General features: G+C 39.1%; 2 long non-coding RNA genes across 2 annotated transcripts; one reads left to right on the top strand and one right to left on the bottom strand.

Annotated features, from left to right (window-relative positions):
• Positions 1 to 1,699: 1,699 nt before the first annotated feature.
• On the top strand, positions 1,700 to 6,516 carry LOC133275416 (uncharacterized). Its single transcript, XR_009745507.1, has 3 exons — positions 1,700 to 1,908; positions 4,451 to 4,631; positions 5,896 to 6,516. It is a non-coding gene; the product is annotated as an uncharacterized LOC133275416 (long non-coding RNA).
• A 21,253-nt stretch (positions 6,517 to 27,769) lies between these two features.
• Positions 27,770 to 105,906, bottom strand: LOC133275415 (uncharacterized). The gene is made up of 2 exons (XR_009745506.1): positions 105,356 to 105,906; positions 27,770 to 27,961 (listed from the first exon to the last, which is right to left on the bottom strand). It is a non-coding gene; the product is annotated as an uncharacterized LOC133275415 (long non-coding RNA).
• Positions 105,907 to 144,179: the final 38,273 nt, after the last annotated feature.

The raw sequence follows: 144,179 nt of genomic DNA, 5'->3' as shown, positions 1-144,179 counted from the left end.
AGATTTTTTACTAAAAAAGTCACAACTCTCCCTTAGTGAAAGCTAGGCAGCTCCTTTTTATTTGGGAACTGACTTTGGGATGATTATCCCTGGGAACCAAGAACTCAACACTTTTGCTACAAGTGCAAAACAATTCTTTCATCTCTCCCTAGCACAAATAAATAGGTTTCACATTAAAAATAACAACAGAAAACCATACCAAATGAAAATATTCCACTGAAAGTCTAAGGAAAGCATAAGGAAGTAAATAACTTCTGACAGGTTTGGTTACTTAATGCACTACCAGGAAGTTCTCAGATCCTGAGGTAATAAACGCATTACAAAAAATCACAGAGAACAGGATAGTCCAATTCACATGCAAAGCACTGTGCCCAAAGCTCCAGGTGTTTTCTGAGGGGACATAATACAGTGGTGATGAAAATAGCTGAATAAGAAAAAGCATTTAGAATAACAAACCACAAGTCAGAGCGGTTGATACTTCACACTGGAAGAGACTAAAGATAAGAGGGTAGAAAAAACAATGGACAGCTGAGAGGACAGTTCTGTCTGAACCAGAATATCCCATGGGAGTCAAGGTATGTCATAAGGTATAGCAAGATATATGTGAAGTATATCAAGTAATCCGGTGATAAGGAAGAAACACCCTGTATTTTCTCAGGGTTATAAAGACAAGAACTCAATTTTGGAGATTGTGAACAGAACCTTCTTTTTTTCTGAGCAGAAGGGAAATTCCAGTTCTAGTTCTCTTCTATTGCTGTTCTTTACCCTTATTAAAGATCCAAAACATAGAAGCTATACTTTACAGCATACACAATTTTTAACAGAAAAGGCCCTAACAATGGCAGCTGTTCTCAGATACAAGGAGGGTCACCTCAAGGAGGTGAGATGAGAAAGGCCTATCAGCACAGGAACACTATGGTATCTAGTGTTTGTATGGGTCACATCTGCTAATTGTCCTTCTGTATCTTTAAACTGGCATAAAACCACAACATAAAAAGAGAAGCTGAGGAAAACCACATCTTTTCACCAGTCAACCCATGATTCTCCTTAGAAAGTTATGGTACCAATACGTATCACATGTATATAGAATGCAAACAAAAATGACATTGGTTACAATTAGTTCAGCTTCTGATATTAAAAAAGAAAAAAGAAAGTTTCAAATCAACACACTTGGGAGCATTCTGATTGTTTCCCACTATGAAATATCTACTTGTGTTTTTCTTTTCAACTGTTCATGTATAGCTGTTTAATCACATCTTATTTAAATGGGGGAAATACCACAGTTTAGGGGACTAGGTCATGATAGATAATACCAGATCACTCTTAATACAGTAAGTCACTCATGTACTGTTTTCTTATAAGTCATACATAATACTTTTGTGAAAGATCCAGATCTTTAATTAAAAAGAACACTACAGCAATAAAAGACCAGGAGTTATAAGTTAAAGGTACAATATAAAACTTATAAAACTACATCCAAGTATCTTAAAATTATAATGAGCTGAAATCCTGGACTTCGGTTGGTTCACTTTTAGCTAAACTGAAGACCATTTACATGATGTAGATCCTGACTATCACTGTGAGCCAGGGGTCTAGGTCCGTGTCCTGCTTTGAGACCAAACCAAATAAATACACCTAGAGAGTGGGGAATGTTCAGAAGGTATGCCAAAAGAAAAAGGCAGTTTCCTTTATAATATACTGGAAATAAGAGGTGTATTTATCAAGATATAAAATGGCTCAGACTGTTTTTGACTGGTTACCTGGGGTAGCCATTTTTACAATACATTTGTATTGAGATTCAGGCATTTTTACACTAAACTGATTCTTCTTAATGTAGGAAACATGCTTGGAATGGAGGATTTGCTGACTGAAAACTGGAGTAATTTATGGCAACTGTCAAAGTTGCAGGTACGCCAGCAGAGGTGCTTACTTTGATTCAAGAGTCAAGCTTCAGCTTTTTCTCTCATGAGGGTTATCTAATGCATATAATACATTTTTCCTTAATAAATGTCACACAGCATGTCACATGGTATGTCTATGTCATACAACAAAAGCAAAATACTTAGCAAAAATGCTAACATTTTTCTAAAAAGACAATTCCATACTGTCTATAAGTTTAATTTCCAGCTTTTCCATGTGATAACTCTTTAATTATCAATCAACCTAATGAGGTATGATACCTACTTATCAATGAAGAACGCATCTTCATTGTTATTACTCCAGTTCACTCTGTATGACATTTGTGGTGTGTATTGATCAATATTCCCTGAAAGACCTCCCTACACAGCTACTGCATAAATGCAGCATGTATGGAATTACTCATGCTAATCCATGAAGAAAATTAATGTGTAACTCATATCTTTGGTAAAATTAACCTGAAAAGCAGCAGTGTCTTCCCTAAAGGTAAGATACAGCTTCTACTAAATAAGAACACGAGGATTGCAACAGCTTTTTTTTTTTTTTTTAATTAGCTTTCATAAACATAAAAAGTAAAGGTCTTAGTTTACAGATTCCTATAGTTTCAGAAGCTTTGAGTTGATATAAATTGTATTACAGAAAATATTACAGACTCCTTGCTACAGATGATGCCACAGATGAAGAAAGTAGAGAATACATTTTCTCCTGTGCCAGCTTTGTGTGCATACAGAGAAAAGCAACACCAGTCCTGGCCTTAGAGCTGCAACTAAAGTGACCTAAGATACACTGCTATAGTGCTAGCAGGAAATAATATTATCTTTCCACACCCTTTGACCAGCCCTAAATATTGGCCATTGCTTGTAGAAGTGAGCGACTTCTTCCATCTGAAGAAGAGCACTGTACCTCAAAACTTCTTAATGCAGAAGTATAGTATTTGCAATTTGGACATTCTCAGTTTAGTTCATTGCCAAAATCAAATAAAATCTGATGTTATAGAAAGCTTTTCATCCAGATAAATATTGTTACTTAGCAATAAGTACGAGTCTGACCTGAGTTTCCTTTGTATTATTCAGACAATGCTGCATGTTTGAGAATGCAGCTGTAGCTGCATAAATTTGCATCTACCAAATCGCAGGATGGACCTTTTAAATCTAAATGTGTTTCCATTCTGACAGTATAGTACTATAGTTTCTAAACACTGACAGTACAGTACCTGTGTCTAAAAAATATTTAGACTGGTGAGATCAAGTTGTCAGAAACCCTCTTCCCCCTCGCCCCCCAAATAAGAGTATCTACAAATAACAGTTAATCCAATTTTGGAAGGCAATACATGCAATAGTTCTGTGAAAGCATATTTATATCTATTAAAGCCCCCCCTAAAATTCTCCATTTTCAAACTGAAAGAAAAATAATTTGCTAAAATAGCTTAAATACATTTCTGTTGGAAAGTTCATATTTGTCTCATTTTCATAAGTGTATCATGATATCTTAATCTGTGAGTAAAAAGAAATATATGGACATGATCAGGGATCTTATAAAATTAAAAACAACAAAAACTGGTGGAGACATACAACAACAACAACAAAATCCTTATGCAAACAATTAGAAATAAAAAAAGGGTTAAGTCTCTTCATAAAGAATTTCTAATGCATAAATCTAGCATGGCAAGTCTTCTCTATCAAAAGTATTATGACAACATTCATCACAAGGCATTTACTCAAGTTCAATTATTTATATTGCCTTTGCTCATAGGTAGACTATGCTTGTAATAAGAATTGACTGACGAACATCAACAGTGGTGTCAATAAAAGACATTTCATTTCAAGTAAAGAATGGTTGTTAATTTCAAGTATTTTCAAGATATACCACCTTCAGTCACATATGGATGGCTTTGCTTTATAAAAGAATCACTATTTATCTGGAATAGAAGATTATACAGAACTGAAGAACTAGAGGAAAACCATACAGAAGAAGGATGGCTAATGGCTTCTTCAGGGAAAGGTTATTATTTCCTGTACATAAAAAAATTTCATTGCTTCCAAGCTAGAGATACAAAGTGATACAAATCTTTCACGCAGCTGGAATTTCAATGTTAGACCATTCAAACTGAAGGGATATTTTAATTACTGCTCTGAGTACAATATTTTTTTTGGCTTAAACATAAAATTTTCCTATCTCAGGATTCTTCCTAAATATGATAGACAGCTATTAATGATAATCCTTTATGTTATTATGTTAAGTAATTTATTGAAATTATTTAATGACTCCATATCCTGGGGACTATGTGAACTATTTGAGCAGACGCCCTTTACAATTTGTCTGTATAGTGGTAAGCCAAATAAAGCTTAACTTCTTACTGGCAAACTTTTGTATTATTTACAACCATGTAAATAGCACAGTTAAGGGATTCCCACTCCTGCCCTGCTTTTTCACAGGATGTTTAATTTCTAAGATGGAACCACAGGCACTTATACAAGTTATTAACGGTTTTGAAACTACGATTACTTTTCTCTCTTTCATAATATTGTAACAGGGAGAAATTGCAATTACACCTGATTATCCTCAGCATTCAAAGATAATCTGTCATATGCCCTTCCAACATCCTTCAGACACAAAGCATAAAATACTTTGTAACAGTGATGAGATGAACACTTCAAAACGGGTGCTTAAAGTACCCAGATAAAAGAGTAATGGCCACTAATATTCAGAAACAGGTAGGTACATGAACGGCTATGGCATTTCTTTCCTTCATATGAAGATATTTTGTATGAATATTACTATTAGCAGTTCCCTCTGTATAGTACAGATGGTATGTTCCTGCTTGCTAAAGCAGGGATATATATTAACTATCCCTCTCTTCTACTTGATTTGGCCTCATGACCAACACTCAAGAGAACAAGCCACATCACTGGATAGCTCAGTCTTCATGTCTTATTCCTATCTAGTTTTTCTTCTAGTGTCACCAAAAAAGTGTGAAGTAAGATAATTTCAAAAAAAACTAACTTGAGATTGACAGTTTATTTCTCTTAGAGCAGGCTATATAATGAAATCATTCTGTCTTGCAGTCATGGCACACTTAGCTGAGACACACACGTTGAACTAGCCTAGCCTAAAGCCACAGAAGATTCATATGCTGTTAAAAGGTGGGGTTTTTTTTGTTTTCTCTATACATTTACCAAAAGCTCAATACCACTGGATACCCTGCCAGTTAGTGCAGGGTTAGGATTACTATTTGCAAAGCTATTAGTGTCTGCCCTACTGTACCATACCGGAAATGATAATTTAAAAAAGTAAAACAAGAAGGACAAAACAGTTTCCTGCATAAAAAAAAAAATAAATTATGGGTTACAAAAGATTGGTTTCCTCAAGGAGAAAAAGCATCCCTGAAGGTTACAGCTCTAAAGGTTGTTTTCCACTGCCTCTGTTTTTCAAATGTGATAATGTCCTTTTATAAGCACCCTAGTAAGAGTTTAAAACATTCTCCCAGGGATTGTAAATCCACTGCTTTTCTCTTCTAAGTTTTTAAAAGGTACCATTGTCCCTTAAATTGCACACAAGGGGGTTGAAAGAATCGAGATTATTCTCAAGTACATCAAATTCTGTTTCAAGAGCCTTTATGGCACACAAAACTGTATCAAGGGACATTTAATAGGCACAACAGAGTCAATCCTGAAAGGTGAGAGAGCACTGCACCAGCATATAAGCAATGTTAATCAAAACTGAAACAGAAAGCAACTGAAACAAAGACATGTTTCCCAGGAAATCACTGCTTCATGCAACACCAAGCCATTCATTGATATTAATACAACATAAAGTAGTTCTTTTTATTTAATCCTCTTTAGGCAAAACATTGACTTGAGCTGAATGTCTTCAAGAAGTAGCAGAGCAGAGATGGCATCTGACAGGACGCTTTTACTTGTTGATCCTTCTGTACAGACACCAAAATTGCAAAACCGATTCCCTGTGCATTCTATACAGAACAGGGAATGGGCTGGGTTTTGGGGTAAGAGAACCCCTTTCAGAGCACTGCAGCAGCTACTAAAGAGAAAAATACTGTTACAGCTGAACCCATGACAAGACAAAATAAAAAAAATGGAAATCCTGAGGTCACTTCCACACCAGAACCATTAAATCTCACAGAAATCTATCAGAAGCTAATTTTTGAGACCAGTTACTGGACATGCTACTTAAGAACATACTGAATTTCACTACAATTTAAAATGTGAGGTAAAACATTACATTTACACCTGTTTACCCTGGATGGAAGCATACCCTACGACTGGATTTGAGTATTTCATAGTGTTAGATATTAATGACTACTAATACTCAGCTAGAAACACTGGAGTATGAGGCCTTTAGTGCAGCATGTTCCCAGTTTTACATCTAAAAATGTACAGTAATAGTAAGTATTTTTCATTAGTAGAAAAAACCCTATTTCCTCATTACGCAGAGGAAGGCAGTAGAAAAGACCAGGCTTTGATTTATCATTACACTGAAAGCAAATACAAGGGAGATGTGCAAGAAGAGAGGAATATTATGCAACATGTACTTAGGTAACTGGTGTCAAAATCCCATTATGTGAATGCTGTAGTGTGCATAGAGAGACTGAAAACTTGGTGCTAGTTTAATAAAAATATTATAGACAACTCTATAAAAAAAAAAAAAGAAAAAAAAAGTGGAAGCATAACATCAGTTCCTAGGAAGCAAATGACTAAAAAAGGACCTGCAGTCTTTGATTCAATTCCCTACACTACTGATAAGTAGTAATTGTATACTTTTCCTTAAACACATCAAATCCATCTTTAAGCAGCATACAGTGCTCAACTTCGCAGCTCCTGGTTGCAAGATTATGCCTCAGAATTGCAGATGTCATTTCTCATAGCTAGAAACAGTCTTCTCATTTCCAGTTTAAATTATTTACCTCCAGTTTAAAGTTTATTTGTTCATTACTGACATTGACCTTCAACTTCAATAGCACTTTTGAATTTCTCCAAGTTCATGCACCTGCAGAGAGCCTCAGCTAATTAGGATGGGCAGACTGCCACATCCAGGCACTGTCCCGCTCCTTTCCACTCGAGTCTGAATTTACTTTTCTGGAATTATACACTGTATTTCAGGTAAGAACTTAATAGTGCTTTGAACACTGATAGTTTCAGTTCCGTACACCTACTCAAAAGAGATTGCCTGACACTCAGTAAGGTCATAGGGGACTTACTCATGCTCTTGGCACACTCACAGCACCCAGTCATCTGGAACATAAATATATGTTCAGACAATCCACTCATCATCAAATGATGAGAACCTTCAGTTTGTAGAACCGTTTCTGTTGTATGTTTGAAGAGCTTGTGATTAAACCCTCAATGTGCATTAGTAACTAGTGTTGTTAAAATTACTGTTCTTTCTATAATTTCATTAAACAAAGTAATTCAATTTTTCAACTGTAATACCCTTACAATGTCTTCCAAGGTTGTTTTTTTTCTTGTGTCGTCGTCATCCCCCCCATTTCATCATTATTCTATGTCATTACTTACTTTGGACCACTCCAACATAGCTCTTTAGGGTAAGATCCCCTCCATAAACCTCCTCACCTGCTCACCATGCAACTCTTTAGTCACATTATATTTCTTCTCCCAGTCCTCATTTTTCTTCTATTTACATGATTTCCCAGGTGATGACATAGCAAAAGCTTCACTGAAGCCCATAAGTGTTTGTTTCAGTTTCCTGTTGCTAGAGTACATTCCAAACGGTAAAAAACTTTTCTACAGAGAGGCTACTTCTCAAAGAAAGGCACTGAAGATACACTGTAAAGCCCATACTTACAACTTTGATTTTGCTTTCCATGGGAAGTGAAATATATAAAGATGTTTCCTGCTTTCACATGCACATTATTTTATATTATTACTCACAATTAAAGATTAGACTGGGAGGAAACAGTCTCTGCACTACCTATGCAGTATTTAACTGTTGGACATGTATGTAAGCATGCATTAGCAATCGAGGATCAAGGAGAAAAAAGTGTTTTGTTTTGATTAAAGATTCTACTGCAATAAAGCAAATGGTGCTATCATTACAGCTGCTTAATCCAAGTGCTTCTTCCGAGAATTTTCTTCCACTGTCTTCCTGTCTGGCTTCCTGGCAGTCATATCTGTCATATTTCTGCTGGCTTATTTGTAAATATAGAGAACACGCAAACTTAAGTTCAGTTTGGTGAAACCTCAATAAATATTTCACCTCATATTTCTGACTGAAAAAGTAACAAAAAAATTCTTAAAGCAATTCTGTCTTCCTCTTACTGAAGCATAAATCTGACATCTTTATACAATATGCGCATGTAAAAGAGCTTTCTTTTACTCTTCTGAAAGCAACATTAGTGATCCCTTTGGTTATTTTTATTCTAAATCAAAAGTGATGGATATCATGGGTATATCTTTAAAAATTTGCCTTGTATTTTCAGATATCATATTGTAAAATGAGACCTGGCTAAATTGCCTTTCAGAAGAAAGGAGAAAGCATTTGGAAGCAGGAGGTCTTTTCAAGTTAACTAAACATTCTTTCTGTTCACGTTGCAAGTAGTTACCTTTCACTTAAGTGGTCAAACTGCGTTACATACTTTTATTTCCTTTCAAACTTATGGACCTATTTCTTTACCAAAATTATGCAGAAATGTCAGTTATAGGGCCATGTATATATACATCTATTTCTTCACAGACACACACACACATCAAGTGCAAATCTAACACCAAGATGAACAGCTGACTCTATACCATATGCAGGAGATAAGTTGCCACATGACCTGTTAACAGTGGATGCTGTCCCGAGTCTGACTGCAACACATCTGAGAAACTTTTCTGTTCTCATGGAAATCCAGCAAATTTTTATATGCAAGAAAGATGATTTCCACTGATCAGATTTAAAACATTAGAAATTTCAAATAATTGGCTGAAGATCTCAAAGTTTGCCACTTGTTTAAAGAGTGACAGTGTGTTGGTTATGGCACGATATTGCAAAGGCAAACCTGGAAGTTGTTTGGAAAGGATGGCAAAATCCAGAAGGGAGAATTCCAGAACTCAGAAGTGCAAGCAATGTGTTAATGCAAGCATTCAGTTTGCCCCACTTCAAGCACTTGCTGCCTCTTTATCACAACAATGATTTTAGATTTCTGTTAATCAGAGACAAGAAGCTGGCAAAAAAACCCCACAGGTAACTCACTGCAGAAACTAGTAAACTATGACCGAATATGTCAGAACATTAATATTTCTAAACCCAGGATTTTAATTGCATATAAAATCAATAGGGCAGATTACAGATTACTTTTTTCTTTTTAATGACTGCTGCTGTACTGGAAAAGATCCCCAGTTTCTAAATGGATGAATAAAGCAGTAAATTTAAGCCTTGCAAAAAAATAGTTGAGAACTATTGCACCTGGATTTATAGCCTATGAATCTACATCGGTGGGTGTCTGCAGAGCTGCATCAACCTGGACCAGAGTAAGGACTGTATAGCTTTTGAAATTAGAAAACAAGTTCTGGGGGTGCCTTGGTCTGAAATTGCAGCAGAACTCTTTTTTCAGTTTGGTGAGAAATCAGTTCTCACACCTCTTCCTAAGCTCTCTAGTTCACAAAATCATCTCTCTTTGCTTGTATTCACTATTTTTTCCTTTAGGTCCCTTCTATTCCTTACTTATTTATTATTCAGTTAGTTTAATTTTTTCTTCTCTTTTGCCTCTTTTAGTTTCTTATCCACTTATTGCTTATTTCAAAGCATTTTACAATCTGTGCTACCCTGCTAACATTTTCCAGTGCGGACTAGTCACATCAGATACCTTTTCTCCTCATGGCTTAAATTTACCAAAATACCTGCTTAGTTTTCAAGCCCTTGGCCTGATAACTCTTCCAATTTATATTCCATCAATGAAGAGAATTTTTGTGTTTCTTATGTGGAGCATGACTTGTTTATGTAGTAGAAGAGCTTAGAGGCTAAAGCCGAGACTTCTGGCCCCTGTTTATAAATGCATTGCCTGTTATTCAAACTACTTTTATAACATAACATTACAGTGGTGGTATATTTGTAAATGGCAATAGATTATTCTCTCATGCCCTCCTGTTGTCTGGGGATGGAACTCTGGTTAGGATCTGGCAAGAGACGCTCATTTCTTTAACTCATTACCTGATATTACTAATTCCTAAATTGAGGCATCCTCTTTAGAGGACAACCAAAAATACGTAGGAGGGGTGATGTATCCGTTCCAAAAGAATGCTTACATACAGCTGGCTGGCTCATCTCTGAGAGAAAACCTGCCCTGTGTTTCCCCGGATCAGCCTTCCACAGCTTTTGTTACCTGACAAACACCCCTTCAGCAGAGTGACAGGATAGGTGCTCCCATGCATTTCAGTACAGACAGGAGATGTCAGTGCAACCAGAGAAATTAAGTGACCCAATGCATTACAAAGACACATAATAAAGCCAGCTCCATTTGTACCTGTTATTCTGGGGGTTCCTCTGTATTTACTGAGCTACTTTCAGGGCAAAATAACATGCATGGATATTACAGGTATATTGGGCTATGCGATAGAGCTGAGCACTAAGAAACTAAGTTAGCTTTATGGTAAGTAGTATTAATTAACAATGGAAGCAGTTCCACCCTTCTGGAATATTTGTTAACAGTCCTTATTGGATAGGTAAAACCTAATAATGTCTCTATCATACAGACTTCTGACTCAATTCAGGTCAGATCAGTGTTAATGTTACATAGTCTACATATACTTCAAGTCTGAGGCTGGAAGAGCCGGCCTAGTAACAATACTTACCAGTAACCTATTTCACACTGGTAATGCATAAAAGATTGAATTATTCAGCATCAATATGCAGCTTTGATATCTTAAATAAGTCTTCCCATATGTCTGTGTCCTGTCTGAGCCCAAGTACCACCAGAGTAGACACTTAAAGTATATAATTTTATAAGCATACTCAGTCAAACTATCATTTTTATAAGCTCTACATCTTACCATGTTTTAGAAAAAAAGAAGTCATTTCCCTTGTGTATATACAGCATACTTTTTTAAACAGGAATAATATGAGCTTATATGTTGTCTCAGAAGCCAGTGAACTAAAGATATGATAGCTGGGATTATTTAGTGGGAAAACATGTATCACATGGTATGCCTCTATACCTCACATTCTTGAAAAGGATGGTTTACAAAGGTGGTCTCTGAGCTGAAATACTTCAGTATCACATGAAGGCGATATACTCAGGCAGATATTCTGAAAGTATAAGCTAGCAAGCCATTATTTCCAGGCTATTATTAGCTTTGCAGCATTTTCTGTAGCAGCAGCCTGCTGCTTCACAACCAGCTGGTTATCATGTTCAAAGCTCTTCAAAATTCTTTCTGGAGTTTCTTTGGACATCCCTCCAGAAAGATTACATTCTCTTTGGACTCAAGGGACATAAAAAGACTGGTTTGTGTCAGACTTTTTTAAGAGCTAGCTTTATTCATCTCAGGAAAGTGGAATTATCAAGCTACATCTGACCTGTACATTCCAGATTTCGGAAAAACCTTTTTGAAAATGTTAAAGATGAGACAAGCCTGATCGTGACCTTGTTCTAAATTTAGCTCTAAATGTATTTTGAAGGCATACAAAAATCTGGAATTGGGATAAGAAGTCCCCAGATCAGAGAGATCAAACTGAGAAGAATTTCACTGCAGGGTAACTAGCAGTCCCATGTTGTGTGCTTTCAATTAACCCAGGAGAAAAAAAAATACAGTAATTTCAGCTGAACTAATAGTTTAACTCCAAACATCTAACAGATTAACTGTGTAATGCTCATATAGTAGCATCATAACTTCTTTATGAATAGGTTCCTATGCAACAGTATGAAAAGGTCCCAAGCACAGAAGTGAATACTGGATGTATTTTAGCACAAGTTGCAGCAGGTGTAAACCAGTAGGGTGAACAGAGGTATGGGACTTGGCTTTGCCATTTATTTGCTTTGGAATAATGTTTCATGGGCAATACCTACATCTTTTCTATTTAAACCACAAGATCCTAAGAGGAAGAACTTATGATCACTACTGCTAATGTCCACATTCCAGTTTTCAACGTGGAGAAACCCACGTTAATCCAGGTACCAGAAGCCATGCAGCTGCTTAAGTGCAGAGTATTCCCCAGGCTGTGTTCTCAACTGTGTTGTGTCTATAAACCTCTAATACCTGAGCAAGGCCGTAGTGAAAGTACTTCTTTGGTATCTCTGCATAGTATTGCATCACATCATGTAAACATACACATTATGTGCCCAGACATGCCTAAGACAGTAGGTCCTGAACTTAGTCTGAGACTCCAGATTACATAAACAATAGCTTGCTATTTCTTGAAGCTGCCATGTACATATTTGTTCTTATGTACACATGGAAAACAACGCTACACAAGAAATGTTGAGATAGGCACATACCAGGGTTTAGTTCATGGCATACATTCAAAGTTCAAAGACTCCAAAGTTACTTTAGGGTACAAGTGGAGGTGACAAGAGGGAGGGGAGGAAGAGAGAAACGCTCCCTAGTGGTGAGTGGGGAAGAGCAGTGATGAACACTGTACAATATCTTCCTCAGGCTATTCTCTATAAAGTGGTGTGGTGATGATCAACATGGCATGATTTCTTCTAGCACTGTACACTTTTCATCAGGATCCTCTCAAACTCCCTGTTGGTAGCTACCATTTATGAAGTTTTAAGTGGGACCGGAGCATGTTGACTGCATGCTTGCTGGTTACCCAGCTTTTGTGCATAGGTATGCCCCACAGAACCTTACTGAGCAGGTACTTGAAGAGGCCAAAGTCTGTTGTCTTGAAGTCCCGGACAGTGAGATTGCTGCATGCCCTTCTCACAGCCCTAAGGATCTCGAACTCAACCATCTCATGACTGCTACAGGCAGGGCTGACTGGAGCATCACATTCCCCATCAGCCCCTCCCTGTTGGTGAGCACAAGGCCAAGTCTTTCTTCCTTAACCTTCCATTCCAATACTGTTATTTCTTGTATTCTGCACTATGTTTCAGTCCTCCTTTGTTCTAAAAGCTTATAAAATACTGAGTAAGAAAATGCAGGAAATGAAGGGAAAGGATGATTCTTAACAGGAGTGGCATCAGCTTCCCATAAGAATCTGCCTTAAAAGCAGTATTATGATTTGCAGGTGCTAGACCACAGTAACAGTAGCATGAAATAAGGGAAAGGACCCTGCCATGGAGGCCCTGGAAAGGTGACACTGCTACAGCAGCTTTTTCAAAAGTTACAGTGCTTGAAGTGGAAGGCTTGCTACAGACTGGGAAACAGGAAGTTCCTCAGCATGGCAAAGGATATGACATCTAGGGCAGTGTGCAACAAGATGTTTGGCAGGGAAGCAGAAAAGTTTTTGGCTTAGACATAGGCACTCACCATACTTACCTAGTGTCTTTTTGCACAAACTTTAAGCAGAACATTAAAAAAATCCTCTCTCTTTAAAACCCCAGAGAAGATTCAAATTGTATTTTTGCCACTAACACTTTCTTGTAATAAGGTTACTTTTCAGAGTTACTTAGCTATCCTTTGAGAACTTTATGTTCATCATCCTATCAAGCATTGTACTATGTTACTCGTAGTATTTAGATTATATTTTATATAATTATTTGCACAAATTATGTCCATAGTAAGTATAATATTAAATACTGCACTTGTAATAACAGTAAAAATTGCTACATTTCACCACTTTTTTTGATCAGGAGAAAAAAATACCTTAAATTGCATTACTGGCTATGCACCATAAACACCTAATACAGCATTCTTGCTTTAAATGCTCAGGTCTGTAAAGAGATACTTTTGCATTTCCATTTGTATAAAAATGCCACCGATGGTTTATACTCCATGAGATTCCCTCAGTGTTATAGGAGATTTATCTGGATATGCCCTCATTAATGCTAACTGTCAGAACACACATAAATTCCCTGTGCATTAATGAGAAAATAAAACTCCGCAAACCTTTTCTATTTGAAATCCCTAAGGGGGCACAGCTTTCAAAGCATGATTATGTGATTGTTTTAAAATAACCAATATTTTGCCTCCTCCATACTTCTGTTTCTAATTATAAAACACACTTCGCATTTAAAAGCACTGGCACAGTGTCGTTGTTTAAACCCAATCAGACAACTCGTTCACTCACTCTCCCCCTTCTTTCCCTCCTCCTACTCCTGGAGGGACAGAGAGGAGAATCGAAAAGAATGCAACTCCCACGGGTTGAGATAAGAACAGTTTAGTAACTAAGGTATAACACAAATCACTACTGCTACTACCAATAATAACAATGATAAAGGAAATAACAAGGGAAGAAAATACAGCATCTCACCACCAGCCAACTGATAACTCGCCCCCCCCCCCCAGCCCGACCAAGCTCCAACCGATACCTCCTCCAACCCCACAGACTCCCAGCCCTTTCGGCTAACTCCCAGTTACATCCTGGGCATGACGTGCTGTGGTATGGAATACCTCTTTGGTCAGTTTGGGTCAGGTGTCCTGTCTGCTTCCTCCTGGCTTCCCCTCCTTCCTGGCAGAGCATGAGGCTCACAAAGTCCTTGGCCAGACCAAAACATCAGTGTTATCAGCTCTGTTCCCAAGCCGAAAGTCAAAACACTGCACTGCACCAGCTAGCAAGAAGGAGAAAAATGACTGCTACTGCTGAACCCAGGACACACAGGTACATCCACTGTTACCCTGAATATTGTGTTCTTAGTCACAGTCCTGGCAATAAATAAATAATTTTAATTTGATATTAAACAAAAAAAAAGCATAAAAGCAATTTTTATTTCAGAAAAGTTTTGGTTTGTTACAGAAAAGGGGTTGACTTATAAATAGTTTACCTGATACAAATTCAAAACTGGAAACACAGCAATACAAATCCAACTCTGAATGTCATGAACTCAGGAGGAGAGCAAGGTCATTATGGCCACCACAATTGTATTTCATTAGCAACTCTTCAAATAAGTGCTATGCATTTAAAATTCAACTAATAGAAAATACTAGTGAAGGGTGACATCCCTCAAATCTCTCTAGCACTATGATTTGTCTAATATTGCCAGTTAAAAACTCCACAGTTCCTGTGCTGCTGGTTGATCAGAGAAATGCATCGTAATTCCTTGTCGTGGTTTCAACCCTAGCCAGACAGCTTGTTCACTCACTCCCAGTGAGTGGTGCCAGGCTGAAAGCAACTAAGGCCCCCCTCCTGGGGCTCTCCCCTTCCCTGCTCCCAGAGGGATGGGGAGGAGGATAGAAAGAGTGCATCTCCCATGGGTTGAGACAAGAACAGTCCAGCAACCAATGTACAACACAAATCACCACTGCTGCCACCACCACCACCAACAATGATAAGAGAAAAATAACAAGGGAAGAGAATACAATACCACCCTCTGAGAAACGAGTCTGACCCCGAAGCCCGTGTCCTTCCAGGTAACTCCCAGTTACCCTCCTCCCTGGGCATGACGTGGTGTGGTATGGAATACCTCCTTGGCTAGCAAGTATATGCAACATTCTCTTGTAAGTAATGAAATATGCACTGCATGAAGTTACCCAAACGTATTAAAGTTCTCGAAATTGTGCGAGTTATTTCTCCTACTGTCTAGATGAACACTGAATAAACTGAATTTGTAACACAAAAAGAGCTGCAAGTTATAAAATCAGCTTCTTGCAGACACCAATGTGGATTGGCCAAGTTATAACTGGTTACATCTACAATAAGGGTGATCTGCTGCTAGTACAGGTTTTCTAGAGTTTTCTCTCTGTTGTTAACAAAACTCCCATCAAAAAGTAACCCACTTCAGTTAAGCATGATAACGTTGTCGTATAAATCACATAAATCACAGTCATTCTTTAAAGAGTAAAACTCATTGTCATCAAGATTTAGTTGTTACATAAAGGACACCAAAGAAAAAGCTACCATTATATGGCTCCAGAGACAGTTATCATTGTAATATCCTAATATTCAACAACTGTCAAGAGCTTTCCGAACACCAGTTGGCTTGGGTGCTTTAAGCAGTCAGGAGACAGAGCAGCAGAACACAAGGCAGGCATAAATGTTGTACCCTGCCCTGAAACGAATGGCAAAAGTTAACCTGCTCTCACATTTGCATATATATAACAAAATAAACTACAGCTCTTCCTGCCTCCTTGGGATTGTATGCCTTGATATTGGAAACATAAATGCAGAAATGCCATAGAACAGACTTACTATTCTACTTCCAGCAGTGGGCAGTAGCAGATTTCTACACAGGAATCAAGTGATAAATGGGATTAGAGTATACTTTAAAGCATAGACAGATGGTCACTCTGTTTAGCATTCCCAGTTCAATGTAAACTAAAATGATGTATGCCATCTTCTACTATAACAATACAGACAGGCTCACTCAGAACACTTTCTCATTCTACACAGACACTGCAAGCAAAAACAACATGCAAGGTGCACAGAAAATGTTCTAGCTGGAAAGGGAAAACAACAGCAAATATAAATGTGTATTTTAGAGCCCATATGTGACCCAGCAGGGTGTGTTAATCAAATATAGCCATGCTCGTAAGAATCTGATGCACATTGCAAAAATACATTTCAAGTTTGTCATAGACAAATTAAAAATCCTGTTTTAACTCTTTTAACCGTTAAGTGTTTATCAAATACATTTTCATGACAAAGAGCTGCAGTCCATAATAATAAAAGAGAGAGAAACTTCAGGCTTCCTCAAACTTTAATGTTTGAAAAGCTGAAGATAAAGCAATAAGGGATACAAGCAAGAATGCTCAAGAAACCGCTCACACCATCTGATTTAATTGGGTTATAGAATTAAGTTGTGCCAGGAAGGGATCTCAAACTTTGCAGTCATTTTAACAGCTATAGATAGATAGTTTAAAGGCCATCAAAGTGAAAGCCCATGATAAAATGAGTCATAGAACTGAAGCTGCCAAAAAATGTGAAGAGCATACATAATAAGTACCTACTAGGGCTGCTTCGCTATTTGGTATGTATTGTATGATCGATTGTTGAATGCACCACTCTAAAAATGCAAAAGAGCAAGGATACATAAAAAGTAGAACCCCTGAAAAGCTTTTATCTAACTGAAGCTAACGGTTACAAAACTGTCTCAACACTTGGTTTTATTCTTTCCATTGCAGGGTTGGGATTGTCTGAGAGTTCATCCTATTTAATTGATTTCTTTCTTATATATCTTAGGATAAGGATTTAATTTGGTGAGTGTGAAAGGGAAAGTAAGGGTAATCACATACCAAAATGTAACTGAGGCACCAATAAATATTTCAGATGTGGTTGGTTAAGGAGCCAGTTCCATAAAATATATGGCATTTGGCCCCATTAAAAGATAAAAACACAAGGAAACTGCAAAGCTGCATTGAAACGTTGTAAACTTGCCTTCCTGCTAAGGGAAAACACAATTCAGGAATCATTACCTACTGCTTCAAAATACCTCCTGGGTGCTGGGAGTTTGCCTGAGTTAAGCATGAAGGGTCAAGTTCCTTTGTTTCATATTTAGACCATGCTTATGCTTTTTTAAAGAAAGCCTGTCATTGAAGGGCATTTGGTAGTGATCAAATGGGGACCACTGAACTTGGTGACATTCCCTTAGTCAGCCCCTTCTCTGACTCAGCTCACAGCAGCAGGGAGGCTAAGACTGGCCACTTCCAGTACCTGGTATGCTCTGCAGTGGAACTCCTCTCACCACCTAGCAATAGTAAGTGCATGCACAAGAGCAGCATATAGGTAAGGAATATTTCAAATAATACATTTATGTGCCATGAGGAATTTTAACATGCTCATGTTACCCAATATTATTGTTTAAAATTTGCCTGTGCAAGAGCACTACAAAAGACCTGTTTTTAAAGTCAAAGCAGTGCATAGTGGCAGAAACTTTAACCGTCTGGGGTGAAAAGCCCAAGTGTGCAGCCCTGCCCCTGCTCTACTGCCTGCTGGAGTCAAGTCATTCCAAAGATAAACTTCTTGTTCTTTGACCTAGACATTTTCCTTAAATATACCAGAACTAGGTCTCACCCTCCCAAACAGGAAAAGTGCAAAATCCTGTCTTTAAACAGTACTGCTTTTTGTGAGAACAAGTGAGGTTAACTGTTTCCAAGTTAAATCAACACTAATAGTAAAATGTAGCACAGTATCTATTCTAAGGATGCATTCATTTAACTCATAAGGATAAGCTAAGCTCTTTACCAAAAGGATAAGAAAGAAAAGCCGTGTGCCACAAAGAAAGCTGGAGCAGGGCTGGGCAAACCCAGCATGTGGCTGTGCTCACCTGACAGAGCTCATGAGTAAACAGCTCTTTGGTGGTATCCCCCAGCAAATGACGGTAAAGGGAAAGAAAAGAGCAGCAATGGAGTCCTACTCAGTCATGACATCACCTAGCTGCAGGGGAAGCATGTCAGACAACAGCTGTCACCAGCTAGGAGATGGCTCAGGGGCTGACAGATGAGGAGTCAGAGCAGGACCAGCAGCAAGGCTGTGACTTGGCTATTGACTGCTGGGTGACGGATGGCACAGCACAGATGAGACAAGGGCTGTGCAAGCGGAGCAGCCCAGCACAACCACCATCAGCCATGCTCACACAGGTGGCCCTGACTTGCAACAGAGAAATCACTCCTTTAACCACCATTTCTTACTTGTACATAGATAAGTAATGAGGTACCTTTGACCATCTTTTCTCAGAAGGCTCAAGAAGGCCTTCAACTTGGAAAGTACCAATTCCAGCAACCTGAGAAACTGCTCCAGCCCTCTGCTGGCCACACTAGCTCCCAGCCCTTTGTGAAGAGGGCATCCAAACCCTAACATGCTCAGAGGATCTGTTTGGCTTAAGTCCCAGCAACTTAAGGCTTGGGAGCATCCCATGTGGATCATCAAGGAAATTTTCTCTTGTGGCTTCTGTAATTGAATTTGAACTGTTCATATAAACAAAGAGGGGTGGAAGAAAGATATTCGGAGAAATCAAAGGAATGAATCAACCACAAGACCACAGCAACTGAGTATTTCCCTTGATAGCTGGTGATTTCAATGCAATTTAGATTATATTCAGTAAGTTAAGCTTTGGCTTGCGATATTAATGGACTCATAATAACTTCCTCTGGGATATATATTACTTCCACTCTTGTTAAAAGTTCCTTTGATAACTTATTCATCACTTTGCCTTTTTAGAGTTACAATGCATTTCTTAATACATTTAGTATGCAAGTCCTTCTGGAAAAAGGTTTTTCACCTCAGGTAATTTGAACTCTCATGATTTACCGTGCCAGAACTAGAGAGGGTAATTTCAAATATTCTGTTCAAAAAGATCTAGGAAAAGATGAAGAAATAAAAAAAGTCACCATTTGCAGAGAGTATAATCTCACAATAATTTGGCCTTCACTGAGAATATTTTAACTACAAAACGAGAGTATAAAAATAGACAGTGTAGATAAATAATGCCAATAATAGAAAGATATTGAAGCAATAAAAGAAAGAGGTATGCAAACAGGACAACCTTGCAATACTTAGCATTACCGAGCATTTTACAACCCATTATATATTTGCTTTATATTTAATAATTCTGACATAAATTTTTTTTTGCAGAAAACTCATGGTTTGAAAAAAAAAAAAAAAAAAAAAAGACTGTCCCTTCTTGCAACTTTACTCAGAGAAAATGAGGGTCAGTGGAAAAGAAGTCAAGATTGATTAGGAAAATAAGCTGCAAGCTTAGATTTACACACACTTAGCACACGTTGTGCCTTAATATATCAATCTATAAAATGTTTATAATTTTATCTCTAATATGACACTTGAAAAAGGCCTCCAAATACATACATACACACAAATAAAACTCTTTAAAAACAGGGAGACAGAATGAGAAGCACAGAAACAACCTGACTCCCCAAAGCACAGGGGTTTGTAGATAAGAGTCACTGTTTTGCATTACACAAAATGAAGAAATTAATAAAATCACGTACTTGATAGACAGGTAGGTAAAATCTAATTTAAAAAAAAAAAACAAAGAACATCCACTTTTGGGCTTCCCCTTTGAGAGATATTCATACAGAATAACTTGGAGATATTTGCTTCACAGCAGCTACCTTGGAAATGTGAGATAACCTGTCCAACATGGAGAGAGACTTACTAAAAAACACCAGCTCAGTGCTTTTCAGAGATTTTACATCATTTGCTACTATCACCACTTTCAGAGGGAATTTTAGCTTCTGGTACTAATATACTCAAGCCTAAAAATTCATGGTGATATCACTATTTTCCATAATTAAGTGTTAAAGTACAAGATACTCAAATGTTGCAAATAGTCCTATAAGATTGTTTGGGTTTTTTGAGGTCTGAAACACGTGTGTATTGCAAATGGACATTTTTATTTCTCATTCAAAAAGGAAATACAGCAATGTGGCATAGGTTAACTTGTAATAAGATTGCGAAAGTTATCTGATTAAATGTCCTATACAAGTTTGACATTGATAGATTTCCACTGCTCTAAAAATTAAATTTCAGAACTCAGTTATTCAAAGAACACAAGGAAAGGATGGGCGGAAAGGTCTCTGTCCTTTATAACTTTATTGAAATCTATACTTACAACATCTTTGAAATTCTTGGTTCTGCTGAAGAGTATTTCTATGCTTTATTGTCTGTATTGGATTCTGAAGGGAACGGAAATTTTTTGGATCTGTGCAAATCTGTATCCCTACTGTAGTGCATAATCCATGCATTTTAATATCTGCACAAATCAATAACTATTTTGTTCTAGTGATGCGCTAACAGCATTAGTAGTTTAGATATCTTACCGAGCACAACCACATAGTATGACATTTCTAGTTTTTTAATTCCTTCTGACAAACCTAACCAAAGAGAGTCCAACAAAACAACAGTCAATCACCAAACCTCACTTCATCTAGGAGTTTGAGGCTTCATGAAATGACCATTTTGCATATGGTGTATGGGAACATAGTTATAACATCGAAGTGTTCCTGTTTTGTGTGCTGCTTATGGGAAGGATTAAGCTAAAAATTCCACTGCAGAAACCAACAAATATTGTTTGTGTTGGATACAAACATTTAAATTCCAGTATTTTAAATCTACATGACCCAGGGAACTGTTCAGTACCATTCAGTGCAAATTCCTAATATTCAGATTTTCAGACAGCATTTACTTTTATACATATATATAAAAATACTGTTAAATATTGTTATACATATAAACATATACCGATTAGCACATCAACACTGTTTTAGGCTTTGTTGGGAGTTTGGGGGTTTTGTTGTTGTTTGGGGGATTTTTTTGGTTGTTTTGTTTATCCTTCCTCCCTTCCACCTCCCCCAAAGTTTTTATTCTTCTGGTTCCATCACTGGAGAGTGGACTATGCCCAGCTCTTGTTCTGTTAGAACATACCCAGAATTCTACATGAGATTTGACTTTATCTCAGCTGAAAGAGGTTCAGCTGATACATCTATGTTTTTCACAGCTGAATCTTACAGCTGGCACCTAACCAATCTCAAATTAATGTTGCAAAGGCCTTCCTGCTCCTCTGGCTTCCTCAGCTGAAGTCCCTGGCTTATAGCTGAAATTCTTGTATTTACTTGACTACACAGCTTTGGAATTCGTACACTGCATCTCATTTGTTACGTTCCAGGTCTAACAGTCATGTTATCGGCACATTTCTTTTGTACATAATTGTTTTCTTTCAAATTCTGTGAAAATGCCCCACACACGCTCATTTGGTTAGACTGAACTATGGATAATTGCAACACCAAGACCATCTGGTATCATCCCTGTTCTTGAAATATCACACTTGACTTTCTAGGAGTAAATTCATCTGTTGGAAGGAATGTTCTTCTCAGTTCTCTCTGACACTGACATTCCCACACTGTAACAGCCTTTAGCACCATGTGGAGGGAAGGAAAAGGAGTATTGGGTGGAGTATTCATTTGTTTTCAGTGAATACTCCACCCAACAGGAAAATGAATTAATTTTTTACCAGGAACCCAGTTTAAATAATCAAAAATGTTATATCAAAACCGAAGCACACCAGAACAAAAAGGTACTTATAATGCAAAAAACATGCTGGCTTCAGTGAAGGAATGGGCTTTCATATATATTGTTAAAAGGGATTTTTATTTAAGATTTCATTAAGACTGACCAGAAAGAGATATTGGCATTCTGAAACTGAGGATACAAGGTTCTGTACCAAGCACCATTTGTCAGAACAGTGTTTCTGTGGCGTTTCTAACTAACATTAGGATCGTGACAAATTGCTCAAAAATACTTTAGAGACTAGTCTGGACCATGTTGACCTAAAGTCATAAAAGCTCTCATTTCGCTCTTCCTCAGCTCATCCAGCCTCAGTGAAACCTCAGAATCTCTGTAGATAAAGCCCATGATTTCTCTCTATTGTTTTGTTTCATGACTCCAGAGCATCAGATACCAGTTGCAACATTTAGCATAAAAGCGAAAAGCGAAAGCAAAAATAAGAAAAAGAGAAAAAAGAGAAGGCTTGTTGTTCAGGCAAAGTTAAAAGCCCTTGAAAATATGATTTCAGCTGCCCTGTACTTCTCTTTCATAAACAGCACTCAGCAAGTGTTCCATTTCTTACTCTTCACACTGTGCAGATAATGTCATTACTGAAGTATGATTGAAAAAGGGCAGCTCAAAAAATATAAGCATCAATAGGCTGACAGCAGGTGACCTGGTCATTCAGGTTTTTAACCCTGACATTCATTTCCTCCATATGTGATACTTTCATGGAGTGTTTATGAACCACATTTAGGGGAAAATAATGTGTTTTTTGACTAGTTTATTTTCTGACACTGAAGCAATTTTCTGCTATGTTATGTTCATGAGAGAGGCAAGACCTGAGTCACCTGTAAAAGATCACCAAGGTACACATTGTCACAGAAAAAAAAAAGTATTCTGGTGATGCTGCTATGATTTGACATTTAGGAGTCTCTTTCTGTGCTTGTTTCTTTTCTCTTACTTTCCAGTGACTCTAAACAATTTGCCCCTTGACAAGTCTTTTTTTCCTCTGCAGGTTAGACTTTCTCTAAAGTAAAGCAGCTTCAAATAAATATTAATGTTGGGTTTTCCCTACCATCTAGCACATCAGCAGTTCAAACGGGATGAGTGAAAAAGTGAATCAATAGTTAATACATATGAGTTTAATGCAAATCCATGATATGTATAGAAAGACTGTCAGGGAATTGCAAATTCCTGCATGCAAAGAGCTAAAAGAAGGAGAAAACTTGAATTCTGCTGCATATGAAAAGATGTTCAATTTTTTTTTCCCTTGTTCTATATAAAATGCAAACTATATTATTTGAAATGTCTCGTAAAAAGTGCAACAGTCAAAACAGTCAACAGCCAATTTGGATTAACTTATGCATTTGAACCCAATTCTCCTACATTCAAACTGAATCCTCAGCCTATACGCTTTATAACCTTCTCCAAATTCCAGCTTCCATCTTTCCAACATTAGGTATGTTCCTGCTCCCCTATTTGCACTCTTACAACAGGTACTGCACTTTCCTTATATAACTACTATATTGTTACCACTGTATTGAATCTGGGGGTACTGCATCACAGGTTGCAATAAGTGAGCAGAATGAAGACAGAGAATCTATAATGCATGACTAAAGTCAACTTACACTCTTTCCCACAGTCACTGTTCTGCTCAGTGTATGCACTTCTGATCTGAAATCCTCTCTCTAGGGGAATGGAAATTTGAAACCATAACTTCCTTTTATTTCAATCACTGCCTTTCTTGGAAATGTATTTTAATATAAGAAGTTTAACTATTTTAACACACTTTACTTTCTAACACAAGGCTGCTCACGAACTGTAGACATATTTATTTCCTCTTTGATTGAGCTCCCATTTTTGTGTTTTGAAACAACTAGAACAGCTACTAGCTGTTCATCAGGTCAGTATAAATCTGTTTCACTTTGCCTGTCTGCTTTTCTGCTCCTGTACTCCATACCATTCTGTGTAACATTACGGTAGCTGCTACGTACTGGACTTAAAATTTCCTAATACCTCTGGAACTTTTTTCCCACTTTAAAAAATTTAAGGAAAAATGTTCCTAATCCATTATTTTTATCAATAAAAATATTAATATTTAGAAAGGTTTTGAAACACTACACTACCCACATAATAAGTAAAGACTGAAAAGTATGGCTGATCTGAAGCCATCACAAGCATGCTCATTGTCCTCGGTGTGTATCAGATCAAGTCTTACATGACTGGCAATGTTTCAGCAGTACTGAAGCTTAAAATTTATTACCTTTCAAGGAAAGTGACTTCAATCATTTACTTTGATGCATTTCAAGGCCAACCATAAAAGCTTAAGAAGGACTGAGAAACCAAACGCATTTTCTACCAGAACACCCCTGTGCTGCAACAAATATGATTTTCAGCACACCAAAGAATCTAAATGTTAGATATTACCAAATGCTACACAGAACTGAAGTCCTTCATTCCTCCTTCTATTAAACAATAATGAGAGTTAAGACTCCAGTTGACAGCATCTGTTCAGTCATTGTCAGAATTGTATATTTATGTTCAACAAAATACAGAGTTGGATTTCTAGTTCAATAATTGTAGGACTGATCTGAAATTTTAATGAAAGCTGATGTGTTTGCTAATTGAATATCTTGTACTTGTTTACTTGCACCTGTTTAGAGATTCCATTTCCATTGCTGCATCTGACTTTTTGAAAATTTTATTGCAGTCAAGTATAAACGTAAATAAACTACTTTTTGCTCTTCTATTTCCCCCTTTTTCCCTCTCCAAAATACCTTTCAGCCTTGCCCTTCCAGACGAAAAACATAAAACCTACAGTACCTCAGTCAATCTACGGAGATTTTATCTTGGCTGAGAGGAAAACCATTACCATTCTGAAAATTAGATTGAACTCCTTATTCCAGTAATAAGTTCATGCTACCTGAACTACAAAAGACTAATTCTTAACCAAAGTTTCACACTTCCACTGTGCGACTGGTTTTACTAAAATCTACTACAGATAGTATTCACACAGAAAAAAATCAAACAAAAAACCCAACCAAACAGAAAGCAACCCAGTAATTCGTCTTTAATTTAATACTATGAATGAAGAAGAATGTGTAACTCGTATAAAGACAAAAGCAAATGTCATAAGAATGAAGATAAAAAAAATCAGAGCACTGTTGTTTTCCTGAATGCAATAGGAATTAAAGCCTATCTCTAAAGAGATATTAACATACGATAGAAACTCCATTCTTTTCCTTTAATCCTTTGATGTACTGCCCTAAAAAAAAAAACTACTCAACCACAGATGCTGTAAGCAATGTGTATTTCAGCATACTTAATTGTTTATCAGAGCAGAGCTTTACTGTCAGGCACTATCAGTATTGAACCAAAGACCCTCCGCTTTGCTGGCAAATATGTAACTCTTTAGGCATTAAGCACAACTCCAGCACCTGCTTTTCTTTTCTTAATTATTCTGCTCTTAACAGAAAAAAAAAAATCACATCCATTTATATGAAAAAGAAAAATCCAACAATATATCAAAAATACAATTATGGCAAGTGCTTCCCAATGTTTTCAGAACTCTTATAAGAGTAGGAAGACAGACACAGTCTAATGCTAAGACTAAAATAGACATGTGGTTGGTTTTCCCTGCAGATTTTGGAACTATATAAACAGTTCCCCTGGCTATTGCAACAACATTCCCAAGATCAGCTAACCTAAACAGAGCTAGCATTCTAGTTGCATTTTGAAATTAAAAAGTGTTGAAAAAAATCCACAACAAAAATGATGGTTTCAGGGTGGAAAACTACTGCACCAGCTACCACAGAAGAGAAAGATAAGCTGAACCCAGGCGCCCAGGAATAATCCCGAGGAGTGTCCTACAGAAAAAATACCTGATCAAAGATAGAATACTTAAATTCTAAGAAGTCAGGGTTCCAAAACTTTTGCTTGGAAACTCTGAATGAAATTTGGGTTTTATAATAAACATGAAGAGTAGCATTTGCCATCAGTTGTTATATTGAAATAATTGTATTTCCTACATATTACTTGCTCTTCTTTTACACAGATGCAATCATTATCATTTGATCAGTAGGAGAACTTAATCATAGAATAGTTAGAATCGTAGAATAGTTAGGGCTGGAAAGGACCCCAAGATCATCCAGTTCCTGGGCAGGGACACCTCATGCTAAACCATATCACCCAAGGCCTCGTCCAACCTGGTCTTGAGCACTGCCAAGGATGGAGCATTCACAACCTCCCTGGGCAACCCATTCCAGTGCCTCACCACCCTAACAGGAAAGAATTTCCTCCTTATATCCAATCTAAACTTCCCCTGTTTAAGTTTTAACCCATTACCCCTTGTCCTATCACTACAGTCCCTAATGAAAAGTCCCTCTCCAGCATCCCTATAGGCCCCTTTCAGATACTGGAAGGCTGCTACGAGGTCTCCACACAGCCTTCTCTTCTCCAGGCTGAACAGCTCCAACTTCCTCAGCCTGTCTTCATAGGGGAGGTGCTCCAGTCCCCTGATCATCCTCATGGCCCTTCTCTGGACTTGTTCCAACAGTTCCATGTCCTTTTTATGTTGAGGACAACAGAACTGCACACAATACTCCAGGTGAGGTCTCACAAGAGCAGAGTAGAGTAGAGGAGCAGGATCACCTCCTTTGACCTGCTGGTCATGCTCCTTTTGATGCAGCAAAGGATACACTTGGCTTTCTGGGCTGCAAGCGCACACTGCCGGCTCATGTTCATTTTCTCATCAACCAACACCACCAAGTCCTTTTCCACAGGGCTGCTCTGAATCTCTTCTTTGCCCAACCTGTAGCTGTGCCTGGGATTGCTCTGACCCAGGTGTAGGACCTTGCACTTGGCATGGTTAAACTTCATGAGGCTGGCATCAGCCCACCTCACAAGCATGTCAAGGTCCCTCTGCATGGCATTCCTTCCCTCCAGCATATCAACTGAACCACACAGCTTGGTGTCATCGGCAAACTTGCTGAGGGCGCACTCAATCCCACTGTCCATGTCAGCGACGAAGATGTTGAACAAGACTGGTCCCAACACCGATCTCTGAGGGACACCACTCGTTACTGGTCTCCGGCTCGACATTGAGCCATTGACCACAACTCTTTGTGTGCGGCCATCCAGCCAGTTCTTTATCCACCGAGTGGTCCACCCATCAAATTGATGTCGCTCCAATTTAGAGACAAGGTTGTCGTGTGGGACAGTGTCAAATGCTTTACACAAGTCCAGGTAGATGACATCAACTGCTCTACCCCTGTCCATGAGTTCCGTAGCCCCATCATAGAAGGCCACCAAATTGGTCAGGCAGGATTTCCCCTTAGTGAAGCCATGCTGACTGTCACCAAGCACCTTGTTGATTTTCATGTGCCTTATCATGCCATCCAGGAGAATCTGCTCCAAGATTCTGCCAGGCACAGAGGTGAGACTGACTGGTCTGTAATTCCAAGGGTCATGCATTTTCCCCTTTTTGAAAATCATAAGTGATGTAACTTCCTTAGGATCACATATTGAGCCAGTGCTGTGACCAAATCAGAAGGTCTGTGACTACATGACTGTCTATGATAGAACAGCACAGATGAGATGCTGTAGCCAGGAAGGCCAAACTCTGGCTCTTGAGCTGCTTCTCAATTAGCCATTCTTGTAATGCAGGGTGGGATTTGTTGTCTACCAACTGGATTGAATTTCCTGAAAAGCTCCTCATAATTCCAGTCCCTGGCTGTAGGAAGGAGCTGAAGCCCATCCCCGCAACCAGCAGTGGCTGTGTTGATCCTACTCTTCCCACAGAGGACTGGCACTGCAGCAGGGAAGCCATTTCTGTACACTGCAGAGGAATCTTTAGTACTTCTCCCTTTATTTGTGTCACCACAATACTAGCACTATCATCGAGAGAACTGGAGATAAGTCACATGTGTGAGGCAAGCTAGCAAAATTCAGATTTTTTTAGTCAGCCACCTTGTGTTCAGCTAGGTGCCAGTAGCTATGTAGAACCAGACAACAAGAGGTGAAATTACTTCCTGGAGTACAAATTTAGCTGTTGTGCTGCTGTAAGATTTTTGCGATATATTACACTCCAATGCTAATGTCCAATATTTGAATTCACTAGTGTATTTATTTCAAAGAAGTTTTACAATTAGAATTATAAAGCCTAATGAAATATGAAATGAAAGAGCCACAAGATCTTCAAAAGTTATTGATGTACTGCACTGATAATACTAAACTGCTGACATATACTCTTCCTTTGCCATTTATTTTGATGATTTTTAGCATAAAAAAAGATATTCAACTTTTATTAAGCCATCTGATCCTTATTCCTCACATGAAATGAAAATTCTTTAATTAAGACACCATCATCATCTGCAGATGGATTATTTGGACTAGAGGTCAGCAGCACCAAGCAGAGGATTGAAAGGTTTAAGTGTCACGAGCCTGCAAGTAAGTGACAGAAGAGGAGTAAAATTTCATAATTAAAAATGTCTGCAAAACAAGGAAACAACTTTATCTTAAGCACTTATCTGTGAGGAAAGGTATGTTAGTTTGGTGGATGGTAAAACTTAATAAAGCTCCAGGTGTGGTCCACTATTTGATAATGACCCTAAAGTCCCTTGTCACCTTAGTCTACACTCAAAAGCTCTTAAGAATTTAGCTGAAAGTTTCTTATTCAAGACTAATAAGCGTTTTATATTTATTTAAATTTTATTTCTCACTCTGGCCAGAGTCCAGATTACAGATACAAAATTGCCAAGACACCACTTAAAGGTAATGAAAATAAAATCTTTTAGAAGCTCAGGCAGAACGTGATAGAGCCAGTAGTAGCCAGCATCTCCCCCACCTAAATACTAATAAATTAACTGAGAAATAAGAAAGTAAAACAAAATATCAATCTATTTTGTTTACTACTGGCTTGCAGCTACAAAGTAATTCATATAGTGTGTTCAGATGTTGCCTGATAAAGAAAATTGAGTTGGTCCTCTGTAAATCCCACTGCTCTGACTCCATCCCAAAGCTGCAGAAAGGCACAAAGTCCAGCACCAATTGTACCTATAGGCAGGCCACTTCCCTGGGAAGGGGCAATTTTCTCAGGTAGCTGTCATGAATACAGTGCCTGTGAGATGGGTCCAGAGTAACCTTCTGCAGCCTCTTAAGATAATGGCAGGCTGAAGGAAAACATTCAAATGTTATGTTTTCCCTTTTCTGGGTTATCATCTACAGTCATTGATGTGAGAGGCACAGACCACTGTTAAGATTATATATACTTTAGGAAAGCTGACTGGTCAATATGTTACATCTTCAGTCAGTGCTCCCAAATCAATGGATTCAGTGGTACTGGGCATTCTTCAGGATTAATCACCACCAGTGCAATAAGGTGCTTGATCTTCAAATGCAATCTGAATGCCATTTTAATTACAAGAATGAGCTTGCAATCTTGAGGATATACTCAGAACTATACAGAAGAAGGAGCACAGTACAAAACACAGCTATGTCTCGATTTGCAAAGCACGTTACTGTAAACGGAAAGCACAGCAGGGGTGGGAAGGATCAGAAAACACCCTATTGTAAAGTCAGCACCATTACAGAGTAGAGCCAAAGCCATATTCTCCTTCCCCCCTCCCCCCCCTTCCCGAAAAAATGTGTTACTGTGCTGATGCACAAACAGATGTGGGATACTTTCCCCAGATGCGCTTCTCAGTGAAACTGGGTTGGGAACTCCTCCTTCCCCCACGGCTCTTGCTGGGAGGGACAAGGACAGTGTCTCCTTTCCCACCCCATGCACAATGAGGGACAGGTTATTAAGATCAAACCATCAGAGTGCACGTGCTTTCTCAACTCTGTTTCAGTTTTAGTGTTAAATCTGAATGAATATTCCTTCTTTGTCAAGATGTGGTGAATATCTGCAGTCACCCCCAAGTGAACTTCCTGCCCCCACCTTCTAGCATCATAGCTACATTCTATTTCCTTCATCCTAGTAGTTTGATGACACCAGTAAAATAGACTAACACATTTGATTCCTTACAATGCTCTAAACAATATTCAGATCATCTGGAGTTACATGTGCTTTAAAAATAGCTACTGATCAACTTTAGATTGGATATAAGGAAGAAGTTCTTTACTGTTAGGGTGATGAGGCACTTTAATGCATTGCCCAGGGAGGTTGTAAATGCTTCATCCCTGGCAGGGTTCAAGGTCAGGTTGGATGAAGCCTTGGTTGACACGGTTTAGTGTGAGGTGTCCGTGCCCATGGCAGGGAGGGTGGAACTAGATGATCTTAAGGTCATTTCCAGCCCTAACTGTTCTATGAGTCTATGATTCTAACTACAACTCAGTAAAATCGGATTATAAATCCGAAAGTCTCCAAAACCAGTACCTTTTAGATTGTCTTAGAGAACACCCTGAATCGCAGATAACTGTACTAAATATAACCCAAAAGAGGTTAACAATGTTTCATGCTTTTGTTAACTTTAAAGATGAGTTACTCAGTATTCTAGACTTTTCCATCAAACATTATACCTCCAAGACTCCTAGAATCAACATCAGATAATCTGTCAGTTTTCAAGAACTGGATTATTGGTGTGAAGGGCAAGATCCTTTTTCAGGGCTTGGGTTCTCTCTCAGTCAACAAGAGTATGATGCAAACACTTAGGTATACGGGATTCTCAAAAACATACACCCCTTTCCCTCTTTTCTCCTCTCCTGAACTGACTCCTCTTCTGTAACATTTTAACTGCACAGGTGGCTCTTTGAAATGCTATTACAAAAAGCAACATGAAATTGTGTAGAAATTCTATCTTGCAAGCTTTTTATTGGTAATGGGAATGAATGAAATGCAACTTTTTAAAAGATATCCTAAAAATAGATGCCCCACCTTACTCTAAAATTGCTGAATAACATCAAGTGTTGCACTCCGAAAGGTATTCAGTCACCTGCAAATTCACACCAAGTCTCTCAGCAAGCAGTACCTGAGAAAATTAGCATCTGAAAGTAACTGCTATTTTCTTTATAATTTCACAAGGCTACAAAATGAGCTGATAATGTATAAGTGGTTTCTATTCTCACACGTTAACGCTCAACTTTATGTTTCTTCGTGAGGATATAAAACACATTAAAGCAAGCAACAAAGCACCAGTGTATATTGTCAGGAATCTGCCAGCCATTCTGCATTTTCCTATGAGATGCTGCTTCCAGTTTGGTTCCTCTGAGCCCTTTTTTTTGTTTTCTCTGAAGGGTCTTTTTAATGCAATTTTTTGCAAGTAAAAAAAAAAAAAAAGCCCTTATAACACACCTATTTTAATCTCTTTGATGTGCTGTAATCCAATATGCATGTAACCTGGGGCTGCTTTCAAAAAAGATCTGCAAATGATAAGAGCCATGTAATTCAGCATGACAGAATTTTCAGAATGCATTTGCAAGGCTAGTTACTAGAAGTGCAGAAACTGTTCTTTCATCTAGGTATTGATAGGATGGATCAAGCTGGTTAGACATAGATTGAGTAATTCTACTTTAGTGGATCAACAGCTTCACTGTAGCTGCCTTTAATTTTTCATAGTCCCGTTTGTGAGTGCTTAAAAAGGAAAGCAGTAGTCATACCATAAATTCACATATTTCTATGCGCAGGCATGCGTATGTCTACATAATGTATGGCTACTAAAAATCCCCTCAGAGCAAGACATGTCCAGAAGTCTGTGAATGGCGACAACAAGTGTTGCTTTTATAAAAAAGGAACTATTTAAAAGAGTACCCAGGGTATTAGCTGTCAACAAGAAGGGTATTAAAACAGTATCACTCTCCTCAGGTTGTTTCATTCTTGGTAACTTATAGACTACTTTGCCACTGCAGGAACTGCCAGCTTCAGTGTTACATTAGCCTCACCAAAAGAGCCAAAGAGCTGCTGTTTAAGCACTTAGAAAAGTGATAGTCTCTCACCCAAGAAGTGAAGAAACAACTAAGTAAAAACTACGTGAGACTGAAATCTGTACAAAGAGGCAGACTGATGGGAAGTGCAGGAATTGCCTCATCTCGGGAGAATCTCGAGGGGGTTTCAAAATCTGTAACTGGTTTCTAAACCATGGGTCATACCAATCACACTTGGGACTGTGATATTTCACATAATAAAATGGGGGATATTTCTAGATAAGATTTCCGGCAACATCAGAAAGGAATCATTTTGTCCCTGCACTGAAACACAGAAGGAATCTTCCACGCCCTGCGCTAGCAGCAGTGTACAGCTGGCTACTGGGCTATTTTGTTGTTCACACCAAACATGAAGCATCAGTCAAAAGTTTGGGACAAAGCATCTGCAGTAATAAACAGGGTGGCTTGGAAGACAATTCTGAAATTGTGCAAGAAGTTGCTCTGCTAGGAGGAAGCATGCAATCGATCAGGCTGGGATTGATGCTGAGGCTGGCTGAGGGACCAGCAGTGCTGGGATATTGGCTGGTATGCTTTGGCAAGGCAGAGGGACCTGCTATGGACAGACCTGCCTGATGGTCATCTTGTGAAGCCTGTGCAAAGCAGGCAGTCCATTGCTCCCCACAGGCTGCCAGCAAGATGCTTGCCCTACTGGCCTGAGCTAGCCACTGTACTCAGCAGAAGTTACATCTCAGGACAGGCAGAGGTGTTCCTGATTTTGGTAGAGGGATGAAGGAAGAACATATCTGGACAAGTTCTGTTTGGGTGAACTTTAGCCAAAGCAGCAGCTGTTAGAGAAGGACTGATACCATGGTGCTTTAGAGGCAAGGGCAGGCAGCTTAGCCTTCCCCTCAGCTCCCCTGTGTTGAAATCATCCAACCCTGTGCCTCTAGTTGCTGCTCTTCTGTAAAGTGCCATGTTTTCCAAGCACAGACTTGAGTGCTAGGCAGTTGAAAGAGGTGAGAAAACATGTCACAGCTGCCAAGCCAGAGAGAGGCAGAGTGCAAAGGACACATTACAGGATTAAGTCGCTCTTCCTTTAGGAACAAAGGGAGTAGAAGCAGAGAGAATAACATCTCTATCAGTTACAAGTATTTATGGTCTTGAACAGGGAATTAAATGACAAAACCATCAAAGTACAGAAGTGTCAGCAAATCCTATAGCTCCCTGGACTCCAAAAAGCAGCTGGTTCAGACCTTCACCCATCAGTTATTTTCTCTTTTCCCCCAAGATACTGTATTTAAAACTGCTGTGGTTTTATGCTTTCACTTCCAAGCTCTGATTACAGAAAGTTCATTGTTGATGAAACAGATGCCAGGAAGAACCTACCTTGAACTTCAGATTCAAAGTTGATACTGAGAGAGATTTAGGATGAAGGAAAGATTTAAAAGTAAAACAAACCAACCAAACAGAAAAAAGAAAAAAGAAAACACCACCCAAAACCCAGAAACCAATCAAACCAAACAAAAACACACTACCCCCACCCCAAAAAAACCCCTTCAAATATATAGAACAAAAAACCAGAACACTGCCCCCCAAAAAAGAAGACCCCAAACAAAAAACTCACAAAAGAAAGACCCCCCACAAAACTCCCAAACTAATCAACATTAAACAACAAAACAGATGCACAGAATTTGATAATAACTGCAGTTCAGTTTAGATATTTATTTGGAGATAAACATATGGCCTGATCCTGAGTGGTCCTAGGCACATACTCTAACCTGGGCAAGAAATGGAAATGAGCCCTTCAGTTGTATAGCTCTAGTTTCATTATTTTACTATTCTAATAATCAGGGGCATACACGGAGAAAGCTGCAACAAGAAAGGAGACAAAAAATTTGGAATACCTTTAGGTTACCCCCAGGTACATACAGGGAGGTATATATAAAACTTTAATTAAAATAGCATTAATTACTGAAGTAGTAGCTGAATTACTGAGGGAGAATGAGCATGAAGTACCTGTTTTCAGATGGTCTAGCTGGGACAAATTACTCCCCAGAGAACTATACTGCAGTTACAAAATTGGAACATTACTGAAGTTAACATATGACAAAGGACAAATAAAGGTCTAGTTAACATTGTAACAGCTTCTTTTCAGAACAGCATGGATCAGACATTTAGGCAAGTCACAGGGCTGAGAACCTTCCTGAAGACTAAGTAAAAGAAGCAGCCAAGCAAGCCCATCTTTTTATATAACATTAACTTGAAAGATTTACAAAATAACCCAGTGGAGTCAGGGAGGATGAATATTTGGGCAGCATCTGCATCTTCTTACCAGCATATGCAGTTGTAATCACTTACCGATTATGGGAAGAATCTGGTTTTTGTAACATTACATTATGCAAATTTATACTTGACAGGAGGAAAACTGCACAAGACTAAAACCTATGGTTTAGGACTTGTGTGGCTTCATCAAGTGGAACATTGCCAGATCAGTGATCTTTGTAGCCCTGATTCTAGGGCAATGAAACTTACATGACTGCATTGCTTGTTTCACTGTTTTAGCTTAATAACTGAGAAACCACTGTTTTATTTTATCTAAACCTTACTGACACAGAGTAGGGGACAGCAAAATTCTCACAGATACTGAAGTTCCTACAAGCTTTAGAAGCAAAAAAAAAAAAAAAAAAAAGGAAATAAACCCCTAATATGTGTTCCAACAGATGGGAAAAAGCAGGTAAGCTCATCTCCTGTTTACAGCTACCAAGTGACAACAATATACACCCTGGAAATGGCAAGCTATTGAGGACACAGACAGCTCCCGACTAGCAATGGAAAAAAGTTACCCAGATAAATTAAAGAATAAAGGACAGATATCAGGAAGACAGCTGGCTTAATTACTGCATATAGGATAGCTTGCTTTAAAACCATGCCCCTCGATTTAATGGCATGCTGCAGAATAAATAATTAAGGATCCAGCTCATATACTGTGAAACACAGCAGAAACACCCAAGGACGCTCACACTTTCATATAAAATGTGTCACAGTCGTACAGTATCCAAGTCAGTGCAGCAAATCATCCATATAACCAGAACTTCCAACGCTACAGCTAGTCTCATAAACACCTTCAAGCTAATGTTGCAAAAACTTTGACCTGTGCTGGCTCTGAATTAGTACCTTAAAAGCTAAATTACACTTAATTTTTACTCCCCTACCATGCGTATCTATTATTCCTTCTGTTTTGGCATGTTTCTAGCCTCTCTTTACCTCACAATTAGGTTCGCTACATTTCTGACACCACAGATTTTAATCTAGCAGCCATTCTCAGCTCCATTATTGTATTCTTTTGGCATCAAAACCTGACAGTGACATCTCCTTTTGATTTGCCATGTAGTATTGACACAGCAGAACAGGTTTCCTGCTCTCAAATCAAGCCTAGCATGTCTGAAAGCAGCCAAGTCTTGTAGCCATTCAGAAGCTGTTGTTCAGATCTACTGCATATCAGCAATAGAGACATCTTAATCTGCAAAGCCTGATTGAGCAGTGGTGAATCACAAAGCTTACCTCAACTAAATACAGAGAATTTTGTACAGAAAATGTTGCAGATGCACCCTGACAAAACTTGCCCACTGGTAACCCAAAAGGTAAGTGAAAGTGATGGAAAAAAAAAAAAAACAACCAAAAGCCAAACCAAAAAACCACAACCAACAAACCAAAAAGCCGAAACCAAACAAAAAACACGAACAACAACAACAACAAAAAAACCAAACCCCCCCCCCCCAAAAAACCCAGCAAACCAAAACCAAACAACCCCAAACCCCCCACAAATCAAAAAGCCCACAAGCTTTCATCAGAATTATCATTGCAAAAGATCAGCTCAACACACCCTAAACATACTCTCTGCGTGTAAATCTCCAAGAGATAAAGTTTTCAATAAAAATTACATGTTATGTATGCTCTATAATACTCATTTTTTGACTGGATTTGAAAGGTTTTAGCTGTAAAAGTATGCCAGAAACCTGCATTAGAGAAAAATTATCAAGTGACACTTGATTTTGATCTGCAGAAAGTTACATAGTCCCTGGTAGCTTCATGTCTGCTCTGAATAAGAAATTTCATGGACAAGAACCACCATTTCAGGGAAGTCCAATATTTAGTCTCTGTTTATAAAAGTAACTTTTTACAACAGCATTAAAACGTCAAGAAAGAAGAATCATTCCTTCTTGTCCACAAAACTAAATGCTGTGCAGGCTTGAAGTTGAAAAGAAGTCCTTAGCTCCTTTTTGCAGTTGTGCTGTGGTGAAGACACTGGAAAGTCCAATGCAGTATCAGAGGACTCCGCTAATTTGATGTGCTAGCAAAGCAACAGTTTCATAAATATTGCAGCAGTCAATTGCACAGATATCTCTCTGCCCTGGTTTCAGCGGGGATAGAGTTAAATTTCTTCCTTGTAGCTGGTGCAGTGCTGTGTTTTGGCTCTAGTCAGAGAACAATGCTGATAGCAACAACCAAACCACTGGTATGTTAAGTAGCACATACCCTGGTCAAGGACTTTTCAGTTTCTCAAGCTCTGCCAGTGAGGAGGGGCACAAGAAGTCAGGTGGGAGCAGAGCCAGGACAGCTGGCCCAACCTAGCCAGAGGGATATTCCATACTACAAAACACCATGCTCAGTACAGAAATGGGAGAGTTAGCCAGAAGTGGTTGGTCACTGCTCAGGGCTGGGCATCAGCCAGCAGGTGTTGAGCAATTGTATTGTGCATCACTTTCTTGGGTTTTAGTCCTCTCTTTTTGCTATCTCCCTTTTCATTACCATTTTATTGTTTTACTTTCTTTCAATTAAAAAACCGTCCTTATCTCAAGCCAAGGGGATTTACCTTTTTCCAATTCACCTCTCAGTTCCCCCAGGAGAGGCGCATTTAGGAGGATATATGACTCTACACTGTTAAACATCACGTTATTTTATGTTCAAAGTTTTGAACGGAGGCCTATGTGTTTAACTCTGGTTTAAAAATTGAATTTTTCCCCCTTGAAATGATACTTCCCTCCATCCCCCTTTTTCTTTCCTCAGTTAAAGCATTCATAGTAGGAATGGACAGGCACATCACAGCTATTCATGTTTGCCTGTGCAATAGTTTTGACTCGGTAAACACAGCTGCAGTCAGAATTGAGAATTTCAAGGCATCATGTTCTTGTGGTGCTTTCAAAGTCTTTTTTCCCTGTAGCCCTACCTGCCCTGTGCAGTTAGAGCAATAAAATCAGCAACACTGTCACACTGACATACAGATCTCATTTCTCCTGTGCATCAGAACAGTGAAAACCTTGAATGGTATCTGGGAAATGACATCAAATACAAGGCAGACTATATTAATATTAAGAAAATGTAGATATAAAGCAATGCAATCACTGGAAAAAAAGTAGCTTACACAGGTACTAAATGTTATACTAAGTAAGACCAGGCTATTTGAAGAATAACATAGCTTAACTGAAGGAGAATGACCACAATTTATGGCCTAATATTTTACATGCAAACTAGGAGTGCTCTGCAAGATGCTATTTACTAGAAAATAAAACATTCATTTGAGGTTATACATGTGCAATTGTGAGTGTGTGCATGCATACATAAATACACAAGTATGACTCCATGTACACAGACTAATGAAGGTGACTATGTTTTTTTGCTCTTCTAATATAAAATTGCAATGATAGGGTTGCCTAAATAAGCTGATGATGAGAGCTTTCAGAGATGATAGTCACATTACTTCTTATTTTCTCCACCGAATAAAGCTATGGAGAATGTTAACTATTTTAATGGACATACCAGGTTACAGTGACAATTTTTGGAAGGTCTTTCATAAGTACTATCTTATGCCATTTATGTATATCTTCTGCTTCTAAATGCAGGACCATTTTGTAATGGACCAGCTGTTATTTTTTCATTGTATCTTTAAATAAACTAGCACATAAGTAATGTAAACTTGTAAAGAGAGCGGTATAACACTTTCTGTTAGAAAACTTTGCTGCCAGATACAGGAGAAATGGTAAAGTATTTATACAATACAAACAGTATATATGAAAGACACAGAGAAAACAGCCTGAGAAATAGACTGGGGCGCACTTTGTAGACTGTGTTGTCAGAAGAGGTTGCAGACAGTTTCTTTGAAGCTAACATACTGAGGTTTCCCAGGGCTTGTGAGCCTAAGGCTGGAGCATCGTGTGAATGAGACATTTCTGTCTAATCCTGCTGAACACAGATAAGTAAGCCAATTGAGAAGGTGCAAGCCCGACAGCCAATGGCACCAGCTTTGTAATAGCCAAAGGTTGATGCTGAAATACAAGAAATAGAACACTTTTTGACAGCAAAAAACCACCACATCTGACAAGAAATTGGAGGCAAGGTATTTTCCAGTTAAACAAGATGTCTCTTAAAGAAGGCATCAAATCTACCTTGCTAGCAAAGTTTAAGATTCATTTGATTGCTGATATTTTATGTTTTCTTTTCAGAGGTGTGGTAAAATGTAAAGAAACATTAATAATATGCATTCCTCATGCTTCTCAATATGGCAACATCTTCTGTTTATCACTATCTCACCAGGGAATATTACATAAAAATCTGAATCTTGGTTGACAATCTTTAGGGTGTTTTGTGATATTCGGTATATTTAGCATTCTCAGAATTATCTTTCACATGTTACTTTATTCATTGAAGTTTGGAATTGATTTACAAAGCTTTTAACAATAATACAATAATCCATTCCTTTCATCCTCTTTTCCTCCAAAGCCCTGCATGAACAACTATGCTTCAAGATTGAAGACATAGGCATATCTGTTGGTTTATAAATGGATCATATGGCACTGTTATCTACAACAGCAAAATTTGATCAAGTAACCAGGAGGTCTTTTTCAGTGTTATACCAAGACTCTAAACATAAGACTAACACAAAAATCTAATAATTTTTAGAAATTTCCAGTAAAAATACCACAAATCATGAATTTGGGGAAAAAAAAAATTCATGAACTCAACAGGAACCAAAAATTAGCTGAACCACACTGAAAGTATATATAGAACTTGTGCACCCAGGTCTGATGTTCCCAAGTTTCAAAACACCTTACAAAGTTCTGCTTTTTTGAAGATCATTTCACTTGGGTCAGAAATTATTGTGTACCAGAAATATGAAATAAATATACTCATGTCATTATGAGCCACGTACATGGATTTACAGCCAACAGCCTGAATAAGCATCATCTCTTCATGATTAAAGAGTAGGCAGGCGTTTTGCTTTATGACAACAAAAAGCTAAAAAGCAGCAAATCTTCCATTTTAATCTCTTAAGAATACGGTATTGTTAACTGAAAAAAAAAAAGCAAAGCTAGCATTCAAGATTGGACTACATTTTAAATTGCAATTATATTTCAGTACTGCTTGGCAGGAAAACAAATATGATGTTGATCTAATACACTAAGAACAGGATAAGGGAAAATGGAATTGTGTTAATAAATACAATTGCATCAAAAATAACTTTATATTATCTTATAATTTTGTGCTTTGAGACTTGCTTACAGAAGAACTAGAGCAATTAGGAATGTAAATTCAATTCTAAACCAAATCTTGCTTCTTGCCACTAGCAAATGTTTGCTGGCAGTGAAAACGGATATAGCTGGATTTCCAGTAAATACCAATTGCTTATCTTTTTAAAGGAACAAAAACAATAACCAAAACATGGAAATAGATTTCTACACCAGCTGTTACAAAGAGAGAAATGCAGAATTCATTTGCCCAAAAGACATGAGGTAAACCACCTTAGTCACTGCATAGATTGCAATGCTTAGAACAAAGCCATGTCACTACTGTAATTTATCTCCAGCTACAAGTAAAATTGACCATTACATGCATCTAAAAGTGTGATCTAGGTATCTAAAGACTAGTTTTTGGTTTAGGTGTTTTGTTTGTTTTGCTTTGTGGGTGGCTTTTCTTTTGTTTTGACAGGGGAGGCATTACATGTTCTAGCACTTCCTGTACAAATTATTTCCTGGTTTTGATGAAAGCAATTATATGTCCAGCACTTGGAAAATCTTGCCTTCAATTATGCTTAGGCAGAAGTGAACCCAGGCTTGAATATTTTACCTGTTTGAAGAAATACTGACTTAATTACTATCCTATAGAATAAAAAACTAAAGGACAACAAATTATTGCTTAAAGTAAAATTTTACCTGCTGGAAACAAGACCACCTATTCTATATCAATTTATAGAGATCTACAGAAATGTCAGGGTATTTCTAAATATCTCTTTAAAGCAAGTTGTCCTGGGTTCAGCTGGGCTTAAACCACGACACAAGTTAATCTTGTGTCCCTCAGTCAGGGGATAAGCTACAGAAAATTTATTTGTGTCAGACTGTATCGCCACACTTTAAATTTGATTTCTGAGTGCACTTTCATCTCAGCCATTACCCTAATAAAAGGCTGATGACATTGTTAAATGCCCTCCTAAATCTTGAGCAAAGAATGTTTTAACAAATCAGAGGAATCTATCTTAGGGAAGAAGGAATGAAAAATACTAAAAGTTAAAATAGAGGCAAACACTGATCTTCAGATGCTATAATGCCATACCTTCAGCGCATACCATGTGCAGCGAAAAAAATGCACTAGGATTATAATAACCAAATGATCTACAGCAAAGGAAATTGAGATAGAACTAGGAAACCTCCTCCTTTTTTTTTTAAATACAGTCTTCTCCTCCCTGATGCTGCTCCGTTAATTCTGCTAAACAAAAATAGAGGCTTTTCTCCTCCTATGAGTATTCCAGAAAGCACCAAAAGTATCTTACTGACTTACACATAGCTAATACGCAACTTCATTACCCATTTTTTCTGCTTGATACCTATGCTTTGAATCTCAAAATCCTGCTCTAAACCGTCAAACCAAACTACTAATATTCTACCTCAATTTTTTGTTTTCGTGGGTCTGAACAAGTCAAAAGAAGTATGCTAAACCCATGCAAACAGCTGAAACAGTTTCTAGTGTGGAAGGATATCAACCGAGATGTACATAAAGGAAGAAAACCTCATTTTTAGCATCCTCAAGGATTCAAACAAAAACTGCAAGTCTCCAGAAAAAGTCTGCCTCTGGTGGTGGCTATGACGGAGGTATTTAAGAAAGGAAACATACATGAGGACATTATTACGCAGGTGCCAGGTAAAACAAATTAAATAAGCTAGTGCTTTGCTAGTAAACTCTAGAAGTTACTTTAAAAGAAGCAGAGCTTAACAGCTGGTTGTCACATTTATAATCCCTTTGAGTTCATAAAAGCAAAGCAAACAACAGATATCACAGATTTCTTTATCAGATGTCATGGTTTAAACCCAGTCAGCCACACAGTTTCTACCTCCCCTCCCCCCCCCCCCTCCCGGAGGGATGGGAAAGAGAATCGAAAGAATATAACTCCCACGGGTTGAGAGAAGAACAGCCCGGTAACTAAGGTATAACACAAATCACTACTACTACCACCAATAATAATGATAAGAGAAATAACAAAGGAAGAGAACATGATACCACCCTCCGAAACGAGCCCGACTGAGAAGCAAGTGCCCTTCTGGGTAACTCCCAGTTACCTCTCCAGGCATGACATGCTGTGTTATGGAATACCCCTTTGGCTAGTTTGGGTCAGGTGTCCTGTCCCTGCTTCCTCCTGGTCTCCCCTCCTCCCTGGCAGAGCGTGAGCCTCACAAAGTCCTTGGTCAGAGCAAACATCAGTGTTATCAGCTTCGTTCCCAGGCTGAAAGTCAAAACACAGAGCTGCACCAGCTACTAAGAAGGAGAAAAATTGACTGCTACTGCTAAACTCAGGACATCAGGAAACTTCTCCTTTCTCTAAACTAAATCCTAAAATATGTTATTTTATTCTTAAAGTTTATAACTGGCACATGCATTTGCAAGCTGCACTCATTGCTGTGTACAAACACCACATATAATATTTCATTTTATTGTTAAACTTCTCCCCTTAAGCATTTAAATATTATCATGCTCCAACCCACAAACATACAAAAAACAGCCCTGAAATAAAGCTACACTTAAGAATGTTTGCAGCTAAAGGCATGCAAAATGAAAGGGAGGGTAAAGCCAGGGTCAAAGGATGACAGCAGGCCACTAAGCACACATAATTTTTGAGGATAAATTAGGAAGAGGCATTAGGCACCACAAGCTTATGAATGTGAGGTCTCCAAAACACATTCACTTTGTATCACTCTAGTTTTGAAAGCCAAAAGTTTGCAAAGGATGCAATGAACTTCAGTGCACAGACGCTGACTTTAATTAGAATTACCCTGTAATACTTTCTTTAATGACAAAGTAGTTGAATATCATTGTGCTGTTTACCAAATCAAAATCACTGAAGTGCAATCATGCAAAGCTGTTTGTAAGGTTATTTACTAGCAATTTTTATTTCCTGCTTCTCCTGGTGACAAATTCTTGGCTTTTAACTGGTTATGGAATATGATTAATTATTTGAAGTTGATCTAGGAGGATTTAGGTCTCCATAGCTGTTGAAATGATCTTTATTGAGCAACGTTTTATATTTTTCTAAATTGTATAAACAGAAACAAGTAAATAATAGAAAAAATCTGGTTTCCTACATTTTTTTAAAAACCTTATTATAGCCAACAGCTTTCAGATGTAGCCTCTCTCACATCTTCTGCTGAGTGATCTCAAAAAAATTTGGGAAAGTTTACATGGATTTCTGAAAAATTCATAGCTGCAAGCATCAGTTTCTCATGGTAAGTTACAAAACAAAAATCCATATTTAATATTAAGTATACAAAGCAAAGTCAAGCTCATTCACAATTTGATTTGAAAAAGGAATTTAATGTATTTCATTTGTTTTACAAATACCAATATAGTTATTTTTTAGGTAGTATTCTCAGCATGCTACAGCAGGCAGTTTTGCCTTATTAACTACTATGCTACTGCCTTACACAAATTTCCTTTTCTTTTTCATTGTTTTAAACATGAAAAAATTAAATACTGCAAGTCATAGGGAGAACAATGCCAGGCTTGCAAATCACCATCTTGTACTTCTGGCAGGAATGTACCGTACCCAAGGATTCAGGTAATTACCAGAGCTCTACGTAATAAACTACATTAAATGTGAGTTGACTAGAGGTATAGAAACTGGCTTCTCAAAGAGTTTTCATCCATCTAATATAGCATGTGATTTCATAATATGTGGTTGAAATACAAACCATATGAACAAGGAGAGATGTGACATGTTGCAAAGACAGTGTCGCAACTTTCTTGAATGAAATTCCAGAAAATAAATTTGCAATACAAGCAGCTAGTCTGCGTGTTTACTAAATGAAATCTATTTCCTAACAACTAGCATGGAGCTTGCTGATGCCCCAAATAGTAAACCAAAGTCAGGCTTAGTTGGATAATCAGGTGTATTTTACACAATAGTTCTCAAAAAATTTAAGGCAGGGTGTATAAGTCAGGAAAATGGTGGTCAAAAAAGAAATCAAATCTGAAAAGAGAAACAGACAGAGTACTCAGGACTGTCTTTTTTGCTTTTTGCACATTAAGTGAATTTTTATCCCTATGCATATTCTTTTTAAATTGAAAAAAGAAATGTTTCATATGGTCACCTGCTTTAACATTTTCCATTTCCATTTTGATTATGAGTTTATCCAAGACTACTCTCCTTTTATGTTTCTTCTTGCCTACCCTCTTCATTATTTTTTATTTAGCTCCCTTTTCTAAGGAAAAAATACCAGAACAAAATTAACCTAAACTTGCTTTTCTGAAAGTGATTATATACTCCCTCTGTCCTCTATTTCAGCTGTGTTTGTGCAGAAATAAAATGCTTAGAAAGGAGAAAAAGCTAGCCTTACATGATCTAATAAAAGAAAAGAAAATCATTAATTCTTTCATTAAAGAAGAAAAAGAGTTTGCCATGCCAAAGGTGTTGGGATATTTTTGGGGTTTGTTTTGGGGTTTTAAGTCATGATGCAACATCTTAACACAGAAGTACACATAACACCCTCAGGTATGCTCTGGAGATCCAACACATCACTGCAGTGAGGGGCAACCCAAGACATCAGATCTCAGCCTGCGGACAGGCTACCTACCCTGCAAGTCTAAATTATTTTCCAAGCATTTGTTTACACTTTGTTAGGTTTCTCCAGAAGATCCCAGTATGAAAGTTATCCCAGTCATCCAATTAAATACGCTGCTAAGGAACATCTTACAGGAGCAAATCATTCAATTCCCCAATGCAAGAACATAGCAAACTTGTTCAGATTAAACCATTCGGTCCTCCAAACCTAAAGGACCTAAGCACGAGAGCGTTCTTAAAGTTCTCTGCAGAAATGTGCAATATGTCAAAATTATCCATATCCAGTTTGAGAACTAACTTTTTTTTTTCACACACACCTTTCATTACAGTGTATGAATATGCACCTACTCTGAAGATTAATGGCTACATTTTTCTTTGGTGAATCCAACCAGCATATATGAGGAAGTTAAAAGACAAGCTTTGTTTTACTTATAGTCGGTGAAAGAAAACTGTTTAGCAAGGTGCTAACAAAATAGCTAATATCTAATGACTAAAGAAAAACCTGGATGTGAAACTCTTCCATGACTCACAAGGCTTTCTTATATCGCACCAGCAAGAACTCAGGAGCAATTCAAGTACAGCTGAAAGAAGGAAAGCCTGTGAAGCGCTCTCTGGGGGTATGTGGGATGTAGGTTCATTTTTATCCACCAGATATTCTGTAGAGATAGAATCATAGAATAGTTAGGGCTGGAAAGGACCTTAAGATCATCTAGTTCCAAATCCCCTGCCATGGGCAGGGACACTTCACACTAAACCATATCACCCAAGGCCTCGTCCAACCTGGCCTTGAACACTGACAGGGATGGAGCATTCACAACCTCCCTGGGCAACATATTCCAGTGCCTCACCACCCTAACAGGAAAGAATTTCCTCCTTATATCCAATCTAAACATTCCCTGTTTAAGTTTTAACCCATTACCCCTTGTCCTATCACTACAGTCTCTAATGAAGAGTCCCTCCCCAGCTCCCCTGTAGGCCCCCTTCAGATACTGGAAGGCTTCTATGAGGTCTTCACGCAGCCTTCTCTTCTCCAGGCTGAACAGCCTCAACTTCCTCAGCCTGTCTTCATACAGGAGGTGCTCCAGTCCCCTGATCATCCTCATGGCCCTTCTCTGGACTTGGCCCAACAGTTCCATGTCCTTTTTATGTTGAGGACACCAGAACTGCACACAATACTCCAGGTGAGGTCTCACAAGAGCAGAGTAGAGGGGCAGGATCACCTCCTTCGACCTGCTCGTCATGCTCCTTTTGATGCAGCAAAGGATATGCTTGGCTTTCTGGGCTGCAAGCGCACACTGAAGCTGGCCTATGTTCATTTTCTCATCAAACAGCACCCCCAAGTCCTTCTCCACAGGGCTGCTCTGAATCTCTTCTCTGCCCAATTTATAGCTGTGCCTGGGATTGCTCTGACCCAGGTGTAGGACCTTGCACTTGGCATGGTTAAACTTCATGAGGTTGGCATCAGCCCACCTCACAAGCATGTCAAGGTCCCTCTGGATGGCATTCCTTCCCTCCAGCATATCAGCCGAACCACACAGCTTGGTGTCATTGGCAAGCTTGCTGAGGGCGCACTCAATCCCACTGTCCATGTCAGAGACAAAGATGTTAAACAAGACTGGTCCCAACACCGATCCCTGAGGGACACCACTCATTACTGGTCTCCGGCTCGACATTGAGCCATTGACCACAACTCTTTGTGTGCAGCCATCCAGCCAGTTCTTTATCCACCGAGTGGTCCACCTATCAAATTGATGTCGCTCCAATTTAGAGACAAGGTTGTCGTGTGGGACAGTGTCAAATGCTTTACACAAGTCCAGGTAGATGACATCAACTGCTCTACCCCTGTCCATTAGTTCCGTAGCCCCATCGTAGAAGGCCACCAAATTGGTCAGGCAGGATTTCCCCTTAGTGAAGCCATGCTGGCTGTCACCAAGCACTTTGTTGATTTTCATGTGCCTTAGCATGCCATCCAGGAGAATCTACTCCAAGATTTTGCCAGGCACAGAGGTGAGACTGACTGGTCTGTAATTCCAAGGGTCATCCATTTTCCCCTTCTTGAAAATGGGGGTTATATTTCCCTTTTTCCAGTCATCAGGAACTTCACCTGACTGCCACAATTTCTCACATATGCTGGCCAGTGGCTTCGCAACTTCATTTGCCAGCTCCTTCAGACCCACGGATGGATTTCATCAGGACCCATGGACTTGTGCACATTCAGATTTTTAAGATGGTCTCGAACCAGTTCTCTCCTACAGTGGGCCCAAGGTCTTCATTCTCACAGTCCCTGCATCTGCCTTCCAAGACTTGGGTGGTTTGGTCAGAGCCTTTGCCAGTGAAGACTGAGGCAAAGAAGTCATTCAGAACCTCAGCCTTCTCCAAATCCTGTGTAGCCAGCTCTCCCGAGAGCTTCCTGAGGGGGCCTACATTCTCCCTTGTCTGTTTTTTATTTGTTACATACCTATAGAATCCCTTCCTGTTATCTTTAATACCTCTAGCTAAGTTTAATTCTAAGTGAGCCTTAGCTTTCCTAACCTGGTCCCTAGCTTCCCAGACAACATCCCTGTACTCTTCCCATGCCACCTGTCCTTGCTTCCACTTATTATAAGCATCTTTTTTCATTTGAATTTTCCTCAGGAGCTCCTCATCCGTCCAAGGAGGTCTCCTGGCCCTCCTGCTGTACTTCCTTCTGGTTGGGATGCAGCACTCCTGAGCTTGTAGCAGGTGGTCCTTGAATATCAACCAACAGTCTTGGGGCCCCTCTGCCCTCTAGGGCTGTATCCCTTGGAACCTTACTAAGCAGGTTCCTGAAGAGGCCAAAGTCTGTTCTTTTGAAGTCCAGGGCAGTGAGTTTGCTACATGCTCTTCTCACTGTCCTGAGGATCTCGAATTCGACCATCTCATGATCACTGCATCCAAGGCTGCCCTGGAGCATCACATTTCCAACGAGCCCTTCCCTGTTGGTGAGCACAAGGTCAAGCATGGCACCTCTCCTTGTCAGCTCCTCTATTACTTGCAGAAGGAAGTTGTCTTCTACAAAATCAAGGAACCTCCTGGATTGCTTGTGCCGGGCCATACCGTCGCTCCAACAGATGTCAGGGTGGTTGAAGTCACCCATGAGAACAAGGGCCTGTGAGTGTGAGGCTTTTCCTATCTGTCTATGGAGTGCTTCATCCACAGGTTCTCCTTGATCAGGCAGTCTGTAACAGATCCCCACAGTAATGTCTCCCATAGCTATATTCCCTTTAACCCTGACCCACAAACTCTCTGTAGACTGCTCACCTGTCCCCAGACAGAGTTCCATACTCTCCAGCCTATCCCTAACGTAAAGGGCAACTCCCCCTCCCCACCTGCCAGGCCTGTCTTTCCTAAAGAGCCTGTAACCTTCCATTCCAACACTCCAGTCATAGGAGCCATCCCACCATGTTTCTGTGATGCCTATTATATCATACCCCCATAGACATGCACACATCTCTAATTCCTCTTGTTTGTTCCCCATGCTACAGGCATTTGTATAGAGGCATCTGAGCCGAGCTCCAACTGAAGCCGTCTCATTGGCTGGAGTGGCTGGGATATCTCCAAGCATTTATTATAGGTATAGATAGAGGATTTAAAAATCTATCCCCATCAAAACTAATACATAATTCCTGCAATGAGAATTTGATTTTAACAAATCCAAATTTCTGAGAAAAAAAATGCTATGAACTTTAAGTTCTGAAACAGCCTTATTAGTTTTAATGATTACTAAAAAATTTTCCTACCCAGTTGTAGTTATAGGAACTTAAAAATTAGATCTTGAATCCAAATCCAAAACAGAGAAACAAATGGCCAGACAGCACCAGACAGCTCTATTTCAGCACTGTGTCAGAAGGGAGCTAGTAGCAGATTCAGATAGAATTATTTTAAGAGCTATATGATGATCCTAGCCTAAAATACCTTTCTGGCGTCCAACAAGCAATTTAGGCACTGTCAAGTTGGAAGTTACAATTACATGACAGCATTGATAGCTACTGATCCTATTCCAATTTATCAAATTCTTTTTTGACCCCACTGATACCTTTTTAATTCTCTGTGATGCAGGATTGGCTCCACCAGCGGAGTACTGACCTCCACAACGTCATGGCTTAGTTTGTCATGAGCTATAGCACAATAGATTGAATCAGCAGACCGTAAGATGAGAGAATATCCTTTGTTAATGAGCAGTTCTGAGTTCCATCAAAATACTAGAAACAGAAAAGGTCAGTGATTTCTGTCTTTAAAAACAAGCCAACTTACTAAGTGCTAAAAAAAGTGTGATTTGAAAACACAGAAGAGGATGATTTATGCTTACAAATGTAATTCATTAGCACTGCTTCACCCTTACATTCTGGTCTTTTACCCTCAGTGTAACAAGACTGATCATGTGACAGCAGTTTATTTAAGACTTGAACAAGAAAAAAAAAAAACCACAGAAAGATATCTTCCACCTAAGCAAGGGTACTTTCCAACAAGCACCAGAAATATCATTTACAGACTGATCTTCTTAAGTTACAATACTACACTTAATTTGTGGCATCTTCATAAGTATTAATATATCAAATACAGATTTTCTCTTCAGAGACATGATTTCTTGCATCCATTCTAATTTGAACCTTGACTTTTAGAATCGACCCCTATTTGTCTTGTTCTTCAACAAACAGAGCTTGCTAGCTAACTTTAATAGGCATCTGGAAACAAGCCTCACAAAGGCTACTTGCTTCAATTCTGTGCCTATGTGATTATAAAGCTGGTTTTGTTACGCAGAGCCTAATCAATCATTTCTCTTTAGTGGTTTGATAGAGCTCCACAGCCTATCCAGAAGGGTGTTACTACCTGAATCTTCATACTAGAATATGCAGTATTTCTCAAAAAACATTCAACAGGCCTTTGATAATATTCCTTTAACTCTGTCAAGGTAATTTCTGGCATATAAAATAGTAACATAGGAAAAAATAATCAGAATTTACTACATAAAAATTATATGACATAAGCAAGAGTTTTTTTCTAGTGTGTGATTTATTCCTCCTGACTGTAGTCAATGTTGGATGAATGCCATTTCATCCCTCTGCTTACATCATCATTATAACTAATCTTTGTTTCGGTTTACAGAAACGTCCTCCAAAGATCAGGGCAGAGGGAAAATCCCCGTAATAAGAAGGAAGCAGATACACACTGCATCAACAGCAAAACCAGAGAATACTGGGCAAATCAATAGTTCATGGGCAGTTGGCATAAAGGAAGGAAGTGAATAAAAACAACCATGCCATGCAAGCCAGAAAGGATTTAATGATTTGTTTTGAATCAGGTAAGCCATTTATACTGTACAGACTAGAGAAAAATTAAACTTTTGTAGCATAATTTCTAATACAAGTGCTGAAATTTCAGTGCCTGAACTAGATCCTTACACAGAGATAAAATACACATATATACACCACATATCTATAAGACAGCCCCAGCAAAAAAATCACGAGTAACCTATCTAAGCTAGTACATTTTTTCTTTTCCTAGTAGGCCAACTCCCTGAGCTGACAGTCATGGTCGGACACTTCCTGATTGCCTAAGCAGCCTTTTTTCCAACCAGATTTGGATATCCCACTTGCCCTTGGTCATCATGCTTGTAGTAAACGTGGTTAAAGCCCTTCCCAAATCTTTGCTCACGAAGCCAAGCCATCAAAAGTCATCTACATCAGTGTTCACAGATGTGAAGTATGGAAAGGATCATAGGAAGCATTGATACATAAGAAATATATTCTTCTGGAGAATGCTTCAGAAAAAGCAATATAATGTATTTTAAGTTATTACAAGTCCAGAAGGCTGTTTCCATTGTGGTTTTGGCAAATTACCTGAAAGGACACAACAGCCATCCTTGTATATTTGTAGAAGCAATATGAAATATGATCGCCCCAAGACGGTGATCATTTTGGGCTTCATTATCCTCTGAAAGTCAGCCCAGCTAACAGCTGAATCAGTCTCAAACACCATGGTTTGTGGCACACTGCAGGGGTCTGCTGAGAACCACCTCACCATGCTGGTTTGCTTCATGTCCACCTGCTAAGCTGCATTAATATACAGCCAGCTAAACAACCTCTTCTGGAAAGTGTTAGTGACTGGCATCGTGTCTTTGATGTCACAGTCACAGACCTTGAAGTTGTAGTGTAGTTAGTATGCTCATCATTCAAGCTAAATAAAAAGCCCAAAACAAAACAATTAAGCTTCTTTATGGAGTGAGATAAAGGAAGTAATAGATGCTACCATTAAAGATATTGAGCTATGCGGCAATAACAGAGCAAGAACTAACTGGGAGGGAAAAGCAGCACTTCCCAAGTGACTATTACACACACAGGAGTGGGCACATGGGTAAGTTTTAACTGAAATCATGTAAGAAATATCAGGAACTCACGGAAAAAACTCCAAACATAGAAGACATTTAAAAGCATGAACCTGACGAGGCACTAGGATGCCTAGAACCTGTACCAAGAAAAAATACCTGCTGTTTCCAGGGAAGCAAGATAACTTACATGCATTTTATAAGGAAACAAACAAAACAAATACCTGATAGTGCCAGTGGGCTTTTTGTTTGCTAGTTTTTTTCATTTGTTTGTTTTAATTCTTAGAGAAAAACACCAGTCATGGCTGGGTGTTGATTGTTTCAGGGACTCCCAAGCCTCCAATCAGCAATGGCCAGCCATAACTGATGGTAGGGGAAAGGATAGCGGTTCTCAGTACGTATACTGCTTGTGGCAACTATAGATACCAGCCCTGTACCAGATGACACATATGCAAATCAGGTATGCTTCTCCATCTCTTCCAACTGTACTCTCCAAGCACAAATCCAAACACTAATAGCAGACCTTAACCCAGCAATACCTAACTAACGCACCTTCAGCCACTTATTGTTGCATTTCATTAGTGTATGATCTACCCTCCAGCTCTGCATTCCCGTTCTGGAGTCAGTCCTAGTCCAGATGTGCACTAGCTTGGTATAAAGTACTGGCCCTTCGTCTGTGCACAGGTGCTTGCAGTAATAAGAAGCCAGCTCCTGACTGCCTGCAGTAGTCGTGACATTCAGAAACTGAAAAGTACATTCCAGCTTTTCCCCTACCTGCTGTCTAAAAAGGTATTATATGTGTGCAGCATGAAAATTGCACCAAGTTTACCTCAAATTCCTTATATTTTTCAGCCATCTGTGAATAACAAAGCATGCATACAGAATTACCTGCACATGAATCAGTATAAGGTTCTTTTCCTCATATGCAGGCACAGTGGCACTTTCAACACATCTGTTTGTTTATTCTGCATTAGTCACTATCAGATAAATGGCTTAGGCTCCCTGTTAATAGCTTTCTCATACAAAGCACTTCTAAAAAATGTTTCTGGCTGTGGGCTACTCAGATTGAATTACAGCTTAGCTCCTAAATTCACTTCTGTGACTTTAGTAAGGTCCTGATTTTGAAAGGAATCTTATTTAGGGACTGGAAAGCTTGATGATTTTGATATTTAGAACAAAATCACATACTACCCTACTGAGGTTTGCTTCCATCTTCCTGGAATTCAGCACTTAAACAGAACCAAAACACCTCCAGCAGGTCTTCCACCCCAAAATTTGTTGCTTGCTAACTGAAAACCTACATGTCTTTAATGATCCTGAAGAACTACAGCACTTTAGCAAGTCCAGCTAAAATGAAAACAGTCAGGTTATCTCACTTCTTCAGCTGGGAAATATCTCTGAAGCAACAAGGTCACAGCTCATGAGACCTTATCACAGGACTGCAACCAGACCCCTTTATCGAAGGAGCAATGTAAGTTCATTATATTCCAAAAAGCCAATAAATTACAATGTTGTATTCCAAAATGTTATTCTTAGTGGCAGAATCAGGTAACTTTCCATTGCCATTACTGCAATATTAAAAATAAAAAAATCACAAAGAAATCTACAGCGATTACTACTGTTAAGAACCCCTGGTTTGTTTCTATTGCGGTTGTTTGCTTTTTTGTTTTAGACCTCCTTTCCCCTGCTCTCCCTCCCCAATTCCTCTACCATCCCATTACCAAGAGAATACAGAATATGGAAAACACAGTTTGGCTACTTCCAGTACAAAACATAAGAGGCAGTCAATTAGTGAGTCAGCAAGTCAATCATTTTTCCTATAGCAAAACACTACCTGAAAAATAAAAATTGCTGATAGTGCTTATTTAAAAGGGATGTTCTTCCCCTACGATTCCTTCCCTCTTGGTTTCTTCATGATATCAAATGCCAGACTAGATGAAGATTCTTGCATTACTGACCCCAGTGCATTGCTGCACAACACATACATTAATGCAAGGGGAATAGGCTTCAAGACAAGGCTGCACAAAGATAGGTGATATAAGCATTTCATTAAGATCTCTACATCCCACTCATCCACAGGTGCTATTGTTACCTCTGTTCCAACAAAAGGGTCAGGGGACACATGAAGTAAACCATAATCTGCCTTCTCTGAGTCACCCTTCTTGCTATAGCTGTGCATGCAACTGAAACTTCACACTGAAATAGAAAGCATGCAAAGATGCCGAAAGAGGATGACAGAGGAGCCCTAGGTTGCTGTTCTGGCTACTGAAGGACTAGATAAGCAGTACAGTCTAAAATAACTGAATGAGAAAACAAGTGATAGTAAGCAAGATATTCCATCAGATGGAAAATTCACATTCAACAGTATGTCAGTTAATAGTTCAATGTTACTATGGAAATGCTGTGATTTAAATATCTGTGGCACCACCTGAAATTTTAATCTTCTTTCAGAAACATTCACAAAGCTAGAAGCAATAATAAAAGCATGCATATTTGTCACAGATGCTGATGTTGCACACTCCATCTGCACATTACCATTCTTACCAGGTTTGTCAATATGTATATTTTCAAACAACATATTCAAATTTGTCAGTCAACTTTCAATCCTACTTCAATAATAAAAGTAATTGAGATACAGTATAGCAAGTGTAAGAAGCACAAGAATGAATGCATGAGCAAGTTTTCAGAATTCAGAACTTCCACCTAGCACAATACATATTTATGAAGTTATGTTAAGAAAAATAGATTTCTTTTTAAATATTGTAGGTTCTCTCTTATTTGACTTACTTTTTCAACAGAATCTTTATTGACTCATTTAATGTATTTTAAGTAACATCTTCCATTAAAAAGTCTGCAAAAGTAAATACTCCCCACTACAGTTAAATGTTGGCTTTGTTAATAGAATTATACTAATTATAAAAATGACTCTTTTACCTAAAACAGAGATATTGTGCAAGTGCATTTCAGTGCATTTTAAAAAGGCAAAGTTTGTGCATGAGAGTTTCTTTGAGTCACTTCTTTTAAATACTGATGTCTGTTGTGCTCAAATCCAACTAGCTTGTTAAAAGAAAAAAAATAATCACTGAAATTAAAAGTTCTATTTATAGCCTTCCAGTTATGAAGGTCTTGCATTGTTTTCATTACTGTACTCTCCCACAGCACCTCCTGCAACTGTTGCGTTGATGGTGCATGGGACAGATAAACTGCTCTGGTCTACACCCCACAGTATGTGGAGCAGATAGACCCATACTTTCCCCACAGATATAACATTCTAATGGGTAGAATAAAGAACTGATGACTGCTCTCAAGGTACTGCAGGAAGCAACAACTTTGAGCTCTGAAAGAGTAACAGCTTTTTCTTGTGCAAGTCTTTGGGAACACCCTAATGTGTTGATTGAAACATTTATTTGCTTTCAGACACATATTTCCTAACTCATGAGACATCATCATCTTCAGACACTGTTGGTCACCAGATGATGGAAAGGCAACTATTTTACATTACATTATATTCTGCAAACCACTGTACTTTTCAATTGAGTTTAGGTACTACTTAGGCGATGCTCACATTTTATTTCTCTGTCCTCTTAGACCATATAGGAAAATGTTTTCCAACTATATACAACCAGTACATTTCTCATATAAAATTCAAAAGCAAAGCAGTTACAAGGAGGTTATATACCATTCTTTTCTTTGATCTACAAGAACTTGCTTGTTCTTCTTTCATTGGGAGCATGAAAAAACATCTCACTTCTAATGAAGTTATCTACATATTCCGCAACTGTGGATACATATGCTTAAATGCAGAATTAGAGAAGAATTAATACTGAGCTTATAAAGTGAAAGATGGTAAAGATAAAATGTGCAGCAGCAGACTCATAAAACTAAAAAATGAATGCACTGACTTGAGTATGCACGTAAAATTTCATTAGAGCTTTTGAACTTTCTTTCAATTTTTTCTTGGACAAACATTAGTGCTCCTAATGGTACATACTTAAACTAGACAGTAAGCTAATCTAAAATCTTGTACATAAACTGAACGTACAACTCAGTCAGGCAGCTTAAGTGTTACATTATATTTCCAGCTTATAGTCTACTCCAAATCAGAAAACAAACCTCATCACAATTCCTTTACACGATTAAAGTCACAAGAATTGTAGCTATAAAAACCTTGCCATTTTAATTTCCTCATTATTTCATGTTCTTCTCTTATAGCTTAAATATCCTGGAAAATATTATGACATGGACCATAAATCACTCAGTTCAGTGAAATCATGTATGAGCTGTAAATGTTGATCTGGAAAAAGGTAATGTTTGCCTGTGGTCAAAATAGTATTTTTTCATCTGCATGTGCTAGATGAATTAGAACTGGGAGCTTCTAACATGCTTGCAGCAAAGTAGACCTCTACTTTTTTTTTTCCTTTTAATCTATACATCTGGGAATTTGTTTTCATGTAGCCTTTTTTTTTTTTTTCAAATGCTGCCACATAAACATTAAAATCTTCTTCTGTAGCACAGGCTTTCCATGGAAACAAACTCCTGAGCAAAAATACAGTTCTGAAAATTCCACTCAGTTTACTTATTTTCCACATATATTTAAACGGCCCTAATTAGTCTGAGGGTCCAAAAACTAATGTAACGTGTTGAAGAAAACTAGATGACATATCAAAGTAATTTACAGTTCCACAGAATTAGTCTGAAATGTTGAAAACCTCCAGGTCATCAGTTTTCTGTTCTATGAAAACAGCAGTACAACAAATAAGTTTGTTTCAAAGAGCAATTTTGATGCTTATTTCAGAATTACAGACATCTATTATGTTTCATTTTCAACAATTCTAATTATGCGTAAAAATAATCTTTATAACTAATAAGTCTTTTGCTTAAGGTAGTCCTTTTTTCCATTTTTTAAAGAAAGCTTTAATCACAGAAGGCCAATAGCTAGTGCAGAAACACTGTCATATGGGGCGTAAGCTGTTTAGGTTTGAACTGTTTTCCACGTCTTTTCCACAGCTACAGCAAAGCACACATCAAGAAAAACACAACTACAGAAACTGACGGTTTATACTATTAGACTGCAAGTCCTGAATGATCTCTGACTTGCTGAAAAAGAGAACTCACCAGCAAGCGGTAGCTAGGAGAAGAGATACATGTCTAGAACAAAATCACATTAATGGTGCTTTGTAAGCATGCCATGCAATGCAGGAACAGTGCAATCAACTGGTACAAACAGTATACAGGACTTACTATAATGAATAAGGAGATTTTTGGCATCTCCTTAAGGCCATATACTGCAGAAGTCAGAGCAGTACTTCAACACAGCTCTGGTGTGTGATACGCTGCATTTGGTGTCAAGCCATTTGTCAGGAAGAACAGTCGAAATACAGATTTGCTGCTAAAAGAGTACTTAAAGGCAATAATACCCATGACAAAAGAGCTGTCTGACTGGAGCTCAGATGCTCCTACAAAACACTGTGCTTCCTGCCTCTTTTCAAGAGCGTAGGGTTTGAGCTCATCCAGACAACACAGCACTACTGTGTCAACAAGTTTAATGTTGCAATGAGAAAGATACAGGCTGTCGAGTCTTGGCTGTTTTCAGTCACTGTTTCTATTCTTTATTCTACTACTGGTACATGACCAGACACAAATAAGTAACGTCCAGTCTCAAACTTCCTGTGAGCTTAATGTTGCAATGATTTGAAACAGATTAGGGTCTGATCCTGATCTAGCCACTTTTAACCCATCTGCAATTGCAAAGCACAAGTTCAGCTGTACCTATTTAAATAGTTCTTTGGTTTACTTTCGCTGGTACACACTAACAAATGCTGAAATGTCATTAATACTGGCACATCTAAACATTATTTGTTATGAAGTCCCATTTCCCAACTGGGCAACTCCACATTTCCTGTGATCACCTAATTAATGGGTGTCTATCAGACCCATTTGCAAATCTTACCAGGTAATATATGCACAAAACTAAATCAAGCTCACCACAGCAGAAATAATGCAGCACGGTGGCGTACAATTAACTATATAGAGACATACTTTATCCTAAGCCTTAGGTGCAATCAATAACTAGTTTCTTTTCTGAATGTTATGGGGCTATAAGCATAAAATGATAGGCTTGAATTACTTTGGCTTCAATGACCTTTTTCTATTTGGATCCTTACCCTCAGCAAATATAGAGCTAGACACAATTTTATTAGACAATAAAATTCCCTACCAATTCCAAAATTAAGCACCTTAACTGCCTAAAATATAAAGCACTATCTTGTCTGTGTAAAAATTTCATAGCTACAATATTAATAAAACAGTGTGAGGACCAACTAATACATTCTCTGTCCTTCATTTCTCTGAACACACACGCCTTTTTTTTTTTTAACATACATTATTTTGGGCAAAAGAATCATGTTCTGATTGGTTTATAAGGGTTTGAAGCTACAGCTCCAGCCCAGTTGATAGTGCAAGTCTTCAAAAATCCACTGACGAGAGCAAACACTTTGTCCAACCTCACTGTGAGCATCCAACCAATAAAGTCTCTACATGTGCTACTTGGAAATTAATTTTCACTAATTATTTCAATACTTAAGGATTTGCTCTCCCTGATCTCCCAGACAGGACTTTCCTTAGTTACTTTTCTTAAGGAAGGGCCTTTATACACAAGGGAAACAAACATCTCACTTGTCTTAGTTGATACATGTTGGGTGTCAATTGCCCACAGAAATAATTGAGGCAGCTCTCAGACTAAATAAATGTAAGCATCTAAAAATCGACATAAGAGACTACAGAATTGGTATGAACATCTAGGACACTCTGCCAGCTGCACTACCGCACAAGCTACAGGGTCATTTCTAACTCTCCAATCACCTCTTAGAGGAAATAGGTATTCAGGTTGAACATTGCTATTTTAAACAGATAATCACACTCTGTGCTGGTGGGCCAGCCATAATGTTCTTCATCCTTTCAACTCTAAAGAGGTCACAAGCAAACTGTTCTTATGTTTACAAACAATTCTGTTGCAACCATAAAGAAACAACTTCAGAATGTGCAATTTATTACCCATATACAATTTATTACCCATTTAGAAGCCAAACTATTATAGTAAAAGCCTAAAAGTCATTCTCTTGCAAGACTTGAGTGAGGGGGGAAAAAAGCCCACAAAGCAAGCTAATTTCAAATCTAATGTCAAAATTTACAATGTTCATGCCCTTTCCAAGGTTACCCAGCAAGACACGTGGAATCAGGAAATACAGCCTAGAGCACAATAAGAGAAATGATAGGTACAGGCAGTAAGTGAATAACCTATGAAGCCAATTAGCAGATATGTGGTATGACATATTCGGATGCATGCAGGCAAAGCTGATTGCACTTAGGCTCAAGCTGTTGGATCTATACAGCTATACTTAACAGTATTAGTGTTCTTAGCTGTGGCATCCCAAATGCAATGGCTTGCTTACTATGCTTCTGGAGTAAAAGAAACTTGTGTAATGGCTCTTAAGACTAGAGGTGTTAGGACCAACACAGACTTTGAGGGAAAAAAAAAAAAGAACAAATATGTTTGGAGTTGGAAGAAAACTCCAAAGAGACAGAGAAACTTGATAGGCAGTGATATATACAGAACCTCACAAAATCTCATTCAGCTCTGAATCCCTTATCAACAGCTACAGACCAAGGAATACTTATAACTACCCCCCCCCGGTTTACTTCTAAATATGTAAACATTATCAGTTGACTTTTTGAATACTCATTCAGGTACTGGATTAGAACAGACTGAAATGCTCCTCCACAATGACAAGTCATTTGAATTTCTGGATTTCCTTTTTGTTTCTTACATGGCTGTAGGGGGTTGTGAGGTTATTTAGGCTAAAAGTGTTTTTATTGTATAATTTAACTCTGAAAGTTGACACAAAATGATAAACCTCATTTTCCAGTCCCACTGAAAAGTGTTATCCCACAAGAATTTCCCCATGATGAGACTGTTGCCAATATAATACTGCTGCATACACTACCCCTGTTTCCTTCACAGGTGTAATCACACTATGCTACCATTTAGAAAGCCTCCCTTTCCAAGTGGACTCTTGAGAACACAGGCAGCTGAGCATAAAACTGTGCAGTCTAGGGGCTACTCTAATTAACAGGGGGTAATATACCTTGACCCCTGCTATCCCCAGAATTACAAAAGATGACTTCAGCTACCTGCATTTGTTCAACCTTACCATGCACTGCTAGGACAGAAGACTATTTGAGGTAGTTTTATAGAGCACTTTCTTACATTCTCTTTTCCTAGATTCTCTTCTTTTAGATTTGGTATTATAGTAGTCTCTAATAATATCTTACATGCTTTTGATTATCTACTCTAAGAATCTCTTATATTCAATTCTCTCGCATTCTCTTCTCTCGGATTCTCTTCTCTTGGATTTTGTTCCTTGGATTCTCTTAGAATCTCTTCTCTTGTATTCTCTTCTCTTAGATTCTCTTAGCTGATTCTCCTAGATGATCGTTGTAGATTCTTTAATACGATTTTCTTAGAATGTCTTCTTTTATATTCTCTTACATTCTCTTCTATTAGAATCTCTTCTCTTGGAATCTCTTGCCTTCTATTCTCTTCTGCTAGTATTGCTTAGAATTCATTCTCCTGTATTCTCTTACATTTTCTTCTGTTTTAGAATCTCTTCTATTGTATTATCTAACACCCTCTTATCTTACATTCTCTTCTCTTAGAATCTGTGAGAATCTCTTATTCTCTTACAGTCTCGTAGAATCTCTTTGCTTGTATTCTTTTACATTTCCTTCTCTTAGAATTTCTTAGATAGTGTAAGATTGCCTTAGATTGTCTCAGAATCTCTTCTCTTATATTGTCTGGAGCGGAAGCGAAGAGAGGAGCGGAAGCGAAGAGAGGAGCGGAAGCGAAGAGAGGAGCGGAAGCGAAGAGAGGAGCGGAAGCGAAGAGAGGAGCGGAAGCGAAGAGAGGAGCGGAAGCGAAGAGAGGAGCGGAAGCGAAGAGAGGAGCGGAAGCGAAGAGAGGAGCGGAAGCGAAGAGAGGAGCGGAAGCGAAGAGAGGGAAAAACACGAAGACAGAAAATAAGGGAAAAGAATATCAGAGAACATAATAGAGGAGAAACTAAGAGAAGAAAAGGGAAGAGAATCTAAGAAACTAAGAAAAAAGAGATTCTAAGAGATTGTAATCTAAAAGATTCTTAGAGAATCAAAGAGAAACTAAATCTTAGAACACTTCAATATTTATTTCTAATGTCGCACATGAACCGCACAAAGCAAAGCTGATTCAGTGATGGCCATAATTCAGAATTTTCTTCCTACTCTGGTTTTTCATATTTTTTTCCTCTTTATTTCGTACGCAGTGTAATTTCTTGTGCTTTTCCTACTAAACAATATTGACACCACAGAGCTTGTCAAACTATATGATATTTGTATTAAACAGCATTTCAGCTGAAGTTATGAACAGAATTATTTCATGTAAATATGAGGATGGAAGCATTCCAAGTGAAGGTACTTGATTTTATTGCTGTGTGCTTATTTCCGTATGCAGTACTTGTCTACATATTGTCTTGTTTCCACTTCAGATTTTAAAAAGACAACAAAATCTCAGTATCTTAGAAAAACAGAATCATAGAATAGTTAGGGTTGGGAATGACCTTAAGATCATTTAGTTCCAACCTACTTGCCATGGGCAGGGACACATCACACTAAACCATGTCACCCAAGACTCTGCCCAACCCAGCCTTGAACACAGCCTGGAATGAAGCATTCACAGCTTCCTTGGGCAAGCTGTTCCAGTGCCTCACCACCCTCACAGTAAAGAGATTCCTCCTTATATCCAAAATAAACTTCCCCTGTTTAAATTTTTAACCCCTTACCCCTTGTCCTATCACTACGGTCCCTAAATATATGAGGTTTCAGTCTGGTTTAGTATCTTGAGTTTTGCCACATGTATTTTTTTGATAGCAGTTTATGGGGTAAATTTAACACTCCCAGTCCTGCAAAGACCAAAACTGTTTCCAAGAAAAGTAATTTAGCCCCTCAGTTAATATCTGTGTGACAGATGTTAACTTTACTTAGGACCTAGTCCTCACGATTTGTTCACCAACCATAAAAGCTAGCTTGTCAGTGTCGATATGGTTATACTACATATACACAGTACTTGCAAGAAAACTGATACCATTCATTACCTATAACAGTTATCAAAGTTTGACAGTTTGTACAGTACAGCAAAATAAACATCAGCAGTGTGAAGCAAGACAGAAACGCATAAGGATAAAGCATAAGGTAAAGAAATTTTGAGACTAATGAATAGGGATGAGAGTCAGAACATCTGAATTCTCTTCCAAAGATATCTTTATCTTCTTGTGTGACCCTGGAAACAGGATGTCACCTTCCTAACTGTCAGAAGATAAAAAAAAAATCCTAACTCACATTAAGCGATAGCACCTCTGAGCCTCAGCCTGAAGAAACTTGAAGCAAGTTACCAAAGAGCTTACAGGTCTGTCCTTGTCTGAAGGGACCTCACACCAGTTCTCATCCTCTTGCTGTAAGGTTGCTTCAGTCTTTCTTACCTCTTTGCCAAGAAGTGGAGCAAAACAAACTCAGATTAACTACAAGTCGGGTGCAGATCAGCAAGGAAATCCCTTCAGTGGCACTGCCTGCTGGGCAAGTTTACACTTCTTTTACACTGCAAAAGCGGTACAGAGGGCTTAGCACATGAGCTGCAGTGCTAACCTATGCCTAACATACACTGAGCTGCTTGATCAGTTCACACAGTGACAGTCACAAAAGAAGCCAGAGCATCATAGGTGACTGAACACAGTAACTGAGAACAGTTTTCATTAAATGAAAGATGGAATGAGCTATAGCAGAAATAACACTTGGAAGTTTAAAGGAAATGGTCTCTTTTGCACATGACAAATGGTTGGACAGCAGATCTGAACATCATTTTCCTGAAGTACTTTGATATCACAGCTGTGAACTATAAATTATGCTGTGCTTATCACATCCAATAGTTATGCTGTGTTTGGGTACACGTTGTGCATAAACTGCTTTGTAAGCTTTGCCTTTAGTGACCTGTGCCTCATTGGAAGAATCAGTCAGAGATGTGGCTTCAAGTCCAAGCCATATATAAGGGACTGGCCTGCAGGAAGCCAGTCTGCATCCATTTGGCTTCTTACACACAGAGCTCAACTGAGTTCTTGCTTCAAACTTCATATGGTGCTTATTGAGGACAGTGGAGACCCACAGTGCAATGACAAACCCCTCTGAAAGCCTGAGCCTGGATGACTCATCCAGCTCTTGAAATCAAAACACTGGTATTTGTGTTTTCTAAAAAAATTGCTTCTGAATTTAGCTTTTTATTTAGGGAGGTCAGTCAACTTTTGCTCAGCTCAAGGAGAGCAAAAACTTAGCTTTGATTTGACTCAGACAGTTTTGGAGCACTGTAGTAGATCACATCTGTCAAATTGAAAGCTACCATAGGGGGAGAAAAATAGGGATAGACCTTTCAATGAAATATTCCACTGAACTCTAGTGAAATGCATTAGTCTAAGAGATCTTTTATGCTAGGAGAACAGTTTGGGACACAGAGCAGAAACGTGGGTTGCTTTTTTTAATATAACAAAAAGCTTTTGTAAGAGAAGCAGTTGCTAAATATAGATACAGTTAATATTTTTAATACTTTACTTTAACCAGGCTAGTGCTTGTGAATAATCTATTTACTTACCTTTATGATAAATTTAAAAGTACCCTTGAAGCAATGTTTCATATATTTGTTAGGTGTTATGCTTTTAAAGTCATAATTCAAGAGTATAACTATGTCATCTGATTACTTACGTAACTGTGGCTACAGATTTTCAGTCACAATTTTCCTTTATATGTAATAGAAACATAATTAGCTTAATAATTTCATTAATAACTAGAAAAAAAGGAAATTATTGTATTCTGTATAATTTCCAGCCAAGCATTTCATTTCAGTCTGCAACATTTCCTGAATGTTTTGCAGACACATGGGGCTCAGTTGTACCTGAGGCAGATGTCATACAAAAGAAAGCTAAAGTCATTGGCAGTTGCAGTACCCTTTATGCTTATCTCTCAGTACCCTAACAGGTATCTACATTCACAAATACCTGAAATGAAGAACACAGCCTGAAAGGTACTGATACTAAACTGGAATATGATCTGTGGTCTTGACCACTATCTGGATGTGCTATCCATCTGTCCTGCAGTAAATATATAATGATGTGCCTCTCTACAGTCTCTGGCAGTTCTGTGCACCAACAATCACACATGCTTGGGAAAAGCCTGTTCTGATGAAAAACAATTCAGTAAACAGTGCCCTTAAAACCTAAAAGCAGCACAAGAATCATCTAAACATTTCTATCTATAAGTGTATTTTAGTCAATAGGCATATTGGCCAGGAACTTCTTTGGGTCAAACCACCTTCTTTTGAGTCGCCCTCCAGCATTCCATATTGCAGAGGCTGGTGAAGCCTGTGGAGCAATCCAGATGATACTTTGCTCTAAAACAGAAAATGTTTTACAAAACAAAGCCACAACGTAGCAGAGAACTCATTGGTGTTAAGCTATTTTAACAGATACATTACCTAAAGAAGGGCAATTTCAAAGGAAGCTGCCACGTAAAAATAGCGTTGCTCTTCACTGTTAACCAAACACTCTTCCAGCAAAAAATGATAAAAAGAGCAGCTTCCAAAAAAATTATAAAGGAACAACAGCTGCACTTACCCTACACACATGTATTACTAAATATAAAGAGTGAAGGAAATGAAATGTATGCTTGCAATACAGAGTCAACACCACACTTAGGTTCATGGTAATTTTTTCTGGGGGGGGAAGGAGTAAAACTAAGGAATAACAAACACATGCTAGCTGGCTGAAATTATCGGTAGCTAGGATGGTGTGGTTACATTCTGGAAGTGATTGCAAAATAGCTTTGAATAAGTCTTCCAGAGGAGCAGTGATTTTTATACCTTAGCTTCCGCAGTGGTTGGTATGATAGCTTACCTTTTATGGCACCATGCCTGCTGTGGCTCAGCCTAAAACGTATTCAAGCTTATCTTTCCTCCAAGGGTGATTTTTATACCATGGCTTAGAATCTTAAATAAAATGCTTTGTTCGGTTGTGACTTGGCATGCAAGTGCATTTTCCGTGGAAGCTCTTACATGCCACAGCTGACACTGAAGCTTTTACATTTAGTCAGTGAGAAGTAAAACCTTATATATATATTGATATCTGATAGTAATATAACTAAATTCTGTGCTGCTCATCACTTGAAAGAAACATTTCTGGCACATAAACAAGCTGATATTTAAAGACATTTCCAAACAATGTTAACAACATGTTATTGAAAAGCATCCCAAAACGACATTGTCCTTCATGCAGTGTCCTTTACCCAGTCCAGTAGCAAAACAACTGCCAGTTAAGCTTTTAACAACACATATGCACAGATTGTGCTAGTTTCTGTCAGATTCAGCTATTGATGCAGCAGGTCACAATGTAATTTGGAAGCAATTAAAAGGTAATGAATGTGCTGAACTGAAACCTCTGCCTGGGAGGCTTTTTCTGTGTTCAAGGGAAAGGAGATAAATTTGTGTCCTTCAGTAATTTCTGCTGGTGAAATGGCAAAACAAAATGCTTCAGAAATGAGCTTCAGATGTCTGAAGGACAGTCTGGTTTTGTGAATGTGAGCACAGCTGAACTACTGTGATATACCAGCTTAAACTCCTACCCATAAAATCAAAGCAACTTCTTAAATCAGGAACTATCAGAGCATTCTCTCTCCATAATAAGGCTTTGGAGAAAAAGAAAACTGATGCTACCCTTTGAATACCACACAGTTTCTACATACTGCTGCCTAGCTATGGGATTAATATCCTATTAAACAAGGCAGGAATTATCTGTATAGTTGATGACAGTGTGTGTCAAACCACAGTTGAAACAATTATATTCTATTAAGCCACACACATTAAGAGTGGTTTGTTCTCATTGGAAAGATTTACTTGAAATAGCATTTTATGGTTCTGTTTTCATTAAAATTATTTGGCTCTCTACTTCTAAGCACTTTGTTGATATTCCACAATGGATCAATCAGGCGCAAAAACAGTACACTAACCTTTCTACACATTTAGTGTGGGTGTATACTTCTCATATTTTTAATTTTTAAAGCCCTCTGATTGGAACTAAAGAATTAACTGGCTTTATACCTATTCAGGCCAAGAGACGTGAAGGATGTCAGTCCTTTTGAGTATCAAAACTAAGCTCTTTTGGAAATACTGAGAACAGCTTCCTTACTGCTTTTATATATATTCATATATATATATGAACATATACAGCTTTAAAACTAAAAAGGCTCTCTTCAAGATTGATATATACTGGATATACAGAAAAATAAGTTTTAAAATAGCCATCTAAATAATGCCAAGACACTAGTTTTATCTTCAAAGTAAACATTTGCATGCACTCTTACTTTCACCTCCCAGAATTTCCTGACTCTTCTTATGATAATTCATACTGAAAAAGCAGAAAACCTATGCCTTACAGAGCATACAAGCAACTTATGCTCAGGTTAGAGTCTGTTTTAGCAATACTTTGAACTATTAGATTTCAAAGACTTCTGCATAGGACTAATCAGCATATCCATTGTAATATACTCTATTTTGTAAATCCTACCAGGTTTGGGGATGACAGGAAAAAAAAAGAAAGGCCTGTGCCCCCTTAATTCTTGAGTATTTTCCGTGGTTTCAGAGCTCAAGAATGCACAGAGATCCAGTTATGTGTAGTTATGCCTATTTTAAGTTTTCTAAGATATAAAATATTTACATTCAATCTCCGCCTAACACAGTATTGACAATTTTATAAGGCAGTTATAAAAGAATACCTAACAATCCATAATAAACTGAGGCTTATTATGATAATTTTGTGCGCCCATAAAATACACTTATCAATAACATTAATTTAGCTATTCAGTCCTGATATTTGCTAAAGGATTCAGTTAAAATTCTTACCCAAGATACATTTTATACCACACACATGCAAATCTCTTATAAGCCAAGAAATCTTAAGGTACTCTCAAAAAAAAAAAAAAAACCAGCTTGAAAAGCATCACTGAACTTCTTCCAAGTTAGCGTATTTTTCTGATGTTAATAAGTATTGCAGGATCAGGCTTAGAGGAGAGAAAAATCTGCACCTGACTACTGTTGTACATGGCTATGTATTCTGTTTAAATTGCTGTTTCCAGTACATCTAAGGCTAGGGAAAAAAAAAAAAAAATCACTAAACCAACCAACCACCCACCACCCCCCCCCCCCCCAAAAAAAAAAAACAAACCAAAACCCCACCAAAAACCCAAACAAACAAAAAAATCTTAAAATGCCTGGGGGTGGCTTCCCAGCTTGCATGTTGTAAGACTGTGAATTATTTCACAACAGAGGATAACTGCACATAACCCTATTTAATGTGATATAGCACTTTTTAAAAAGTAATTTATTTCAGCTGCTCATAGAAGCATGATAAAATCCTACTAAACAAAGTCTACTAGGGCTACCTGTTGTAGATATTTTACAAATATAGGTATTCTGACTCTACAATAAAGGTTAGTCCTGTTACTTAGTAATACTGACCGTTCAGCACACAGCAGCCACCAGCTCTCTGGGATGGGAATTTTTGCGAGAACACAATCTGTCTCCAAGTAAATTGCTATTTTGACAGGGTATACTGTAATGTTTACAGCAGAAGAGAACAGAGACACCAGAAATGAAAGGAAAAGCAACAATAATCAACTTCAGAGTTGCATTTCCCAAATATGACAAAAAGAAAACATATATCAAATATGTGGATAAAAGACAAACGCCCAACACAATCTGAGTAGTGTTAGAGATTCAAGCATGAACCTGGCCCTTCCAGTGCAATCCCCAGGACCCTGAAATATTCTGCATTTGCCTGATACACTTAGGAAGTTATTCTGCAGGAACTAGAAATAAACAAAGTAACTGGCTAGGAATGGCTGAAACAACTCCAAATTCATGCAGCAGCAACCTACAGACACTGGCATACAGAGGTGAAAGTAAAAATTCTGGAACATAAACTGAAACTGCTGAAGCAGCTCAGGCTAGTGGGGAGCAAATGAGTCAGGCTGACAGGTGAACTGGGCAGCCACCATGATTAAGTGAGTGTTGTGGTTTAAACCCTAGCCAGACATCTTGTTCACTCACTCCCAGTGAGTGGTGCCAGGCTGAGAGCAATTGAGGCCCCTTCCCCCCCCCCCCCGGGGCTCTCCCCTTCCCCGCTCCCGGAGGAACGGGGAGGAGGATCGAAAGAGTGCAACTCCCACAGGTTGAGACAAGAACAGTCCAGCAACCAATGTACAACACAAATCACCACTGCTACCACCAACGACAACAACGATAAAATAACAAGGGAAGACAATACTATACCACCAACCAAGAAACGAGTCCCACCCGGAAGCCCGTGTCCTTCCGGGTAACTCCCAGTTACCCCCCACCCCGGCCATGACATGCTGTGGTATGGAATACCTCTTTGGCTAGCCTGGGTCAGGCTTCCCGTCTCTGCTTCCTCCTGGCTTCCCCTCCTCCCTGGCAGAGCATGAGGCTCACAAAGTCCTTGGTCAGGTTAAACATCACTTAGCAACAACCGAAAACATCGGTATCACCAGCACTGCTCCCAGGCTGGAAGTCAAAACACAGCACTGCACCAGCTACCATGAAGGAGAAACATGACTGCTACTGCTGAACCCAGGACTGCTGTGTGCAGTATTGGATCGTTGCCTGCTGATGCTTTACTGATGCTCCTTTACTGTGGAACTCATCTGGTTCATCGAAGTTCATTCTCTGGTGGGATGATGGTTGGAGGGAAGTCAAGGCTAGTCGCTGGTGACCTGGAGACATCTAGTTGATGGGCTATCAAAGTATTACACAGCAGGCAACAGCATATAATTGAGTTCACTGGCTGTTTTCCCCTAAAAATCAAATCCCCTTGAGGTATACATCGGACTTCCCCATCTTCCCGCATTACCCACCAAGTATATCCAGGTCCCTGAGCAAAAGCAATCCCACGAGTGGGTTTGCCTTTACCTGAAGCAGGAACAACCCAGACAGTCTTCCCCAGCAAATTCTTCATATGCACCACGGGAACTTTGTCCCCCTCTACAATATGTAAAAGTTCTGACTGGGCTGGGCCAGCCCTGTTGGCAGATCCCTGGTGTTGACTAACCAGGTGGCCTTTGGTAAGTGTGTATTCCAATGCTTGAAAATTCCCCCACCCATCGCTCTCAGTGTAGTTTTTAACAGCCCATTGTACCGTTCGATTTTCCCAGAGGCTGGTGCATGGTAGTTGATGTGATATACCCACTCAATGCCATGCTCTTTGGCCCAAATATCTATAAGGTTATTCCGGAAATGAGTCCCATTGTCTGACTCAACTCCCTCTGGGGTGCCGTGTCACCACAAAATCTGTTTCTCAAGACCCAGGATAGTGTTCCGGGCAGTGGCATGGGGCACAGCATATGTTTCCAGACACCTGGTGGTTGCTTCCACCATGGTAAGCACGTGGTGCTTGCCTTGGCGGGTTGGTGGCAGTGTGATATAGTCAATCTGCCAGGCCTCCCCATATTTATACTTCAACCATAGTCCTCCACACCAAAGAGTCTTTAACCGCTTGGCTTGTTTAATTGCAGCACACTCAATTTCACACTCATGAATAAGGTGGGCAATAGTGTCCATTGTTAAGTCCACCCCTCGATCATGAGCCCATCTATTTGTTGCATCTCTGCCCTGATGGCCTGAAGTGTCATGGGCCCACTGGGCCAAAAATAATTCACCTTTATGTTGCCAATCTAAATCCATCTGAGCCACTTCAATCTTAGCCGCTTTATCCACTTGTTGGCTGTTCTGGTGTTCCTCAGTGGCCCGACTCTGGGGTACATGGGCATCTACATGACGTACCTTCCCCACCAGGTTCTGCACCTGGGCAGCAATACCCTCCCACAGTGCAGCAGCCCAGATGGGTTTACCTCTGCGTTGCCAGTTGCTCTGCTTCCATTGCTTCAACCACCCCCACAGGGCATTTGCCACCATCCATGAGTCAGTATAGAGGTAAAGTACTGGCCACTTTTCTCATTCAGCAATGTCCAGGGCCAGCTGGATAGCTTTCACCTCGGCAAATTGACTCGATTCACCCTCTCCTTCAGCAGTTTCTGCAACTTGTCGTCCAGGACTCCATACAGCTGCCTTCCATCTCCGATGCTTTCCCACAATACAGCAGGACCCATCAGTAAACAAGGCATACTGCTTTTCACTTTCTGACAGTTTATTATATGGTGGGGCCTCTTCAGCATGCACCGCCTCCTCCTCTGGTGACATTCCAAAATCTTTGCCCTCTGACCAGTCCATGATGACTTCTCGAATGCCTGCACGAATGAGACTTCCTATTCAAGTTCATTGTGTAATTAGTGCAGCCCATTTACTCCATGTAGCATCAGTTGCATGATGTGTAGAGGAGACCCTGCCTTTGAACATCCAGCCCAGCACGGGCAACCGGGGTGCCAGGAGGAGCTGTGCTTCAGTGCCAATCTCTTCCGAAGCAGCTCAAACCCCTTCATAGGCTGCCAGTATCTCTTTCTCAGTTGGGGTATAGCTGGCCTCAAATCCTTTATATCCCCGACTCCCAAAGCCGAGGGGTCGACCTTGAGTCTCCCCTGGAGCTTTCTGCCAGAGGCTCCAGGTAGGACCGTTCTCCCCAGCTGCAGTGTACAGTACATTTTTTACATCTGGCCCGGTCCGGACAGGTCCAAGGGCTACTGGGTGAACTATCTCGTGTTTAATTTGTTCAAAGGCTTGAACAGGGCAGGTCCCCTCTAATGGTCATCACAGCGTTGGACACTTAAGTCGTAGTAAAAGGGATTATTCTTCGTTATCACAGGAGCTGGAGTAAAATCAGCTCTTCCATTCCATCTGGGAAACTGCTCACCAGAGACTGAAGCCGTAGCTCTCATGGGACAATTAGTTTTGGCCCTTACTCCCCTCTTCAGTTCACTCACCCGTTCCTCCAAAGCTGAAGACATCCCACTTTGTCATGTCTTCTCCGTGATCCAGCAGGTAAAACCATAGGGTACCCCGTGGCATATACCTCCTGTATATCACCTCTCGAACAATAGGACGCCTTTTGTTAATAGCCGAGACATGTGTTGGTACACGTGAGGAGCTGGATAAATCAGATAGATTGTCCCTCAATTGTTCGAGGTCCTGGGACAGTTTTTCCACAGCTGAGATGATGGACGGGGTGAGATTGTCTTCGAACTCTCGAAGTTTATGAACCATTTCATCCACTGTTAGTGGTAGTATGTCATTCCAGGTTATGTTGCCAATGAATGGGCATATGATGACAGTGCATTCCGTGTAAGTTTTTGCCACATGGGTCGTGTACATTCAACTTCATCTGGATCTATGGGTGTATCCCCGTTATTCGGCTTGATGTGATAGATCATCTCTACAATGGCCGATTCCCTCAGAGACTGGATGCCTTTGTCTATAGTAGTCCACTTGGCCGAACGACTCATAACATCATTCTTGTATGGAAACCTTTCTTTCACAGCTGCCAAGAGCCGCCTCCAAAGACTGAGGGACTTTTTCTCTCTTGCAATTGCTTTGTCAATTCCCCCTTCTCTAGCAAGTGATCCCAGCTGCTTGGCTTCTGTACCTTCTAGTTTGTGACCATTGGCCCCATTGTCCCAGCATTGGAGTAACCAGGTGATGATGTGCTCCCCTGGTTGACAGGTAAAATCTTTTCGCATATTCCATAGCTTGGTTGAGGTCCGAGGTCGAGAAGTTACCTCTTCTTCTTCTTCTTCGTCATGTGAGGATGACTCCTGATCAGATGCTAGACCGGGTGGTGAATTCATTGGTTCTTCATCTTGCTTAACCCTTCTTGCCTCTTTTTTGCTTGTTCTCTTGCGTACAGGGGCAACCGATATTGGTACAAATTGGTCCTCTGGTTTGGCTGCAGTGATTATCACTGTGGTTGGAGTAGCAACTGTACTTGTTGCTGGGGGTGGTGCAGCTGCTGTGCTTGGAGCTGGGGTAACCGCGCTGTCTGTTACAGTTGAAGTTTGAGCAGCTGCTGTACTTGCCACTGGGTTAGCTGCGCTGTTCATTGCAGCCAAAGTTTGAGTAGCAACTGTACTTGTCACTGGGGGTGGTGAAGCTGCTGTGCCTGGAGCTGGAGTAGCTGCGCTGACTGTTGCTTTGCCCTCAGATCCACTGATATTCTTTTCCTTTTGAAGGTGCTGGACAGTGTTGAACAAGGCCCTGTAAGCATAGGCCAAGCCCCAGCACGCTGCCATGATTTGTCCATCTCTGGTATGGCCAGAATGACCACACACCTCATTTGTTTTACTAATTCTTCTGGATTTTGCAGTTGTTCGGTAGTGAAATTCCAAAGTACTGGAGGGGCCCACTGGCCTAGATACTTGCCCATACTATCCCACACACCTTGCCACTCATGGCTGTCCAGCCTCAGGGAAAATCTCTTGGTCCTCCTACATCATTGTTTGACCCCAGACAAGACCCAAACCTGATTCTGCTTAACTCTTGAAATCAGCTGTGGGCAAAACACACTCTGTATGCGTGCTAGCATGGTGATTCCCATCACAATCAGCAAACAAATCTCAACAGCATTAAAAGGCCATTCAAAAACTTCAAAACTCTCAGATGTAAATGGTCTGGGGGGAGGACTGGGAGGGTAAAAGGATGTCTCCTTCACAGGTTGAGCACCTGAGAAGGAGAAAAAAGATGTGTAATTCCTAAGCACTTCTATTATATACCTCCCAAAGTATAAAGGTGGTGACCACACTGGGAACATAAGCCAGATCAGTTTCATGATCAATGATTCTGTTATATTACAAGTCATTACCATAAAGTACAATGAGACAAAAACCTTAGCCCAAGCCCCACACTTGAAAAACACTAATACAGCAAATACCAGATGGAAGTAAGGTATGATATACTGAAACTGTGAGATCAAGAGGAACAACCTTGAGAGCCAATAAATCAGCATTGTGATGACTATTAATCTGGTCAGATCTGTCATTATCTCAACCCCTTTGGGTGCCAAAAGAACTGTCGTGGTTTAAACCCTAGCCAGACATCTTGTTCACTCACTCCCAGTGAGTGGTGCCAGGCTGAGAGCAATCGAGCCTGCCCCCCCCCACCTCGGGGCTCTCTCCTTCCCCACTCCCGCAGGAACGGGGAGGAGGATCGAAAGAGTGCAACTCCCACGGGTTGAGACAAGAACAGTCCAGCAACCAATGTACAACACAAATCACCACCACTACTACCAACTTCAACAATGATAAGGGAAAATAACAAGGGAAGAGAATACAATACCACTGGCCAAGAAATACGTCCCACCCAGAAGCCCGTGTCCTTCCGGGTAACTCCCGGTTACCCCCCACCCCGGCCATGACGTGCTGTGGTATGGAATACCTCTTTGGCTAGCCCGGGTCAGGCGCCCCGTCTCTGCTTCCTCACAGCTTCCCCTCCTCCCTGGCAGAGCATGAGGCTCACAAAGTCCTTGGTCAGGTTAAACATCACTTAGCAACAACCGAGAACATCGGTATCACCAGCACTGTTCCCAGGCTGGAAGTCAAAACACAGCACTGCACCAGCTACCATGAAGGAGAAACATGACTGCTACTGCTGAACCCAGGACAGTGAGCAACCAACCAACCAGACTTCCAGCTGCAGTGTCCGTTCCTCAACTCACTAGGAATCACAGCAGAGCACAGGTCATGCTAACTCTTAACAATTCTAGTAATTATGACCAGGAAGGAAAACTGTGTAATACTGGGCTCTTGAGAAAGCTGCTTTGTATTGGCTGAATCTGTAGAAGAGAATACGCTGAAGGGAAACAGACTAACCACTAATTTTTAGGCCTATACACACCCAAGTAACTGAAAGCCTACACAGGGTCTACTTAGCATACAGAACTCAGTATTTGAGACTCTAGAGTTGTTTGGATTTTTGTCTCAAATGGCTTTTTAATCTCTGCAAAGTTTCTCTACTGATCTCAGATCATGGCTGACCCTTACAAACTGTCTTTATACTCCCCATTGTGTTGAGATGTCCCAAGTTAAAACAGCAAGTTAGAAAAATTTGCCTTTGCTGAAAAAAAAATGCAGTACAATTCAAGTTTGGGGTCAATCTGACAGGGCTACGCCTCACAGTGGTGTTGGTAGAGTCCAGTACAGCTCACTATACTTTCCTGCTGCATCTTTGGTTTTATTTTCTTCAGAGCCCTGCTCCAAATCTTAATTGCTTTCATCAGAAGATCATTTTTCTTCCATGATGAAAATAGAAAATGTACTACCCGCAGCATCTCTGGAAATCAACCTACTGGTTTCTGCAGTGAACATGCAACTGAAAACCTACCAATCTGTGTTGAACTTAATGAATTCCCTGAACCATACAGACAAATTCCCAACTCCCAGCTCTGTCTACTGTTGCTCATCCCACCAACAAGGGGTACGATCATACAAGTAAATACTTTAAAGTTCCTGGATTTGGGTATTACACTCCAATTTTACTCAACATCTGATAGAGAGTAATGATCTGGAAGTGTCATTTAGTAGTTGTCATAAGTTTGGGGAGCAAACTTAACCAGATCCTATTCTGTCACCTGGCACGACACATAATCAGAGCAGGCCCATTTTATATGCATTTCAATAGCACATCTGTAGACTGAATCAGGATAAGTTCCTGAAAATGACCCTGAAGGCAACAGTAGCAGTAAAAAGTTGTAGACCTTTATAAATGGAAATAACAGAAGAAATAATTACCATAGTGATCTTCTTAACTTCAGAGTGTGTTAACCTCTTCCTTTAAGAGTGAAAAGAAAAACTGCATTTTTACAAATCTATAGGTGCAATAAAAATAGTTCTAATTTACAAAAAAGGCAAGAAGCAGGCTCTTGACATTTTATGACACTCCAGTATTAAACCTGCATAATGCCCCTCTCTTGCTGCAGATATTCAAAAGCTGTCCTTTTCTGGACCTTTGTATATATTACAGGTCTGATTTAAAAACTACAGGAGTATTGAGTCTTTCTACTAACTTCAGTAGGCTTTGGATCATACCATATATTATCACTGTACAAAACAAAACAAAGGATGTATTGTAAGCAAAGTGCAACAAATGAATGATTATGTCAAGTCAAATAGCCAAAACTTAAATGCACAATTCTACAAACAAATGTTATTTATTTGTGCAGCCAATGGAGTTAATTTGGGTGAATTTTCTCTCATACTAAAGCATGCAGGATTCTGCAAACTTAAAAGCTACATCTCACAGAAGTCCCAAGGAAAAGTTAAATACATACAAGGACTATATTAAACAGTTACACAGGTTGGCTCCGATTCAGAGGGGTACTTCAAATGCACTTAAAATATGTGCATTGACTTCATATGTTTGAAGTTAAGAGCACGTATAACATGCTGGATCAGCATTTGGTAATCCATTTTACTGGGACCACCTCCCAAGAGACATACACCTGTTCCTCCTCAGACATGCCTAACCCCTTCCCAAATCCTCATTTCTTTAGCTTCCTTCTCCACCTTGCCAGACTGTCTCCCTTCTCTACTTGCCAACATATCAGGTAACTTTCTTCTCCTCCTGGTCTCTTTTTCCACACAAACAGCTCTGCCCTTCTCTTCTGTACCTCTGCAGAGCCTCTCCCTTCCCTGACTCTGCATGCCTTGGACTGACTTTAGTGCAGCTTCTTAGCAACATACCTCTTGCTGCCCGAGTTCAAGAGCTCAGAATTTTGCCAGTTTCAAACTCTGATGAGGATCATTGAACTGAATGTTATGGACTTGTCCAGAGAAGCTGTGGTTGCCCCCTCACTGGAAGTGTTCAACATTAAGTTGGATAGAACTTCAAGCAACCTGATCTAGTGGAAGTTGTCCCTGCCCATAGCAGGGGGGTTGGAAATAAATGACCTTTAAGGTCCCTTCCAACCCAACCTATTCTTTTAGTTTATGACTTGATTCAGCAAATCAGTTAATTTAATAGATCTGAAAAAGCATAAACATTCTACAATATGAAAGTTAATGGTCAAACAAACTGGAGTTAACCTCAAAAACTTTTGCATTTCAGCATTTTTCATGTCCAGTGGAAATCACCATGAGCTTCTTACTACAGCAATATGTCTAGCATGGTCCAGGATTCAAGCTGGTGGTGAATGAAACAATATAAAAATCTAATGAGGTAAAATCCAGCAGCATTTCTGGTCACTGTGCTGGTCAAGAAAACCCCTGATACCAAGTCAACTTTTCTGGTAAGTTCTGAGCTGTTCAGACTGAAAAGGCAGGGAAAAAAAACAACCATTATGACAAAGAAAAACAGAGAAGGAAAAAGAGAGAATGAGAGAGAGAAAAGAGATGGCTTAGTGGAAAATGGGAGGAAAAATAGCATTATAAAAGAAGCAAAGAGCTTCCACAGTTACAATTATAGTTAGTGGAGAAAACTGAGCGAAGAGCCATATGGAAGACCGGATAGAGAGAGCATCAGCTTTCTGATCATCATTCTAATTTTGCTGATGCTTTCTCCAACTTACTGTCTCCGATCACCTCCCAAACATACAACTTACTTTACAATAACTGAAAAGAAAAATTCCCTTCCATCCGTGTTCTCTACTGTGTGATTTCACTAAAATGGCCTTTATCCAGAGGAACAAGCCCCCTTTGAGTAGTTTGTGCTTCAAAAAAACATTATCATGAGAAACTAAGGCTAGAAACAGGTGTTTGACACCACTAAAACTAGGCAAGTTTTGTCAAGATAGATAAGGCAATAAAGTTATAGAAGTGTCTAACATGAAAAGACACACACACAGATTCTCTGCAACTTAAAGTGTTTTTACCTGCATATTTTAGCCACCTTTCCCCAAAGGGCTGTATTCAAAGGCGCACATAAAGATATGTGAAAACTCACAGCTAAAACCTGTTTATTTTTAGTAATTGATTTTTAATAGTGGCATTTCTGTGAAATGCAGTCAGACTTAGACCTACATAATAGTAAGAATTTATACACTTTCTTGAGCGAGGACACCAATGCCCTCAAATATCTCATCCCCTTCACTACTCAGATAGTGTACAGACCTCCTTTTCTGACTTATTGTAGTGATATAAACAGCTAATCAAAGAAGTGGTTCTGCACTTGAGATAGAAGTCCAAACCCAGTGTGTGCTTATACTTGATCCTGCTTGCAAAATAAATTTATACAAGTTAAACTTATTTTTCTGGCTTTTTATCTGTTTAATAAGAGATCACCATTTCCTGCTTCAGTAGTGTACATCAAACCACACAATTCTTCAGAGAGGATTATTTCTAGCATATTATGTCTTAGAGCATGACTATTCTGTAATAACCTTTAACAATCAATTAAGCCTGAAACAAAGTCCAATACAGAGTTAATGATGTCAAATCTTCCTTCAAATCCTGTGAACAATCAAGTACCTTAAAAGTGAGGATATTTGAAGAGCCATGGAAATAATACTAAGATTGTTAAAAAATCTTTAGGTTATGCTAATTTAAGGAGTACGACTCTTGCCACATACTTTGATTCATCATCCAATAAACTGATAAAATTACAGAAGCATTCAATATGATGGCTAACTTGAAGCTATTATTAAAACATGTTGGTCATATCCAAAGTTTAATAGTCAAATAATGACTCAGAATCCTACTTTCCTGTCATATTATCCTAACATGGGGTGGGGAATAGAGCAGAGAAACCCATAAAACCCTCAAGCCTTCATGAATAGGCACTACACGTTAGCTTTTCTGCTTGTGACCTGGCCTCTGGACTTCAGGGCATAAAGATTTTCACATGCATAAATATTTTCAGACAAGAGCTTTAATTCTCAGTACCTTCCAAACTACCTGTACCCACACACTATGAGAACAGAACAGGAATTTTTTTACATTCCCTGCAACTACATGTATTTCCCACAGACTCTAACAAGTATACCTTTTGAGTTCAAAAGAGCCTGAAATACTGGTGCTGTACAGAGGAACAGTTCCAAAGATGTTTTCCAGCACAGTACAAATGCAACGGATGTGTCACCTGTAGATGGCACTATTTTACCACTTTGTCCTGACAGGGAAGTAATTCCCTAGGTTTTTATTCTTCACAGTGAAGAGATGGGGAGGGGGCGGCAAAACCAGAAGCCACATTTATGAAACAGGCACACCAAATCTCTGCACCTTTCTAAATCTGCTCATTATCAGTAGAATCTGTAGGCTTTTTTGCTACTGCATTTTTATGCCATTAGATGGTTGATAGACCTTATTATCCTTTTTGCCACAGAGGCACCAAAGCTGGCCAGCAATAAGCATCATGAGCAAATCTATCTGCCAGCACTATCAACTTTACTACCGCTCCGTTTTTCTTGAAAAATTTGCCGGTGTTTCTGGGCAATCGTTAAGCTCTTCCTTAGAACATAAGAATTCATGCTAGCAAGCACATGCTGAGTGCACATAGGCTTTTTGTAAAGCTGGAGATCTCAACCTCCTTTGCAAGAGGGTTAAGACTAATATAATCCACAAGTTGTGTAGTATAGTAAAATATATGTTTTTATTGCAATCGCTAAGATGAAGAATCTTGGCTTTATAAGGGATTTCATTATTATTTCCATAATTGAGCACATAATCAGCTTCAGTTTGTCTTCAACTTTAAACTTCACTACAAACCACTACAAACTCCTTCCAACTCAGTCTGCCATGAACTGTCAACCTCATTCATTTTGCTGCATTCAGGTGCTCCATTTCAAAGAAAGTATGTGATAGCTTTGTGTAAGCTGTGCATCTGCCTTTGAATTCATAATCTGGTTTTGTATAAATGATAATAAACCATTTTTCAATATGCTGAATTGAAGAAGCCATGTAAAACAGTTTATAATAGCAAAACACTTCAGCTGAACTGCAAACAATATGAGAAAAGTCAGATAACTGAATGGTGATAATAAAGGCACCTTTCAAAAAAAAAATTCTCTTCAAAAGAGAAGCTCCTCCCTCAGATAAGAGGAGCATGATAGCTATACAAAACAGATAAATCAAGAACTATTAGAATACATTTGTCACAGTGACATATCAAATGTATGTTAGAAGTAACCTTAATAATGAAAAATCTTCATGAAAAGAAAGCCAGGCAGGCACACACAAAAGCTACTCAGTAAAACTTTACATGTCCTTTTCACCAGAAACACCTCGAGCCTGACATCGTTTGCACAAGGTAACATCTGAACAATCCTTAATGGGAAAGACTCAGAAGGATCAGTCTTATTGTTTCACCACAAAGTTAGAGAGTTCAGGAAAAAAGTATATGTAGGCTGTCTCAGTGAGCTCTCTAAAACATATGATAGCGCTATGCAAAACATGTTCTTTTGAAGGAGATTGGAACATGCCCGATATCAGAATTTGCATTGTCTTTGTAATTCTATTCACATTATTTTTAGAAGATAAGACTCCAAGCCCTTGTTAGATTCAGTAGCTCTCTTTCAGTTCTTCACTTTCAACTGAAAACCTTCATTAGTCAGTTTACTCTCTTTTAAAGGGTAATTCAGGATTTTTCTTCTGCCTCTTTCCATGTTTACTTTCCAAGCTCTCTAATATATTCAGTCAAATTACTCTCCCTTAGCAATTTCCATTTTTCCAGGTAACATTTATTGCTAGTAGATGATGGATACATTTAAGAAAATTCTTCTGCTCTCCCCTAATTTTTCCTTTAGGGCACGCCAGCTATAGCCTCCAATTTGCCTCTCTCAAGCTGCTCATATTTGCATTTTAGAGAGCAACACCAGGCATTATAACCTTTCTTACTTTAAACCAAGTAATACCCATTTGGGGACATATGAGGTAGTTGGTAAGCTGATATTACTCTCATTTCAGTAGAGACTTGTCTTCTAGGAAAAGATGACTGCTATGCTGAGTTAATCAGCTTGCAGCAAAATGCTTTGAAAGATAAAAGTGGCATAATTTTCATAAAACTGAGGCTGTCAGGGACAAGGAGAAAAATGGGAAATTCTTTTGACCAGTAGGTAGGATAATTCAGCATCACATGATACAAGAAGATGCATTTCACAGAACATCTACCTTATCTGATGTAATGCCTGAAACACTTGGCATGAAGGAGTCAAGGTACTGGAGGGATGACCTGCAACTGAAGTATGTGAGTGCAGTCATAGATAAAATTGTCTCCATGGCTCTGAGAGTGTTCTTATTTGTCTGAAAAATAAAGTACCTTTTTTCAGCAGATACTACTACTTGCTTTTCACACTTCTGTCTGTAACACTGGAATAATGCCATTTCAGAGAGGATGCATAAAAGCAAAAGATTTCTGAAGTTTTCATGTGGCTGGTGTTTAGCCCACCTGGCTGAGGTCACACTGAGTACAGTGAGGGTGAGATAAAAATACTGAAGACCACTTGCTTTGTGAGCATTTACCTTATTCAGTGTGCTACTGGGAACACCACCAATTAAAGATGATATTGCAGTTAAAGACCACACCATACTGCTGCAACTAATGAGTCACCTGCAACCTGTTCCTTATTCTTAAAATGCAGTCTTTAATTCTTGTATTTCCTAACTTCTGGGTGCTTGACTTTGCTACCTCACAGGTGTTCTGTAACTATTTTATTTACAAAGTCTATAAAGTGCTATGTTACAAGGGTATGAGTACTTTTTTTTACAGTTAACTTGCTTCATATTAGTTAATATGGGGCTATGTTCTAGATTTGTGCTGGATTAAAAACAGTGTTGGTAACAGAGGGATGTTTTTGTTACTGCTGATCAATGCCCACGCTGAATCAAGGCCTTTTCTGCTCCTCACTGCACCACACCAGTGAGCAGACTGGGGCTGCACAAGAAGCAAGGAGGGAACATACTTGGGACAGCTGACCCCAACAGATCAGAGGGATATTCCATACCATATGGTGTCATGCTTTGCATTTGAAGCTGTGGGAATGAAGAACAAGAAGGACAGATGAAAGGACAGATGGACTTTCTGGAGTTATGGCATTTATCTTCCCAAGTAATGCTTGGGAGTCCTGCTTTCCTGGAGATGGCTGAACACCTCCCTGACCACAGGCATTTTGCTTTGCTTGCATGCGTGCCTTTTGCTTTAACTGTTAAACTGTCTTCATCTCAACCCCTGAATTTTCTCACTTTCACGCTACCAATTGTCTCCCCATCTCACTGCATGCAAGTGAGCAAGCAGCTGCGCGGTACTTAGTAGCTGGCTGGTGTTAAACTGTCATAGTATGCCATATTGTTAATTGTATCGTCAATAAAGCTGACCATGCTCCCCCCTCTAAAAAACACCTACATGCAGCACTTGTGTTATTAAAAAGAAATAAGAATATTTACCCAAATGACACTGCATTAGTTATCTGCCTTAGGCTTTTCATTAGAGTTGACTTAAAATAACTTATCACAGTGAAAACGCTTGTACTGCACAATACACATCACTAAGTTACTGAATTTTATCATTCAATGGGAAAGAACAAGTGCAGCCAAGCACACAACATTATGGATTTTTCTCTTGCTCTTTGCTATAACCAGGACAACATTATATACCAATCTTACTGAACAGTTTGGAAAAATTAGTCTATACCTGTACAGTCTACATGTACATGTCCCCATCTAGTGGTTGGTCCTAGTTCATACTTTTTATCTTGAAGGGCTCAATTTGAAGCAATACAGGTGTGTACTTTTGATACCGCAAACCTCTACTATTTCCTCCTCCAGAGTGACTGTAGTCCAGAAAACAGAGGCAAGAGCATGGGAAATGGAGGCCCTTGGCATTGCTCACAGTGACACCAGCCTCCACTTCAAGCAGGAGCTGCCTGCAGATTCACATCCATCCTTCTCAACACTTTTCATTATTGATGTTCCAGGTTTGCAATAAGAGGCCTTGTTAGAATGTAACTGAAAGCTGGGGAGAGGCATCAGTGGGCCCTGTAGAGACAATTACTATGTGTCCCATAACAGTGAGAATATGGAGGCATAGCAAGAAAGTAGTCCGTGCGTGTTGCCTGATCAAGGGCAATATTGGGTAGAGGAATAACTGTAAGGATATCATCATAAATGACTCTTGTCTGAAGCAGACACCAGCATTTACAAGAATGCCTTTAAGTACCCAGTTCTCTTGTTATTACATAATTGATACAGAAAAGCATCTATGTTCTCTATGTAACTGCATACATATATAAAATTATACATATGGAACATGCATATTCATTACACATCTAAGCATATTTGGGATAAAAATGACTTTCTGAGAGATAAATAAGATAAAAACTTTCTCAAATACCTCTCTTAAAAAAAGAAAAATGTTAAACCTGAAATATTGTGTAACACCACCCTGAAACCAAACTAATTTGAGCTTTTCCAAGCCCTTAATCTGTCATGCTTATAGCTCAGTACATAGTTACTGGATTAGTTCCTTCTATTTAGCCTTATTTATGTGTTCTTACCTCATTTCTAGATCTTCATGTAATTATGAAATAACACACCATTATTACTGAACAGTAAATGATGTTTCTATTGCTTTCCTTGCCTCTAACTGCACTCCCTTAAATTCCCAATATTCTCCCGAGAATTGCTAAAAGATTGCTTCTCAGAAAGAATTCAGTACCTGTTATGGTCCACTCCACTGCTTGCATTTATTGGCTCTCTTGTTAAGAGCTTGGCACTCCTTTCCTAATATCTGAGGATGATTTGAAAGATTTATTTATTGCTGTTCTTGCAACTTACATTACTGGCACTTCCGCTCAACCAGTAAAAGCTGTATATCAGAATCCACAAAAGCTAATCTAATATCTCACTTGTGTGATCACAGTTACAGATAAACAACCTAAATTTAATGTAACAGTTAAGAGATAGGAAACATTTTACAATACATTAACCACCAAGAAAAACTAATTGTAGGAGTATGTATTAAATCATGTCTCTATCCTGGACCACTGTTTAACAGCTTTGAGCTCTATCCCTGAATTTTAAGCTTCAGTTGCTACTATTAGAAGAAAAATGTGTGAATTGGGAAAAGGGGGTGAAAGAGATAGAAGTACTTCTGTTTCCTATTTTCCTAGGAAGCTTGTGCAAGTGGAATTAAGAGCATCTTTTAAACTGAAAACACCAACATAAAAGAGCCTAATGGCTGGGACCCGTCACCCTCTTCAGTGCATACTCTACATGAACCCTCTCCATCAACACCACTTTTCTCCAGTATCAGAATTTTCACAGGTGTAAATTGAGCATGCAGAAAACACTCTCTCCAAAACACACTTTTTACAGGCTTAGCTGTCTTCCCGTTTAGCACCTTAAACAGAGCTCAGTGTGGGATTATACAAGCCTTTACACAATCACAAGTAGAAAACAGACAGAGCTATAGACCCCAACTGCACTTACTGAAAAGCTGCTGGAGAACCTCCTGTTACCTCTTAGCCAAACCTCTGTCATTTAGCAGAACACCCATTTGTTCCAAATTTAAATAGATCTTTAAGAAGAGCAAAACAAAAGCTGAAAAAGCAATCACTTTCTGCAAGTTTCAGAGGTTTAACAGTTGCACTTTTTTAGTCTCTCTTCCACTACTACGTAACAGTAGCCATGCATTCATGCTACTAAACTATCTGTTCCCATTTGAACTCATCTTCTGAAACGATTCTGGGTAATCAGAAATGCAGTCAACTTTTCTGAGGACTGTTAACTACAGCACTTTACACAACAGCGTTAATATTTCCTCTGGGGGGGGGGGAGAGCCACTTTCAATGCATCCTGAAGGATTACATTTATCTTTTTTATGGCTCTGTCTCATTAGAGCCTGATAGTCGTTCTGTGTAACAGTACACAAAGTCCTCCCCTCCCTCAGACACTTCCAGCTGTTGAGCTTCACACTTAGAGCAGAAATCCCTATTATTACTGTCAAAGGGAATGAATTTACATTTTATACAACTGAATTACAATTTCATTGCCATTATTACAGTCCTCAAGTTCATACTGTTCTTCCTTCATGGTATTTCATCCACCTTTGCACTGGGACACATCCACATAAGCAATACTCATCTCCCTTTCTGCCCAGTGAAAGGCCCCAGTTAACTAAATCTTTCAATCTGCTGCAAGTCTGGCAAATCTTTAATTTGTTGAGAAAAATGGAAGAACTGCAACAGTATTGACACACAATCAGAAGTTTAGGACTTAGTTATTTTTACATGCAAATAAACACAACTCAAATACTAAAGTCCTATATAAAAATCATGAGGTTATCTTCAGATCTTACTTCTAGATTCAAGCTCTCTATTAAGCCATAATGAATAGAGCTTCACATTTATGCCCTCCTTACTCAGATACAGTCTTGTGTTATAGCAAGTACTTAAGGGCCAGATCTTTATTCATGTATGCTTCCTATTATTTTATTCTAACTGTAAGGCTATATTATTCCAGGAATTACTTAGGAAAAAAAAAAAAAAAAAGAAGAGAGTATCTTAATTCTATTTGTTGTATGTATCACATAGGAAATGACTGTTCTGACAGACCAATGTGACAAGAGCAAAACAGGACAAACAGGATTGCTGTTGCAAAACATTACAAATCAGAAAGCACCAAAGCTTACAGACAAATCTCTGTATTAACTAAAGCATCTTGTTGGTGTTCTATTTTTAGGGTTGCTTTCTACAAGAACTAAAAATGGGCTTCATATGGCTTTCTGTTCAAATTAAGTGGTCAGTTGGTGTGAAAGTTCAAACAGATTTATTTTTTGTACCTTCTGGACTCCATAAATGAGCTGCGTCTGGGTTTTGTGTTTTAGCTTTTTAAACAAGCACCAAAAAAAAAAAAAAAAGCAGCTCTAAGCTTCAAGTTTACATTTATACTATAAAAAAAATTTCTGTGCCACCTTTTCAGCTTTCCAGACAGACAGACCTTGAAAATTAAAGCTTGATTTAATAGAACAGAAACATTAGTATGATCCAACATTAAAGCTTAAATTAGAACTGTTAAAGAAACTGAATTTGAGAATTAAAGACCTTAGGACCAAAATCTGATTGAAGAAATATATGTGACTTTATCGCTTGGGGAGATAGCATAGGAATTCAAGTGGAAAAGAATGTGAAAGGTGAGAACCATGCGCTAGAAAATTATGGTTGGAAAACTACAACATAGAAAGGTTAAGCTAACATTAACGGAGGTAGGCATCAAGGATCTCCAAGTACAGGCCCAGTCTTTGCACTAGAGGTAAGGTAGGACTCCCATCTATTTTACAGAGGTAACCTAGCATGGAACACATTCAATCAGAAAATAGTACACTTAACTGAGAACTCCTGCACTTATTAATAAACTATTAAATGCCAAACTAAGTCTCAGGGGTTGTGCCCTGCTCCTGTCATGCTGTTCTCTGATACCTGTTTGAGACAGTGCTACTCATTCAACCACCTGCTTTCTGCAACTCTCTTAATCTGTGTGTTCCTCCTTCAAGAACAGAACTACCCTGGATCTCTATTTAACCATGCTGGGATAACACTGCTTACTACCAGTTCTCAGCTGCATTTTCCCTATGGTGCAAAGAACATGTCAAAATTCGTCCTTCCTAGTATGATGCCAAGAACCACCAAGGGAGAGTATAAAAGGCACCAGCACTCAAAGCCACTGTGTGGTACAAGCCGTTTTCAGGCTGCACATTGTTCTGTAAGCACACAGCTGGAATACTTAAAATCTAATGCATTATGCTGTCCTATATTAACAACATAACAAGTAGAAATAATATCTACTTCATTTTTTTAATATATTAAATAAATCCAGCTACTTCTTCAGAGAGGAAAGCTGAGGCCTACAGGCCTATTTAACACCTGGTTAAACACTATTTAACCTCACCACACTGGTCAACTACTTTTCATATAAGCTGAATTTGGGCTAATAATGTCCCTATTAAAGAGCAGTCATTGTCATTCACTATCATTAGGCTAAATTGGTTTCCTGGGAGATGTCCCAATAAAGCAGACATCCTAGTTTAACTGACTTACCAGTTAAGTGAGATATGCAACACAAAAAAAAGGCTTGTGAAAGAAGAAATCTGTGTTTTACCCAATTCTATGTAGCTACTTTGCTAAAAATTTAAAAAAAATCACACACACATCAGTACTTTGACCATCAGTTTTGAAATATTCCCTATATGTACACACGTTTGCATGTGTGTATGGACTCTACCAGCAAGCAAGTAGCATCTCCCTAAATCCCGTTTCTAAAGCCAGTATAATTTATGACAAAACCCTACATTATACATGTCCTGTGAGAGAAGAAACAACAACATGCTGTAGGAACAAAAAAGTATAAGTAACTCTGAAGCACACCATGGGAGCAGGTTTAGCAGGCTAATTCGGGATGATCTGTGTTTAATAATAACAAAAAAATGCTTTCAAGAAAAGCTTGTGAAAGCCCAAGTCTTCCTTTCTAAATCTGGCATTTACAAGAAAGTTTCTACCCATAGCTGCAGTAAGTTTGGCACCTAGGGTGGGACATGGTTAACTTTAGCCATTTAAAAGCAAGATATCTAACCTAACCCAGGTGCTGAGAATTTCTCTTGTTAGAGAAAGGCACTTGTGGTCTCAAAATCATTATCTCAGATAGGAAAGATGACAAAATATCTTCAGATACAGATTATCACTAATTCCCATAGTGTGTGCCCATCCAAGTTAGGTAAAGCATTTTCATTTTCTACTACTAAACACCACAGAAGTTGCCCTGAAGGTCTGAAAGAACTAAGTCTGTGACTTTTGGCCTTGAGTCTATTTTCAGGACAGAGAAAAGCATCACTGCAACTGGCAAATCCAATCATTCACCTGTACTGAGCATGCAATAAGTGACAAAGGCTAACATCAAAGAACTATGTATGAATCTCACAATGTCTTGGACAGAAGAAAAAGCTTGAAAGAAAAGCAGCTTCTATTTAATCATGTCAAATACATACAATGCTGTAGACACTGCCATGAAAAGGTACTAAAAACCAAACCACCTTTAATATCACAATGAGACAACTGTGCCAGAATGCTCTCTCACTCACACCATTTCTGGGTTAACATACCCTGCTTCTTGGAAGAGAGAAGATAACCTAGCAAATCACAAGTCTCCATATGATTGCAGGAACATGCCATTGTCAGCTTTTCACAGGGTACAGTTCTAGTCTGCACCATGGCTTGAACCTCATGTCAGAAATCAAACTGACCCAGGATTAAAGCCAAGTAAAGTAGTAAGTACATCAAAGCCTTCCTCACACATTTTTTTATTGGATTTAACTGGAGTGGAGACTGATATACATCTGTTTTCTCACTGCTTTAACAACTCAGCTGAGCTCCTGGGCAAGGCACTCTGTAGAGCTGCCCTTTGGGGGAGTAAGGGTGGCTGCCCTTACTCCTGGACCCACACAGGCCTCATTAGCCACTGCCATGAGACCTGCTGGCTCCTAGCAGGTCTCTGCACTCTCCTGGGGTTTTACCAGCTCAGGACCAGTCCCTCCTGTACTCTGTGATCCCCTGTTCCACTGTGGAGCATACCTGCACCAGAGCGGGTCACCTCAGCAAGCAACCTTCTTAAAGGGAAGTGTTGTTCATATAATTCTTAGGACAGAAGACAATTTCCCTTATTCTGATGCCCTGTATCTTAACATATCTTTTCAAATAGGTGGATTGCTTATTGAGATACCCTCCTCCCCTCTCCCCGAAAGTGCATAGCTAATGAGTGTGAAATGAAATCATCACTTTCATCATTCTTACTGTCATCTGACCACCAGAAGTTTATTAGTACCCATCTCCCTTGCTTTGCTTCTGTCGTGGTTTAAACCCAGTCAGGTAACTTGTTCACTCACTCCCAGTGAGTGGTGCCAAGCTGACAACAATCAAGGTCCGTGTTCGTCTCCCCCCCCCTCCCTGCACCGGGGCTCTCCCCTTCCCCGCTCCCGGAGGAACGGGGAGGAGGATCGAGAGAGTGCAACTCCTACGGGTTGAGACAAGAACAGTCCAGCAACAAATCACCACCGCTACTATCAGCTAAAACAATGATAAGGGAAAATAACAAGGGAAGAGAATACGATACCACCGGCCAAGAAAACGAGTTCCACCCGGAAGCTCCTGTCCTTCCGGGTAACTCCCAGTTACCCCCCACCCCGGGCATGACGTGCTGTGGTATGGAATACCTCCCCGGCTAGCCCGGGTCAGGCGCCCCGTCTCTGCTTCCTCACAGCTTCCCCTCCTCCCTGGCAGAGCATGAGCCTCACAGAGTCCTTGGTCAGGGTAAACATCACTTAGCAACAACCGACAACATCGGCTTCACCAACGCTGTTCTCAAAACTAGAAGTCAAAACACAGCACTGCACCAGCTAACACAAAGGAAAAAACATGACTGCTACTGCTGAACCCAGGACATTATCCACCCCTTATTCCATACCATTCACGTCGTGCTCAGATCCCACATTTTCAATACACCATCGCTCTCCCACATATATACATCCATATACATACAGACCAAGAGGAAAAAAATAATTTTCTTAGTGCATGGACCAATCCCTATAATGCTGCCGAGTCCATTCGGTCCATGATGTTCCAAGTTCATTCTCTGTTGGGATGATGGTTGGAGGGAAGTCAGGGCCAGTCGCTGGTGACCTGGAGACATCTAGTTGATGGGCTATAAAAGCATTACACAGCAGGCAACAGCATACAATTGAGTTCACTGGCTGTTTTCCCCTAAAATCAAATCCCCTTGAGGTATACATCGGACTTCCCCATCTTCCCGCATTACCCACCAAGTATATCCAGGTCCCTGAGCAAAAGCAATCCCACGAGTGGGTTTGCCTTTACCTGAAGCAGGAATAACCCAGACTGTCTTCCCCAGCAAATTCTTCATATGCACCACGGGAACTTTGTCCCCCTCTACAATATGTAAAAGTTCTGACTGGGCTGGGCCAGCCCTGTTGGCAGATCCTCTGGTGTTGACCAACCAGGTGGCCTTTGGTAAATGTGTATCCCAATGCTTGAAAGTTCCCCCACCCATCGCTCTCAGTGTAGTTTTTAACAGCCCATTGTACCGTTCGATTTTCCCAGAGGCTGGTGCATGGTAGTTGATGTGATATACCCACTCAATGCCATGCTCTTTGGCCCAAATATCTATAAGGTTATTCCGGAAATGAGTCCCATTGTCTGACTCAATTCTCTCTGGGGTGCCGTGTCGCCATAAAATCTGTTTCTCAAGGCCCAGGATGGTGTTCCGGGCAGTGGCATGGGGCACAGCGTATGTTTCCAGCCACCCGGTGGTTGCTTCCACCATGGTAAGCACATGGCGCTTGCCTTGGCGGGTTGGTGGCAGTGTGATATAGTCAATCTGCCAGGCCTCCCCATATTTATACTTCAACCATCGTCCTCCATACCAAAGAGGCTTTAACCGCTTGGCTTGTTTAATTGCAGCACATGTTTCACACTCATGAATAACCTGGGCAATAGCGTCCATTGTTAAGTCCACCCCTCGGTCACGGGCCCATCTATATGTTGCATCTCTGCCCTGATGGCCTGAAGTGTCATGGGCCCACCGGGCCAAAAATAATTCACCTTTATGTTGCCAATCTAAGTCCATCTGAGCCACTTCAATCTTAGCCGCTTTATCCACTTGTTGGTTGTTCTGGTGTTCCTCAGTGGCCCGACTCTTGGGTACATGGGCATCTACATGATGTACCTTCACCACCAGGTTCTGCACCCTGGCAGCAATATCTTTCCACAGTGCAGCAGCCCAGATGGGTTTACCTCTGCGTTGCCAGTTGCTCTGCTTCCATTGCTTCAACCACCCCCACAGGGCATTTGCCACCATCCATGAGTCAGTATAGAGATAAAGTACTGGCCACTTTTCTCGTTCAGCAATGTCCAGGGCCAGCTGGATGGCTTTCACCTCGGCAAATTGACTCGATTCACCCTCTCCTTCAGCAGTTTCTGCAACTTGTCGTCCAGGACTCCATACAGCTGCCTTCCATCTCCGATGCTTTCACACAATACGGCAAGAGCCATCAGTAAACAAGGCATGTTGCTTTTCACTTTCTGACAGTTTATTATATGGTGGGGCCTCTTCAGCACGCACCACCTCCTCCTCTGGTGACATTCCGAAATCTTTGCCCTCTGGCCAGTCCATGATGACTTCTAGAATGCCTGGACGACTGGGATTTCCTATTCGAGTTCGTTGTGTAATTAGTGCAGCCCATTTACTCCATGTAGCATCAGTTGCATGATGTGTAGAGGAGACCCTGCCTTTGAACATCCAGCCCAGCACGGGCAACCGGGGTGCCAGGAGGAGCTGTGCTTCAGTGCCAATCACTTCCGAAGCAGCTCGAACCCCTTCATAGGCTGCCAGTATCTCTTTCTCAGTTGGGGTATAGCTGGCCTCAGATCCTTTGTATCCCCGACTCCAAAAGCCGAGGGGTCGACCTTGAGTCTCCCCTGGAGCTTTCTGCCAGAGGCTCCAGGTAGGACCGTTCTCCCCAGCTGCAGTGTACAGCACATTTTTTACATCTGGTCCGGTTCGGACTGGTCCAAGGGCTACTGCATGAACTATCTCACGTTTAATTTGCTCAAAGGCTTGTTGCTGCTCAGGGCCCCATTTAAAATCATTCTTCTTCCGGGTCACATGATAGAGAGGGCTTACAATCGAACTGTAATTTGGGATGTGCATTCTCCAGAACCCCACTGCACCCAAGAAAGCTTGCGTTTCTTTCTTATTAGTTGGTGGAGACATTGCTGTTATCTTGTTGATCACATCTGTGGGGATCTGTCTACGTCCATCTTGCCATTTTATTCCCCAAAATTGAATCTCCTGTGCAGGTCCCTTGATCTTACTCCGTTTTATGGCAAAACCGGCTTTCAGCAGGATTTGGATTATTTTTCTCCCTTTCTCAAAGACTTCTTCCGCTGTATCGCCCCACACAATAATGTCATCAATGTATTGCAGGTGTTCTGGAGCTTGCCCCTGTTCCAGTGCAGTCTGGATCAGTCCATGGCAAATGGTAGGGCTGTGTTTCCACCCCTGGGGCAGTCGGTTCCAAGTGAACTGGACACCCCTCCAAGTAAAAGCAAACTGTGGCCTGCACTCTGCTGCCAAAGGAATGGAGAAAAATGCATTGGCAATATCAATCGTGGCATACCACTTGGCTGCTTTTGACTCTAGTTCATACTGAAGTTCTAGCATGTCCGGTACGGCAGCACTCAATGGTGGTGTGACTTCATTCAGGCCACGATAGTCTACTGTTAGTCTCCATTCTCCATTAGACTTTCGCACTGGCCATATGGGGCTATTGAAGGGTGAGCGGGTCCTGCTGATCACCCCCTGACTCTCCAGTCTACGGATCAGCTGATGGATGGGAATCAGGGAGTCTCGGTTGGTGCGATATTGCCGCCGGTGCACTGTTGTGGTCGCAATTGGCACTTGTTGTTCTTCAACTTTCAGCAACCCCACAGCAGAGGGATCTTCTGAGAGACCAGGCAAGGTGGACAGCTGCTCAATTTCCTCAGTCTCCAAAGCAGCAATACCAAAAGCCCACCGGTACCCTTTTGGGTCTTTGAAGTACCCTCTCTTGAGGTAGTCTATGCCGAGGATGCATGGAGCCTCTGGACCAGTCACAATAGGGTGCTTTTGCCACTCCCTCCCAGTCAGGCTGATTTCAGCCTCCAGCACAGTCAACTCTTGGGATCCTCCTGTTACTCCAGAAATATAGATGGGTTCCACCCCTTGACAGCTTGATGGCATCAGGGTACACTGTGCACCGGTATCTACTAGAGCCTTATACTTCTGTGGGACTGATGTGCCAGGCCATCTGATCCACACAGTCCAGTAAATCCGATTGTCCCCTACCTCCACCTGGCTGGAGGCAGGGCCCCTCTAATGGTCGTCACAGCATTGGACACTTAAGTCGTGTTGAAAGGGATTATTCTTCGTTATCACAGGAGCTGGAGTAAAATCAGCTCTTCCACTCCATCTGGGAAACTGCTCACCAGAAACTGAAGCCGTAGCTCTCATGGGACGATCAGTCTTGGCCCTTGCTCCCCTCTTCAGTTCACTCACCCGTTCCTCCAAAGCTGAAGTAGGTTTTCCATCCCACTTTGTCATGTCTTCTCCGTGATCCAGCAGGTAAAACCATAGGGTACCCCGTGGCGTATACCTTCTGTATCTCCTCTCTTGAACAATAGGACGTCTTTTGTTAATAGCTGAGACGCGTGTTGGTACACGTGAGGAGCTGGATAAATCAGATACATCGTCCCTCAATTTGTCGAGGTCCTGGGACAGTTTTTTCACAGCTGAGATGATGGAAGGAGTGAGATTGTCTTCGAACTCTCGGAGTTTATGAACCATTTCATCCACTGTTAGTGGTACTATGTCATTCCAGGTCACTGTTGCCAATGAATGGGCATATGATGACGGTGCATTCCGTGTAAGTTTTCGCCACATGGGTCGTGTACATTCAACTTCATCTGGATCTATAGGTGTATCCCCGTTATTCGGCTTGATGTGATAGATCATCTCTACGATGGCCGATTCCCTCAGAGACTGGATGCCTTTGTCTATAGTAGTCCACTTGGCCGAACGACTCGTAACATCGTCCTTGTATGGAAACCTTTCTTTCACAGCTGCCAAGAGCCTCCTCCAAAGGCTGAGGGACTTTTTCTCTCTTGCAATTGCTTTGTCAATTCCCCCTTCTCTAGCAAGTGATCCCAGCTGCTTGGCTTCTGTACCTTCTAGTTCGTGACCATCGGCCCCATTGTCCCAGCATCGGAGTAACCAGGTGATGATGTGCTCCCCTGGTTGACGGGTAAAATCTTTTCGCATATTCCGCAGCTCGGTTGAGGTCCGAGGTCGAGAAGTTACCTCTTCTTCTTCTTCTTCGTCATGTGAGGATGACTCCTGATCAGATTCTGGACCGGGTGGTGAATTCATTGGTTCTTCATCTCGCTTCACCCTTTTTGCCTCCTTTTTGCTTGTTCTCTTGCGTACAGGGGCAACTGATATTGGTACGAATTGGTCCTCTGGTTTGGCTGCAGTGATTATCACTGTGGTTTGAGTAGCGACTGTACTTGTTGCTGGGGGTGGTGTAGCTACCGTGCTTGGAGCTGGGGTAACCGCGCTGTCTGTTGCAGTTGAAGTTTGAGCAGCTGCTGTACTTGCCACTGGGGTAGCTGCGCAGTTCATTGCAGCCAAAGTTTGAGTAGCGACTGTCACTTTGCCCTCAAATCCGCCGACATTCTTTTCCTTTTGAAGGTGCTGGATAGTGTTGAACAAGGCCCTGTAAGCATAGGCCAAGCCCCAGCACGTTGCCGTGATTTGTCCATCTCTGGTATGGCCAGAATGACCACACACCTCATTTAAGTGTTTTACTAATTCTTCTGGATTTTGCAGTTGTTCGGTAGTGAAATTCCAAAATACTGGGGGGGCCCACTGACCTAGATACTTGCCCATACTATCCCACACACCCTGCCACTCATGGCTGTCCAGCCTCTGGGAAAATCTCTCGGTCCTCCTACATCGTCGTTTGACCCCAGACAAGACCCAAACCTGAATCTGCTTAACTCTTGAAATCAGTAGTGGGCAAAACACACCCTGTATGCGTGTTAGCATGGTGATTCCCATCACCATCAGCAAACAAGTCTCAAGAGCATTAAAAGGCCATTTAAAAAATTCAAAACTCTCAAATGTAAATGGTCTGGGGGGACGACTAGGAGGGTAAAAGGATGTCTCCTTCACAGGTTGAGCACCTGAGAAGGAGAAAAAAGATGTGTAATTGCTAAGCACCTCCATCATATACCTCCCAAAGTATAAAGGTGGTGACCACACTGGGAACATAAGCCAGATCAGTTTCATGATCAATGATTCTATTGTATTACAAGTCATTACCATAAAGTACAATGGGATAAAAACCTTAGCCCAAGCCCCACACTTGAAAAACACTAATACAGCCAATACCGGATGGACGTAAGATATGGTATACTGAAACTGTGAGATCAAGAGGAAAAACCTTGAGAGCCAATAAATCAGCATTGTGACGAGTGACTATCAATCCAGTCAGATCTGTTCTTATCTCAACCCCTCGTGCCCCACGTTGGGCGCCAAAAAGAACTGTCGTGGTTTAAACCCAGTCAGGTAACTTGTTCACTCACTCCCAGTGAGTGGTGCCAAGCTGACAACAATCAAGGTCCGTGTTCGTCTCCCCCCCCCTCCCTGCACCGGGGCTCTCCCCTTCCCCGCTCCCGGAGGAACGGGGAGGAGGATCGAGAGAGTGCAACTCCTACGGGTTGAGACAAGAACAGTCCAGCAACAAATCACCACCGCTACTATCAGCTAAAACAATGATAAGGGAAAATAACAAGGGAAGAGAATACGATACCACCGGCCAAGAAAACGAGTTCCACCCGGAAGCTCCTGTCCTTCCGGGTAACTCCCAGTTACCCCCCACCCCGGGCATGACGTGCTGTGGTATGGAATACCTCCCCGGCTAGCCCGGGTCAGGCGCCCCGTCTCTGCTTCCTCACAGCTTCCCCTCCTCCCTGGCAGAGCATGAGCCTCACAGAGTCCTTGGTCAGGGTAAACATCACTTAGCAACAACCGACAACATCGGCTTCACCAACGCTGTTCTCAAAACTAGAAGTCAAAACACAGCACTGCACCAGCTAACACAAAGGAAAAAACATGACTGCTACTGCTGAACCCAGGACAGCTTCCTCCTCATTTTCCTCCCTGCATTTTGGTGTATCATCTTCACTATACAAGTCTTGCTGGTCAATAAAACATGTCATAGACCTTGTCTCCACTCTGCTCCACACCTGTAGACGACCTTATGTATTTATATTGCAGGGCAAGTATCATGCCATATCCCATCTGAGCTTTGACTCAGAGCAACTGAGCAGTGTGATAACTACCCTGAGGTAAAAAAACCCCACACCTTCCCAACACTGAACCAGTTCTATAATGAAGATAACATTGCTTGAGATGAGGCGAGTTTAATTTTTTTTTTACACAACAACATCAAGTGAAAACTGAATGGCAGCTCAAACACCTGCACCAAACATTAATTCAGGTGCCCAAATGCATAGAAGATACTAAATTCTTTTCACCTTCTAACCACATTTATAAAATAAAAAAGGGCAAACCCTACTTAGAATTTTCATCTTTACCTTTAAGCTATTTTAAAGGAACCTAACCCTCAGTTATTACTTTCCTGATTGCATCAAAGTTCTGACAGAAAAAACCTAGCATGCTGGAGACAACTGCATTCAACAATTTATACTTGTACAGTGAAAAATGCTAGTACTCTGATAATTCTTGAAGTTTAACAACTCAAGATCCCAGATGGTTTAGTTAATCATTTTCTGAAACATACCTACCAGAGAGGAAGGCACAGATTACACAGTTATGAAATTTTTGAAAAAATAATACAGTCATTTACAGGAGAAACTCATGTCTTGGATGGAAATTTATGTTGTACCAATCCAAAGTTCAATTACAAACTATTGTTTCCCCAGAGGCTTGGAAAACTAAGTCATGCTACTATTGGGATTGTTACTGATAATCACTTTCAAGCATGAGTGATAAAAGCCTATACTATTTCTACTCCAAAGTTATGAGTTAGAGCTCTGATGCTGCAGCCTGTATGCATGGCAATGGATAGATATGGGATCTGCGCCTGCAAAGCATAACTGAAATGGAGCTCAGCAGAAATTCAACATGAAACAAAGTACACCATCAGGCCCAGGTTTTAAATAGATTAGTAAAATCATGTTTTTAATTTGCTCTCTCCACCATCCTGAAAGTTCCTGTTGCATTTAGCTTAGCTGTAAAAACATTTGATTTGTATTGTATGTTTGCAGAAAAGAGGCAAGTCAAATAAATACAAAAAAATATTTCCAGGATGCTCTTAGCTTATGCTGCTGCAGCTCAGTAACACCTGACAGCAACTTCCCCTTGGCTAATCTGTTCACATCTTTATTACTTATGCCACTGCCATTGCTGAATTACTTGTTTCACAAAGATGCCTCTACTGAACAATAATAGTATTGATCTGCAGAGTTTTATTTCAACAGTACTATACATTAAAAGTATATTAATGAGCACTATCTCCCTATTTATTATACTCTGTTGGCATCTGTCTAATAATTTGTGCATTTTGAATATCCTATCAGTAGCACTGAAGTATTGCAAGCTGCTCATGCAAATTTATGTGTGGACTTCTGTCCTATGCTTCATCAGCAATAACTTCATAATAGATAAAGGCCTGAATTTTTAAGCTCATTGGAAAATTTTTAATGTGAAGCAACCTTTGGTATTGATTGTAGTTCCTTCTGGTGCTTGTTTTAAAAATAACTGAAAGTGTTAATGAGTTTTTGTAGCTTTCATGTCAAATTGGGTCTTCCTGGTTGAATGAATCTTCTTTTCATGCCAACAGTATAATTAGAACAAACTATGGTAATACAGAAAATAATCAAGGGACTGACTTCGGTATTCATTTTTCTAAATATGGACATGGATGTGTTTTATATGGATAGTAGGAACAAGATAGAAGCTATGGTGAAAAAGAGCAAGTTAAGACAGACCAATTTGGAAGTGCCCAAACCAATAGAGTCATTCACGGCAATAGCATGTGTCATATATAAAAGACAGTCATAAGGTCTATTTACCGTGGCTGAAGTGATTGCAGTATAAGCAGGAATAAGCAGTAGGCTTTATCAAGACTGCCCGATGTCCACCACAGATTTTTATTTTTAATTATCAAATACTTGCATATGACAGAAATGAGCACTTTAAATCTGCTTGCTGCTTAGGGTTTACGCACATCTATAGCAAAAAGAATAAGGGTCACATTCCTATTTTAGCACTGCTATCTGTTTTATAATTTCATTTCTCTCTTTCAGCACCTTTTCTTTTCCTCCTCCTCAGAGTACAGATTGAACATATTCTGATTCTACATTCCCTGTAAAGTTAATGCAGGCAGAATATGTGACACTTCTGTGACATTTTGCTATCCTTTTTTTTCCCCTCAGGCAAAGTTCATCCCTGTGCAAAGGGTCAACAAAATACTTGTTCAGCTGCTACTGATATGAAACTTAAGTATTCAGTCTCTGCACAAAAGGAATCTTAGCCAAAGGATGTGTTATATAGACATAACATAAATTATCCTGCCTCTAAGAAGCTCAAATATACACTTTAGGTACAACTTCATAGAAGGCAAGACATCAGCAAATGTATTAGGCCTAGAACTACTGTTACATGCCAGAGTACAATATTCATATTTTCTTCTCAGAATACTGTTTATGCCAGTTTAGAAAGAATTTGGCATTTATAGCTGACAAACACAAGCAGAAATAGGAACTTTTGTCTCAAACTTTTAGAATCAGTTCTGTATCATCTACGCCACTTAAACTCATCACTTGCTAAGTACCAACTTCTCTGTTAGCATAAACCTCTTTTTAAAAAGCATCAGCCAGCCTGCCTCTGGCTGCTTTAGTAAAAGTATCATCACTTACGCATACCCAGTTAGGGTTTTAAATGAGTACTAACAGGTGGTCCTGTCTCAAAATGGAATCACACTCCACCTTTTCACTGTTTCACTATTTTAATGGCTTTGAGGATTCTAACATGAGAATACAACAGCAACTTAATATCTTAAGTACTATTCAAAATGTTTTGCCTTGAATGACTTCTTAAAGCTTAGGTTGGACTTGGTTTGGAGGAAAGTGAAGAGGCTTTTAAAATGAGTCTCTTCCCTTTACTGTTGACTAAATCTGAGCAGGGAAAAAACCAGCCTAGATTAGCTTTTAATGACCCTGTGACATACCTGTCTGGATTTCTGACCTCTCAAAGTGTATCAGTTTTATGACACTACTAGTAATATCTCATACAAGTTGTAGGTAACAGACTGGTGCATTGAAGTTCTTTGTCCCCAAACGTTTGTTGGTACACAGAAGAATTTGTGACCCTTTAAACCAGGAACCCAGTATCTCCATCCCTGGGAAGAAGCACCTCATTCTTCTAGAACAAGGATTTCTAGGCACTACCCCTCCACCAGACAACATACCTGGGATTATCACGTTGGCTCCAGTTTTGAAAGTGATTCTGCACTTAATATCGTGTTCAATACACCTTGCTTTTAGCAAAAGCAGATAGAGAACAGGGCATAGAAGAAAGAAGTATCGGTGTAAGTCTCTGCACAGAGCCTAAAATTGCTAGCAGGGATGCTTGTCTAACTGCACAGGTGCTAGAGACCTAAAAAGCTAACAGGGAGGGAAGAAAGGATACAGTAGAACACAAATAGTTCTGTGTATGTCCTATGACATTTTAGTGTAACTCCAGATATCTACAAAACTACATACACCTGTTGTGAAATGCATTGCATAGCTTCTCAAAGTACAAGTAACAGAGAAAGTTATGTTTTGTTCATACCTGATTTTAAATTCCATCCCAAAATAAAACACAATGGTGAACTTAGCAGCTGCATACAGTTTTAGCACAACTGAGTACCTTTTGTTACAAGTATTTTTGATCCCTTTTTTAATAGAAAAGTGAAAATATTTGCAAGCAAAAAAAAAATTTCTAGGGTAATGCAAGAGTTTAAAAAGGCCTTGATGAAACAAAGGCATAAGGGGGAGAACTGAAATAAAGAAAACATGCAGGATTGACATTTATATTGCAACCTCTATCATTTAAAAAGCAGCAGGCTCCTACATACATTAGCATGGGAGGCTCAAAAAAATGCACCATCAGAAAGTACCATCTGAAGGCTAATGTAATACCTAAGCAGACCATAAACTACTACATTTTCCCATTTTGCATCTTAGCTGCTTGTAAAGAACCTAATTCTCTAGCTTTATTTCTTACAGAAATTTAAGTTCTTGCAGAAAAAAGAACAAATCCAGTTATACTAAATGTTAGCAAATACTGCAAAAAGAAATGGCCAGAAAGAGGTTTTTGTAGTCACATAAAGTAAAATAAGTTTACATTCGAAGATTTTACTGCATATTAACCTTTTTTTCTTTCTTCCTATAGCACAGTTCTTCAAAACTGAAAGTAGTATGAAGATGCATCTGGGCAATAGCTCAATAGTAGGACAGTGTTTATTACATCTTCTACAAAAAAAACAAAGGACTTTGTTATCGCTTCAATAACATCGATAATTACACTAATGGAATAACGTATTAACTGCGGAGGTTAATTAGGAGTGTGCCTTCAACTGCTGCACACACAATTTGTGCAATTTATGTTCCTGTTGTAGTCTGTGAGGACCTTTCCTGAAATTTCACCTAATATAAAACAAAAATGCATATCCCTTGGGCTCCACAAACTTGTTTATGTATCCTAGTAGCCTTGCAGTAGCCCAATTCTTAGAGATGTTTATGGTGACTGGTTTTAGCTCTAGACTATTCCAAAAAGGCTGCAAGCTTCAAAGTAGTGCCATGGTGTCCTGCTGTTGTACACAAGCTAGTGAAGAGCTGAAAACTTGAACTCTTTACATTCCACATCCCTTAATGTTTTGGGGTTGTTATTTATTTTGTTTTTAAGCCTCTGATCACTAATTTAAACTGAGGAGCCAAGAGCAGGAAAAAAATGTTACTGAAAAATTCTAACAGGTAAACCCCACAGGCATCCTTATAAACCTGGTACACAATGTCCTTATGGTAGCACATGTTATTAGAATACAAAACTAGCCTATTTATAAACACTGTAGGATACCCTCTGTTTTCCATTACTCCTATGTCACTTGTAAGTAGATTGCTTTCGAGAAAGCAAGACAACTAGTACTGGGTTTATTTTTCTGATGCAACAAGGTGAAGTACCTGAAGGCCTGAGTTGTACCTGAAGAGTTGAATCAAGATCAATAATACACTTAGAATTTCTGTATTTGAAGGACAGAATTTTTTTAAACAAATTAATCTTTGTCTAAATGTTTCTGTGCTCCCCTTTGTTGCCATATTAGTGTGCCTTACATGCACAATAAAGCAAATGAGTTTAGCGGCCAGAAAAATCATTCTTGCACAGAATCTACACTTACCTGTCAAAAAATGCAAAAGAAGAGGGACGATAATTTTCATACAAGATGATAAAACAGAATAGCAATTTTAAGTCTAAGTGGATGTAATTCAACTTAAGGATGACACTGCTCGTTCGAGTCAGGTGTTACTCTCACAAGAGTTTTCTTGCTGCTAATTTCTTCTACATAATGTACCTGATGTTGGAAGCTAGAAAAGCCTGTCTTAATTGTGCTTTGAGAGCAGTGAGTTTTCAGTTCACAGGGACACTGGGAAGAAAATCTTTGAAAAGATGATCAGCAGGTATCCTCAGTTGGCAGTGGGCAAAGGAAAGGCATTACAGAGACAATGGGGAGCCAAAACAATAGTGCCATGAGACAGGTCAAGAACAGGAGGGTGGCTGCCCAGAAGAATAAGGCTTGGGACAGGGAGTCTCCCCACTGCCATAATTGCTGACCCACACATTCCTGCTGATTCCTAGGGCCAGTCAATAGCCAAATCACACAGAGGCATAGAAAGCAGAGCTACACTTCTGCTGGACAGCATATTTCCAATTTAAATGCAGATCGTGAATTTTAGAGCTTTGAGCAGACACCCTGTTAAGGTTCTCAACCTGATGTTTGTTGAAAGTACTAACGCTTCACATCAGATCAAACTTACACAAAACAAAGCAATTAAACTTTAGAGTTTAAATCATTTAAAACAGTTAAGCTGAGAGAGCAATACTATCTGTATTGTGATTTTATTTATCTTTGCATTTCTTGGAAAAAAATATATATCTTACCTGAACTCCTTAGCAAATTTTACAACTTATGGGAGTTTTTTTAATAACACCTCATATTGCTACGACAGGTCAAAAGGTAAAGTCTCATGCTGTGACTTTTGGCAAGATAGATCAGTACCTATGCTGATGTGAAAGCTGGGAAATATGCTGCCAAAAGAGACTGCAGTGGTGCATAGCTGTAGCTGGGTGTGGGAAGGAAATCTCTTAACACCTTCACATTTCACACTGACCCATGTAAAGCTACACATTTTGCATGTGCACACACATATATATATATATACACACAAACACAAACATAATGGCAATTTTTTTCCTGAGAGATGTCAGGCAAGATGCAACACTTGATGATAGCACAGTCATGTTGAGGTTCTAGCCACAGATTTTAATTAGATCAAAATGATGCAAAGTGACTACACGTTTCTAGACCTACCAACCATACCACTCAGTACTCCAAATGTGAGCACTTCCCACGTGAATTTTGTACAGATGCACTGATAATTTTGTGATCTCTTTTGCCTTCCTAGACAATGAAATGTTACCAGATTCCCACATAGTAATAACTAAAAATATCTGTGCCACTAAGTTAAGAATTTGACAGAGCTATATTATAGAGCTAGAATAATTCAGTATCCTCAGCTAACAAAATAATATATGGATGAGTTTTTAGTGCCTTTCAATTGAAGTTCCTACCAATAAAAAAATCCCACTCTTCTTTTCTGGGCCTTTGAATTAAGAAAGAGATGGTTTTCAAATCAACTATAACACAAAAACAACTGAGATGCAAACATGCCTAGATGAACCAACTGCCTATGAAATAAACACTCGCCTTTCTTCCGGAAAAACTGGATAATCCGTTATAATAGATAGGACAGAAGCTATGATCTTTCCTTCAGAGGAACAAAGGGAAAGATTCAAAATAAAAATATTTACTTGCATAAATATACAGAAACACACACCAAGAAGGTTCTGTTCCAAAACAAAACCTCCTACAGGGGGAGGGGGAGAATAATTACCTCCTTAAATTTGTTTCTTATAAAATCAAAGAATAGATTTGCATAAACCTGAACCAAGAAAGGCATGACATTAATTTATCCCTTTGGTAATGCCTAAATAAGCTTGTTGCGGCACTTGTTTCCAAAACTTTCATTCTTCTTTCCAGTGATGGGCACACCCAAGCAACTTAGGTATTGAGATGTCAATAATCTATTTTTCATTTCCCAAAATATTTGATGGAACTCACTGTCTGAAATTCAATTAATAAACCCCTACCCTTTAATCTACCTATTAAGTTGTTAAATGACTGAAGAATTGCTTTAGCACCTTGTAAAAACTACATCTGTATAATATAAAATGTGTACCATTGTCATGGCATCATGCTTAACTGAAAAAATAGTGAGAAAAATTAGATTAATGGAATACTGACTCAAAGAAGTCTATTGCTGGATGAGAATGAGTAAATGAACAAATGCCACATTGGGAAAAACAATTCTAATTCTGCAAATAGGTATCTAGAGACTATGAAGGATCACAGCATGAATATAATTCAACCATTTCCAAAAAGACATACAGCCATGTATTACAAGGGAGATATAGGAACAACAATAGATAGCCTTCAGGAAGAAAGCAACTGGTGTATAACTAGTGCTTTAACTATTGCACTGTTGAGGCAGATGTAGCCACCATACATCCATCAATCCAGACAGGTGCTGCTAGATACTCCCCTAGCTGGAGAAAAGGAGCACCAGAAAAGTCCATAACCAGGGCCTGAACATCAATAAAATTAGAGCTGGTGCAGGACTAAATGGCTACAAGGAAAATAGAGAGATTTCTTATTATGAGGTGCCAGGACTACAGAAGCAACTGCAACATCTGCCACAAGTGACCAAGAGAGCGGAGAAAGGTCATATGTGAAGTCAAAAGGGACTGTAACTTCTGGAAAAATCCCACATCTCCCTGCTAAGTAATCTCAGGTTATTTTACGTCCTGGCAGCAGCTCTAAGTTGCTTCTTCCACAAATCAGAAATCTTACCACATGCCACCTTACAGAATATGAGGAGGACTTACTGTGGCTAGTTAATTTTCTGAACAAGCATGTACTGAGAATAACTTCACCTACAGGCTCTTTCATCTGTCACAAGTGTGTTACTCATAGCCCCTAACTTCCCACCAAGAAGCAGCAACCCACTTAGAACCCCATGTCTGAATTAAATTACTGTAATCTGAGAGAAGCTCACTGACCTTCTGGAAAACTAAACGTCATTTCCTATCCATTCAACGTCCCTGCTATTTGAAAACTCTTGCTGTTGATATAACTCTTTTCATTCTGCAAAATCTTCTTAGATTTCATTGGTGTATACCTGAGAATACAAAATACAACTATAATAGTTTTTTTGCCTTTGTGGGCAGCCTACAAAAGCTAGTTTGCCAGGCCCACAGTAAATAAAGAGATACTGCCAAAGCCCAGTTTTTTGCATTTTACCTTTACCTTGGTATACCTTTACCTTGCTCAGGATTTTTGTTGGCCAAGAAAAACTGCTTAGAAATGCAAGAAGGTTTGGTTTTTTTTTTTGGTTGGTTTTGGTGTTTTGTTTTTTTTTGTTAAAACCTGAAACAGGTACATTGGAAAAGCTTTAAAGTACAGACAAATCATAGTTGCAGCTGCTAATTAGCAACATGAAGTGTGTCACAACAATACTGGTAATTACAAGTTATCTCATAATCTCCTTCAATGCTCAATTTTTTTAAACTACAGGATGCTGCTGCCCCAGAAATTAAACCATAAGTGAAGCATTTCAGTATGAGGTACACTCATTGCTTTAAAAAACCTGAATGTCACATATATTGAAACTGAGTAACAGCAAAGTTTCACCTCAAGTTCCTGTTAGTCCATTCACAAGAAGAGCTTTGAATAAAGAGCCCATATAGCCAGGTAAAATAACTGGCACATTGCCAAGATGAAAAGCAAAAGACAAGTTATCTATGCTGCAATATCATTGTCGCACACTTTGTTGCCGTGCCAGACAAGTTTTAAAGGGAGATTTGGCTTTTTGAATACCTTTAATATGCTTCTTCAGAGTTTTAATTAGTAAGAGATCCAACCAGTAGCTGACAGCTGGCAGAATCTCCTGCCATGAGTTAAAGTCAACATAATTAAGATTCTGGAAGGAAAACATATTCCTCCCAACACCCTTAATCAGTCAGGCTTGGTTGGAAATGCAAGATGGAACCTTTTGCCTTGGCAACAACATAACCTTGGAAATACGTCACTTCCAAACATAATAATGAAGTGATTTCCTCACATGGAAATTCAAAACTACTAAATCTCTGAAATGCATCCTCCACCTTCCCCTTAATAAATGTTAATCTAAGTTAGCATTTTTTATCATACTTAAGATCTGGCATTTTACGACTGCGACATTTTGTGCTAGCAAGGTCATGGACAGTGACATATAAGCTGCCCGTAACAGGTGACTCCTCTTTTTTTCCCTGGCACTTGTAAGGATATCTAGCTATTTCCAGCTTGAGTGGAAACAGGACAAGAATCTTCAGGTTGAACCAGATACACATGGGCAAATGGAAATGTGTCTTAATTGCAAGCTAAGGGCTTTCTTGTCATCTCAGGTTCAGCTGCCAGCCTGAACCTACACATGTCTGTGCTCTTCATACTTTGCTCTGTTGAAACAGCTGGCTCTCAGAGAAGAGAAATTCATTCAAACTTTGTCTCTGAAGCAGTATAGCTGTAACTAGCTCAAACTGTCAGGTTCTGCAAGCTTACTCCAAGCTTTGGTACAGCAACCAGAAGCCTGCCTACTGATCACTTTTTCTTTTTTAAGCACAGTTCGGATGCGTTTTGGTTGCAGACCCCAGCTTCAGAGTCTCCTTTATGTTTACCTGAAATCATTACTGCCTACAGCCAGTTCCCAGCACCTGGCTCACTCCTGGCACAGCAGACTGCAAACAACTGAAGATGCTTACTGAATATGGCTGGGGACACACACACACACACAAACCAAGCAACCAAATAAAACCACCAAGAAACCAAACACACCAAAAGAACTACCTCCTCAAATGCCCTACCTATTCTCAAACAAAAAAAAACCCAAACAAACAAACACTGTCTAAAGTAAGGGTTGCCTTGAGGATTAATACAATTCCAAAGCAAGCCCAAGCACTACAGCACTACAGCTGACATGAAGACAAATTTCAACAGAAACTTAATTTAGAATTACAGGTTAAAGTTTCCACTGCGTTTTTTTTCCTTACACTGCCTTTTTTTACTACTTGCTCACCTACACCACAGCAATGACTTTCTATTCTGCACATGCCCTGGTTTTCCATTGCCATATACAATGTACAATCATTCAACTCTCTACAAATGTAAGAAGATTGCAGCCATTCTAGTGTCATCACATTTTATAGTCTTTTTAGGCAGTTGTAAATGACAGCAGAAGGCACAAGGCAGTCAGGAATCAGGCCTACAGTACTTAGAGTGATTACAATGAATATGACAATAATCCCTCTCTTTGTAAAACAAAATCCCAGGAAACGTGTATACACTGAGGTTAAAGCCTCTTGGAGCAGCTGCTAAGATGCTGCTTGAACTACTCAATTATACTATTAAACCAGCAGCAGCCACCCAAGTGATTTGATTCTCTGTGCATTACAAAGAGTAAATACCGATTTTAATAGCAGATCTAAGGCAGCCCACCCAGCTCAAGCTACAAACACTCTCAAAGAAGCTGCACCACCAAATTCTTCTCTTTGTTCCCCCACTCACACCTGAGTAATACAAACAGAAAAGGTAGCTATGGCAGCTAACATCCAAGACCTGCCAGCTGACTCATAAGACACTCAGGGAACCCTGAGAAAAAGCACTAGGAGCAAGTGTTCAGCATGCTGCCATTTTGTTCTATGATAAAATCAAAACTACCCTTGAAGTGCATGACAGCATGATGCATATTAATAAATAAGACTGAACCAATTTTAACTATCTTTTGCATAGTGCTTTCATACCTGCAGGATATACCTTTCCTAGCAAAGACCAGGGAAGAGCTGCCTTTTACCCACAATATACTGCTCTTCAGATATTCAGATGGGTAGCTACAGGGCCATGGCCAGGAAAGCTGCATTTCCTTTAAGCTACCATAATCTATAGACAGGCAGTCTTCTTGTTTTTCACTTTCAGCATTACATGTCCCCCTTCTTAAGCCAGCTAATTTTACTTCTGCCTCTTTCACTTCTGCTCAATATCCGAGTTACAGTTCCAAGTCCAGTGCAGTTAACATCTTATTCTTTGTCCTTCCATCATGTTGTTTTACTCTGCAAATCCACAGTACACAATTTATTTCCATTACCAGGACATCTTCCTTTACTTAAGCTACTGTGGCATGCACACCAAGTACACAGTTACAGCACTTCTACTTCCGTCCTCACCTCAGCTGGCAGCCATCAGGCAGTAATCATTGTCCTCTCAACATCAGCCCCTTTTCCTCCTCCCTCTTCTGTCCATAGACTGCCCCAGTTTTTTCTGAGCCCTGATTATCATCTCCCTGAGATTTCCACCATCTCTACTTTCAAGGACTTTACCTGCGCCTCCATAAATGTTCTCACTAGGACATGCATCTTCTTTTACAGTTAACAAAGACCAATATTTAAAAGACTTACCAATGTTAAGACAAGAGGACACATACACAGAATTATAACAGACAGTTATCAGATTAAAAGCTATTTTTATACTGGCAAAACATCACCGACTTTAGCAAGTTACTAAATTTAATAACTTGCAAAGAAGGTCAAAAATCTTGGCTAACATTTCACCTCTCCTCCAGCACACACCACCAAAAACCAGATACTCCTATAGGAAAAAGAAATGAGAACAAAAAAACAACATCCCCCCCAAAACCAGGCTGGGTTTTTGCTACAAAAAAAACAAATTAGGAAGAAATCACCATGCCCTTCAGAAAATACCATACTTCAGGGCACCAACTTAAAACAAACAGCAAAGCCCCACAAAACCAAACCAGACAAATGTATACCTCAAAACCTCTATCCACACCCCCCCCCCCCCCCGGGAGATTATCACCCCCTCATCACTTCAAGAGGCCTCAGGTCACTTTTTGATAACGAAATCAAGGCAGAAACAAACACCACAAACTCCAGACTTTCAAAACCAGCTTATGAAATAAAGCAGATACCTGCTTGGTCAAGGGGTTCATCTCACTGCGCTGTGGCCATCATGTGAAAAGGGTCCTGCAGAACCACAGTAGTGAGGTAGGGTAAGCAGGGACCCTGTGCGATGCTGGTGGGCAGGGACCTCACCAACCCACATACCTGCAATGGCTGGTGATGGTAACAGGCTCCTTTAAGGTTCAGGATCATCAAGCCAGATCAAATCCAAAACCAACCTCAGAAATCCAGAGGTAAGTCCAGGGGGCCTGAAGAGAAGTTGTCTGCCTGCAGCATTGCTGGAAAAAGCTGGAACCACCTGTTCTGAGCTTAAATAATGCCTGGGACCAGGTGGGGCTGGTCAAAGCCACTAACACCTTCCTGGGTCCCCAGCACACTCAAAATGCATTGGTTTCACCAGGTGGGGTTATACCTGTTATAAATGAGCAGGTTGAGTGCAGAAATAACATTTCAAAGCACAATATCCTGCATCAAATCTCCCCTTGTGCTCTTAACTAAGGAGTTTGTTGTTATAACTTTGTTTCGATTTATGTCTAAAAGGAATATCTGGAACTGGGTACCCCTAAACTAAACCCTAATCTTAGTCCAAAATGCATGCTAAAGCCATCAGTTAAACGCACTGCATCTTCTAAACTGACCTTACATGAGAGAGGGCTGAAGTAGCCTTGCTGGGGTAAGGTGTGATGAAAGGTTTGCATGTGCCAGGATTTGGCTCAGGCAATACTTGGTTGATACCAACAGCTTTACACATGCATTTACATGCAAAATATTAAGTAGAAGATTGGAGTTGCAGTATTTAGGATTATGATGTGAGACAAATCAAAGACAAACACGATTCTAAAGCAATCAATTTTCTAATTTAAGGTGCTCCAGTGTAGAAAATCTCTCTCCCAACCCTGATTTGTCATATTTTTTACTAGTACCAAAGATTTTCTCTCTTCTATAGGTTCTAGTTTGTTGAACCACTGGTTTATACAGCTTGTTACCCTGACAGAAAGAATGGACAACAACCAATGCCTTAGAGGCCTTTCTGCCTGTGCAGCTGCTCTATTTGCATGAAGTAGCTCAAAAGGTGAACATGGAGTTAAATTTTTCCTGATCCCTGAGGCAATCAGTATATTCCTTGGAGTACGACATTTGATTACGCTTATTATCTTAGCTTGCATAGATCTGACTGTCCTTACTGCATATAAAATACTTCAATCCTGTTAGAGATTCTGCACAGCACTTGATCACTTCCTCAGGGAGGGGATGCTACAGGTGGACTGTGCTACATGAAAATCCATCGACCGGAATGTCAAAATATTAGATTTCATCAGTAAGAGTTTACTCCACAGGCCAAGGTGGAAGCATATGATGATGGGGTAGCCTGGGGAAGTTTCAACTGTCATTGTTAATGCAGCACCTGTTCTAGAAGTAAAATATATTTATACTCCATCCCCAGTGGCTGTCAATGTGAGTCTTTTCAGGGACACTAATTCTAACCTCAAAAACTGACAAACGATTTTATACTTGGCAGGAAGAGGGAAGCAGTCAATGAAACCTAACTGAATGAGAAATCACAAAATACCTGAAATGAAGAGCATGCTTTTAATTGCTTACTTCTCTCCCACCCTAACGTCTGTCCATGATGGATCATGTGACAGAAGAATCCTCACCAAATTCTAAGTCAATTAGAAATAGCAGAACCGGGACTACATTTATCTTATTCAATAATAGCTCTTTGTTTCTCTTTGGTGTCATCCTTTGGTTTTCTAGTTTATGGCATTATTCAGTGTGAGGGCTGAGGTAAAAAGGCTAGAAGATTAATAGAGTACAAGGAAGGGGAGGAAGGCCAAGTGTTCTCATGACACACAGATTAAGTACACTGAAGAAATACATTATAATCAAAATACATTTTTCTCAATGAGAAAATTTGCTAAATTACCCAGTGCAAAACCCAGTGCTTCTGAACATAGCTTAGTTTGCTTTCACCTGACAAACGAACATGCACTAATGAGGAAAACCTTATTAAAAAAGAACCCTGGGGTTTTTTTCTTTCCACTAAGTGCCTTACCTTGCTTGTCCTTACAAAGATGGGTGACAACAAAGTAAACCATTTAAGCACTAGTGCATTTCAAAGTTCAGTGCAAAAGGAACAGTGGCTGCTTAAGACTTCTGAGGAAAAATAATAATAATAAAAAAAAAGTTAAATATGCTATCTGCTTTTGCAAGGTGCTCCAAAAAAAGAACCCCTTAGTCTTATGACAGCAGTTGTCCAGCAATATACAAATGCTCCCTCTGACAACCCCTGCCCTTTTCCTACCTACAATTAAATATAGCAGCTAATTCTGGTAAATACTGTCTGGAAGAAAACACAACATACTGAGTCATTGATCAGCACAATTATAGGAAGGTTTCATTGTTTACTACCCAATTAAGCCACATTTGTCACTTTTGAGAATACAGCACTGACTGTATTGTAATTGTAAGCTCATTTATTCAACAAATACATAGATTGCTGCAACTTTCATTTGCTGTAGTATTACAAGAATACCTCAAATATAAGAATAATTATTTAACAAAAAGCATGCTGCCAAGGTTGAGAGAAGTTAATTTAGAAACAAGTGGCATATTCATGATTATGTTACCTTGTATGCCTCCAACACAGTTCTAATAAGTACTTTTGAGGAAATAACTGGGTTGATCATTCAATCTGAACATACATTTGAAGGTGGTTATACTCAGACACATTTCCACAGAATTCATATATTGAAAACTCAATTAAAATCGAGCAGGAGGCCTGCACAGATAAAAAAGGAACCCCTGTCAAAACTCAAATACAAGCAGGACATATACAGGAGATGAAAGCAGGGATATCCCAAGCAGGCAGCTTGGGATGAGTATAGGGATGTTGTCAGAGTACACAGAAATGTGATGAGGAGAGCCAATAATATATACAAATACATATATTTGGAATTACATCTGGCTAAGGACGTCAAGGTGAACAAGAACAGCTTCTTCAAATGCATCAATAATAAGAGGAAAACTAAGGAAAATGGGGGCCCACTACTGAATGGAGCAGGGACCCTGATGACAAAGAAATACAAATTGCCACCTTTGCTTCATCTTCAATCCAAGGCCAGCCTTCAGGAATCCCTGACCCAGGAGATCAGGAAAAAGGTCTGTCTAAAAGAAAGCCTTTACCTTTGGTACAGGAGGATTGGGGTACAGATCATTTAGACAAACCTGACATCAACAGATCCATGGTCCCTGATGGGATGCACCCCCAAGTGCTAAGGGAGCTGGCAGGCATTACTGCTGGGCCACTCTCCATCATCTTTGAAAGGCCATGGCAATCGAGGGAGGCGGCTGAGGCCTTGAAGAAAGTAAATGTCACCCCAGTGTTCAAAAAGGGCAAGAACTAGGACTCTGGGACCTAAAGGCTAGTCAGCCATACCTCAATCCTTGGAAAGGTGACAGAGCAACTGATCCTGGAGGCCATCTCTAAGCACATGGAAGACAAGTAGGTTATCAGGAATAGTCATCATGGATTCACCAAGGGGAAATCATGCTTAACCAACCTGATTGCCTATTATGTTGGGACAAACTGGATAGATGAAAGGAGAGCAGAGAATGTTGTCTGTGGATTTCAGCAAGGCTTTCAACACTGTCCCCCATGGCATCCTCATAGGTGAGCTCAGGATGTGTGAGGTGGATGAGTGGATGGCAGGCTGGATTGGGAACCAGCTGAATGGCAGGACTCAGAGGGTTGTGATCAGTGGCAACGAGTCTAGTACTCACTGGAGTACTGTGTCTAGTTCTGGGCTTCCCACGTGCAAGAGACATGGAGCTCCTGTAGCAAGTCCAGCAAAGGGCTACTGGAATGATGAATAGCCTGGAGCACCTCTCACATTAGGAAAGGCTGAGGGAGCTAGGCCTGTCCAGCCTAGAGAAAAGAAGGCTCAGGGCCACCTGATCAATGTGTATAAGTATCTGAAGGGAAGGTGTTAAGAGAAAGGTCCAGACTCTTCATGGTAGTGCCAGGAGCTAGGACGAGGGGCAATGGGCATAAACTAAACTACAGAAAATTCCACACGAACATGAAAAAGAGCTTCTTACTGTTAGAGTGACTGAGCACTGGAATAGGTTACCCAGAAAGGTTGTGGAGTCTCCTTCCCTGGAGATATCTGGGAGTCATCTGGACTCAGTCCTGAGCAATGCTCTCTATGTGACTGTCTGAGGAGGGAGGCTGGAGTAGATGACCCTCAGTGGTCCTTTCCAGATCCAACCATTTTGTGATTCTGTAAAAACTGAAATATGAAATCAGTCTTCTAGTCATAAAACAGTTGTGGTGTCCCATGTCAGTATAATATAAACACTCACATCTGATCCTGACACTGAACAATTCATTTCATTCTTAAACTTTTTGTTCTCTTTTGCTTAATTCCCAATTCAGTTACCCATTTATTGTTACAGTTCCAAACACCTCCTGTACTAACAATCTTACTTTTTTTTTAAAAGCTGCAAACCTTTGTGCATTGTATATATGTGAGCATATAAAAATAAATATGCCTAAAAAAGAAAAAACACTCATAGGTGTAGGAAGTTTTGTATACTTTGTTGTTCCTGTTGTGCTTATCCCAATACTCCCTGAAATTCTTGAGGACCATAAGCAAGTTTTCTTGCAAAAATTGTGCAAAGTACTTTGGCTTAACATTGGATCTGAAGACAAAACAGCTGAACAATGAAACAGTAAAAAGCCTCCAAACACATCCATATGTATATTTTAAAATAAATATTAGATGTTAACAGTGCCAATTTGGCCAAACACTTGAGGCCTTGATTACATTAAATATCAGATAACTTGGACTATAAATTGAAGCTAATTTCTACTCAAGTTAAGATGTTGACCATTCTTTAGTAAGGGAAGAATTTAATTTAAGGTCTAGTTCAATCTTAAACCTTAATTTACTAAGACATCCAGTTTAGACCTACCCCACATTATTAACAGCTGTATAGTCAAAGACTCACAGCGAAGCAGTTGTCTATAGCATGAGCTACCAGTGTCACAGTAGCACTGTAAAACCCCCAACAAAAAAATCACCCTGTATTTTGTAGATGCAAAAGCCCCAACTTAATTTTTGTACAGTCATAGAAAATACAGCAAATTTTTATGAATATAAAAGATCTACAGAAATAAATTATATTCTCATGGTGACCAAGATCTATAGCTCAAGTTTACGCCCCCTGAAAGATTTATAATCTAGTTAGATGAGGATTCATGCCAGTAAGCTTGAGTTGTTGCAGTTGGAAAAGTGATGAATTATCAGAAATAATAGATAAAGCAAAATACTTCAGGTCCTATTAATTCTCAGATTTCATCTTAAGCATCAATAATTTCCACGTCTAAAAGCATAAATGCAATTAAGTTGCAATTAAAGAATGTTCACTCTCATCATACCAGATTAGCTCACTTCAGACAGATTGTGTTCATATCCCTAATCTTAAAATGTAAAGAAAAGAATAGCAACTTTTAAACTAGGTAGCTTTGGACTAGGTAGCTCTTTGGACCTGCTATCCTTTTAAATGGGTCAATAAAATGGACATCAGAGCACAGTAAACACGTACATTTGAGTTGCTCTTTATAAGCACTGCTGATTTGCCTAGTGGTTGCAATTGTCCACTTTTAAGCCCAGTCCTAGAGCTACATTTCATGTAGATATCTAAACAAAAAATAATATCACTAAGACTTTTGCCTCATATATGGAGTTCCTATTCATTCTTTAGGAAAATTCTTATTACGTCCACCAACTGAAATATTAATATATCTGAAATATTAAATGAAGAACAATAATCCAAACCTGCCAGGCCTTTCAAAAAAACTGCATTATTTTTCTTCACTCTTTTCTTCTCTGTGTAGTCAAAATACCCTCATCATGATTTTCTAAACACTTAGCAACTGAGTGAAAGTTGAAACTTTTTTCTGAGAAGTGCAATTCAAAGCACGGTAATGTTCTAAGCGTTGTAAATTATACACATATTGGTTGAAAGAAAAAAAGCCACATTTCTTTCTGCTTGTTGTGGCACTTTCACAGTCAAGACAAGAAAGCTTTTATCAGCTTTTATAAAGTATTAACATGTTCTGATTAGACTCTGCTGAGATTTCTTTGATATATTTCAAAAAGGATGCCTTTCTGACAAAGTTCTTGAGGCTTATTATCAGAATCACCCAGCAGTGGATTTCCCAGACGAAACAGTTTTCCCCATGCTATTGTGGGTTTAAAACAATATCAAACTCAGTCTGCAAAACAAGACTATGGTAAGTGAGCCTTCTTGTCTTCTACTGACAGCATAGAAATTCTAATAAAAGAATATACAATTTAGGTATAAAATACAGAGTAATTCTAAAATAAGTTGGTTTATGGTATTTAATAAATTAAATTAAATTGAAATTAACAATTTGATTTATTACTGTGAGATTATGTCTAGGATATTTTCTACAAATACACATGTAGCAATGATAGGTATAGAATTTTCAAAGTAGACAAGTGATCTGGAAACATTTTTCTTTGTAATTCAATGGATTAGTTTAATTACTTTGTATAGTGGCATAATGACATTTATGTAACTCAGCAATAGACCGTCACTTTGTTTTATATATTTTGAGTAGGAAAATGTATATTTTCCATTTATACTATTTATTTTAAACTGAAGTTGGAAAGACTAATCTGAAAAGATGCTGTCTGATCAAACATCACCTGCCCAAGGAAAACAATCACTGTTTTCTACCGCTAATACAGCAGAAAGCAGAAGCTAGGTTTAGGAAAACAGTGAGGTCCAGGCTGTGGTGGCAGTGACCACAAGAAACACATCTTGACTCCAAACAAGATCTGCAGACGTGTTTGGAGGAAAGCAGTTGCACTGACTGCTAAGCAAGGGGGAAATCAGGATCTCTGGCAGGATTTTGGTGGTGATGTGAACGTTCTGCAGATCCTATTACTAGGTTCATAGATGACATACCCTGGCATTTTCTTTTGCAAATTAGCAGACTGCACATGTTATTTGCATATATTGTCCAGTATCCTGTTTATTTTCAAATCCTTAACTGCTGATACAACAAACATTTAATAATAACATGAGTTCATATACTGAAAAAGTGGATATTTAGATGTGTTTTTTCCCAACTACTTTCTTTAATTGTGTGCATTGCAGAACTCTCCTGTAACAATCTCTGAGAACAGCAAAACAGATAATAGAAAAATTTTTATGATTTGCTGTGAGAACAGTATTAAAAACTAATATTTGTATCTAGCAGAAAATTAGATTTTGTTTGGAAAATTCAAGGCAATAATATTCACATTATACACATGTGCACATTTTCTCCCCTTATTTCATCTTTGTCAGAAAGACCTTATCTATTCAGGATCAAATTTCATTTCCATTTAATACAAATGCAATGATTCAAAGGTTACACTTAAAAAATGTGAAGAAATAGGCACCAAACTAGTCATTCAGTCATGTAACTTTAAATGTGGGAACTGGTATCAGTTCAATACAGTCAAAGCCTGAAAAATTGCCTTTCCTTCCATCAACCCTGGATGTGGATATTTGACTTCAGAAGGACAACTCATAAAAGGGAAGGTACCACTGGCACGAGTCTGGTGGAACAAATCAGAAATATTACTCCTAAAGAAAAAAAGGTGGAAATGGTTGAGGCCTGGAATGACTGAGGTTACATTCATGTCTGAAACTACATTACTTTGAGGTACTGGACAAATCAATTATTTTTTCATGGTTTGGTCCTCATAGCAGAAAAGAAACTAAGGCTCTCTTCTCACCCTTACAAATGGTCATTCCTTGGCTTTAAGAACAGGTTAGAATCATAGAATCATAGAATAGTTAGGGTGGAAAGGACCTTAAGATCATCTAGTTCCAACCCCCCTGCCATGGGCAGGGACACCCCCCACTAAAACATGCCACCCGAGGCTGTGTCCAACCTGATCTTGAACACCATCAGGGATGGAGCATTCACAACCTCCCTGGGCAACCTATTCCAGTGCCTCACCACCCTAACAGGAAAGAATTTCCTCCTTATATCCAATCTAAACTTCCCCTGTTTAAGTTTAAACCCGTTACCCCTTGTCCTTTCACTATAGTCCCTAATGAAGAGTCCCTCTCCAGCATTCCTATAGGCCCCCTTCAGATACTGGAAGGCTGCTATGAGGTCTCCACGCAGCCTTCTCTTCTCCAGGCTGAACAGCCCCAACTTTCTAAGCCTACCTTCATACATGAGGTGCTCCAGTCCCTGATCATCCCTGTGGCCTCCTCTGGACTTGTTCCAACAGTTCCATGTCCTTTTTTATGTTGAGGACACCAGAACTGCACACAATGCTCCAAATGAGGTCTTACATGAGCAGAGTAGAGGGGCAGGATCACCTCCTTCGACCTGCTCGTCATGCTCCTTTTGATGCAGCCCAGGATATGCTTGGCTTTCTGGGCTGCAAGCGCACACTGAAGCTGGCCTACGTTCATTTTCTCATCAACCAGCACCCCCAAGTCCTTCTCCGCAGGGCTGCTCTGAATCTCTTCTCTGCCCAACCTGTAGCTGTGCCTGGGATTGCTCTGACCCAGGTGTAGGACCTTGCACTTGGCATGGTTAAACTTCATAAGGTTGGCATCCGCCCACCTCACAAGTGTGTCGAGGTCCCTCTGGATGGCATTCCTTCCCTCCAGCGTATCAACTGAACCACACGTCTTGGTGTCATTGGCAAACTTGCTGAGGGTGCACTCAATCCCACTGTCCATGTCAGCGACGAAGATGTTAAACAAGACCGGTCCCAACACCGATCCCTGAGGGTACACCACTTGTTACTGGTCTCCATCCAGACATTGAGCCATTGACTACAACTCTCTATATGCAGCCATCCAGCCAGTTCTTTATCAACCGAGTGGTCCACCTATCAAATTGATGTCTCTCCAATTTAGAGACAAGGTTGTCGTGTGGGACAGTGTCAAACGCTTTCCACAAGTCCAGGTAGATGATATCAACTGCTCTACCCCTGTCCATCAGTTCTGTAGCCCCATCGTAGAAGGCCACCAAATTGGTCAGGCAGGATTTCCCCTCAGTGAAGCCATGCTGGCTGTCACCAAGCACCTTGCTGATTTTCATGTGCCTTAGCATGCCTTCCAGGAGAATCTGGTCCAAGATTTTGCCAGGCACAGAGGTGAGACTGACTGGTCTGTAATTCCCTGGGTCATCCATTTTCTCCTTCTTGAAAATGGGGGTTACATTTCCCTTTTTCCAGTCATTGTGAACTTCACCTGACTGCCATGATTTTTCTAATAGGATGGCCAGTGGCTTAGCAACCTCATTTGCCAGCTCCTTCAGGACCCGTGGATGGATATCATCAGGTCCCATGGACTTGTGCACGTTCAGGTTTTTAAGACGGTCTCGAACCAGTTCCTCTCCTACAGTGGGCCTAGGGTCATCATTCTCACAGTAGCTGCGTCTGCATTCCAAGACTTGGGTGGTGTGGTCAGAGCATTTGCCAGTGAAGACCGAAGCAAAGAAGTCATTCAGAACCTCAGGCTTCTGCAAATCCTGTGTAGCTAGTTCTCCCAATAGCTTCCTGAGGGGGCCTACATTGTCCGTAGTCTGTCTTTTATTCACTATGTACTTGTAGAATCCCTTCCTGTTATCCTTAACATCCCTAGCCAAGTTTAACTCTAACTGGGCCTTAGCTTTCCTAACCTGGTCCCTAGCTTCCCAGACAACATCCCTGTATTCTTCCCAGGCTGCCTGTCCTTGCTTCCACTTATTATAAGCCTCTTTTTTCAATTGAATTTTCCTCAGCAGCTCCTTATCCGTCCAAGGAGGTCTCCTGGCCCTCCTCCTGCACTTCCTTCTAGCTGGGATGCAACACTCCTGAGCTTGTAGCAGGTGATCCTTGAATATCAATCAAGAGTCTTGGGCCCCCCTGCCCTCTAGGGCTATATCCCATGGAACCTTACTAAGCAGGCTCCTGAAGAGGCCAAAGTCTACTCTTTCGAAGTCCATGGCAGTGAGCTTGCTGCACGCTCTTCTCACTGTCCTGAGGATCTCAAATTCGACCATCTTGTGATCGCTGCATCCAAGGCTGCCCTGGAGCGTGACATTTCCAACGAGCCCTTCCCTGTTGGTGAGCACAAGGTCAAAAAATTATTTTATTTAAAAAAAACCACACCAAAACCAGAGAAACCCAAAAAAACCCAGCTCCATGGACTCTGGGTTTATCGCTCCCAACAGTTCCCAATCCCATGGGATCCTCCTCCAATCCCAGAGCCACGTTCCCAGCTCCAGCACCTGCAGATGGACTCCATTTGCTTCTGCACCTTCTCCAGGGCTTTCCTATCCAGGACGCGCTTGTGGCAGAACATGAGCACCCCAGATAGGGCCCTGAGCCCCAGCATGGCCCCCATGAACCTCCAGAACCTGCAGGCCTCTATCTGCACCGAGCGGCAGCTCTTGAACTCAGTCCTCTTGGAGCTGGTGCAGTTGATTCGTTCCACGAAGCACGTGGGGCTGCACTTGGGCACCATCATTTGGAAGCCGGGCTCCTGCGCCACCACAAAGTTTACCACATGCCAGCAGGTGGTGGTCACCACCAGGCTCTCCAAGCGCCACTTGTTCCCTGCCACCATTGCCGCTGCGGGCCTCAGGCTGTAGAGCAGGAGCCCCAGCACCGCACAGAGCGCGCAGTGGAGCGTTCCGGTCGGGCCAATTGCAGCAGCGCTATCAGAGCCATCAGAGGGACCAGAGCTGGGCCCAGACCTCAGGTGGTGCCGCCATCTTGGGGCATCTTGGGGTTCTTAGCTTATGTATTTATTTGGGCATGTGTACATACACATATGTGTTTATATAATACATATGTAAATGATAATCTAGACACATACGCATACATGTAATCGCCCCTTGAAATGCAATCTGTGGCGTGGATTCCAAGCACTAATAGTATATAAAGCAGACAATAAGCAATCTCCACAGAAATTAACTATCCTAGTGCAGAAGCAAAGGAACATGTAAAAAATGAGTCTGGTCGTCTGGGAAAACATCTGTGTGGGTGTCTATTTTTGTCTGCCTACACAGCTTATGATTAATCTGAATTATAGGGAAAAAGAAGGGAAACATAAACACCAACAAAACATAGATAGCTTAACACTTCTGACTTTGAAAAGAGCAAGTGAAAAAATTTCTTTCACTGATGGTATTTCAGCATAAATACATATAACACATGAAGTGACATATTTTACTTTGACACACCATCAGTATTTGTTAAAATAAATTAATAAACAGCACCTTCAGGTACAGTCAATTCATTCAGTCCCTGTTGGAGTTGATTAGAGTATGTGACTGAGCTGTAATAAAATGGAGAGTGCATTAATATATGATAGTTTCCTTTGTTTAGTTAATGCAGAACAATTACCACTTACTCAGACCACCAATCACATTTTTTTCATAAACAGCAAGCATTTCTACCTCTTGCTTACAGTGTTGAAATGAAAAGGGTCATTACTCACGTTTTATTATTGCCCAGATCTCTTAGTTACTGTGAAATAGAGGAGTAGTGGGGATTTAAATATGCAACATATAGTCTAACTAATCAATTTGTTCAAAAGATCTATGATTAGCAATATTAAAGCAAAATCACAATGTCTGAACATTCTATAAATTTAACCATGGAATATTGTACTCTCTAATACTAATGATATTCCAATAGTATGTGCATACTGTAGACAACTTCTCTGCAACTTGAATATTATAAATATGAATTAGCTTGGGTCATAGGTATTCTACATCACTAGCATTGCCCTTTGCAAATGTGTTCAGGTCATCCTAAATTAATTTCTCACTTTTTGCATGCTGTGAAAATAGAAATACTCAAGTTCATTTTTTAAAACTTTGATTACCATCCTCCCTTGGATATTGTTGCAGGGATACTCTCCTGTAGTAGGGATGTAACTATTTTAACCATTAACTTTTCACAGAGATCATCACCATCTTTGCTTTATCCTATCCAATTCTCCTATGAAAATATTATTCCACAAGGGAATCAAGCCCAAAGGGCTAAATTAATCCCTAACTGAATTAAGATCAATATAGTCACTGACTTCAGCCAACCCAAAATTTCATTTTCTCTCTATTATTTATACTTAAGATCTTCAGTGTATGCTGAACTTCTTCTCCTTATACAGGGTTCACTATATTAGAAATCAGTGGCAGGAATCCATTAGTGTTATTATTGGTGCTGATGTTCCCACTGTGCCTTTTGATAAGTTAATGAACTTTAATTTAGGAGGAGCTGTGGGTGCTAAACACTGAAAATCCAGCCATTTTTGTCAGGAAAACCAATTATGGTTTAAATCACCTAATTTCATGTAGCTAGGCCCCCTACACTAAGAAATTTCAGGCAATAGGCTTGCAGTTGCATTATCAGGATTAATCTGTTAATACAAGACAATTTGGTAAGCATTACTATCCTACAGAACCACTTACATGTAAACCTCATTTCAGTCTTTCTGTGGGATATATGAAACCTCATGAACAAAGCCTTTGTTAGCAGGCAGGCATCTGCCTTCTCTACACTTTGGAGTCTGATTAACTGTAAAAACCCCAACAGCCGAACCCATTCGTATTAATATTTTCTGGAAGCATATTGTCTATCTAAACACTTTTAGGGCTTTTATTTGCATAATAAAAGTGTCTCATACTCATTAATAGATTTTATCTGCAGATTACCTCTGGGATTTTCTATTCTTCACTGAAGCCAAAAAGCAAAGGACCTGGGTTTGTCCAAGGTCAGACAGAAACTTGGTCTGAACTGCAAACTGAGATCCTGAAATGACATGCCTGTTGTCTCTCAACAGTCATTTTTCCACCATTCTGTGCTGTATAACAGATTTTTTTTTTCTAATGTTATTATTATTGCTTTGCTTCCTATGTCACAGAAGTATACTGAGCATGGGATAACCCAATAAAACATGCAGCGCACATGGGGGAACAGCATTTTTAGAAGCTATAATTCAGAGACTACTAAAACGAGCCTGGTGCAGCTCCTCCGGGCACAGCTCTGTGCCAGCTGCAGGCATTGAGGAAGGCAGCATTCATTGCCGGAGCTGTTGTAGCCTGGAGGCAAAATCAAGGGAATTCAGCTCTTTAGAGCTCCTCTTCTTTCTAGTAGCTGTTGCCCAGACAATTTTTTGCATATGATAAAGAAGAAGCCAGTAGCTTCCTTGAGCGAAGCTCTGCTGTGTGTCACACACCCAGGCCATCTCAAAATCTTCATGGTCACCCTCTGTGAGAAAGATAGTACATTGTTTTGATGTGCTAGTGTGGTACAAATACCACTGTTGTGAGCCTCAGATGTGACAAAGGATTGAACAAATATTCTTTTTAAGTATCTTTGCTAGAAAATAAGTATTTCATCGCACTGGTGATTGGACCACTTCTCTTCTGTTTAATTAAGAAATGATGAAATGTGGGTAATGATGGATGGAACGGGCCTGGTCCCAACTCCAGTGAAGTCAAGAGAATGATTCCTTCAGATAAAATGGACTTTGAATTAGGAGTTAAGTGCCACATGGCTGTACAGACTGCTGACACAATCACTGTAATTTCAGAAAATAGCTGGTTCTTAAGAGACATCCTGAAGACTTCCTGTGTTTAAAACTAGAAAAAAAGAAAGAAATTTTGCTCCCAAGTCTGTTTAAGCTTCTTAAATGTATCAAAAGGCATGAAAATCTAAGAAAATGAAGCTCAGGAGAAAAAAGAGCCAGTCAAAAGATTGTTTAAAAAATTAAATATTAGTAGGGGATGATATGAAGGAGTATAATAAAGCCACGAAGTTTGAAGATTCACCTGTTCTCTGCCATTAGTTGCCATGGTTATTTCCTGCTATCTTCCGTTGGAAAGGGATACTTTGAGGGGAAAAAAAGGCATTTCTGTAACCCTAATCATCACTTTTACTATTATTATTAACCCCTTGCATAAGGTAAATCCAATAAGTTATTTGAAAAGCAGAGACTAGATTAAAAAGAGATTTTACTTGCAAATATACAGTTTATAAACATGAGAGACAAAAGGTAGTACAGTAAAATTGAAACCAACACTAAAAGAGCCTTTATGCAGTTATTGCTCTCCTTTATTTAAAATGCAAGCAATTTTTAGAGGTTTTGTACAAACGAAATGTACTCAGTACTTGTCTGTTTCAGGAGCACATGCTTAAAAGCAGCCATAAAGTGATTATGCAGAGCATAGCAAAGGCTACTACAATAAAAACATCACCTAATATGGGACACTAGAGATTGACAAAAGAGGTAGCCAAGCACCTGGACAAAAACCAGAAATTGTACTTAGGTCATTTCAGGTATGTTTGATCATTTCCATTGAAGTTTAAGACATATGTATTGCTTTTTCTCTTATAGTATGCTTTATGAACAATAATGTAAAAGATAAACTGCACATACATGCAGTTTGAAGAGAAATACACAGAGTTTAGACATGTATCCATTATTCTTCAACAGATTCTAACTTCATTTGGTACTATGCTTTGTATGCATCTTCATATGCAACTCTGAATTTCATGAATCCTTGTCCCGTACAGCATTATGGCCTAGAGATTCAAGGTGCACTGAGTGACATATGGTGGATAGTTTCAGAATGTATTGCATATTGGGAATATTTGCTCCCACTGTTACACCTGTATTCACCACCCTCTTGAATAAACTGATCTGGCTGTTTGTGAGACACTGTGTCCCACTGAAACTATATGGATTAAATAAATCCTCCAACTCCCCTATTTTTTTCTTCACGCCCACCCTTCATCTTTTACTCCTGACATTCTTCCCACCCTCTAGTACACTTTTGACAATACTTACAGACAGGAAATGGGCCAAGTACATTAGGTCCATTAACCAACCCTTCTCCTAACATTCAGGTAATTCAATGTTACCTGTGAGGAAATATGAAAGGAATAAATACAGGAAATATGTTCCTGTGACTCCTTAGAAGAAACAATAGCTAAAGAAGGAGATGAAATATTTCTCACCAAATACATAAAATTCTGGTGTCATGCCAAAGGATGAGCAGGGGAAACAAAGGCCCAAAAGCTAAATCTGATACTGACAAGTCAAGATTTGGCAGGTGTGAATGGTATGAGGCAAATGGAGATATATATTTTTTTTTAAACTGAAATTCCATACCAAGAGGAGCTATATTTTCCAATCTTTGCCTTGACAGACATGTTTATGAGGACCCCCCCCAAAAGTTTATAAGGAGAAATCACAGAATCACAGAATCCTATAAGGACAAATATAATGGAGTTACATTAAAAACTCTAATTTATTATGAAAACTTAAAACTCAACTATCTTTAGTAGGTAAAGACATAACTTAAATATCACTGAAATTTGTAATGATTATACCAATGTTTGCACTATAAAGTAGCCAGAAATAACTGTAGGCATTAGCTATTAATATTCAAAGGGTTTCAAAGGAAACCTCCACATGGTTATGGCTAGTATCTTACAGGGAACAATTGGAAAGCCAGTAATAGTATATATTTTGGCTCAATCACTGTTCTCTCCAGTACTGCTGAGAAACTGCCAGTTCCATTCTGAAAATGATCCTTACAATGTAACATCAATCAAAAGATACAATAATAACATTGATTTCAAATCCAGTTGTTAGTTTTCCAATAAAATCCTGACATACCAGCTGCTATTTTTTCTCCATGAATCATATTTTTACCATGAGCTCTTTTTGTGACTGCATGTCACAGTGTTTTTTCTATTAAAAAGAACACATCTTACAGCTTCTTTCCTTCTTGTTTTCTTTCAGTCTAATATTTTACATTATTTAATTGACCTTAATAGCAGAATATTCCCTTTCATCTAACACTGTATTTATTTAACCTTAGCTAGAGAGAAACAAATGCTTTTATACTACAGACAAGAAGTCTAAATAAATTGGTACAGTGAGTGTAAAGTCCACAGGGTAATCTGTAAGTGTAGATTATGCTTTCTATTATAAAATACAACAGCAAAGTACTTTACATAAAAGCTGTACTAACTTTTAACAGTACACCACAGTTGAAAATCTATATTTTAAAGCCTTGGGATGTTTTCTGCTACCAAATAAATTTTTATCTGTGAAATAGAAATATGGCTTTATACACCTATAAATAAGGACTTCCCTTGTCTTGGAAGATTATAAGATTTATTTTAATATGAACTACAGGTAACAGCAATAACATACTGTAACTTACCATGATTATGTGAAGTTACTAATATGTCAGAGAACTGTTTCCTTGTATTACATAAGTCCTCTTTGTGGGAGGATAAAGAGAACAATATAACATATAGCACACCTGGAAAATAAAACACACTACTCTGTGTTCCGCCAGCACTTCAAAGTAAATGTATCCCCCATTTCATATTTCAGAGCGATATATACTAAATATTTGTGGGAATTGGTGTATGTAGCAAATGTGATTTAAGCTAAAAAATAATTCATCCAGAATTCACAGGAACTTCATTTTTTTACTTATTTTCTCTTCTATCACTGTTAAAAATGGTTTGTACCTTTAGCAACATTTTTTATCCAGCAGCCTCAATATGTACATTGTAAAGACGAATGGACGAGGTGTTTAATGATCTGTATCATATTACATCCATTTGGCTAAAGATATATAATCCCACACTCAGCTTGCTTTATATTGACTCTTATTCAAGAACTACATCTTCAAAAGGCCATCATGCTATCTTGACAGGTCAGAAGATGAAAATAAATATGACAATAACCGTAGCTTTCTGGGTTTTTTTGGTTGGGTTTTTTTTTTTTTTTGGTTTTTTTTTTAGATAAAGTCTGGAGACTATTTGGTAGTTTGACGTTATATTGTACAGTGATGATTTCAACTTCATTTCTGCTTTGGAAACATTTGTAGTTCATTATATTTTTGCTTGCATAAACATATTCTGTATCTGAGAGTGGACGAGTATATATAGTCTGGATAAATACATCTGATTTCAATTACTTTCATGCATTATGGGTACCTTCTAACTTAAGATATTCTGGTTCCTATAAACTATGTCCTTTTCTATGGAATGAGATTCACCTCAAAGGAAAAGTTACCATGGAAAGATGAACTAATATTTAAACTTATCACATAGCAAGTTCCAGGTGCTGAACATCAGCATACATCTAGGCAGTACAGAACAAATTGACAGCAGGATCCTAAATATTTATTTATGGTTCAGCTGTGCTCTCAGTAGAATTAATGCCAACACCCTTAGTGCAATGCCAGGCAGAAATTTTAGTAATAGGATGAGTTTGAAGATACCTTGATACCTATGATACAATGAAGAAGAAAGAGAATATTTATGTACAGAAAAGTTATATCACACAAACTAATTATAATTTCTTCAGGGAATCCACAAGCACATGAAGGGCAAAATGATACTGTTAGGCAACAAATAAAAAACTAGTCAAGGTACTTATCGAACAGAATGCATAAATAAATAGGGAAATTGCTGCTGCACAATATTCTGGAGCCACAAAGCATGTTTTTGTTGTTTTTTTTTTTTTAATTGCATTATTTAAAAAAAAAAAGCTCAACAAACTAAACACCAGCCTCTAGTTAGGAACACCTTTAGCCAGAGACTGCTAGGAAAATAGAAGGTCTACCGGGGACAATTTGACTGCCTGATCTATTCTTACAGACTTTGCTTAAGCTTTTGTCTACTTGACCAGGTTGCACTTTGCCTTCATTCAATATGCTGGGGTTTTTTAAATGTTCTGTGTAAAATAAACATTTGCTTTCAGAGTATGAGCATAAATTCCAATGTGTTAACAGAAGCTATATTGTTTATTACTAAAGATTACAGCAGATCTACAGATACTAAAATATCTCAGCTAAATGAGCCTAAATCTGCAAAAAAGCCAATTGCTGTAAGTATTCGTTATAAATAGAGCAAGCGCACTACACCAGCCCTAAATGACTCACTAGAAAGATTTCCATTCTTGCACTTCAATAGGGTGTATATTTTCACTATATTTTCACTATATTTTTCTTCTACTTCAATAGGCTCTATGTTTTCACTAGAACTAGCCAAGCAGACCCTGATTCAGAAAAAAAGGAATAGCATATTTAGAGATGCACCTAGTCTTGAGTTGCTGAGCGACAAGGATGCATAAAGTCCTATTTTCAGGCTTCTTTCTGGAATACTGATTTTGTAGAAGGACTAGTGTGAAACCTAGTCTCTGATCTTCCTAGATTATGGAGCATAGCCCATGCCAGTCCCCCGTATCTGACACACAGGATCAAAAAAGCAAGCAGGAAGCTGTAGTTTTTCAGGCTTTTATGCACCACACACCCTGTGACTCTTGGCCATGTGACATTTTAAAAGAGAGGCATAAACATCAACCCAGTGTTATGTAATTCTGAAAAACACAGGTGCCTACAGCAGAAGAAAGAAGCAGATTTTTCATATTAAACAGTTTTGTCTGCATAAACTTTCTTAACATTTGTCTATAACCGCTCTGTCACTTCTAGAGTGACAGTCTCTCCAGAAAAATAAAATAACCCCATCAATACTGGAGATTATGTAACCTGCTGGACTTCTACTTAGCCATTTCCATGAACTGCTAAGAAGTCCAAACAGTTTGGAAATGGAAATAAAGGGGTCACAGATTATTTCCAATGTGTATTTTGACAGAAGGCAATCTGAGCAGGATATACCAATTTCTGAAACAAATGAAAGCCTTTGGACTGAAGCACCCTGTTGGCAAGGGAGATTATGGAAGGCAGCATATGAAACAGTGCTAGGTCTTTGAATAGGCAATATTCATTTAGTAGACAATACAATTCAGCAGACTGCTGGCAGTCAAGGAATCTCATTATGGTACCCTGCTGCCAGACTGCTCATTAAAACGGTAGATATTGCTTTATTTAATCCCATATATAAGTGGTGGAATGCAATCATGGCTGGGGGTTGGGAGCAATGGTTTGCGTCTACTTTCTACTTCTAGTCAAGCAACAAATGCAAGTTCTGACTCTAAATTAAGAAATGAGGCTTGATGAGGAAAAATATTATGCATTCTGCTATGCAACATTCCCATGGAAGATTCCTTCTGTGTCATGCTTGCTCTTCTAGAACTGCATGAACACATAAAACTTGTGTTATGGATCTCCATTAATTTTCCCTTTCTATGCTCTCATTTTCTACTTCTTTCTTGAAGACCTGTCTCCCTTTCATCATAGAAGAGACAAGAAAATGAAGCAAAATCAGTGAAAACTTGTCTCTCCGAAAATGTCATCGGCTACAGATGTTATGTACAAACCAGCATTATTTACTTTTTTGAGTCTCATGAGACTCACAGACAGTGGTAAAGCTGAGCTATATTAGGAAAGAAAACACCTGGGACCATAAATGTGATGGAAAGAGAAAAAAGAGTGAAAGGGCCATAAAGCAACAGTGAAAGAGCAGATTACCAATAACACTAATCTTTGTGCTAAGAGTCTGTTTACTAGAAAAAAAACAACAAAAGCCCCAAGCTTTTTATAATGCAATTGGAAACTGTGGAATTTTAACTGGAAAACAACAGCAAATTCGTTGTGCACAGGCTCCTCCTCATCCTTTTTCTGCATTCATGTGGTAGACTTCCAGGAAGGAATTATCAGTTTGATTTTCTGCTCATTCATGATTCAGTTCAACAATTTATGCAAGTGCTATATACAGTTTTACATAGCTGGCAAGTCCCCTTTTGCATTAATGGGAGTTACAGTTTTATATGTCCTTGTCGTAGTTTAAACCCAGTCAGGTAATTCGTTCGCTCACTTCCCCCCCTTTCTTGCCCTCCCCCTGCTCTCGGAGGGACGGAGAGGAGAATCAAAAGAATGCAACTCCCACGGGTTGAGATAAGAACAGTTTAGTAACTAAGGTATAACACAAATCACTACTGCTACCACCAATGATAATAATGATAAAGGAAATAACAAGGGAACAGAATACAACACCTCACCACCCGCTGACCGATAACTCGCCCCCCAAGCCCGACCAAGCTCCGACAGATACCTCCTCCAACCCTGCAGTCTCCCAGCCCTTCCGGCTAACTCCCAGTTACCTCCTGGGCATGACGTGCTGTGGTATGGAATAGCTCTTTGGTCAGTTTGGGTCAGGTGTCCTGTCTCTGCTTCCTCCCAGCTTCCCCTCCTCCCTGGCAGAGCATGAGGCTCACAAAGTCCTTGGCCAAACCAAAACATCTCTATCAGCTCTGTTCCCGAGCTGAAAGTCAAAACACTGCACTGCACCAGCTACCAAGGAGGAGAAACATGACTGCTACTGCTGAACCCAGGACAGTCCTCCTGGACAGGAGTAACAGTAAAGTGAAAGAGGAATACGCTCTCATGAAGAGTCTTAAGAATGGAGAAGGGAATTGACACACAGACTGGCTGCCTTGGAGAAAACAAAATCCCATCTCTATAGGGAAAGCAGGGATGCTGTTGCCACTTGTCTTTTGTCAGCTTTTAAAATCCTTTTCCTTGTTACTTTGATCACAAATCTCACTGTGTTTAGTGATGAACTGCATCACGTTAGACACCATGCTCTAGGCCTTCATTACATAATAGTTGTTTCACTCAGGGAGCACAATCCTGTTAACGCAGCCCCACAATGTTTTTGTTACAGCAGAATAAATTGCTTGGGTTTATGCAAAAAAATAATGTGTGGTGTGTTTGACTATGTTTCTGCTACTTTTAATAAAATTTTATGGTTTCATACTTTCACTGATGGACTGGAGGGTTTGATTCAAGGCCCAGTGAGCAACTCTAGGCCAGTGAAGACAAGCAAAGTGAGAAGTTTACACTGTCAGGAGCTGGGATAGTGACGCTCCTTTTTTTAGTAATTAGCCCTGGAGCAGCTGTTTAATATTAACTTAAAATTTAACTTCTATCTGCTCATTGTGGAATCAACCTAAAAAACAGCTGACAGGCAGCAAAGAAAAAAAAAAGGTAAAATAAAACAAATCTATATGTTGATTTCTGATCTTGTGCACACAGAGCCATAGCATTTCATATTGAAAGCTTTATCATGCCCAGACATCGTTGATATTGCTTACATATGTTATAGATGAAGAAGAGAAGAAATTAAATTTGACCACAGCAGAAGGAGATTTTAGAAGCATAAATATGTATTTTTACTTAAAATTTTGGTATAAATTAAAATGAAATATTTATGTCTATATATCTATATTACCTCTATGTTTTCTGAATAAATATTATGCCAAGAAACATATCAATATTGCAAGTTCTAGTCTAGACCAGTCTATCGCTACAACTGTTGGCTAATTTTATTTAAATGCTACTCTGTCATCTGAGTATGGTTCAATTACAGTTACATACATAAATATAGCTGTTGCCTAGCATTTAGAATACTCTTGCCTTATGTTCACTGTTTTTTTTCCTGTCAAATACTATTCTACGTCCTTTCAGCTCCCCCCATGAATTAGTATAGTCAACATCACTAACAGCTCTTTCTGTTGCTTTTAGTTCTAATTTTAACTTCAACTTTAACCTTTTGTTGCTTTTCGTTCATCTATATAGACTGAATAGAAGTCATGAGGCTGCTTCCTGCAAAGCCCTCAGGAATTAACCTTTCTGCCCTCCCCAGACTATTAACATATCCACCCTTCCTCTTCTCAGACTGGCATCATTGTTAACTCCTTGCTTGTGGTCATGACATCTGAAACCTCATTCTTTAAAATATGCTCTGGACATTATTCTGAAGATGATCATTTTCCTTGCTTATTGGACTAGATAACATAGTTTAAACCCCCCTCAATCTGTGTTTCCAGTATATGAAATAAATATTTCTGGCCTCGTTCCAAGGTCTCTCAAAGGTGATCTTGAGTTGTTTCTAGAGCCACTCTCAAGTCAGTGATACTAAAGACACGTGATTATGTCCTCTGTGAAATATCATTAAAATTCTCGCATATCTAATAGTTTATAGCTTTACAAAAGCATGTATCTCTCACCTCTTCCATAATGAAAACAGGAATCTGATTCACCAGGGAGAGAAGTATGACTGCTTCTACTGGATGGCTAAGAACTAAACACATCCAGTTTCTGCCACTTACCTGTCTGTCCATCCCAGCCACCTTCTCTTTCTCGCCACCTTTCATGCCAACTTTTAGCCTGCAAATCCATCCAGGAGCTGTAATTTATAATATATTTATAATTCTCATACCACTGCCTAGTATGTGCCCTGGTTGGCTTCCAGTTGCAGCATAATTATCTGTGTCATTTTCAGGGTTGTAGTTTACTTTTTCATAGCTTTGGCAGATGATATACGACCAAGCATTTCTGACATTTCAGGAGGAATTTTCCTTATTATTTAGTTAGCAATGATTATCAAAGAAACAATCACAGAAAACTTTATTTTTTACCATTTGCTACAGTTCCCTAGACTTTCCATCTACAAGGACACAGATGACCAGGCCCACTTTTAACTGTGATGAGATAAATCTAGAATTGCTTTCTAGATTCATTTTGCTACCCAGTGATATATCTGAGTAGCATGAAAGAAGAGTTAAGCTCTGGAGTCCATACCCATAAAATGCAAAGAGGGCAGGGAAAATAAAAGTAGGCAGAAGAGAACAAACAAATACATATTGATGATGGAATTGGAGGACAGAATTACCTCTTGATCTGCCATACTGAGAAGTCCATGATGTAGGGGAAAGGAATTTCATTCAATGGAATTGTACAGAAAGACATGAAATTCTTCACAGAAATTTGTCTACTTGCTAAATTCAAAAGGCTAAGTATAGGGTTAGGAAGCTAATTCAAAACCCAAGGCTTATTTAGATTTCCTGAAATAACCATTATGATCACAGTGGTGTGCTCCTTTTATATATTTGCTTAAATAATAGTTATAATAAAGTTAGCAATAATTTAAAAACTTCTTGTCAGAAGGGTTTTTTATGCTCAGTCCTGAGGAACAGCACTGGAATGCCAAAGTAAAGGACATCCATACAAAAAAACTAGATAGATGAATTGATACAGAAAAGCTGTATCAGAATTATGAAAACATCTTACAGTTTGAAGAGTGCTTTAGAGGGAAAAAACAATTAAAGAAGGTTGAAAATTACAGAAAGGAACAGCCTGGAAGAATATGTAGCTAGTATAAAAGATTGACTAAAAGATACAAAAGAGGAAGAGAAAGGAAAGCAGAGGAAAATTTAATTCTTATAGACACAAGCTATTATTGCTCTCTTGTTTTATGGGAAGCTTAACTTTAGTCCAAATATTGCCATCACTCATTTTTATGGTGGACTTAGCCACTTTCAATAAAACACAAGACTGTTTTGCTGACCCTCGACCAGATGCAGGTGTGACATTGGTAATTAAGCCACTCAGAAGAGAAAGTGCTGATGCTGAGCTTTGTGAACATATCTCCTCTCTCCATCTCTGTGCCCACAGAAGGGACAGCTGGGAGGCTTCATCATGTTAACCGTTAGCTCCTAGACAGGAGGAAAGTTGTAATGTGGAAATTGCTGTGCTATCTTTGATTTCAGTGATTTTTTCATCTGTTTCTCCTTCATTTCCCCATCACTTGACTGAGGTGGCTAAGCCCATGTGCTGCTGCAGGCAACTCAGCAAAGCGGGAAGTTGCAAATATTCTGATTCTTACTCATGCTAAACTATTTTATACCCTTCTAGGGCACATACCAGCTTCTGCCAAGTTAGTGTAAAGGGAGCTTACACAGGATGTTTTCCAGGATTTTCTGTCAGTCTCACAAGATATAGTGGGCTTCCCCAGAAACTAAATGTATATATTCAGACTGCTTTTCTTCACTTTAGAAGTAGACAGTAATTTCAGAAATCTCTAAAACTTATCGTAATGTTTTATATTGCCAGCTACATTGCTTTAGAGAAAATAACTTTAGTGAGAACCAGGTGGGTTTAAACTTTCACCAATGAATGAGTTTATACCTGACTTCAGTAGTTTTAGATACATATGCCTTTAAGGTAGAAGATGTAAAATCTTAAAATAATTATGAAGCCTTGTAGCCAAAAGGAAAAAAAATATTAGAATTGGACTTCTGCACTGGAACTTTAACCTAGCAGAATTACATCAGGCTCAGGTTTTCACACTGGCCAGGGACACACTGAATAGGATTCTTTATCTACCAGTGACACCTGAGAGTGTTAAATTGCAAAATAATTTTCAAGTCCAACTACTGGAAAAAACTGTCTCCACTTGGGTTAGTCACAGTTCACAAGCAGGAGCAATTTTACCATTTTACACTCGCAGTGACATCTTCCTTTAATGTTTTTATTTATTACTTTTTTTAATGTCTCATCCTGTGCTATTGCTAGAAAACGTCTGTTTTCATTGTCAAAATCTATCAGGAATTATAATGTTTCTGGGGGAAGGTGAATCAACTCACATGTTAATCACTAAGGGAAAGCATGACATGAGGAAATACTTTGTACTTAAAGAAAAATAAATGTGGGGTTATTGATATAATAAATGCTAAGTTCCACTGTTTGATTTTCAGTCATAATCAATATAATGGGTCTGACCATTATCACGCAAAGATAAAAGCATGAACAAATAATTTAGAAGTGCCTTTAAAAGCAAGTAACAATGCTCATAAAGCAGACCAACTTTAATTAAATAATAATTAATAAAATAACTAAGTATCCTCATATAGGGTGAAATGAGGATTTCTTTTATATAAAGGGAATTGTTCTTATGACTCTTATTGGGGGGTAGAGAGGTAAAACAATTTAAAACAGCCACTCTGGTTTCTCAGGGACAGATGAACGTCTGAAGAGAGACTCTTATGGTGAATTATATGAGTTATGCATACAACTGAAATGAATATTTTTTTCCAGAATTGATGGCAATTTGTTCTCCTGTCTTTCTCAAAAAATCTACTGGTCTTCAGTGTGCACAAACTGCAAACTGAAAATCTGCAGTAAATTTTGGAATATTACTGTATGAATTCATTATTATATAATTATGTTCTAATGGTCTATATTTGTTTGAGTCTACTGCTTACTTGCGATTTAATAAATATTATTGCATTTAAAAGACTAGATATCTCACATCTATTAATAGGTATTAATGGAAAATAATATCTCTAATATAAAACGGAGTGTCATAGTTCACATAATGTAATACAGAGAAAAATTTAATTGACATTACTCATTAATGAAGAATTGATCAAATCCTGAATATTATCACTAGATCCTAACTGATGTTAGTTTGCAAAATGGGTAAATATCCAGCAGTATGCTATTATTCCAACATAAGTCTTCTGTAAGTTCATGCCATTTTAGCAGGGCTGTGCCAATAGGCAGTGTAGGTAAAATTCTAAGAGTCACACAAGCTGCAGCTGAGTTGTATGTGAAAATGTAAAGAAGTTGCAAGAGGGCAAGGACAGGCTGGGTAGGGCCCTAACTTCTTTATCTACTCCAACAAGAGCTTGCTTGCTAGAGCCCTTAGGCACCTGAGCGTCCTCCCCATTCTAAAAGTCACCATATTCCAGAAATATGGCCCTTCTGCCACAATCTGTTCATTCTGAATCCTCTGTCTGCACTTTGGATATGCTGCAATTCATTGGTGGACCAGCAGCACAATGCACCTGGCCATAGAAACAAAAGTGTGACTACTCCTTTACCTGTTATTTCTGTTTGTTCTTTGTGTTTTGTTTTATTTAAAAATTGTTATTTGGAAGGAAGGGAAGAAAATGCTATCTTGGGACATGTAAATCCTGTATGCCACAATGCTTAAGCATAGTTATGCAGGTTTTGCAGCCAAAAATGGTTGCACTTTGTAACAGAGAAAATGAAGGCAGAAATCTAGCTGTATCTTCCAATGCCTAGGCAGTCCCCTCATGGAAAACTACCCATGATACACATTGACACATATTAGCTGGGATAAATACTATGTTTTGCAATCATATGGACAACCACAAGGATTTGCAGCCTCCAGACGTGGAATGTAATAGCAGCGGCAAAGTCATTTATGTGTAAAATTTACAAGCATGCTGTAGGCTATTCATCTTCCTGCTTCCCTCTCTAACCTTGCAAAGGTTTAAAAGGCTGATATATATTTTACATCCTTTCATCATTCATGAGGAAGCAGCATAGAAAACATCAGTATTCTCAGATCCAGGACTCCTACAATATTGCAGACCACAGCAGCATTCATTGGGTTCACAACAAGTTCAAGCTTTCAACCTTTAAGAGTTTTGGCCAATCATATTGTAGGAGGGTGGTTATCATATCCACTGAAGCAACAGAAACGCACATTTAAGTGCTTGCCTTAAAACAAAGAGACAAAAAGGAATTTTTTTTGGCTGAATACAAAGTCTAAAAGTGACCTTGACCTCAAAAACTGCTCCCAATCTGATTAAACATTCATTAATTCAGTGTTTGCCAAAATATTTTACTTATGATAGGTATGAAATTAAGTACCTGGAATAGTCCCAAAGTTTATGCATTATACAAGCAACACACAACAATGATTATAAATCTCCTCTGGATGCTACAGCTTAAGATCCTACTAGCCCTCTGTTATTTCAGGGAAAAAGCTGGAAGAAAGTGAATTTTAGTCAGTGAACTCAGCTGTGGCCTGACAAATTGCCTCATCCATTCTCACTAATATAGGCTAAGCAAGATGAATTAATTTCTTTACCACCATGATCTTTTTTCTAGTCCATAGAACAAGGTCATGTTTTGTACAGAGAACATCAACCAGATGTGCATTATTCTTCATGAGACATCCTAATTTTTATTCTTGAGGCAATAGTCACTAATGGCTTCTTAACAATTACATATTATAAGGTCTTTCATACATTTATGTTACCAACAGCTCCTACAAACTGCCTTTGCACAATGTAGTAATAGATATGGCTTAGGAAACTGACCTCTAAAGAATATTAAATAGCTCTGTGGCAGCTAAAAAGCAATTATCTCTGTGACTATTTAGATATACCTAAGTAATTTTTAGCATTTATAGTGCTGGTAATAATCCCTCTTGGTGCTTTGATATACCAAATCATGGCTAATCTATGCCCACTGCTTTATGTTACAAATGCAAATGTATTTGTGTTGATATAAATACTAGACAAAATGAAATTAATGCCTTATTATTTTCAAGCTTATATATGCAAAGCTACTTGGAGCTGTCATTTTCTTTTCTATGATCTAATTACAAAGCCTTGAGGGACATGGAGAAGAAATGAAGTATTTCAGAAAATGGGATGTACATGCTCCAAGATTAATCGAGAGCTCACCAGGCTGCAGGAGAAAAGCTCACCAAGCCTAAAACACTTGGGTTAACAGTCACAAGAAAGTGTAGAAACAATAATAAATTCTAACAACAAATTGAAAAAAAACATCACATGAGAGCAGTGAAACTGCCATGCAATTGAACCTGTGTAGGAAACAAAGTTATTTTATGTACCATTAACAGAATAACCAAGAAAGTGCAGTCTGTGTGCCACCACTGTGCTCTCTTCACTGCCCTCATACCCAGCAGGACCTAACTTTGCTGCCACATTGACAAAAGTGGGAAAATGGGTCCTAAAGAATCTGCCTGTCCTTATTAACATGGAATTTCTGAGATATTTTACTGGATGCTAGTTATTCTCCCATTCTTTACTGATTTTTTAAGCATGCCTAGAAAGAAATTCCATCTAAGTAATAAAGATACTCTCAGGTGGTTTGAAGGGAAGCAAGGGAAAAAGGAATAATAACATTTTATATGATAAGATGGAGTAGCACTTAAAAAAATAGCATCATGGAAAAAGATGCATTTAATTACATAAAATTTTACCCAGGGTAAAAATGCGAAATCTTGTCCATTAGTCTGATTCCTCCCAGCATATTAATCAAACCCTAAAACTTCCATTGAATTAGAGTGGGGATTAATTTGTTCAGTATTCTGTATTGCATTATGCAGCAGACTTATTTTCACCTAACTTAGCGCACAAATATTTAATCTGTACAGTGTATAGAGCTATGCATGATTTTAGTTTCTTCCAGACTTCAGAGATTAGTGTTGAAACTTTGCAGCTCCTAAGCGAGTTGCTTTTACAATAATAGGACTTTAAAACCCTGTGGAAGGGTATGTTCAAAATTGCCTGTTCAAAGAAATTTATGATTTTATTATAGCTGCATATTGACTATTCCTACAATAACCTGAAGGCAGAACCAAACAGTTTATTTATTCAAACTGCAAATGAAATTGGGCAAGAAAAGTAATTAGCAAGCAACAAAAAATAATGGAAAAGCACCATAAAAGCAGTTGTGAATTTATGTAGGTTGTCAGATAGTTAGAAAAATAACAGCTTCAATTTAAAAAGATCAACTTTTTACATATGGCACACGGTATATACAGATTAACCATGAAACTGGTTTTGAAAAAGCCCAGAAACCATAATGTACTCTGCATGTTGTGCAGCCTCTTCTCCTGCTTGTGCACGGAAATTACCTGCACCCCTATATACATTAATCCTTAGTGACAACCCTCTACCAGCTTGGGCATGGTCACATTTTATATCCTGGAATTTCTATTTATTCCCTTTGACTTTCTTAATTTTCTGGTTTTACATTGTTTCATAATCTCTCCACTATATTAGGAAGGCCTTCAGTTTCCTGACTAGGCAATAATTCCTCAGATTTCTGAATCAAGTTAAATCAAAAAGCTGTGTTTTGTTTTGTTTTGTTTTGTTTTTTTTTTTGTGGGGGAAGGAAGTTTGAGTATCATTTCATATAGTAATGTTGCTTCCCCTACAATTTAATCCAATATCCTTCCCACTACCAATCCTGTAACTAAAGTGTTCAGTCCCTTTCTTTCCAGTTTCTAAATCTGACCATTGCAGCCTTGTTTTCAATTCTCTTACAGCTGGTTAGCAGTTTACATGTGTCTGCGGGCTATAGGCTGTGATTAACTGACACTCCAGGGCTGCCACTCCTTTCGAGCTCTGACACTCTCAAACCTGAAGTTATAGCCGGGAAGACCACAGGTATGTGGCTGCTGCAGACAGTAAACCAGTCTCCATAAACTCAGGCAAACACAAGCCTACGCAGCCCCCAGGGCCCTGCTCTGCCAGGACAAAAGCAATAGCAATGCAAAAAAACATCTACTGCTAAGACCAGCTCAAAAGACACTATGCTTTCTTAGGACTCTCTCATTTTCCCTGGCCTTATGCAGTTACTAATTTATGGTTTTACCCATGCTTCCCTCTACCCCCAAGATGCAATCCTATCTTTATAAATATTTTCCAACTGCTTAATATAGCTATGAATTTGGTAATGCTTAAGGTAAAAACACGAAGAAACAACTGGATTTTCACTTATGCAGTTCCTTTTTGCGTGGTCACTTTGCTCTCACTGTGGAAAGAGAATAAATAATGGCTATTACTGCTTTAATGAATAAGCCCCCAGTGAGCATATAATCACAACTGCAAAAATAAAAGAGTGAATTCTTAAGCTTATTTTGGATATTTGTATTCCTTTCAACTGAATGCTTGCTTATATTTTACCATATTTTACTAGGAATGCATATAAATCGTTTCTTTCTTAAATCTGAAGCAGAACATTCCCAGATAACATAAAATCCAAACTACAACACCCATCCCACCCCTATGTATTTATGAATTGTAAGGTCAGACTTTTCAATAAGCGCTAAAGTTTCAGTGAAAATGACTGTAGGTCTTTATGTGTTTGACTTTTATAATCTATACTCTGGCAATCAGATGTGAGTCAATGTTCAAAGTCTTCCAAATCTGTTACCATAAGAATTTGAAACAAGAGAATTGACAGGAAGAGTAAATAAGAAAGAAAGAATAAAAAAAAATGTTTGCTTCTGATATTTTGTATGACACTGGTAGTTGTAGCTCAGTCACTGGTCATTAGTCTATACAACCCTCTCTCCCATTTAAAAAAAAAAGAAAAAAAGGAAAAAAATGAGGAATTGACCTAAATATTTCACATCTCAAGAGGTTTCCATTAAATCAATTTGAGGATTTTAAAAAAATAAAAGAAAAAAAACACAAAACCCCACACCACCTCCAACAACAAAAGCAAAACTTAATGTACAGAAAACAGCAATAATCATCCTGAAGGGAAAAGTATCACCTGCTCTTTTAATCTTTCATAGTCTCACATTTCCTTTTCCCTAGAAAAACACAGACAGGAAAAAGCACCCTAAGAAAACAGGCAACAACAATAAGGTACATGATCCTTACGTAGATGGACTCTACTTAAAACCAGACAAGGTTATAATAGTATTTCAGTCCAGACCAAGATGGCACTTTTGAAAATTATTCTTCAGTTATGCTCACATCATGCAATTACTTTTGTATCACAGAGTGGTTTTAGAAGAAGCAGAAAGGAAATCAATTTTCCTTTCACTTGAAGCTTAACCATGTCTGGTGCAAGGAACGATTAAGTCTCTCCAAACAATAATTTTCATTCAAGTTACGGGACAGCACTAGATGGAGTCTGAAGTAATCTCCCCTGAAACTCCTACAGTATGGCCACAGCTTGCACTACACAGATACTGGTCCAAATTACTTGCAGATGTAGATGAAATCAGTAATATTTTTCTCCAAACCTGCACAAGGTGGGAATTTCCTTCCTGTGCTTCATAAAATGGCTCCATGTATTTTGGACAAAGTTTTTATCTGATATGTTTTATTTCTCTTCAATTACTTTTATAAAGACTCCTTATCTATCTGTGACAGTAGCAGAATAAAAAAACAGTATCCATTGTGTACCCATGTGTACCTCATTATTGAATTTATTTGGGTATTTAATCTAATTGAATTTTACCTCAATCTCTCAAAGCACATATTCTAAGGGAAAATAAGTAGTAAACCAATTTAGACACTCCCTAACTTTTTAGGTAAATTTCCATTATTTAAGCAGATGTTAATTTCCATTAACAAGCAGATGCAAGTTAGTTATATTTAAGATCACAATTAAGTTCATTACTACAGAGGAGCCTGAAAGACTGTCATTTGTGTGTTATCTCTTGGTTTCTTCTATGCATTGCATTTTTTCTCAACTAGCTTAAGGCTATAATGCCTCTGACAGATGACTATTAGTACTTCTATTTTGCAAATACGAATCTGAAACACAAACACCAGTAGAATCAAATTTCATACGGGAAACTCTAGTAAAGGCAAATTTATTGGCACAAGAATCCAGCTCCAAAATCTCTATATTCAAATTATTTCCTAAGATGGTAAACCCACAGATTCAAAATGTGCTTCAAAATGCAATAGCCTGCAGGCTCAGGGTGGATGGTAACAGATGACTGGGCATAGCCTCTGAATGTTTTGTCTTATTCCTAGCTCCTCCCAGCAAGCAAAAGCTACCTGCTTTCTTCTGTCCTCTGCAGGACAAGCAAAAAGGTCCTGGCCCTGGCAGTTTACCTGATGAGTGAAATTCAGTTCCTGCTGAAGTGAACGTTAGAATTCTTATTGACCTCATTATACCCATGACTTCACCCAGTGACTTCACCACAATACTTTCACAAGCAGGATTAAAAAATTACCTTATGCTGGTACTGCAGTTCCATTAGCTGAATGACAGCAGTCAAAACTATGTTGTTTTTTCTCAGAAATCCTCCTGAAAAAGGAGAAAATGAGGTGGTGTATATTGAGACACATCTGCTCTGGATGCACGAAGTAACTCTGCGCAGAAATTATTTCTAAATGACAGACTTTAATCAAAAATAATACCTAAGCCTTGGCATGATTAGGAGACAGGTACCAAGTTACCTTCTAATTAAATAGATGGAGTCTAATACTTTAATTAATTAACATTTTAAACCCTTGGGTTTAATCTCCAGACAGGGACTCTTAAGAGAATCACTAGATACATAAATTGTCTTTCCAGAGAGCAACATACTGTGTATCAGATCATTTGTTTCACAATATTAATTATAGAAATTTATACATATCATCTGTATATATATTGGCACAAATTACATTGATTTGCAATTAAAAGATTATTATCAAGGTTACAGTGTTAAACTGTCAGAAATTAGGCACATTAAGGCTGGGAATGAAAACCTTCCTTGCAAAGGCACATTATGAATCATTTTTTCAGCAACAAAACCAAATTAAACCTGTTTGTGGTGACATCCAGTCTGTTTCCCCTTCACTGCTGACTCACAGATTTCCCCTTTTCCTTCCCCTCATCTCCTCATTCCCAGCCCTGGTCTGTGTCTCCACCACAGTAATGGAATCTGCCCCCTGGGTAAATGTAATCCCAGTCTCTCCCAGAGAGATCAGTCCCTGTCTCCTCAGCAATTATATCAATATGATTTCTTCCTCTGCTACCTGGAAGCTGGCATCATCATCATGTGGTACTGAGGAAAATAAATCCCTGAGCTCTGGGAGCTCACACCTCAGACAGCTTGCAACAATTAAGAGGTCAAATGGCAAAGAATGTCCTGCTCAGTGTTGCAACATGCCCAATGCAAAGAATATTTACAGAACTCAATTTTAAAATCTGATTATTCTTCCAGGCCTTGTGAGTACATTGTGACATTTTTAAACATTCAAAACCTGCCCAAACTCAGATTTTTTTTTACGGAAATGGTGAAAGGTACATACCACTGGCACACAGGATGAATTTTAAGTCTCCAAACACGTGGAATCTAGGAATCCTCAAGGAATATATTGTCAAAATACTTTAATATGGTTAATGCAACAGATTTATCTAACCAGTTTCCTTAGAAAAAGTACTACTATCTCACCAACAAATAATAATAGTTTGGGATCCCGATCTGTTTCAGAAAATGGCTCCACTTCTAATATCTTAAGAAGACACAGAGCTGCCACCCTATCTGTAGTACGTTTAGGGAAAGTTCTTCCTAAATTACACCATTTACAGTCTCTTTTTTATATTTCCACTGAACCTTAGTGGGTTGCAAGATGGTTTATTACCATCATCCTGAATACAGAAGAACAGAAAGTTGCTAACAGAAGTTAGTAACAGAAAGACTCATCTCTGCCAGACTCATGCAAACATTCAGCAAGATTACAAAAAACAAAAGCATAGTGTTCAAAATGAACACAACAAAATTAACCACAGTTTCAACTTAATTCTACTTGACTTCAACATGGGATAAATAAATGCATCAGTTGCCACCATGGGAATTTCACTCCTAGATTTTCCTTTAATGAGCAGGGAAGAAAAATTTCAGCAGAGGAACAAGATCAATAATGCTGGGGATATCTTCTGCCCAAGCACTGAACCTCAAAGGTACCTTGTAGGTATTTTGTTGGTTTTGTTATTATTTAGAAATATAAGTACCGCATATCCACAGAAGAAATTTATTTTTTTCTAAGGTATAGAAATTTGTGTGCTTCATGCCTGAAAACAAAACCAGTGGCGTGCACTTCCACGGCTATTCTTTGATTATATATTTTTTTATGGTCTTGCCTGAGGACTGAACCAGAATGTGGATATGTTATGACAAGCATTGCAGAAACCCAGGAAAAGCAGATAACTTTTATCTCAAATAATACAGGCGAGCATAACATATGCACGTTATCTAAGGATAATTGATCCTAGGGAGTAGATAGCTTTGCCTTGGGTTTATTTTCTCTCTCCCTTAGTGCACCCATCCCATGTTTTGCTGCTTTTGCAGTGGTCCTCACCATGATTTGCAATGAGCAGGGCATGTGTGACTTTCTGCCCATGCCTCCTAAAAGTAAAATGCAGGTTGAGTCTAAACAAGGCAAAACTGTAGCAACATAAGTCCCTTGCCTCCTATTTCTGGCAACAGTAGTAGCCCCTTCGTGGGCCAGGCGGACAGTCTTTCAGGTTTGTGCACATCTGAGTTGTCTTCCCTTTCACATTTCTCTACTGGGACATACCATTAATAAATTAAGGACTCCTAGAATTTTCTGCTAATGCTGATAGGGTTAACATCGGGTTCACCAAGACCAACTCATGGTTTATCTAAAGTCACTCAATAGGTTTATTATGAGTGTATTCCTTCTGTCTAGAATAATTCCAGAGTGTTTCAAAAACTTACCACCAACAGAGAAAACTATACCATTGCCTTTCCTTTTCCAGCAAGAAGAGGCACAGCTATTCATCTATAACTTCTTCATAAATTTAATTCTACAGTGTTATAAAGCATTTAGTGTTTGTCAAGGATGTCTCCAAGGGTAAACGATTATTTACTTCAAAGTTCAAAGGGTAAACAGACATTTAGTTAGCAGTATAAAGATCTTCTGACTGGAAGAATAGCAAATTTATCAGGCAGCTTTTCTTACTCCCTTGTAAAGTGTTAATTTTCATTGTCCTTTGTATGGCCATCAGAAGGCATTTACTTCTAATGTTCTGCTACCTACTAACATTTAAATTAAAATTCTGCCAATGAGGTTTTTAAGGGCCTGAGGAGTCATTAGCCAATTGCTGAAATGGTAAATCGAGAAATAGGTGCTGTCTCAGAGTATGCATGACAGTAAAGCAATTCAAAGTCAAAACAACCTGAAATTATATGAGAATGACAGTAGTGTAAATAAACTAACTTCAGGTTAGTTGATTTTAATTGTATGAATAAGCTTGTCTAGTTTTGCTGACACATAACTTCAGAGAGCAACAGGTTTTCAAAACAAGGTTCAAGACAACAGTTAAGTTCAGAAATGTTTAAAATAAAAAAAATATTAAACTGCAGGCTGATTTAGAAGCAAATTCTAACACCAGTACTTCAATTTAGCATTTGAAATTGTCTGATAAAAACCATTAAGAAGTCTCTAACTGGTGATAATGAATACAATCATGCTATCTCAGAGAATTATGTTTCTGAATAAATGCCAATTATATGATTATAATAAGGTAAACTTATTTAAGGTCAATGTCACCACTTTATTATGAGCTCAACTAAGTTTTCTTTTTTTTAATGTAACTGCTAGGCATACTGTATGTACAGTATATCATTATCAAATTAAACACACATAATTGCCACCAGATAAGATGCTTAAATTATGACAGCTCATTTTACTTAAAAAAAGTCTATCTATTTGAACAGTATTTTAAATATAGCTTAATGTGCAATCTCAGTGGAATATGATTTGCAGTGTGTATTTTGTTAGAAGTTTAGAAACCCTTTCTGAAATGCTTGTTTATTACTACTAAGCTTGAGTAGCATCTGAAGGCAACCTAGTGGTGTTCTATCCAGTCAATCAATGTGTCCTGACAAAGTGGCCTAGCAGTCTCTTTTGCTTGATTGTCAGCCAGCACTCCCAGGTTGAGACCACTAATATTAGACTACAGGGAGCTGTCATAGGTCTAAGTCTATAATGCTCTTGAATGTTCAGGATTCTGGAGTTCTGCTGCTCAGGTTTTCTCTTGTATAACAACCAAATTGTGTTGCAGAGGAGACTACTCCCCAAGAAAATAAAATGGTGGGAGTTCTACTTAATTTTATTCTATCCACATTAATGAAAAATGCTGCTTGAGAAAGCTATCAGGAATTTTTAAAAGCCTCATTTGAATGAAAGACTCAAAAAGAAATTGAATGACTAAGTAGAAACCATGTATCTAAAAGCAGAGAGAATATAACTAACAATATCAGTTCCTCCCAAAGAATATCAAAATTCCTTTATTACAACAAAAGAGAGAGGCAACTGTTAAGAAGATCTATAAATTAAATGGCAGCTGCATCCCAAAACAGTCTAGACATCAATGACCCACAGATCAGCAAATGATAAGTATTTTAAGGAAGGATGTTCGTTAAATCTAAAGTATTTAAATTTTACATTGCTTCCAAGTGAAAATGCTAATAGAAGCATATCCTTTCATGACATAGATAGCAAAGACTTCTACTTGTCTTACTTTTATTCAAACAGGGAAATCCACAGGCTCAGGACTCAAGACACCATCTGTCTGAAAATGTCACAAGCAGTAAGTCAGAATCTAGAGGAAAATTTTGGATGCAAGGCCAAAAACCACTTTCCATTATTTCATATGTTTGACAAGCTCCTGCAGCAAAACCTATGTGTGCCAAATAGAACAAAATAATTTGAAGCTGGGGGGTGGTCCTTACCTGTGGGAATCATTGTAGGAAAACACAATTTCCAGTAATGTGATATTGCTTATGCAAGTTGAGAGACACACAAATATTAAAACTATTTCTGCAAGTAACACACAATGGAGACTTCAAGGACAGAAAACTGTTATGATTATTATGTGGTTATTATTTCATCCAAGTTGGTAGACTAACAACAATGGAGCATAAAGGAACAATATCATGCCATGGGAGTAGTGTGAACGAATGATGGCATAATATAGTATTTCCCCATAAAATAGTTCTTTATAGGTAGTTTTCTACTGTACAGACAAAACCAGGACAAAATTAAACAAACAAGTAACTAACATTTTTCATGACTGACAGGAGTTTGGAAGACCGAGATGCTAAAAGAAGCCATTACTAGATTTTAAAAAAATGGCTATGTTTCAAAGTTCAGGCGTTCTGAAGGACGCTTAAATAAATGTATATGCTAATTGCCTACCTATTATTTTACAAACCTAAAGCATTCCTAAGTCTAAACCAAACTAGAGCAAGTTAAGACAAAAACATCATTAAGTATGCATTTGTTGAAACAGACTAAGAAAAACAACACATTTTGCTATAATTTTTTAATGCTCCAAACCCCTTTGTTGTGCTTTATTTTTGTTATGGAACAACTGATGTTTGTTTCTTTGAACACACACCTATGAAAACACCTGAGAGGTTTGCTGTTACTGAGATTTTGTCTTGTGAATAGCAGTAATACTCTATATTCCTATGAGTACACTCAGTGAGGAAAATTCCATGTTGAATCACCATTCAGTAAGAAGAAATGAACTGAGAATTTTTTTTTTTTATATCACTGCAACAGAAAGAAATAATCACATGGAAGTAAGATGTAATCTTTTCCTTTGGAAGAAACAATGTTTAACTTACTTTAAGTAGGCTAAAATTCACACTCTCATGAACATGACAAAATAGAGTGGAATATGTAAATGGGATGAGGGGAAGCCCTACCAACTCATTTGCCTGACAATGAGAAACAACCTATCCTGAGTAGTAGAGAGACATAGTGGGCCACAAGAACCCCTGCAGACTAAGAATGAATTCTATTTGCAAGATAGCTTAATGTTTATTAAAAATCTCTCTTTTTTTTTTTATTAGTTCTTAGTGTACATGATTTGTCAGAAAGTAGGAGATAATCAGGTAAAATAATGACTTCATTTTCAGATTCTATAGAAGACCTTCTAGCACGCTGTATGGAATAAATGGACTCTTTGGCTTACCTTTGGTCTTTTCACCTGGTCAGGATTATGAAGTTTAATACCTGGTCACATGACGGGGTTGACATTCAATGCTTACTCAGTCAAAACGAAGGTTCCCTTTGCTTAGCAAAACCATGGAAGTCAGATGCAAAATGCAGGTCTCATTATTTGTTTTTAAACTCTTATGGGAGGTAAGAAAAAACCTTTTACAAAAAAAACACCAACATCATTAGATACTAAAGTATTTATACAGTTGGGAGATTTTTTTCTCAACAAACACAGCATACCTGGAATAAAAAGACCTAGCTGGAAGCTACAGAAGTACTCAAGCTTGGAAGTATGAAAATAGTTACACATGAAAACATGAGAAAATAACCAAATTTGAATGAATTTTCTAAGGAAAAAAAAAGTCATTAAAGTAGAATTAAAATCAGTGGGAAAAGAATAGCCTGAATAAAACAGATTTAATCATAAGGCTGATTGAGTGTCTGTGAAAGTTGATAATGGGTGGCAATAAGATTTATAAGTAAATTAGGTATAATAAAAAAGTGTTAATTTTTAATGAGATGAGCTCTCATTAAGGAGTGAAAAGAAATCCAGACTTTTAAAGTTTTACATTTCGTTTATGAAGGTTTCAGAATTTGGTCTGAACCTGTATCACATTTACAAGACATTTTTGTGACTTCAAGGAGGTTTGCAGGCTCTCTAATTTTGTAAAGTAGTCATAAAAAGTAAGGCATTGGTTCTGTTAACCACTGATGGCTTCAAAAATAGAATTTCATTTCTTAAAGATTATGTAGATATATATTTCCATATACTTGAGCAGTATATATTTTCTTATCTGTACAGCACTGCTGTTCTGTTGCTGACCCAGATCTACAAAGGAATTTTAACATTTTTTAAAGAAAAGGAGGAGGGGAAAAAAGTGCCCATTCTTTCATGCCTGAAAGACACCTGTCTCAGGAGATGACTAAGAACTGAGAACTGCACATCTAAGACAGGCACCTTCCTGTTATCTAAAGTCAGGCCCCTGAGTTTGTGTGGACCAGAAGATAAATCACAATCTTGATGGCACTGTTTCTGCAGGACAGGATAGCATCCTGTTGTAGACAATGGTTTGCAAGACACTTGAAGAATTCTGCATGATCTATTGTGGAGCTAGAAGCTGCCATTTCCAGTACTATAAACCACCAAAACAGTCAATTCCTGTACCTGCCAAAAGAGTGTCAATCTCTCCTGCGAATACGACTCTACATCAAATAGCACTACAGACACATTAAAATTGCTACAGCTAAATAAGTTAATAGTGAGCTGAGCTTCAGTAATTTACACTAAGCTCTTCCTTTCCCAGCCTTTCTTTTCCTAACTACATACTTCAGTTCTTATAATACACACAAACAGAAGTTATCAGTATATACCAGAACTCATAGCAGAACACTTAATGAGAAGCGATAGCTTTGGAATCCTTTTGTAGTTTATCTCATCACTTGGGA

This window comes from Pezoporus flaviventris, unplaced genomic scaffold, assembly GCF_033815535.1.
Source record: "Pezoporus flaviventris isolate CSIRO_AGI_PZ_B2104156 unplaced genomic scaffold, CSIRO_AGI_Pfla_v1 ptg000040l, whole genome shotgun sequence".
In the NCBI taxonomy this organism is placed as follows: Eukaryota; Metazoa; Chordata; class Aves; order Psittaciformes; family Psittacidae; genus Pezoporus; species Pezoporus flaviventris.
Note: the sequence above shows the minus strand (reverse complement) of the source record. Positions and strands in the feature narration are given on the sequence as shown.